Raw genomic sequence first — 144,179 nt, forward strand, 5'->3', positions numbered from 1 at the left:
GATTTTATATTTCTTTACAGATAGCCTAGTTAAAAATCAACAACACCACAAGCTTTTATTTCGACTTATTATTTTTCCGTTTATTAATCTATTCTACATTTTAATCTATAAATATTTAATTATGTCTGGAACCATCTCTTCACTTGTTTGAATGTACTGTTGTCTGATAAGTGGAAGTAATCTCAAAGCTTTTTAAAGGGAAGCCGAAGTGAAAATCTTACATTTGTATTGCCTTTAAAGGCCAACAGGGGACGACTGCATTGTTGAAGTAAAGATTTAATGGAACCATATAGGCCTATGGGAAAACGACCATACTTCTCATTTGATGTTTTATACAGTCTAAATAAACTTTTCTCTGTTAAAGGTTCCATTGGCTCATTTATAATTTATGTTCTGTTTAGTGAAGAATAGATATGCGCATGCATTGTTAATTATAGCTTATAAAGAAGCAAAAAGGCCAAATTAAAGGCTTCAAACGTGGAACCAACATAACCAACAGGTGATGTCATTGTGGCTTAAACCCCTTGCAGATAAGACTAAGAATTGAACATGACTTGTAAACTTGTAATGACGTGTAAAAACTTTAATGCATACAGTTTTCACTGAACATATATTTTATTTAATTAGTCCAGTTTCAAAATATTGGAAAGGTAACCAGCCAATTAAATAACCTTTTTTCCAACATTTAAACTGCCCAAATTATCAGAGCAATTTACTCTGAGCATAAGGCAGTGGAACAGGGCTTATGTGTTTTGTGTGTGTGTGTGTGTGTGTGTATAATTAATAATAATAATAATAATCATGTGTCTATTTGTAATGGGTCTACTGAGAAAGCTTGAAGCTTAACCCTGAAATTAGATTTTCACATTCTGTGCATGAATGGTATGGCGCAGTGTGTACATTTCCCAAAAGATCACCTGTTTAAAGTACATATGACATTTTGTTCCTCAATGGCCTCTGTTTGCAGTTTATGTTATACTTCATGCGAAAACCCGACACATCTTTTGTTGTGGAACGTCACTCATTTTTACACACCTCCGTATTTGAAGAGTCACTAATTTTCCTATACCTTTAACCTGTTTACTGTTTAACCTTTCACCAAGCTGCGTGGCATACCATCAGTTCTGCTCATAAATTCAGCATCACAAGACGTCTCGTTACTCTGCACACTCAGTAACATTTTCTCATTCCCCTGAAATGTTTGACTATCAGCATAATCTGTCATCTGTTAAGATGCACAGAGCAGTAGACAGATAATTATCAACCTGACTGTTTAATACATTTCATGTGGCTCCTGCTTTAACACTTCAGGGCCTCTAAGAGCAGTGTTGTGGTTTCAGGCAAATATTTTTCCTCGTACATAACTTGCAAAGCCTATTTCTGTCTCTGTTTACAATGACAATGGCAGGTTGTGTGTAAAGAGGAACTGGAGACAACACCTGTATATTGCTCAAGATTTTAACAAGATATTAAGTTGCACTAATCCACTGTGAGTTTACTCAAGACTGTTTAATTTATGGCCTTTGAGTGGGGAAACAACCAGACCCTGCAGCTATGGAAGTGATGTCTCCACAACAGAAGAGATGAGCAAACACTGAAGAAGTTTGCTGGCACACCTATTATTGTCTACAGTGCAGGGTGCAAAACAGCCTTAAAAAGCGGCGATCAGGTGACAAGGCAGCCTTGAACGCTACCCGTTTCAAAACATTTATTTTGAGCAACTGCCTCACATTGTGTTTCGTGATGAAAAGTTCAAAAGCTGACAGAAGCTTGCTGGTGGAGACTTTGACTATATGTTGCTTGACATTTATTGTGCAGGACAAGAGCTTGCATTTTATGACAGCCGCTGCAGAAAACAGAACGTCATTTTTGCTGAACTTGCACCTCAAAAGCATCTAAAGAAGGAAAAACCGTCATCGTGGATTGGTCTTGGAGTTATCTGCTCTTTCCCCCCTCCAGATTGTGTCTATATCAATTACTCTGCATCTGAAGCATACACAATGAAGAAGGGAAATGGCAGATTCTTTTTATGCTGATGAGAAGCAGCTCAGGATAAGGGGGAGAGGGAGGAGGGTCTTGTAGTCTTCCAAGCAGATAAAAATGGAAATGTTCCCCATGCTGCTCAACACCCCTGTATCAAAGCCTCCTGCTGGAGTCTGGGGAGCTAAAAAGGGGGGAGGAGAAGTAGGAAGGAGGTGGAGAGGAGGGGATAGGAGAGGAGTCGGAGGGGGGAAAGAGGAGGGGGAGATGTCCCAGCTGTGTTTGACAGGTCTCAGGGCTGAGCTGTGTGGTCTGATGCTCAAAGAGGGAGGGTGCCCCCCCATCTCCTTCTCCATAAAACACACATATACACACACACACACACACACACACGCACACGCACACACACACGCACACACACACACACACAAAACACATACACACACACACTTACACACAAACACAGAGGGAGAGGAGAGCAGCTAAGAGACGGTTTGGTCACGGTGTCCTGGGTAACATGTCAGCGAGCTTTGACATAGTCCAGCCTTACATGAAGATATCGTGTTATCAACAGACGGCTAGCTTAAGAAACATTGTCAGCTTCATTTGTTGACAAACTTGTTTTGTTTAGTTAAAGTTGACGGCAAGACAAAAGAGAAGAAGCACATTAATTTCTCTGTTTAGAAATTATTTGAGGCATTTTGACAAAATGTAGTAATGTATCTATACGCTAACATGGCTCCAAATGGTTTTAAAAAATCTGCTACAAAGGTGAATATAAAGATGGTCAAACTAGTTGATGAACTCAACTAGACAAACGAGAGAATATGTTAATGTAATATGTTAAGAACTGTTGCATTTTAGTCAGTTTACTGCAAGACAACTGAGAGCATGAATGTTTATTTTACATAAATAATGTAATGAATTCAGAAAATAGATGTCTTTGCGTCCTTACATTTATTTAGACATTGATCTCATATCTTTTCGATAAATATGTTAGACCCCACGCACTACGGTAGTTAGGTTAGCAGGATAAAGACAAGCTAGCCTGGCTTTGTCCAAAGGTAGAAACAATCTTCCGACCAACACTCTGAGATTTCATCAGTCCAAACAAATACAGTGGAATATGCAGGCCAACCAATTATACAGCAATTTAAAGATACTAACTGTTACTTAAACCTAGACTCTTTAGGGCTATGTTTATGGAGTAAGATTTTTTCAGACTTCTTTGGTCTATGAAGTCCTTATAATTCTCAACTGCGTAACAGATAATCCTTCTAAATTAAAGGACAGGCCACTAGAAAACAGTTTGAATTGTTATTCATTTACTTGTAATTTATCTCCACAAAGACAAAAAAACAACGCTCTTTTAGATCAGAATAACAGAAAGTAACCAAACCCCGTGATCTTCTCTAGCCTAGATAACAAACATTACAATAACAAGAACCATGGCTGTAACAAAGTCGAGATGGAAGATTGAGACATAAATCAAATTATCCCATATCATCTTCTGGATCACTGAGTCATAGCTTAAAAGGCCAGCTTGATATGAGCTCAAACACAAGAATCTGTCATGACACAATGCCGATGTATTGACCAGTGGTGGATTACCATGGGGTGACCCCCGCGGTTCCTAGCAGCCAGCTCAGTTGGCGGTCAGATGACTCAAAGACGATGTTTACTTGTCTCTTTGTCTGTTCACTCTCTTTCCATTCCTGAATGTCAATATTAAAGAAAACGCACTGCTCTCTATGGTTAGTCACTTCCTCCAAAACAACTGAAGACAAACAGAGAGGGAGAACATTGTTGCAATCATCTAGAGGTCATCTGTAAAAACAAGCAGGCCTTTTTGTGAGACCTGACAGCAACTCTGGGTTTGGCAGAACAACACACTTCACCCTTTTGAGTGAAGTAGGGTAAGTGGCTTTCATTGGGCTCAGAGCCAGGCCATTCCTTTCCTTTGACTTACTGATTCTTTCCTCCCTTATGCTTAGTGCCCTTTGATCTTCCTCTAACATCACCAATGAGCAAATTGTGGTCAGATTGACCCACACTAATTAGCCCTGAGAGGATAAAGCATTGTTTTAGTTTGGTCAGTGTTTTTCAGAGGCTTGTAGTAGAAATCACATGAAATGACACAACCGGCACTTCTTAAAGCTTGTCTATACTTTTTTTCATGTATTTCCAATCTTTCAGGCATTGTTTTTACAATGCCTGTTTCTGAATAGTTTTTCAACAAGGTATTCCATTTGCTGTTATTATCTATTTCTGTATTTAAACAAGACAAAAACTGCTGTGCTGTGAACTAAGACTCATAAAATGACCATGCAAACACAAAGATGTTGTTTTCATCTTAGTGTAGTGTGAGCATGCTTATTCTTTGCTCTGTTTAGCTTGTATCTAAATCGCCAGCTCAGGACAACAACATTACTTAACATTATTATTGCATGATTTAAACAAAGTACGTGTCATTTAAATTGTATTCTAATTTCCCCCCATGTTTTGTGTAGTTGCTTGAACAATTTACTATCCAAACTCGTAAAACAAAATACTTAATATCTTTTTAAATCTCTGTTATTGAAGCCCCCTTTTCCAGCCATGCCCTGGACTGTATATATTATTTTAAACTTAATCAACTTTTGGCATTTTTTACCATGAAATTGTTGAGTTTGCAATTCTTTCTGCATACACTTTTTTAAAAGTTGGTTTTGTTACATTTCATATTTTATGTACATTGTCAATTTGTTTAGGTTTTTACAAAGTAGTTTGAACTAATTTCTCATTGCATTAGGCCTCGCTAACATAATCCCATGCTATGCACTTTACGAGTACTGTTTAATGAAATGTTTACCCTAAACATCTACAAAAAAAGGGTGATTTATGATATTCAGTAAGTGGAATTTATTGTTCTACTAGTGATACTCTGTTTTGGATAGCTTTTGTGTGGGTGGTATAACGAGTGAGTGAGAGAGATCCTGAAGTTATGTGTGTGAAAGAGTTATGTTGTTAATATCAGTGCATCTGTGAATCAGTAGTAGAGTTGAATTGCTTCTGCTGTTATGCCAGAGGTGTGTGAATGTGTATGAATGGGATTTGAAAATCCTGATGGGACCATATAGGAGCCTCTGCTATTAGTGTGGAATGTGGTTAGACATGTAGAGTAAAATCAGCTATACGAGACCTCGTCCATTTATTTGGGACTGGAGTAGCATGAGAGCAGAGAAATGAATCAACGGTAGCTCTAAGAACACAGCGTACGTACAGTTTGAACTTTGTGCAAACAATAAATGTACCAAGACTCAAAGTGGACACAAAGTGTCTGCTTGCTGCTTGTTAAATTGAATGAGGTTAGCCCTGAAGTTGGCGACAACTTTGGGCCTGGGGCAGAATGATGTGTGTCCTCTGTACTTTCTGACGCAGTATAATAGCCTGTTGGTGATGAAAGAAGAAAGGTTTGCAAATCCCCCAAAAAATGATGATTCATCCTCTGGTCAACGCACATATTTTATAGCTGATGTCTCTCAAGAAATGTCTCAATCGAAAAACAAAAATAATCAAATGTTGTCACCAGAGGATTACTAAAGACTCTCTCTTGGGACCATGAATGTCATGATCAGGGTCACTTCATAGAAATTTATTTTGTTGGTGTTGAGTTATTTCCATGTAGTTCAAGAGCTGAGGCCCAACAAACCAGCCAAAACAAACAGCCATATATTATAACACTTGAACTAAGATAATACAGCAGTTTAGGTTTTTAAGTTTCCCTTTTTTATCACAACAACATGGTTCCAAAGATGAGTGTCATTTAATCAGTTCACACATTATGTCATAATCTGTTTACTGTTTATCACCAAACCTCCACAGGAAGACATACAGTCTCTGTCAAAAAAATGAATGTGTTGCTTTACAAACTTAAGTTTCCTTTTGTTTTGGGTTTCTTTTTTAGTTGTCAAAGGGCAAAGTGACATCTTGGGTTAGTTTTTTGAAGAAGACCAAAAAGCTCAAATAAAAGAGGCAGGGTGTTGTTTGAGTAAAATAATCTTTTTTTTTCTCTCTTCTTTTTTTTATGTTGCTGTTGTTCATCATAATATTAGTGTGAAAAATCTGACCAGCCATGAGGAGCGGACTTGCTCCAAACAAATGCAAGAAATGGAAAAAATCCCCAACAACTTCTGTCTTTCTGGAAAGACCTGAACTCTTGATTGCATACAGAAACACATCAAAGAGGCACAGTTCTGTGTCATTAGACACTTTAAGCTTCTATGGTTCAGCAGGCCAAGGAGAGGTTGAGCAGCGAACAGACGACTTTCTAAGTATGTCTCCTAGACTTAAATTCCGAAAGGTTGACACAAGTCCATGTAATGGACAATAATGTTCCCTCTGACTGCAGTTGAGTGGTGCTAAAATGTCTTAAAGCAGGTCAAAGGGAAGTATGTAAAGTTATATCTTCTCTTTTGTTGTCCAGTGGAACCAATAAAAGGTTAAAATAAAACCCAGTCCCCGGGAGTTCTTTTTCTTTCACACCGCTTTTAATCTTTATTGAACAATCGTTGTGTGTAAAAGCAGACTGTTTATTTGCTCTCTGTAGTTAGAGCTTTGAGCTGAAGAACTTTTATTTATTTATGTAATTAGGTTTCATGCAATGTTTTTGTGAATTACAAGGAACATTAACTTTGGCCGACAGGATGTTTATAAACATGTCGACATACTAGCATAACTATGCAGGAGCCATATAATGAAAAAATTGACTACTTTTAAAATTCTTTTGTTAAAATTCACTTTTTAATATATATTTCAACAAATGAATTTTTTTCTAGCAGATGTTGGCTCGTCTTTACCATTAAAACATGATTATTCAGCATAGCATATGTAAGTGGCTAATGCTTTAATTGTTTGACCGAATGTTTATGGATAACATTTTACAGTGTTAGCCTTTTAGCAATTTAATATTTGCTCGCTAACACCAAGTATAAAGTGCATAGGAATGACAACCGTATTTACATTAGGCTATCGTAGAATACAAAATTTAAGACATTTAAATTATAATCTGATTGCAGCACTGGATTTAAGTTCGGGAGTTACTTAAACTACTTCATTTATTGAGGAGGGGACTTTGTGCTTAAAACTAAATGGCAGTCGACATCATATTCAAGATTTCTCTTTTTAAACCAAAGTCATAAAACAAATAGCAGTGCCATTCTTCATCAGGGATACCAATTTCTATGCAATCATCCAATATATATTTGGTGTAAAGTCTACACCAAAGTTGAACACCTCAAGCAACATTGCCATATGAACACAGAGCTATGTTGTTATAGCATGGCTAGACATTCAAGCTATCCAGTGTTTCAAAGTCCCTGTTGTGATTAAATTAATAATTTCAGTTGAACTGCAATGGAAATCACTGTCCTCTATAGGTCACATTTCACTTTCCAAAGGTGGAGTGGACCTGGATGCAAAGGTCAGCTGTCAGAAAGCCTTTATCCTCCCAAACCAACTGGTGGCCTGTTTGACCATGACTGACTGCAATGGGCAACAGCAGGACTTGAGCTGTATTTGCAGCTGAAAAACTAAGATATTACAGTGCATCAAAGAGCAATAATGTATGTATGTTTTTTTTTTTTTTTTTTAATTTAAGCATTGTTGGTTATGTGGATGAAAAATATGTGATTATTTTGCTTACATTTTACAGCAAACTCCTTAGAATCAAGCGCTGTGTTACAAACTAAAATCTCCTTCTTCTATCTTTAAATAAGAAAATGTTAACTCAGAAGAATGCTACATATTTCAGCAAATATTAAATATTAGTTTAAGATAATAATAATAGAAGAACAAACCTCTGCTTCAAAAACAAATGTGAGCTGGATAATTTCGTTTCACAACACTACAGTAAGGGAGAGGTATAAATAACTGTTTCCAAATATAGAACAACATTTGAACTTCCTCTTCAAATTCCTGCCATGAGTTGCTATCACCATAGCCATTTGCCTCTCTAAAAACCCCACCACAGATTAAGGCCGCACTCGGCCCCCCATGAGGTCCTTGTCACTCTTCACATCCGTGCGACTGTGCCCAGCATCTGTCTTACTTGTCATATTAAAGTAAACTGATGCTTTGGCAACATCCCAAAATAAAAGTGATGGTAGTGCAGAGAGGGGGGGAAGAGAAGTGCGAACGGAAAGGAGTCGAACAGTGGCCCCTGCTGCACGCCACTGCCGAAATAATTAGCCCCTGGTCGATGTGGACTCCTCTTGGGACTCCACTATGACATGTTCAAATGAGTATTGGCAGTGTGCGACACCAGCTGTGGGCCTCCAACAGGGAGCTGTGTCCTGTGCACTGCCCTCCCCACTGAGCATGAACAACAAACCCTGTAAACCCTGAAGAGCAGCAGCCTTCAGTTTTAAAGGAAGTGTTAAAAGTGACATCTGAACTTCTTGTGTCAGGTGTTTAAGGCAGAAATGACCACCACATTTGAATCCATCCAAACCCAAATCTAAAAGGCTGGGCCACAGATGGGCGCAAGTCAAAGTGGTTTAAACCAGAGAAGAAGGAAGAGGGGGCACCAGGGGGATAATTCAAACCAATGCTGCAACGGAAATGCAAGCTACAACCACACCCGTGTCAATTACAAAAAGCCAGGCACTGTGTGAAATTCCCACTGTACCCAGGGCACCAATTTAGCATCCTCTGATGGGTGGGTGCAGGACTGGTAACACACTGGATCCAAGATGGGGAAAACCACACCCAAACATATCTTTTTTTTCTCTTCTTCTTAGCAGTTGTACTTCTTTTTACTGTATGTGAACCCGCTTGCAGTCAGAGTTAGCCAATGCACATGCAAATCTCTGGCCTAGAAGCTTCCTTTTATGACTATTTTAAGGACAAAGAACATGATAATACTGATATTTTTAGGCGCATTATAAATAAATACTATTTTAATTGGTTGTTTTGTATCACCTGATGGAACAAAGCACTAAATGCAGACAGTACAAAGGCTGTACAAGCTGTTGCTCAATAGCATCTCCTTGTGGCCACATACTGAAGGAACACGCACAGTAATTCAAGCTTCTTGATATAATCTTTATTGCAATAATTATATATCTTTATTGGTGCATTGATAAATACAAGTGGGTATTATCAATAAAATGGCACAAACAAGTTTGAAAATATATCACAAATAGTGTAAATATTGATCTGTAAGCAAAGTGAAATGGATTAAATTATCAACGCTAAAGACTGGTGTCATTCCTCATATACAGGAAGAGAGTGTAGGAGTCATTTCAGTGTCAGAGGTATTCCACAAGACATTAAAGAACATCACAAAGAGAGTGCACATAGAGAGAAACATGTCAGTCCGTGTGCAGAGGCTTTGTTAACATCGCTTCATCTCAGTTCCTCACAGGTGTGCTGCCTCCCTTGGTCGTCTTCTTCAGGTGGTGATAGTTTGGCAGAATCTTCATGAGGAAGTCCAGCTGCAGAGTCTGAGGCTTAAAGACAAAAAGCCATCCTTTGTCAACACGCATCCACATACTTGTAAACAAAACTTTGTGACCCACAGGGCATTCAGACAAGCATCTGTGGAGACTGACCTGTGGCTTTTCGCTCTGCACGCGTCTGATGCAGTTTGATCCGTACACGACTGTGTTCTCAGGCACAACCTCGCATGTGTTGACCTGGCAGCATGCGCCGATGATGCACCCACTGGTCAGGATCACGTTTCTCCCAAGATCAGCTGCATTTGGATACAACAGATTTTTTTCTTTGTGTTATAAGCAATAGAAACACTAACTGGGTTTGGACAATATAATGGTAAATGCATAAAGGATATAATTTGATCAATAATGCCATGCTGCGCACACAGTGGTCACTGTCCATTTTATTTTCTAACTAGGAAATAAATTAAAGTATCTTCCACAAGGCACAGTTCTAATAGGATTACAGTAAGTAATTGCTGTACTTACCTTTGGACTCAATCACATTATTGTCCCCGATTTTTAAAGCTTGAGAGACTGTGGGACACACATTAAGGCTATAAACAAGACATTGCTTTTTTAGCTACAATATTTTAATTATTTACTGATTGGGACATTTTGAAGATAATGTCAGTGCCCCCTGGTGGACAAACAGTGTACTTGCGATACTAAAATTCTAAGAAATTCCATTTCAAATTTCTAAAATTCCAGAAAGATATATTTAGCCTTTTGATAATATAATTTCAACAGGAGTTATGTCTCCACATTGTTATTTGCATTGCAAAGGATACCACATGCAACTTCAAACACATTATTGGTCCCAATTATCATGGTTTTTGGCTCCACTCCCTCTGTATCTGGCATGATATTCTCTGGATAACTACAGACAGAAAAAAAGGTATGATAAGGTGCAGCTGTAAAGATCAAATAGGGGATTGATGTGTTTACAGTTTACCTGTTAATGATAAGCGCCTGCTCCTCTATTAGATTACCCTCTCCAATGACAATAGGTCCTGCCTCTGCTATAATCCGTGCTTTGGGGTGGACAACTGTTCTAGCACCTATAAAATAAAAAAATACATATAGGCTATCTCAAACAGGACACAAAAACAGGGGAAGGAAATTATATAAATGGCGTTTGATTCTAAGAGCAACATTTTCTCACCTATGGTCACATCTCCTCTTATTTCACTCTCAACACACACAACAGCTCCAGCTGCTATTTTAGCACTGCAAACACAATGATAATAAGAATGAAAACGAATGAATTTTTATAAAAATATAAGGTGAAGATTCATCACAGTAATTAGGCAATCCAATAAAAACCAGTGTCACTATCTGTGATTAATAAACACTATTAACCCTTATGCGACATTTTTAATTTATAATATTTACAAATGTTCAGAAACGATCCGGAAACGTGAGAGGAGAAAGCTGATCAGACGTGTTCATCTACCTTTTTTGTGCCGCGATTTGCTTGGCGTCTGACATCCTTGCGACGATGAATAAACTGCTCGATAATTGATTAGTAATCCTCGATCAGAGCCAGAGCTCGGGGCTTGATTGAGTTTGTCTGAAAAGATGTAGCATGACTCTTTGCTGCCATCTATTGTATTTTTCAGGTTACCGCAATGAAATGTTAATAAACATATTTGAATGCTGCAGCAGCCCATCTGTTATCAAACTCCAGCCATAAATACTCAAAAAACCGTTTATTGTTTATATCTATTACTTAAAAAAAGGTTTCAGTCAATTTAGGATATATTTTTATTCTACATATTAACCACATAATCTCATTTCCCCACAAATAGATTCTTTCAAGACATTCAGGTGACTCTTTAACTCACTCATATAGCATAATGCATGTGCACTATATACTTTTGCTGCAGTGTCATAGTTTCTCCAGCAGGGTGCGTTAACAGCTTACATCCAATTATGGGAAAGCGAGCCGGATAGTTTTTATTCTGTTTATGTGTTTTTTGAGAAAACCATACAGTCATTTAAATATTCCTTGTAGTTTAATACTATCTCGGTGATTTAACACATTATAATTTATCGCAGGTTAAAATGAGCCTACAGGATATATGACATCAAAATGCGGAATCATTGAGACTCGGGATTTTCTTCCCCTTCTCTGCAGAATGTGGACACATGAAACACGATCATGTCTAGCTGTTTAAAATCTCGTCTCTTAAAGGAATTTCTCTACTATCAAACCAACAGTATTATACTATGACTAAACAGGAAATTGAACACAACACTTTTTCAGAATAAGGTGCGTTTTTGTGCGAGTATTGAAGTGTAAACATGAGCATACCATTGTCACTTACTTGACAATTTTGAAATAGTACACTTTGCTACTTCTGCACTTCCACAAAACGTTGTCTACACAATGATTACATGTGATGATAGCCACTATTTTAATGGAAATGATATTGAACTATTTAATTTTACTGAACAAAATGATCCAAGTAACACTTTTTTTCTGGTTTAGCTTCACAATGCTTTATCCTAACTTATTCTATACTCTGAACATGCCTAACCTTTCATTCAAATAATACGTCAGGTATATACACCATAATGGCTTCTTTCCTTTGCAATGATATAAACATTAAAACATACTTTAGAAAACAACATTTCAAAGACTGTCTTTATGTGAATGCCAATTTCAGAATTATACAAATTGAAAATGATTCATGATGTAGGCATGGACTACACCGCTTTATTGTTGCAGTGGGAATTGGAATCATTTCTTCATTCAGTGAATGGCTTACTGTAAGATAATAAGTTTTTTTTGCATTTAGATAATGGAATAAAATGTCCAAAAACCTCAGTGAAGTAGAATAGAAGACAGACGGTTAAAAAAAAAAAAAAAGTAGATTTAGTAACCCCATTTTTAAACCAGCAACATCCCAGGGATGAAATGACTAATAGAACAAGACCTTTAGTTTGAAAGTCCCTACCGGATGTGTATGTCCTCATTGTGTATGACTTGCCTTTGCTGAGTTTTCCACGAGAGCTTCTCCTCTCATCAGCTGCCTGAAAAGTAAGCATCGGCCGGGAGTACCTGGGTCCGCGTGCCAAATTAAGCAGCAGTCAGTTTGGGCTGAAGTATCAGCCAATATGATTGGTTTATAATATCGCGAAAGCATTGTTAATATGTAGTTAAACAGTGTTTCTTACCTTCAACATTGGATAGTTTATGTATTTATTTATTTATTTATTTAGAATGGGAAAGAAGGACGCTCGCGCGTCGCGGCTGAATTTCGTGCGTTTTGCTTTTTTCCAACTTTGTGGAAATATGTAACTGTGACAAATGAGATTATAACATGGAGCAGTCGGCCACTCTCGACATAGAGACGTTGAAGGTAAGCTTGTATGAGTTTTTGATTTTTATTTGATCTTAAGAGACACAGTTATTTCTGAAATTGGTGACAGTTTGGCAAGACTATCTCGTGACGCAACATGAAATTGAGTTTTATTAAAATTGCTGTAAAGGACAGGATTGGAGCGTGTACTTCACGGACCTCTTTATGAATAATTTATCGGAGTATTGTGTTGTTTTATTCAGCAGTTCAAACTCGGGCGTCTCTTGAGTGCTCTCTGCAACAGGTGCACCCTTTGCTTCAATTGTTGCATTAAAAAATCCCTGCTAATGAAAGATGAATGTGAAGTGTCTGCTCACTGTTCAAGTCTTGCAGTGTTTGCATCTCCCTCCAGGAGGCGGGAACATGAAGATTAATAACTGCTGACCAGCTCTCAAACGCCTCAGGAAGCCTTCCTGGAGTTCTTTACATAGCTCCCCTCCTGCACTTTACCTCATATTCTATGCATTTTCCTCTTGAAGAATCACTGTAATGTGACAGCTTATGAATATTCCTCCTGCTGCACGGTGTCTCATTATCATTCCAGGCTGTGGTGGAGGGAGGCAGTAACCTCTGGGTACAGTGAATGCATCTTGTCTCTAGTGCTGCAGTGCAAAAGAAGAGAGGCTGCTCGGTGTCAGAAACCCACACAGCACAGCTACTGTGTGGACTGAAGGCGATCTATTGGACGTTTGCACACGCACACTCCATACACACACAAAAGGCTCCAGGCTTAGTTGTGGGTCATGCTTATCAGTCTAGAAATCACTCCTGCTCACCCTGGCTCTGAGCTGATCCAGCACTTCCTTCCCACTTATAGTTCCAAGTCTGCAAGTTTATTTTTTTTTTTTTGTGGGGGGGCTAATTTGTCACCTTTAAATGTGCAGTATATATATTCCTGGGTCAAGTGTAAGAATCCACTTTTTACATCTTTGGGACTTAATTTGTGTTGGTAATGTTCAGCCTCCGACCCCCCCCCCCCACCACCACCACCACCACCACGTCTGATGAATGCAAATGATGCCTATGGGGGGTGCTGTCCAAAATGGCCCCCTGAAGGCTCTCCAAGGATTTGCTCAGGGATTAGCAGGGAAAGCTAGTGTAGTGTGGAGAAGTGTCTGTCTGTTTACATCAGCAGTTTGCCAGAGCATCATGGTCAACTCCGAGGAAGTCTGTACGACAGAAGCTGGGAACATTTTTTTGTGAGACACAACAGCCGCAACGGTCAGACGAGCTGAGAGGTTTGTTGCATACTTTTGCGTTGCCAGGTGCAAATATTTTCCATGAAAATGTCATCAAAAAGCAGACGTGCTTGCGAGAGAAAAAAAAAATCTCTCTGAAAATAAAAGCCCGCTCTTCAAAACAGTCTGTGATGTCTCCTCTCTGACTGAACAGCCGCAGACCTTTCCCTTGTGCAGAACATATTAGAGATCTTTGATCCCAGCCTGTCTCCTCCTTACATTGGGGTTACGTTTGTTGCTTTCAGGGTGAGGTGAAGCCATCGACGAGCTGCGCCGCTATTGTACATCCGCCAGAGATGATGGAGCCACAGAAATTGGATTTCACATCTTAAGTGGAGCGCCTATTGACAGCAGCAGCAGCCTCATCCACACGCTTCATTGTCACATCAACAAAACGTGAAATGGTCACGTCGATGCATTGAGTTGCACATTTCTGAATTATGTGTGTTCAGTCTCGTCTGTGTCGTTGATTTGGTATTTCTTCAAACTTAAACACCCAGAGAATCCTACACAAACAGGTGCTGAAATGCTGCATGTCCTGATTGTGTCCACTCCCCCCCGCACCCCCCCTCCACCCTGCTGCCTCAGCGGTTGACCTGCGCTCGTGAGCAGGACGAACGGGGTACGAGCTTCACAGTCATCACAGCTCCCTCAAATGTTTTCTGACCTCCAGCTGAGGCCGCCCCCTGCGGGACCCCCGTGGCGCCGCTGATGCGAGGCAGCGCTCGGCCATTTTGCTGATCAACATTGCGAGGCGTTTGATAACGTCTCATTTTCTTTCATTGGGAGCTCCTCAGCTGCGTTTTGCTGCACTCGCAGCGTGTAAACTGTTTGATCTGAACAGCATGCAGAATATCAACCTGCACACTAATTAGTGAAGATGAGACCCGCTGGTGCAGGGCGGGGACAGCTGTGTAATTGTTGGCTTTGGCTAATCCAGCTGTAACATCCAAACTCTAAAGTAGTCTTCTTCTTCTTCTTCTTCTTCAGAAGTAAAGGCACACAGATGTCAGCACAAGCTTGATAAGAACTGATGAAGAAGGTTTTTAAAGAGTTAAATATTTGCAATGCAACAAATCCTTGAACTCTTTTCCAGCACTGCCCGTGATCTACCGAGAAAGCAGCGTGTATAGCTTATTGTCTCAGAGAAGCAAGTTACGGCGTGGGCGTCTGCTTTCTATTTATGGAAACGGCATGTAATCAGGACTGTAGGTGGAAAAGCATCCGTAGCTTTGAGTAGATTTCACGGCCATCTGTCGGTGATAATCTGTTGACACTCGTCTCCAGCTCGCTCGAGACGCGTCGTGATGATTTCATTGTAGACAGAGCGGCTGCACAACTCTCCCTAAACAAGGAGGTTTGTTTGAGGAGTTCAGACGGGGGGGGGGGGGGGGGGGGGGGGGGGGGGGGGGGGTGATCTCTTCTTTGTAGAGCGGAGAGAAAGTGATGCTGGGATTATTTCTGAGTCGACATTTGAGTTTGAATTTATTCCCAATTCCAGACTCCTGATTTGTGCACATTAATCCAAGGAGTGAATATATAGTAGAGAAAATGTATTGTTTCACTGTATCACTCTGATATCAGAAAGGTGAGCAGTAACATTGTTCAGTGTTAGTCTAATATGGAGGCTGATAAAAAAAGGAAATTAGAAATGAGGAGCTTTAACTCACACGTTGTGTGGATGTGTAATTTCACTTGCACCAAAGTTTGTGATTGAGCTGCAGGATTTTAAAGTGAATTTCACACTTTGAATAAAAGATCACGCCGAGTGATCTAATCCCTCTTCTCTCTTTCTGCGTGCACTTTGTGAGGAGAAATCCAATTCATTATTTGGTGTGTGCGAACATATTAATGGTGTTAGACTCCACCTGATCTCACAGAACCTCTTTGGATTGTTCTCTTCACACCCTGCATGAACAGACGTCATCGTTTTATGAGGTGTTCATGGAGGAGCTGTCGTTGGCAGGAGTCATCCCAGGGACTGGGATTTAGAAGGAGAGGATTTTTGAGAGTTTGAAAGAAGCACAGCGATGTAGCGCTCTGGACAGTGTCTGCAAAAAAGCATGAAGCCTCCTTGAAAATAGGAGGGTATAATTGATTATGATTATAATGCTATTTCCTGATCATGCTGTCTGGCTGCCTTTTCTTTGCTCCTGTGTTTCCTTTAGCCCTACATGAACAACTTCTGTGTTCCTGCCGCTCATTGCGTTGTGCCATCGACCATCTGTTTGGATCAGAAAGTGGCGTGGTGATCTTCCACTGACATCAAACTTCATCAAACTAGATATTCAGTATCCGTCAGGTTTTTTTTTGCATGCTGGCTCTTACAGTCAATACAGACCTCTACCAGTGTATGAACCCAGATGTTGTATACAGTCTACGTTCGTGGCTGATATTGCCACTTTGCTTTTCTGGTGGGTCTTTTCTTTCTTGGTTTACTACATTTTAGTTTATACATCACCTATTAAAGAAGAAAACTCACCATGAAGCACAACTTGAAACTTCTCGCTGGCTCATTCTCGCAATACTAATTCTTGAGACTCGAATGATTTATCTTCAGTTTGGATTGGATGGAGGAGATGCCCTCTAATATGAACTCCCTGAAACGAATATGTTTGATGTATCAGTGCGTGTAATCACGCTACTCTCAGCGGTTTATATCTGGTCTGTTTGTCCAAGTTTTACAGTCTTCTACCTCTCCTTTCTTAAAGGATGACTTAATCAGGACTGTTAAAAACTTGAATTATTCATAGTGAAGGGTTGATACTGAGTGTTTTCTGTCACATCGACCTGAGCAAACATAAAGGAACACACAGGACTCAGCACAGTGTGACCAGGCTGTGCAGCTTGCTTTAGTGATCAATATTTAGTTATTTTAAAAGTCAAAGTTGTTTCTTGTACGCTCCACAGTCAGACATCTCCATCAGTCGAGTCTCTGTGTGTGTGTGTGTGTGTGTGTGTGTGTGTGTGTGTGTGTGTGCGTGTGTGTGACCGGCATTCTGAAATGACGGATTGACAAAACGCCAGCTTCTATGCACTCCTCCGCTTGCTCCGTGAATAAGCACGCTTTAGGAGGCACGACTCGACCGCTGTAATGTATGCATTAAAACTCCTGCGAAGAAATCACAGCATCACCAGGGTTGGGCACGCTGGGGTTGCCATAGAAATGACAAGCGCTGACGTTTCCCCTGGAAACAGTGGATTGAAAATAGTCTGTCCAGCAGGGTTACAGCTGCAGGCTAAAACAGTGCTTCTAAAGATTTGTTTTTTTCTTGAATGTTTCCAGAAGGTTCTTAAACTGTACAGAGCTGTGTGTCGAGGATGAGCTCAGGATGTGCTCTGACTGCACTCGATGCCAAGTTGTGGTTGTAAAAGAAGTCTTGTGTGCCACTGCATGGAGTTTATATTCAGCCTTTGAGTAAGCGCCTCTCATAACGCTCTTGTCCCTCAACTGTATCGCTGGTTAAATTGGAAGCACTGACATTTCTAGGCCACTGATATGGGTCATTTGGATTTGCTGCAAAGTCGTTTGCAACACCCGTTCGTGAGACATCTGCCAGCGCTCGCAGACACGTCGCAAACCATCGGTCCAAGGAAACAGCGGAGCTGTGGGAGACTCCTATTAGACGATGTTTGTTATCGTGCCGCTCTAAAGATTTCATTCATTCATGCTCTCTCTTTCTTCTTCAGTGCACACTTTCACAAATAGGAAGGATCTGGAAGTTTACGAACAGCACAAATGTATTTGAGTGTCTTTGTGAAATTATAAAATGACTGAAATTTCACATCGTCCGGTAAAGATTGTTCACGTTGGTTTTTGACGAGTCTCAGTGATTCCTCAGCCTTGACTGAAATGATTGTCATCCGTGAGTGTCTGATTCCTGTTATCTATGAAATAACAGGAATCAGAACGAGATGTCAATTTCCAAGAACATATGGTGAGATGCTCAAAAAGCTTGCTCTGCGGTTGAGATGTCTATTGTGGACTTTCAGCAAATGGAAATGGAAATATCCTGATGGACTGTTTGAGTAATCAGCCTGTCAGCACCAGATGTGTCTGTAATGGACACTCTGCAGAGACTTCTTTAAATTTCCACCTGCCTTGGATGTCCACAGCATGACGTAAAATCCACTCATTGATGCTTTTCATTCAAAATAAGAGCAAAAGTCTCCTTGATAAATGATTTTAAAAGCTTTTGGTTTCACCTGCTGACTGTTTGTAGTCATTTCACTCAAAACACTTCTCACACATTTACTTAGAAATATTTTCGACAACCATGCTACAACCCCTCGTGGAGGAAAATCCCAAACAAAATCCATTTCACTTTGTGAATACTGTGGTAGACTAACGAGCCATTTTTGAAAGCAAAAACTTGTGAGAGTGAAAATGCTTCAAAAAGAGCTTCAATTATGGACTTTCGAAACATTTTACTTCATACCGCGTGATCTAGAATGTTTCAATTTGCCATTTAGCTGAGAAACGATCACCATTTACACTGATGTCGAATTAAAAAAAAAAAACAACCAGATGCAAGCACAAAGTAGCGGTCTTGTACAGCAGGTGTTTTCCTTACTTTCCGCCCGCCTTCTAGCAGCTGATACACAACACCGCCTGACACACTGTAACACAACGATCACACAGCAAGACGCAGCGTCTGCACTTTCACAATCAATAAAATTCATCAACTGCTCGCCTTTTCTAAAAGACAACCATTGATTGCAACAGTAATAATAATATGAGCTCATCAGCAGAGGTTCAGACAGGAGGATCACACCTCGTATTACAGGACGCAGGTTCTGGCTGAGTCAGGTTCAGCCCCGTTTGGAAAGTGCCTTCACCTTGCTGAGCTAAAGAGTCTTTGCCTGCGCTGCCTCGCTTAATGAGAGCCTGTCAGGAAACCATACAATGTAATGATGTATGCCATCAGAGTCATATGCTAATGACATGCTGAGTGTGAATAAAGCATGTGGGTCAGGGATTGGGACTTGAGTTATGCATGCTTTACACTTTCTCGGCTGTCTCTGGGGAGAAATCTGCACAGGTGTCTCTGTAAGAGATGTTTGCTTCATGCGTGTTCCTGCGGCAGGATGAACTTATAATCGCATCAAGGGAGTGTGAGGAAGTTCAGGAAAATCTAGCCGGACGTGTTATGTTGATTTACTGAAGATTAACATTTGCGAGAGAGAAATCTCAGGTCGCCTCAGTTTGATTTCAACAACAGCTACCAGATCAGTTCAGTGACGGGACGCTTCACAGCCTCCGCCTGCCGTCACAACCGGCTGGAGAACAACTACCGCTCGCTCGCCCTCGCCTGGACGAGACCGCTTGACAGACATCGTCCTCTCTGATCTCAGATCAGATCTCCCGTGGAGAAAGCCTCCCCCAGAGGCTGCAAATCCTCCGCTCGAGTGGAGAACATTTCGCTGGCACCAGATCGGTCCTTCCTGTCATAATCCACCTCCTGTTTCTTAATAAGCGAGCTCTGTTTTGTTCCTAACGTGGTATTCAAAATATGAAGGCTGTTTAGAGGAAAGAGAAGGCATTTGGATTCAAGTCATGAACTGCATACGTTTCACGTCTTATACCTCATCATAAAAACTGCTTATGTAAAATATTGATGGGCAGCAACATTTGAAAGTACAGCGATAAACGGGACGGCCTGCAGGAAGCTGTCATTCTCCAGTTTGTGTGTGAACACAGGGATCCAGTTTGACAGAATGTCAACAAGAAATTAGCATTGTCAACAAAGCTGTGATGTTATTCAATCCATACAAACTCATCTGGAGTGTCAAGGCAAGCAGAAGAGTCGAGGATTGCAACGTTCATGAAATCCCTTTGATTCAGCCCATGTGTGAAATGTTGTGTGTTGAATATATCAAGAAAACATTTCAAATCCTTTCCTGTTCAGGGCCGGTTGATCCTCCTGCTGATGGCCAAACATGTCAACGAGGACTCTTGAGTAATGTGTCATCTTTTCTGCAGTAAAAGAAGAAACACCAAGTGTATGTTTTTCTTCCCCCCCCCAGAGGAGGCACTTTGACTTGTTATCTCTTTTTAATAAAACAAATTCACCCAAATGACCTTGTCTTGTTGGCACAGAGGATGATGAATGACTCTGCCACTTGTTCAATTTCTCAAAGTCTGTAGGGCCGAAGATACAGTTTGTCTTTGTAGAAGTTACAGACTAAGAAAAATAGATTATGTAAATAGAAAATGAATATCTAGTTTCTAGACTGATCCTCCTCCACATACATAAATAGAGTGGTATGGATGTTTCAGGGTGTAGTAGTGAGGTATTTATCCCTCTCTCACTCTTCAAAGAAAAGGTAGAATAACCTCCATGCCTCGGCCTCTGTTCTAGTGGGGCTGGCAATCTGTAAATGCTCCTCCTGCGATGTGCATTTCTCAAATGTTTGTGTTTGTCTCCAGATCACCCAGGAGCAGTTTATCCTCGCGTCACAGTCCCTGCACCTCCAGCGGCCCGGCTGCGATGCTGCGTACCCGGTGGGTTTGTACGGCTGGAGGAAACGAGGCCTGTACTTCTTCCTGCTGCTACTCCTGGTCACCATGATCGTCAACCTGGCCCTCACTGTGTGGATCATGAAGGTCATGCATTTCTCTGTGGTGAGTTCAGCCAGTCTGTTCGGCATTAAGGAGGAGAACCCTCCTGAGCTGAGGGTGTTGACGTGACGCAACAAGCTGTTCATGCCATATTCAATGTTAGGTAGACTGGCAGTTCTGTCTCGTATTGAGGCTATACTAGTTCCCGTTACTCAGAATAGATGTTTAACATTTCATCATCACATATTTTTGCACAGCTTGTTCCCTTACGATGGCCCAAAGAAACTTTGACTTTGAATTATGATCTGCCAGCACTTTCATAGTGACTCTAAAATGATCTCCAGTGTTGCCAAATTTAACGTTAAACATTTAGTTATTTGATTGGGAGTTGTTTTTTTTTTTTTAAGGACATTTGTACATTATTTTTAAATACCACATAATGCAACACCCAAAGATTTAGAAAATGTTTGATTACAAAAACATCAAATCAAAACTAAAGAATAAAATGAGTAATTAGAGCAGCAGGAGCCTGGGATGTCAACAATTTAATCATCCTCTGAAACAAACAGGAAATGGATTTTTTCATTTCGGTTAGGTAATGTGAACATCCCACGAAAGTCTTTTAGGCTTTCAACATTTCTGATTTTACAAGATAAAAGCAGTCCATCATGACTAACCAGATCAATCACTGTTTTTGGTAGAAATGATATTACTACATGGCAAATTATTTACCATCACGTGTAGTAGAGAAAACCAACAGACCCAACATTTATGATATGCATGCTCCTGAGTCTGTGCATTGAATAATTAATTGAAACGAGCATAGCAGTGTGAAGTTCAATTAGTGAGATCATTCATTCTGCTTCAATCAGGTGGCCTTTACTTAAGGATGAAGCCGGCACGGTTGTGTATGCATTACTCTCTGAAGACCCGAGTAAAATGGGTCGTTTCAGACATTGTTCAGGAGAACAGCGCGCTTTGATTAAAACATTGATTGGAGAGGCAAAAACGTATAAAGAAGTGCAGAAAATGATCGGCTGCTCGGCTAAAATAACTTCCAGTGCTTTAAAATGGAAAGCAAAACCAGAGAGACGTGGAAGAAAGAAGACAACTACCATTCGAATGGATTCGAAGAATAGCCAGAGACCCAGCCAACGATCAGCTCCAGGGTGATCAAAGACGCTCTGAAGTTACCTGTGAGTACTGTGGCCATTAGCAGACACCTGTGTGAAGCTAATCTATCATCAAGAAGCCCCCGCAAAAGTCACACTGTGAAAAAAAAAAAAGACATTTGCTGAAGAGGATACAATTTGCCAAAGAACACATCGACTGGCCGAAAGAGAAATGGAGAAACATTTTGTGGAATGAAGTTTGTCAGACGACCCCCATACACTGAATTACAGCCACAGTACGCGCTGAAGACAGTGAAGCATGGCGGTGCAAGCTTTGTGATATGGGATGTTTCTCTTTCTATGGTGTCGGCACCATTTATGGCACAACTGATCATGGATCAGTTTGCATATATTCGAATACTTGAAGAGGTCATGTTGCCTTATGCTGAAGAGGAAATGCCCTTATAAATGTGTTTGAACAAGACAACCACCACAAACACAGTAAGCGAGCAGCATCTTGGTTCCAGTCCAACTGAATTAAAGTTAATAAAGAGTGGCCAGCCCAATCCGCAGACCTTAATCCGATAGAAAACTCATGGGGTGACGTCAAAAACGCAGTTTCTGCATCAAAACCTGTCGACTCAGAAGTGAAGCAGTTCTCAGAAACCGTGGTTATACAACTAAATACTAGTTCAGTGATTCACAGGAGTGCTAAATTCTTCAGATGTTTTTTTAGTTTATCGAGTAAATGGTTCAGTTTGTAATGAAATTCAGATTCTGCTTTTTTTTTTTTTTTTTTAAATAGCCCGTTATTAACTTTTGTTCATTTTTTTGTAAAGTAATAAAAATATTGATACATTTTTCTTCATCGAATACAATGTGCAGTGTTCCCAACTCACGGAAATAAAAACTATTTTTAGGATTTGGAGCTTTACTCAAGTTGTCAAACGCTGCTATTATTTTGAACACAACTGTGTGGTAAATTGTTGTAAATCATTTGGTCTCAACACTGGGCTATCATTAAAAAATACTGACAATGACCAGCGTATTTGACCGTTTCACAAGTTACTGTGGTCAACGTTTTCTCCTGATTTCTGTCTTTGACATTAATACAAAGTCTCAGAGGAAGAATCCTCAGTGTGTCACAGGCATCTTCTCATGTTGTGCACAGTCTCATCTGGATTTGATAAAGAATCACAAAAGAGTCGGCAGCAGCGCGGCTGACACAGTGCTTGTTAATCTCCAGACAGAAAACCAAACAGGCAGCTGCTGCGAGCTCCTCTGACATTTCCAGGGACAATGCACACAATTTAGCATTTTGTCAACAAACTGGGGATGGCAGCATCCCCCCCTCTGTGACGGATGCGTCCCCGGGTTCCTGCTATCACTCCTCTACTCCTCTGCCTCCCATCAATCTGTGTCACCAGCAAAAGACCTTATCAGTGCTGTTGGTGTCGCTCCAGAAAATGTACTTCCTGCTCCCCATCTCTGAGGACACGGGCAGCTAAATAAGAAAACACATGCCAAACTACACCCCGCAGGATTGGTCCTATTATCATTTTTTCCGGGGGCCTCTGGCATGAGAGCATTGTTTTCTGGTCAAGCTCCAAAAAAAGCATGATCCCAAATTTCCCCCACTGCATTTAATCTTATTACTACATTCCCCCTGCCATGTCAATTGCCTCACTCTTGGCACATAGTTCAAATTATAATTATGAGCGACTGAGCGAGGAGAAAATGTTGGTGTCTGCTTCGACCTTGTAAATCAGAGTCGGAGTCATCGGCAATTTCTGTCACTGACATTGAAGAACAAAAGAAATGTCGCCAAACTGATGCTTATTTTGAGTCACACCTATCCTATTTAGTTTTAAGTTTCACCAGGGATTCAGTTAAGACAGTTTTTTAGTGACATATGGCACCAATAAAATTTGCATTTTTATCGTGACGGCTTAGAGGAAAGGTTCTTCAATACTGAAGCAAATCTCTGAACCTGAAGCTAAAAAATACTCTCCTTGCTGGTTTCTTCAAATTGGCATGGCCTGTTTTTATTTCTGGGTCTTGTCTTAAAGCACAACTGAAGTAAAATTCTGTATCTGCACCAACTTTAAAGCTCCCCCTCTGTCCTAGATCAGAGCATCAGCATAAAGTCGCCTTGTAAAAATCTACCGGCACAAAGAGGATCCCTGTTGTTCAAACTAAAACTTAAACTACTGTCTCCGTGTGAAGGGCAGCAGGTCCTTGGCTGAAATCTTTCACTCTGCACTTTTCTTTTAAACCTCACAAAGCTGAATCTTCCAGTTGTCATTTTTCCACCACAGAATAATGGCCTGTGTCTTTTCATTTCTTTCTTTCACCGATGCCGAGGAGCTCGTCCAGGCCTTCAGCGCGTCACGACTTGATCCGTCGTAACGCCCTCCTGTTTTTTCTTTGCCGTCTCCCACCTAAACGTCTGGCTGACTGGAGCTTCACAGACCCTTCACTCCCACCACATCACCTCCACTTGAGCACAGGAGTGACTTTAGCGTGCGCCTGCTGACACACAAAGAGCTCCACACTTCACCACCCACTGCCTCCAACTTTGTCCTCCCATATGTCCCCCTGTCCTGTCTCTCTACCACGTATAATGGAGTTCTCCTCTGCCTCTATAATTCACTATCTCCATCCATTTGTGCTGCCAGCACTATGGCTTCTACCAACACGTCCGTCAGAACCCATCTGTTCACACACATCCCATCGGCGTGCACAAAAGCTGCTCTCAAACTAACTTTGCTCACTGACGTGTACCATGGCATAACCTTTTGTGGATTCCTTCTGAATTATCTACCTCCAAAATCAGGTCCTGAATAATAAAATGTGTGGTGGGATATGATAGGGGAAGCAGACATTTTTTACTGGCTCTTTGACATTTCATGTTTTTGAATAAACTCCTTTTCATTTGAAATAAAAAGTAAGGGATCAATCTTCGATGTTATGATGACATTTAACTCTAAAGCAGCCAGAAGAAGTTATTGTTGAAAAGTTTGATGTGTATTTTGATCTTTTTAGTTTCACACATAAAAAAGAAAGGAACTACTGCCGCCCATTTAAAAGCTTTGAATGCTGTCAGGGTTTTCACCATCTTGGCTCTATCCTCTTTTCTTGTTGATGGTTGCCTTGGTAACTTCATATCAAAACACAGTTAGCGAGTCCCTCAAGCAAATCCCGCTTCATCGTTAGATTGACTCTTGATAGCAAGCTGATTAAGAAATAAAAATCCTGCTTTTTCAAAGAAAAACAAATCTCTGTAATGGTCTCTGTGCGTTGGCTTCACTTTTGTTGGATAAAAGTCAACTGTTCTATCCTTTTCCTAAATGTTGTAAATAGAAATCTGGCTCCTTTAAATAATGACCTCGGTTCTCTCCTCAGAGTCCTTTGATGGGATGAGAGGAATGACTGAAGACGTCTCTCTACACACAAACCTAGAATAGAACATGTGAAAATAACTGGTATGATATTAACGTAAGCACAAATCATTCATACTGTGGATATCAAACCATTCCTTTGTACTGGGTGTTAAAACTTTATCTGATTTATTCAACAACACTTAAGTAGAAGGTAAAGAAAGGCCTACTATTCTAACACTTTCTAAGCCAATAGGCTTTGTCACATTTTATATGGTGGACATTTTGACTTGGCCTATCAGGAAAATTGACATAAACCCAACTTCATGAAATGCCCAGTGGACCTGTACTGTCCAGCATCGTGGAAATAGCCTCTTAAATATGGAACACTCTCCTTTTTCTGACACGCTCAAATGACAAACAATTTATAATTATTTAACAAATTATTTATAATTTTTGGGGGGATTTTATCCCAAGTTTCTTCAAATCACTTTTAACGTTGAAATAAATCGTCTTTGCAACTATGCTGCTTTGTTTTAGAAAGGAAGATTTTGAACAGTTTCACGTTCACATATGTCGGAACGATAAAAGAATAAATCAACGGCTACAGTAACATTTGCAAAAGTTGAGTTGCAATACCTCTTCTGAGACAAATTAAAATCCATCAATTGATTATGATGTACTTTATAGAGAAGATAAATGTCTGCCTGGACCTGTAGTGAAAACACATCAGAGTCCAGCTCATGTTCTGTAATGGTCAGCAAGTGTAATGTAAGCTTGATTTGTTCTATAGTGCTCAGTTTTCTTTCGGAGGTTTTAAGATATCTCTTGAAACACAACAACTATTTAAAGAACTGTTAATATTAACCTATATTAAAGGTGAAAATATCTGACCATACTTTCTTAGTCGTCAACATTCATGTCACAGCTGCCAAATTAGCCTGCTTCCTCTTCAGTCTGCCTCTCCCTGCATGCAGCTCGTCACCCTGACACCTCTGAGTGCTGCGCTATTGTCACCTCCATGTCATGTCCTACTTTTTCCCCCGTCACTCAGCTCTGCCACCCCTTCAGCGGCCTCGCCGAGCATCCTCCTAATGCAGTTCAGTGACAGCGGGATTCCATTTTTTATTCATTCAGGAAGAGATAATCCTTTGAGTCGAACCGGGAAAAATCGGCAGTGCTCGCCACAGAGTCACTGACGGATCCATGATTTGTTTCAGGATGGGATGGGAAACCTGCAGCTGAACCCGGACGGGATTCACCTGGAGGGGATCTCGGAGTTTGTCCTGCCGCTGTATGTGAGCGAGATCCAGTCCAGAAGGGTAAGTTGCTCTCTTAAGTCTTTTCCACAAGTTCACCTCGCCTTTGTGTTGATCAATACTCTGTAGCAATGATGAACCCGGAGTAACAACCATCGACTACAGCCCGTGTGAAGATCTCGCCCAAGCTGCAGGGAAGCTGATATTGATCTGAGTGGTGAGGAAGTTATGATCAATTCATTAACAACAAAGGCCAACTTCCCCTGAACTCGAACTTGATGATACTTTGATGGTAACTTATATTGTGCTTGGATAGATACTCCTCGCATCCTCCTTCTCCTCCTCATTTCCTGTCCTATCAGGTCCTGCCATCAGCCGGAGATGGGTAATAGGCTACCTCTCGGCTCCTCTCAGGCCACATACAAACCGGCATTTACAGATGGACCACAGTCCCCCCCCCCCCCACCCGCTGGATATCCAATCAAGCCCACGCAGTAAATTCCCCTCCTTCACTTCCCTCCCTCCTCTTTTTGTCCTCTTTCTCCTCTTTGATGTTCAGTAGATTAACCAACACAGCTCCAGCGCAAAGTTGATCCCAATTTCTCCTCTCCCACACGACACACAGACACTCGGTTGGATCATCCCCTTTTTCAGTGATTAGGCACGGTGCGGAAAGCAATTTTCAAGCACTGGAAGCCGGGGTTCCATGTAAATTTGATTTTTGAGGGATGTCGGCAGAGGAAGTGGGGTACGATTCGCCACAGCGGATCGCGAAACAACTCAGAATAGCCCTCTGTTGGACTTTGATGTCCTCGTCTGAGCTAAATGGTGATTTAAATAAAACAGCTGTGCGCTTAGCATTAGAAAACACCTCAAGGCCATAGCTGACACCCAAAGCCCAACACGGGACAAAGCCAATATTTCATTCCCCGGTGCAATACGACCTGCAGACATTTTTATTGTCTTGTTTTACAGACACGCTGTGCACCGGCCCCCTTATCTACCCGCACCAGAGATATTTGCAGGACAAAAATCTCTGCGGGTCACTCGATATTTCTCACCTGAGGAAATATGTCAAGCACTGCGAGAGCGAGGGGATTATGGTTATCCAATGAGTGTACAGCACAGTGCACAGTGCTGTTCCTCCGTCAGATAACCACCATTGATCAATAAGCCATTACCACAAACAGCAGTGACCTCAGGAGTGCACCACAGGTATCTTAAAGTTAAATATAGCATGATTTCTCTCTTTTATACGTTCGCTGAATCCAAACTGCTGTCAGCGCCGGACTCAAACCAGCTTTAGTTTCACTTCCCTTTTGATCAATCAGCACTTTGAAACCTCATCAATGACAAGAGCTTTAATCTGTGAATACCAAGTGGAAATAGCTCCCTCAGTGTTTTTGGCAGGCACTGTGGTAGCTGGCAGTAAATATCAGTCCAAGTGGCCCCTTAAATCTGCTCTCTCTGAATTGTGTTGTGACGGGAGAGCTGCTAAGTTTGAAAATACAGTTTACACTCATTGGGTTATCTGCCCAGTTATAAATAACCTGCATGACAGCATTGCTCGGTGAAGCTCTGAAGACACTTCAAGGGTCACAGCTGGTGGCACAAAAGAGGACAATCTTAACATTCAGTGTTTAAAACACACTTGGATGTTTCAGCATATGATGTCTCACAAAGCCTATGTCTGAACGTATCAAAGCCACAATACAGTGGAGATTTCTGGACTGGGAAATAAGTTTGAAATGAGTCTGTTCTTTAAAAAAAAAAAAAAAAAAAAAAGCTACAGAATGGTTTTGTTTCAGGCTGGAAATTAAGAAAATACTTCTTCTGGGAGGTGAAATTTGAAGTTCTTCAGTAGATGTTTTTTTCTTACTTCCTTACACAGGGTGGATCAAATGATATGTGTTTTTGTTGATTTACAAATGTAGACGTTTAGAGGTTTTATGTGGCGATGTTTTAGCTCAAGACATTATGTGGATAATTATGAAAATCCAAACTGCTATTCAAGTCAAGAGTTAATTAAAAGATAATTTTATTATGATTTCCACATTGACTCCTTCTCCTTTGGATATCAATCATAAACTGCACAGTCAAGAGTTTTACTGACGTGAAGAACTTGCAGGAGCTGATTTCACTCATTAGTTCCTCTGCTCGAGCGGGTTCAGAGAAAAAGAAATCATTAAGTCGTCTGTTTGGCCTGCAGCCTTTGATCCGATGGCACATGGTTTAGAACAACTGATGCAAACAGTAGGAGGACATAAAACGAGGCAGGAGGCCAGAGACGTCCAACAGCTTCAGTTTCACCATCTTGGTCTCCGAATCTTGAAACAAAGGGGAACTGGATTACACGGCAATGTAACGACTCTACTGTCTCTGCTGCCTAATAAAAAAAAATATTTAAAAAACCCAACATATCACCCTCCCTTATAAACCCAAGTGGAAATAGTATGAGTAAGCATTTCTTTATTTAGAGGTTTGCTGACATTCATGGCAAAGAAAATTAGGCCCTGCCCCTTGTGATACTCTTACAAATGTTTTTTTTTATTATTCACTTTGAAATCAACTTGAAACGCATCTTTTCTTTCATTTGAACTCCGTCTAATTCTGACGCACATCGCTGAATGAGGCAACACAGTGCCCAGATCGTTTAAAAAAATTAAGTCTCTGCGGTTCAGACTGTTGGCTCTCGTTGTTATCTCCGGGGGCCCTGACTGGTCTATAAATAGCATCGGTTGCAGGTGTATCTTTATTGGGGTGAAACTTCTCCCTCACTCACTCTCACCCACTTGCATTAGTGACGCACGGCAAAGATGATTGTTAGCGCCAGCGCTGAACTGAATTCCAGTCTGCTGATGCAACCGAAGCCATTTACTTGTTTCATTCTCACAATTTTAAATGAAAGCTTTTTGGATCAGCAGCAGCAGTGTTGCCTCAGAGATCTGAACATCCGTCAAACCCACTTCTCTGGAACCAATTGAATTTAGCTAACAGTATTAAACTGAAATAAAGAGTCCTTTTTAATATGAAAGCTATTAAAAATGTTCCTTCAAAAAAAATGCTCCAAAACAACCGGTACCCTGTGCGTGGAAAGCTTCCCTGCAGGATTTGATATTAAAAATGAGAAAATTAAGACATAATAGGCGTACATTTTCAACTTGTGACATGTTTTTGTCATTATGTTCTCTTGTTTAGCTCAATATTAAAATGAGCAGCTGGCAGAAGAATCAAATATAATTAAAAATGTGTACGTATGTATGCAAATATGTGTGTAGGATTAGAGTTTAAACCCAGAGCGGTGCCCTTCCTCTCCTCCACTTTAAGGTCTGCATTGTATTTTGCTCTCAGGACGACAGTACAGTCACGAGTTAGCTTTGTCTTCAGCTGTTTCATGGGAGCAGCGGGCCGTGCTCCGGCGTGTGGCTCTGATGTTATTCATTGTATGCAGGGAAGCATCCTCTGCCTTACAGCAGCCATGGTAATTTCTCAGTCTGACGGGGCCCAGTGCACCTTCAACAAGAGGCTCCATTTATGTTCATTCGCTCTGATCTGCACTTGACCTTCCTCAACAGGCGCGTCGACTAAAAAGTCTTTCATGTGATCCCAAAGAAGTGCTGAGGAGTAGCAACAGCATCTCAGTCACGGCCTCGGGGGAAACGGTTCAAGACCTTTAAACTCTTTAAAGTAGACTTCAGATCAAGAACTCCAATTTCTTCGCGATGCAGTACTTCCTGTATAAGTTTTGTTCACGATGAGCTACAAAAGGCAAGCAGGGAAAATGAACTGAATGACCTCCACAAAGATACACACTGCACAAACTTCAGATCATCTTAGCTTCAATTTCACGCGTGAAGTTCATCAAACCGAGAAAACACCAGAATAATGAGCTCGAATGTGAATGCCAACAGATGTCAATTTAATACTTTTAAAACTACACTAAAAGGAATCCAAATCCGATGTCAGTTGATTTGATTAGTGAGTCACTTCAGTGAATTAAAGAGCAAAATGGAGAACAACATGTTCACTGTAGATATACTGCAGGGTTTGCAGTTTGGAGTATATTGAACAAATGAACCACATCAAGCTGCGCCAATAAAAATGTTCAATTGACAATAAATGATTCAATCAACTGAATAATGTAAGATAGGTTAGGTAAAGGAGTATTCACAGCTAAACACAGCTAGAGTCAGGAATCCCTGAGACAAGACAATATATGTTGATGTTGCACCAAGTGACAGATTTATACAAAAGCAATAGTTTGCAGCCAGGTTTGCCTGTGTCAGCCATATGTGGGAAAATCGGTCAGTGCTGTGTTGACATCTTGTTACAGCCACCCACTCCTTCCAAGAAAAGTCAAAGGTGTTTGTTAGCCAGAGACCTTCTCCAACAGCCCCCTTTTATGTGGATTCAAAGGAGGATTCAGGATTGATACACCGTTCACTTTCATCAGTGTTATTGGCGTGACCATCCACATTTCCGATCTCTATTACGACGAAAAAAATAAAAAACGAAAAATAGCTAAGACTCAATCTCATCGCAAAGAAAGAATTATTTTTCTTCTTTCCTTCTTCCTCTTCTCGTCTCTCTCCTTCTCAATTCATACTTCCCTCTAGGACAGCATGCTGGTCTTTCAGTCAGAAAAGAATGTAACGCTGAACGTCCGAAATGAACAAGGCCAGCTGACCGGTCAGCTCACAGTTGGTAAGTCTCTGATTCTCTCTTTTGGCTTTTCACATGAGAAGGCTGTTATGACCAGCTGCCTGAAGGTAGTTCAACAAGGTTTAAATGAGTAATTAGTGAGTGGACGTCATTACGATCCAAAGTAGACCACATGCTACCCGAGTGTGAAACTTTGGTGTATGCTTCTCCTTATTCATGACATCAGGTCAAAGAACTACACTCCCCACAATCATAGAGTGTCACAATGACGCTTCTGATTGGTGGAGCTCGCAGTTACCATGGCAATGATTCTCGCCCATCAGCGTCATATGTAAGTGGGTAGTTTCGCTAGCTGTTTAGTTAGCCAACATGAAATACAAACCTTGTTATGAGGGCCTCTTTGTGGGGGGCTTTACACCCTGTGTTTAAAATACCACCGATCGACTCATATCTGAAACCAGCCTCAAGTGGTGACTAAAGGAACTGCACTTATTGGATTTGAGTCTCACAGCTCTTGATCTCAAGTTTCCCATGTCAAAAGTGTTGAAAGAAACATCTGGATTACGCTTATGTACATTAGGCTCTGTGATTACACCTCTTTAAAATCCCGCTAGTTAAAAAGTGATCTTAAATGAAGCTGTCGCTGACTGGTAATGGCATGATCGATCAATTTTAGTAATAACTGTAATCAAGATAAGGCGAGCAATGATTCATCTGTGAACCTCTTTGTGCCTCCATAGGAAAAAGACTCCGTTGTTTCTTTCAGTCGCTAACCTTTGCTGCTCTTATTGAAAGGACAGTGGATTATTCTTATTATCATCAAGTTCAACCATCAGTCAGCCCAAATTACCAAAGTCATTTACATGATTAATGATCACTGGAAGGCAAATGACCTGCTTATTAACATTAATAGCTATTGATCTTAGCCAACATAAGTTGAGAGTTGATGCTGATTTGACAAGACTGGTGATATGACACGCTTTGGTCGCGCTTGACCTTCCTCGGAAAATTTAGTGCCTGCTTTTGTAGAAAGTGCGTTTTTGTCTGAAATGAGATGAAACTTGGCGAGAATAATTAAATTCCCCAGCAGCCCGTGGATTAATGAAAGCTAGAAGAGAAGAGAGAGAGAGAGAGGGAGAGAGAGAGAGAGAGAGAGAGAGAGAGAGAGAGAGAGAGAGAGAGAGAGAGAGAGAGAGAGAGAGAGAGAGAGAGAGAGAGAGAGAGAGAGAGAGAGAGAGAGAGAGAAAGTTTCTGCATGCACATCTGGAAAAACTCCAAAGAACCGGAATTCATCTTCCTCACAAGAGGAACAGATGACTGATTTGTCTCCATCTATTGTAAAAGCACAGCTTTGTCAGGGCTTCATTTATTTGCAGACGAAGCACTCTGCACAGTTTTTCACATTGTTGTTAGCCTTTCATGCTCAAACCTGGTTTTAAAAAGCTGATTATAGAGTCCAGTAACACATAAGGCTACCTTTAATTTGACAGCATCGGCTTCTGAATGAGCCTTATTATCCGCCGTGCAGACACAGGAAACATTTTTGATCAAGACATGTTCTGTTAATGCTTGAAATAATCAAATGTTATGCACGTTTGTTCCTTGAAACGCAAACAAATACAAGTATACAAAAGAGTTCTCTTTGTCTCTCTCTCTCTCTGCAGGACCTGAAGCTGTGGAGGCTCAGTGTCAGAGGCTGGAGGTGTGGAGTAAAGGTGGGGACAAACTGCTTTTCACTGCAGACGAGGACGAGGTCATCATGACAACTGAAAAGTTCACCATCACAGGTACAATGTCCTGTCCTATCTTCAGAAAAAAACAAACAAACAAACATTTAAAGAATGTTCAAAAAATAATTACTAAACTCACTTTCCACCTCCACAGTAGCATAATCCTGGTATTTAAACCTTCCTTATTTTGATAAGCATTGTCTGTCTTTTAAAAACTTTAAATGTTAACCAAGCACTGCTTCTCAAGAACTTAAACACCATCCATTGTCATTTATTTGGTCAAAGTCATCTAAGAATGAGACGGTTTGTTTAAGACAGACTCCTGTGTGTTTAGCCTCAGGACCCACCGGCCCCTCTTTAATGAGAAATCGTGATCCAAGTTTCTAAAAATGTTCAACCACTCAGATGTATTTAATGAAAAATCAAAACCTCGTGGTAATGAAATTTACTTTGTGGCTAGAAGGATTTCCGGTATCATTTATGTAAACTGAGAAATTATCAAAATAACATACTCCATGTGCTCACTGAGGGAATTATCAAGAAAGCATTTGTACATCTAAGTAGCCATGGTAAAGTGTTACGACGTCCTTTGTAGTTTTTCGATCGTGTCCTACTCAAGAAAAAACACGTAAAGAAGAGTTAAGCAGCATGCCTCATAAAAGCAGGATAAACTAGGAGAACAGATTTCTATTTGTGTCTTCAATGCTGATGTAGAGCCCTGAAACCTCCTTGCACTCCAGATGACTTCATAGTTACAGTCCTGCTGCACTTTTCTGTGTCTGATGTGTGAATTCAAATTCTTCTGTTAGAAGTTAAGTCACACTTATGTATGAAGCAGCAGCAGCTGACCAAAGTGTTCAATGCATTACAAAAAAAACAAAAAAAAAAACAATACATGAGTTTACAACATTTTAAGGATATAGTACGAATATAAAAACCCTGAGGTAAAGTGCCCGCTTAAAATTCTCATGTATAAAAAAAAAAAGACTATTTGAGGCAGGACTTAAGAGTCAACAGAGGGGGGCAGACCTGAGGTGTGCTTCTCTTCACTCACTCGATTAAAAAAAACTGCAAAGTGTGACGAAGCAGTGGCTGATTTCACGGTCATGTTAAAATCAGACATCAGAATAAAATCTTTCAGCGGTAGAAAAATATGTCTCTGTTTTCAGGCCGTTTGATTGACAGCTTTTTAAACAGTTCTGTAGACACGTTTCAGTCGATGGAAGTATTGAGGTCGATGCAGAGCTTTATCCTCTGCAGTGAATTCAATTATTGTTTTTTTTTTGTTTTTTTTGCTAGGCTCAGAAGGTGCCGTGTTTGGACATTCAGTCGAGACTCCTCTGATCCAGGCGAGGGCCTCTGAGGACCTGAAGTAAGTTCATATTCATTGACTTTACAGAATGTCATTAAAGCGTAATGTAACATGTTAATATCCTGTTCAATTAAGATGAAGATCATTTCAATGATGATGATGAATGTGCCGCTGCATTTCAAAAGTCGATGCCTGAGCTGAAGGGGAAAGAAACACATGGCAGGGACCATTATTCACCAGTATCATTATTCCTGAGCAACCTCCTTTAAACTCAAGCATCTACTAGTTAGCTCGTTATCACGCAGATTTAGAACAAGATTTGACCGTTATATTAATTTCACAGCCGAGGGGGGAGCTCATTTGTTAGTGAAGCAGTCAGGGATTGATTAAAGCACAGAGAGTGCATGAAGAAAGTTGGTGATTTGGAGATACTTATTAGACTCGCACACTTTCGTGAATACACTCCTCTCAACGCTGTGTGCCCGAGGCTGCGAGCCCGGCGCTGCTCCATTAACGAGCGATAAATGTTTCGGTTTGTTGTCCACCTTACTCGTCCTGAAGGGAGTGCCGGGATCAAAGTTGGCAAAAAAAAAACACTAAAAAAAACAGTGTTCTGGCATCTAATTCCTCCAGAGTGAGAGGAATACTGATGAGCTTCGCTTTACAGCAAGCACACGTCCCCACACACACACACACACACACATACACACACACAGGCTCAGCTCACGGATGACCATCTGCAGTGAGCGCACACTCTTAACAAGACAAACAGGAGACAGTAGAGACACACATTCTCCAGCATGATGCTGGCTTCAGAAGGATTCAGATGTGACTCTATTTAACAGCAGATTGGATGAAAACAGGCCGTCAGAGTTTAAGTCCGCGTGTACAACATATTGCATCTGTTTGATGGGTTTAATTAAAATGTTACGCACGTTCAAAAATCCACAATTTCTTCAGGCTCCTTCAAAGTAAGAAAAAAATTGCACGAAAGTCCTTCAAAGAAAAATTAGTGAAATATTTTCAAGCAAGCAGATTTAACAAGCATACTGTCAGAACTTAAAATAAAAGTTCCTTTAATCCAAACTAAAATATATTTTCCAAACGCTGACATGTCAAAGAATTTTTATATTAATTATACAGCCCGGTTAAAAAGAGAGAAAGTAGAAAATGGATCATGTGGGCTGTTTAAGACTTGAGTAAATCGGTATTTCTGTGTAACTCTTTATTTATTTTTTTAGCTGTGTTTTTTGACTAATTGGGCTTTTAGGCGAAGAAAACAAGCTTCCTGTTTCTTCCTTTTTCTGTGACTTTTCTCTCTTCAGTTCTGCTGTTACAGAAGCATGGGATGGCTAGTCTGGATAATGTACATCACATCATCATTGTGATGTCATCACACCGCAGAAGGAAAAAAAAAAGTTCTGCTTTCAAGATTTTGTGAAAATGTCTTGAAGGTTTTCACAACGTTTTGTTCTCTTAAACATGTTCAGCCCTGTTGATGAATTTGAATAGTGAGAAGGTATGTCCGCATATTACGCAGCTTTAAGGACCACATTGTTTTCAGTGATTTAGGGAAAACACATCATATCACACATTCACATTGTGCAAGGTGAAGGATTGAATAATTTTGACTTAATAAATCAAAGCTAAAAATTAAAAAAACCCCGCATCATCCAACAAATTACCAACATTAGAGTCATTACAGAGATCTGCTTTTCTGCATCATTTTCCAAAATCACCATCTGTGATTTTTTTGCCTCTATTATCTCGAGTAATGAAAGTAATCAACCTTTTTCGGTTAATTGCTTAAAATGTTTTCCAAAGATGAGGAAGGCACTACAGTATCTGTTCACATCGAAGGCGCCAGGACAACTGTACCGCCTGATCAAGTGTCATCGTTATTATTTAAACATCAGACTGTATGGGAATCATTGTCCTCCCGGACTCTTCCTGAGAGAGAAGCTGACGGCAGAAATCAAATGAACCTCAAGTCAACGGTTCTTCTGTTTACCACGAGATAACGGTTTTATTAAGATGAGATCTAAAGATATGGTTGATGAAATAATGGAAAGCGCATTTTGCTCGGCTTCTATATTGCTCAAGTGCTTATGTAAACAAGTTAAATAGGTTTTCAGAGTGCCTGAAAACACATTGTGCGTGGGTGCAACAAAAGACACTGTTGCACATCGTGTCAGACAGGAGCTACCTTCAAACAGTGAGCTGGATTTCAAACCCTAACAGCTCACCCATCATGCTGTACTACATTCAGCTAGACCCATGTTTAGTTTTAAAGATGATTTATTGGCCTTTCCATGGCCCACTTAATCACCTTTTGCTTTGTGACCCAGTTGACAGTCTTCTTTTGACCAATTATTACCAGCTAATATATCTCTCAGGTGTTACCAGTTAGACCAAAGACTAATTCCCCTCACGTTACTCTGCAAATTCTTAGTCAAACAATCAACATTGCTTTTTGTCTTAAGGTGGAATACTTCCACTCCGCCTTAAACTCTTGGACCACTTCATGCTCTTTTTCATGAAGAAATCAGACAATTATAAATCAGAGCAGCCCGTTGATTGATTGGAAGTGTAATTCTACTTCATCCTCACCATAATTACGGTGACAGGATCAGAGGAGTTTGACTCTTACTAAAAGTAAAATTCTTAAACCTTGGCTGTATCAGTGTTATTATACAAATGTAGTCTGTCCCATCACTTTCACAGCTGATTCCAAACAAAAACAAAAAAAACAGGCGATGAAGCCAACTCGATTATTTTTAGACTCCCCGCTGGCTATGAATGTGGCTGGAGGCAAAATGTGTCCGGGTGGTCTGTCTGTACGTCTCAAAGTCCCTCCGTGTGTTTGCGTGTCAGTATTTAGAACAATAGTTGGAGAACACCCAGGGGGAATATCTGCTTATTTGGCACAAACATTTCCTTGGACTTAAAGATAAATAATGGATTCTGATCTCTCAGAACATGTCTTTGATAAAAACTCCAAAATTAATTTGCTTATCTCCACATGCAGTCACACTAACGTCTAATAGGATCCTTTCTGGAAAACAAATATCCCAGCAATAAGAGAATGACATCCCTTGTGTCTTAATGTCTGTTTGGAATCGACTTCTCCTCTTTACTGTTCACACTTCTTTTCTTTTTTTTTTTTTCAAATTGTTTTGATTTAACATTTGCTTTATTTCTGTTATAAATACCTGAATCCCCTCGCCCTGTCCGGACCACATTTCCACTGTCCTTCTGTGAGAAATACTGATGGATGTAAACTTGACTGGATACAACAATGAAGCAGTAATTCGAGTTTACACTTCTGTAGCTCTCGTTCTTTGTTAGTCATTGGATTTCCTCTCCACTCTGAAAGAGCCCAAGTTGAGCCTTCATTGCACACATCTCTACCTGTTAGTAAAGCTCTCTGGGTGATACCGAGGCAGCTCGGCTCTCATCTGTGTCACTCTCCTTTTCCTCTATTTAGACACCTCATTCTCTTCTTGATGCGTTTTTATTTCTCTGCAGGCCAGGACGGTAATCTCAGCAAAGATAAGAGTAGAGACCAAATCAAAGAAATCCACCTGAGAACAGCCTTTCCTTTTGAAGCACCTGTTCCCCCCTTTAGCACTTATTGTGTGTACAATCATGCCAAAGTCAGCCTCTGTCATCAACATGATGCTGCTGAAGATTACCATGGACTAGATTGAAGAATGAAAGGTTTGCAGTGTACTAAAATTGTGCTTAAGTAAGTCCAAAAATTAGTTAAGTTCAGATATCTTTTAGGTGAATATAGAAAAGGTCTGTAAAGACAGAAGTGCAAAAGGTTTACAGTTAAGGAAAGCCCAGTGGAGTTTTTTTTTGTTGTACTTTGTTTAATGCTTTGGTCCCTTGTCCTGATCAACTGTATCTATCAAAAAGCAGGACACACGAGGATCAATGAGAAACAGAGACCTTGATCTTGAGGTGCTCTGAAACAAGGGCACAGCAGTTATAAAGTGGATATAGTCCTGAAGGAGCCACCTGTCAGTTTGTCACGTCCTTCTCCGGCTAGAAGCTTCATTACCTTCAGTCATCGCTCTCGTCTGGCTCTGATCTGCTCCTTCACCTGCCACTGACCTCCCTGGTTCAGCATCACTCTCGACAACATCCCGCGGCACCGAGTTTGAGGGCCGATATCAAGATGGATAATTGCAGGAAATTTGGCTCTGAGGTTTCCTGTTTTGACTCCTCAGCTTGCTGCCCACTCGTAGCAGCTTCAAGCCAGAAACGACAGGGCCTCGATATGAAAATATTTCTGTCAATTACATGATAGGATCATCCTGTGTCTCACTCTGGAGGATGGTGCTCTGATTCCTGATGTCCCAAATCCATCTGAAGAGGGAAGGAAGCTGTGAAGAAAATGTGTCATTTTCTTCTTGTTAAAACTGGTTCACAGTGTCATTCCTCTAAAAATGTCTCTGTGATACATCTGTCTTTAAGTTTGTTTACACTTAGAGGGAATCAGTCAACTTTCCTGACATGTAGGGAGGACAAACGGTAGATTGACGTTTGATCAATGCCAGAGAAAGTCATGACTGAGTCAAGAACAAACTTCTATTTGCAGTTGTTTTTGCCGACTGTAAATAAAACGACACATGGGAGTCTGAAGTGAGACGAGTCTGACGTTAAGAGACGAAGGCAGACCAGACAGGATTTGAAGGTGCGATGCTTCCTTACGTTGCAGACGACACAGTACATTTCCTGGCCCGGCATCAGAGAGCAAGAAAACTGCTTGTCATTTTATTTTCTCCTAAACTTCCTGCTACTAGAGTCTGTTTGCAGAGCAGCCAGCAACGTACTCCTCTCTGGTTTCTCTGAGCAGCTTTGGCGGCAGTCTCTGCAGCAGGAAGCGTGTCCACACTGGAGTGACAAGTTCATTAAGAAGATAAAGGCAGAACAGAACAATTCTTCTTCTCGGTCCCACTTAACTCTTCTCAGACCTTTTTGATCACCAATTTGCTGAGATTGAGATGCAGTGAGAGTCTATTCGTTTTCTTTCAAGTTTTGACTCCAATAAAGAAACTTGTTTTTTTGTTTATTACTGCATTGGTCTTCTTTTTCCAAGTGTTTGGACAGCAGAGGACACGATATACAGATACTGAGGAAGTGGATACTTTCAGGTCTTTCATCATAAATAAAAAACATCCTTCACTGTGCAGGGTTCAGACTCTAAAAAGAATATGATGCAACCACAGTTGGCACCTCTGAATTCTGGCCATACAGAACAAATACTGTAGTGGACATACTCTTCAGCCATATATAGTGCTGTAGTACTCCAAATCATTCTGGGTCTCAAGACCGATGCTGATGTTAAAGGGGACATATTATGAAAAATCCACTTTAACAGAGTTTTTGAACATTTATTTGGGTAACCTGAGTGTCTATTGACTCACAAAATTTGAAATAAATCCATCCAGTCGTTTGTCTGTGGCCTGCATAAGTCTCACCACACAGAGAAAAGTGCAGTTTTCTCAGTTTGTGACGTCATAAGTTGGATTCTGGTTAAAAAGATAAAAATAAAAATCCCTCCCCTCCCCTGGTATCTCCACTTTTGCTAAACTTTTGTGCAGGTCTGCCATTTTTTTTCGCACGACAGAGTGATGTCTATGGAGAAAACTCAGGGGTCTCCCTGCCCTCCCATTTAAAGAGACGCACACCAAAACGGAGCGTTCTGGGAGAGCTATTTTCTACAGGGTCACAAACCTCCTCTAGTGCTGAATTCATGTTATATTTTGATCAAAGCACAGCACAGATGTTTCATTTACAGCACAGGGGACTGTTAGAAAACGGGTATCCAAGTCATTACTGTGATGAGAAAACACGCCTTTCTATAAGAACAAATAATGTCAATTCATTTGTAGGTTGATTTTTATCTCCCGCCTTCGACCTCAACCCTCCCAGTGTTATAGTCTAGGTGAGTGACACGCCCAGTGCACACAAGACTTTCCAGTAATATTTATGGTCTCAGTCTGGGAGCACTCTGGTCTCGGTTAGTGTGGTCTTGACTAAAACACTTCATTCATTAAATGAAGTTGTACATATTTACTGTGAATTATTTTTACACAGCTGGAAGATTATTTTCCTCCAAGGGTACATGACCTTTATACATTATGAACACAGAGTAAAACAAGGGGTAAAATTGAAGTAAAAATCAAGACATATGGTCACAACATTGTAGATGGAGCCGCTCATCTAATGTGTGAAACTGCTCATCAGAGTGTAAAGGGAACCTAAGCAGCAGATCCCCTGAGGCTCATTATATCCATTACATATCTCAGAACTGTCGAGTGCTGGAAACAGGGTCTGTAAAGCCTTTTCAAACACTGTATGTGATAGCTTAGTGTAAAAAAATAAACTTGACTTTCACCTCCAGAATCCCCTCAGCTAACGGAAAAGACATGCAGTAAAAGCAGTCTCATCCCCCCACGGCTTCAGCTCTGGCCCCTCAACACATTCAGCCCTGTCCAGATCTGCAATGCTGTGACCTTTTTCTGTGGATGTAAAGGTCATCCTGCACGCTGAGAGAAAAGCTGGTCCGATTTCCCAGAAAGGGAGAGAGAGAGAGTGAGAGAGAGCCTGTCATAAACAGCTGATGTGGCGACTAATGCCACACAGGTTATCAGCAGTGAGGACTTTACATCCAGAGTTAGTGAGCACAGTGCACAAGACCGCCAGAATCTCAGTAAGAATTAATCCATGCTTTGTGCATTTAAATTAGCATGCAATCATTTGACCAATCAAAACGAGTAATTGATAGATTGGCCATGCATTCACATCATTTGAATTTACAGCTGAAGCCTGAGCTTTTATTCATCTGTACTTTAATCAGTATCATGGGGGAGACAGAGAGGTAATTCACAAGAGTTCTACTTTTTGGAATTATTTTAGATTCAGGAGACGACGTGTCTCAAAAAGGGTTGAACATTTTAAACATGCAGAGCAGCACACATTCATCAGAACTGTGGGTTCTTGTAAGTAACTCTAAGTGTAAACTCAGGTCACAGCAGGTCCTCAGTCTTTTTGCATATTACACAGTATCTTCGTCTTGATTCAGCGTGTTACCCCCCCAGGTTAAAAAACAGACATGATGTTTTTCTAAGAGCTGTAAAGAACATCACATCCATGATGCTCCAGGTTCTACCTGACCTTGGAAACAACCCTGAAAAGTTGACGATACAATTTCTATTGCATTTTGGGCTTCATATGTTTCCAATAAGTTACGTTTAGCTTTTTAGTTCAAGTTTGTATTAGGGTAAAAACAACTCTTTTGCTGCTTTCAGAGCCTCAAACACAAGTCTGTAACATAAATGTTAAAACTGAAGACCCTTTTGACAGCCATAGAGCTGAAGTTCATGCTTTATTTTAGACTCTTTAAAATAAAGCATTTATTTCAGCAAAAAGGTTACTGAGTTGACAGGTGACAGAAGTGCTTTGATTGTAAGTCATCACTACAGCTCACACAGTTGATCTTGAAACATTGGTTAAGAGAGTACAGGTTCTTGACAATGAGGAACAATGAAGTTCTGGTTTGGATCAGGGTCTGAGGGTTCAACGAGGAGGGGTGGGGCCCATGTGCAGGAATACATTTTGAGTAAGGGGTGCTGCCAACTGAATCTTAAGTATCACATTACTTCGGTAATGCAGGTCTTTGCGACAACAGCCTACTCAATACCACCGCGATCACAGCACTATAAGCGCTAATGCGTGCGCGAGAATACACACGGTAAACATCCGTTACCTGCGTCTGTGACGCAAACATTACCTGCACAGCGGCAGTGGAATAAACCCAGGTCTTACCTGGATTCACATGGTACCAAACGTGGCCTTGCATCCCGGAAGCGTCTGACGGTCGGGCTTTATCTTGTATTTATTTTGGCTGCTTTACAGTTTATGCTCCTTGCTGAATCAGTGAAAGAAGTCAATGTGACACACCTCCTTCATTCAGTTCTCCTGAGCTGTCATTCGTGGCCGCGAAGTGTCAAACACAAAACTCGAGCTGCAGGTAAAACAGCGATCACGCACTTAACGCACCTGTGGAGGAAAATTAGTCACCACCCCACTCACAAACCACCAGCCCTATACGAGAGGAAAAAAGCCCCACAAAGGCCAGTCCAGCCCTGATACAGTCAAACAGAAAAAAGGGGTTAAGGTAAAAACAAAACAATGAACTTTCGAGAAAAAAAAAGGAAATGATGAGACAGGAGACATAGCCATAGAAGACACAGCCTTCTCCATGTTTACATGTCATCTCAAAACGGTATCCTATACTGAAAAGCAGATGGTGTGTGTGTGTTTATTTCCATAGCGCATAATCCTGAACATGTAGCCTACTTTCAGCACAGTATGGAGATTTAATTGGTTTCAAGACACTGCCTTTAAGTCCTCCGTTTAAAATTCATTGAATACAGATTTGGCGGAGGATGGGAGAGGAAATCCATTGGAAACAGTTATGAGTTATGAAAACAAATGGCACATTGATTGGCTCCGGCACTTATCTCTGCCCGTGTAAACAAATAGTCCGCAGGAGGAGAAAATGCAGATTGCATTAGCCTCAGTGTTGCTGAAGGTCAGAATCGGCTGATACAATTCTGGGCTGTTAAGGAGCCATGCTGGATTAGAATAATGAGCGGAGCTGCTTCAACATACACAGCAGCTTTAGTATTCCACAGGTGGAGAGGTCTCTGGTTTAACACAACTAGGTACAATTATGCAGCATTTTTTTTCTTAAGACATTTAAATGCCTAAGGTTTGTTATGAAAAGATAATGCGATTGAAATCCATCATCCATCCCTAAAGGAGTAATTACACGAGAACATTTGATAAATGAAACAACATATTGTCAGCGGTGAATTATAGGAAAACAAAGATCCCCCAAAGTAAAAAGAAATAATTGAAGCTCATGCACTTAAATCTCTGAGCCTGTGTTCATTTATTTTCCTTCAGGCTGGAGTCTCCAACGCGGACCCTGACCATGGAGGCTCCCCGAGGGGTGGAAGTGAGCGCCGCCGCAGGGCCGCTGAAGGTCAGCGGTCGAAAGGACCTCCAGCTGGAGTCCACAGAGGGAGAGGTGAGGCGGATCACAAGTTACTCTGCTACTACTCTGTTCAAATCACATCTAGCATTAGCTGAGAATAGCATATATTCACCCGTCTCTTTTCTACTATTCATGCCTATTTTAACTGAAGTGTCTCAAAGATGTTCCTGTGTGTAACACTAAACAGAAACACCATATCAATCTTCAATGGGTCATTTTTTCCAAGATTCAAAAAGAAGATGTGCCTCCATACATAATTTTGATTATGATAATTAAAACAGCTAATTTGAACACAAGTCCGCCTCTGGAAAGGCATGTAGCCAGTCATAGTTGAGGATTTTTTGGGTGGCCCCATAGGGAGGCCAATCAGAATTCAAAGGTGACCCTGGCCACCTCAGCGCTGATATCAGCCGATACCAATGTTCAACATCTGACGCATCCATGATGAGAAGTCATCCTGAGGGAGATATGAATGTCAGATTTTTGAGTTGTGTTTGAGATGTTGCAGTCTGGACCAAAATGGTGGCGAGAACAAAAAGCATATCCATCAGTCGAGGTTTATCAGGTGCTGATATAATATTTAATAGAGATTGAGTTTTCCCTCCTCTACTTATCTCACCTCAGCAGATCGGAGCTGCTGTATTTCTCTGCGGCTGTCACTCTGTATTCTTTCAGTTTGACTTGATAATCCATCACTCCAGCACTTCCCTTGTAACGTCTTCTAATAACTTCCTGCTCCATGTTGTCTCTCCTCCCAGATACTTTTAGACGCCAACACCATTCAGCTCGGCGGCCTCCCGCTGGGCGTCTACACTGTGTCACCCCATCAGGTCTCCCAGGAACAGGAAGTATACGAGGTGTGCGTCTGCCCCAGTGGGAAGATCTACCTCTCCCCTGCAGAGAGCAGCTCAACGTGCCAGGCCATGAGCAACATCTGCCTCTGGAGCTGACCAGGGACAACTTTGAACAATCTTTTATTCCAGAGGCGCTGAGATCCAGACCGCTCAGGTGAAACTCAAAGTCGTCACTGTCTGAGCTCAGATTAGTGCAGAAGGTTCAGAGCCGGATGCCTGCAGTGGTCTGCTGGAGGTCAGGACTCCTGTACTGCTGACAGTGTTTGATGAACAGCAGGCAGAGCAGCACACGGACAGGAAGACTTTTTTTTTTTTTTTTTTCCTAGAGGACTCACTTTTATTTTTCTACTTTCAGTTCATCAAAGACAACATTCAGAAAGAATAGATGAGGAAAGGTCAAACCTGGGTGTCTGCAGCGTTAAAGGGAGACTGCTAATGACTTGACATTAAACCTGATCGCATCCAGACATAAAAGTGGAACGTTTTAAGAACAATTCTGTTGTGATATGTATATATGAAAGATTTTTTTTAATAATGAAAATGGATTTTTTTTTAATTTCATCTGCACTCTGTCAACAGCAGCTTCATTTGAAATTAAACATGTTTTTATGTGGCACAAATTACACTTGACTACAAACTGTGAGGGATTTGTCAACAGGCTGTCTTGAATGTTCAGGTAAATGTTGACATCAGCGAACTCCTCCATGTCAAGGTAAATCTTCTTGATACTTTTGACACTACAACATAAAATAATAGGTCCATTAAGGTTCTGTTTTAGAGCTTTTCTCAGTTCTCAAACTTACCTTTTCCCCCCGTGCACTCTGAATGGAGCTCAGGGTCGTCTCTCTGTAACCTTTACTGTACCTACTAGAAGGTGAACTGAGTAGAAGTTCTGTGTGGTGGTGAGGACCTTTGACTTTATCAAACGCTCTAAAAACAGCTCCTACAGAGACCTTAAAGTGAGTGCTTTTTCAAACATCCTTTTTTCATCTCTTTTAAGAACTTCTTGCATTGGATTTAGTTATGAAACATCTCTGTTTGTTAAATGAAAATAAACCTCTTGATATCGCTCGTCGGCAATTCTTGCATATTAAATCTGTTTGAACTCTTCTTCTCTCTGAGGCCGAGCTTGGATGTGGAGTTTGACACGAGAGGCTGGCTGACCTTGACTCTGCAGCTCCCAGCGAGGCAGGCAGCCATGTGTTAGAAATGCTGCCAGGACGCAAAGGCTACCTCTTCCTCGTCCTCCATCATCACCCTGCAGCAGCAACAGCAGCAGCAGCAGCGGAACGCCACTTTGGTAAGAAACACAACGCCGTCCTAACGGAAGATTAGCCACTCGATGAGTTTCTGAGAGTGAAAGCATTTTTTTGATGTTTTAATAGAATGAAAGATTGTTTGTCGGTGAAAATGTACATGCTAAAGGTTAATTGACTGGAAAAGTATGAGCTGACAACGTACAGATTTACCATGTTTGTCTTTTGTGGCATTATAATGACTTAAAATGAGATGAAATAAGAACTAAGGGGGGCGCTTGTGGCGTAGTGCTTAGTTAGGCACACCGCAACAGAGGCTGTCGTCAAGGTATCGAATCCGAGCAGTGGCTCCTTTCCTGCATGTCATTCCCACCTCTCTCTCTCTCTCTCTCTCTCTCTCTCTCTCTCTGTCCGTTGTCCGTATGAAAACTACAAAGGCCTCCACAAGGATCCTGCTTGTCTCATCAAACTGCATTCATGCATTAGTTTCTCTTCTCAACCTTTCAAAAAAAAAAAAAAAAAAAGGAGGTATCATTTTCTGCTGCAGCATCGTTTATGTTGAGTCTAAGTTTCTATTTTAGCGCTCAGGGATGTTTATTATTCATGGTGATGATGTCACATGTTGATCAGTCAACACATTTGTTTTCATTATTTGACTATTGTGCTGATGTTTTTTTTTTTCCATTGAAAGAAATTGGTTTCAGAGAATGATATGAAATGCCAATTTCCCAATATTAATGACTTTGAGTTTTTCATTTGGTTTGATTAAAAAAAAAAAAAAACAACCCCCTAAAGGATATTAAGTTCAATAGTGGAAAAGACAAACAAAGAAGAACTGATGATTTAATTAGAGGACCGTTACCCAGAAAGTTATCTTGCTTGAATATGTTTTGATGAATGATTGTTTGCAAACCAATGTCAGCTCTAAATGGAACGCCTCGGGATCTGAAGGGGAGTTAATGAGCTGACATTACAAAAACAAAGACTGACAGCGTTGCAGAGCATTGCTGTTTATGAAGAATTCAGAAAAATGACCTCAAGTGAAGATTAAAGTCAGCAAACGCTGAAGTAATCGTTTCTTAAACCAGGCTCTCTCTGAGTCCTCCTTCGTCAGTTTAGAAGACATTTTTTTTTGTCTTTCACAGCCTGATGTTTGATAGAGAACATCAACCTGCAGGCCTCTCAGTATTACATTTGACCTCTTAATTTGAACCCACGAGGTACATTTCAGTATGTCCTCTCTCGCACCGTGCATCAAGTACAAACAAGTAGGACACTCCAACATTTCCCCTCCCGGATGCTGGAACATTTCAGAGTCTTTTCTTGGCCACAGGCAATCTAAAGAGAAGCGTCCCGAGGAGAGTTTGCTAGTCGGGGGTTAAGAGCGGATATTATCGCAGCATGGTCACGGCCCGGTGAATCCCACAAGAGCTCTGCTTCTAATTAAGCCCAAAGTCGCCATCAGAAAATCACATGCAACTGCTGCTTGTAGTCGCTGTATTTGACTTCAAACTAAACACACTGAATGGCTCTGCAGCAACATGATGGATGAGGACGGCTGTGAAAAGGAATATGTACCACTATTGTATTGTATTTAATTACCGTTTCACATGATTGACGTCAAGCTGATGAGATAGGACAGTTTTGTCCAAATGAGGCTGTCACTAATCTAACGGCGACTTATTTTCCTGGAAAAATCTCCGACCTAACACGAGTCGGAACATTAGAATAACCTGGGCTTTTTAGGAAGTCTCAGCAACTCTAAAAACTAAGAATTCAATCGCCTCCACCAGCAAGAATAACCCAAACTCCATATCAAGAATGGAGAATGACAGGTGAAGGTGGTGTTGACTTGCAAAAATCTAATAATCAGTCAGCATTTGGGATTTGAATGATTTCACTGCTGGCTGATTTATTTATTTTTTCCCCCATTTTTGCATTTCTGATCAGGCTGAAAAATTAATTTGGTTCCAACAGGTGACAGATGTTGAACACCTCAGGGGCTGTTTGTGTTTTGGATTCATGCTTTTATATGAATTCAGTTTAAAAAAATAAAATAAAAAAAAGGTGTGGATAAATTCAAGGCGTGAACATCGAGCTCTAATAGGAAAGCAAAATACAGGAATTTGAATAGTATCAATGAGAGAGATGACGTCACAGAAACAGGCGCTCTCCTAATCACGTTTAAGATATTCTGAAAAAGTTGAACAGATGTGTAGCTGAATTTCTGAGATGCTAACTTGCGCTACGTCACTCTTGTCCCACAGGTTGCGGTTTCATCAACTGAAACAAAACAAGTCATTATCCAACATGTTAGAGGTGGAACAAATATTTGAGTGATGTGCCTCCATGTAAAACATTTTGTATTGTTTCCCATAGTAAAAGGACATGTAGCTTGACTGTTATTTGCAGGCTGAAAATGTTTTCAGAAAATATTTGCAGAAAATGCAGGCTGTATACAGATGTACATAATGATGTGTCCAAACTGAGGCTGCAGAGAAATGTTAGTATCAAATACACCAGCAGTATTTAGCAGTGCTGCTTCCCACTGAGCTGAAGAAAGCCTCTTCTTCAAATGAAAGCCCCTTCACTGTTTAAATTGCTTGTGCTGTTTCCAGGTGCTGCAGGACAAGTGTGTTCATGTCGCCCAATCAGTCCATCAACCAACCAATCCGGAGGATGTGCGGTCAATATAACTCTTTAACACCAAGTCGTTCCTTTTCACACTAATCTCTTAAAAAGTCTGTGTATTCCAGATTTAAAACTGAACCTGTGCTGCCATCTACTGGCTCACACACCACAAGATGCCCCACTGGAAAAGTTAAATGTGACGGAGCTGCATCATGAGATATGCAAAAAGTTTCCCGTTAAAGCTGTACAGTGAAAACTCAATTCTGTAGAGTCTCTAATGTCAAACTCAAACAAAAGATTTTGAACTCCGTTTTCGTTCTACTCAATCGTCCTTTAACTTCGAAGCAGTGTTATTGTAGGCCAAACACTGAAAAAGGAGATGAGTTAAAGAACTCATTCACCTTGAGTTAAATGCACACTATTTTTGGACTCCTGGAGCCGTATTCATGAAGCCTCCGAAAGACAAAGAGTTGCTCCTGGTGACAGAATTTATAACAATCAGGACATTTTCTAAGTTGTTCACAAAGTGTCTTAGCCCTTAAGAGACATCTGAAGGCGTCAAAGTGTTAATGAGACTGATGTCCGGCTAAATTCTATGATTAACTTTTTTTGTTAACTATTTGTTTTTAATCAACCAATCACAGCTTTGGGAAAAATGTGTTATACCTCACAGAGAGAACCACACCTCCTCAATGAGATAAGAGTTTCTCCTCGCCCAGAGTTGATTCGAGACGGTTTCCTAAACCCCTGCTGGGCGAGAAATCCTCGCTAGGATTATTCACGTCAAGTCAGGATCTCTGAATGTTTGTGAGGTCACCGTGAAAATACGAGACGGCAAGTAAGAGTCGAACTTTTATTGCCACATCACTTTAGAATCCACTGATTTAAAAACTCTTCTGATCATGTACAGGCAGTTTAGCTCAGGTATATGAAAACAGCGAGAGAGCGGTTTTTCGAGAGAAGCAGTGTTTGTTTAAGGCAGGCAGGGTATGAAGAGTACAGAAAACATCATGAAACAAGCTCTGCAGATCACCTGGGAGGATGTTGCAATACCTTATTTTTTAAAGTTAACACAGACCAAAAATAAAAACTAAACTTCGAACAAACAAACGAGTCCCCTTTCTTATTTTTGGATTTCATTTACAACCAGATGTGCCCCGACTCTCAGGTCCTGGTGTAAAACAGTATAAAGTGTAATATGTTTTTTATAAGGATTTTTCCCCTTTAAACTGACAAATATACTCGAAGCCAGAGAACATTTTAACAATGGTATATATCTGTCTACTATTTGGCAGCGAATTGCTTTTAAAAACTTAAATCTGTATCTTATGTACAATTCTCAATATCAGGTTTCCCTTTTAAAATGTAAACAAAACAAACTTCTTGATAAGATCATGGGGATCCTTTTCTCTCGATAACACTGAGGTCCCTTCTTAAAAGCATTGTTTCTGTGGTTTGAATACTAACTGTTCAAAAAGGACCAAAGCTTTAAAGCCCCGTACATATGAACCTTTTAAATAAAACTGAGTGGCAGTATAGGATTAGGAGCTTTTATTCAGAAGGCGGTCCTGTTCCCTCTCAGTACTGATGGTTTCCTCTGTAGTCAGGGACCGGTCTGTACGGACGAAATGGTCGCCCACGTCCGACTGCAATTCTCCCATTCTCATATTCATACCTGTAGAAAACAGAGACGTCAAGAGACTCATTTCTACTGGAAAACCAGAAACTTGGAAGTTTTTGTACCCAAAAAAACTGCTAACTCCATCGAGGAGTGCTGTGTTTGTAGTGAATAAGACAACGCATGTTAAAGAGCTCCATGCGCCTGCAGCAGACGGGGACTCTTTCCTCTGACGTCATGCTTCATGAACGCTGCTCTCTTTTAAAACAGCGTTGTTTATCCTGTATACAAAGAAGAGTCTGACATGCAGAGATATTTAACCTTACAGCCACATTACAGCCAGGTTAACGCCATCAAGACCTTTTGATTAGATGGGCACACATTCCTACGAGATGAGACTGTACGTTAGCTTAAACTAAAATGGAGCGGTTAGGAAACATAGCTTTAGCTAGTTAAACATAGCTTTAGCTAGCTTTAGCTTTAGATTTCAGATTGACACGTTTTTATTACAAAACATATCGAATGGTATTGTACACTTTGTCAACAGCTAGCATTAGCATAGCATTTTACAAAGGCATTTTTTATAAGTGATCAAAGCTGATTTGAAGTGATTTCATAGCACAGCGTAGGTTTCATCCGTTGAACAGTAACTCTTCTCTTCTTTAGTGTTTGATAGTGAGCACTGAAGAGAGAATGAAATCAGTGAAAAACTGAACCAGGGAGGGATGTGTTGAGGACTGAGCCAGCGCCCGGCTGATTCTTTCCAGCTTGATTCTATGAGTAGAAACATGATCAGAAGTTTTTTTACTTTGTATGTGGGATTCAGATAGAGACTGTGAATGTACTCAGACTGTGAAATAACTAGTCAGCCTAGTTTTGATCCAAACGTTAAAAAAAAGGAATATAAAAAGCTTATTTGCCCTCCGTGTTCACACGGACGAGACAGCGCCTCCTACTGCTCAAGACGATCAAACTTCCTTCATATGAACCCCTCCCTCTCAACCGTTTCGCTTCTCAAACCCGAGAAAACACATCTTCTGTCTTTGGCCCAAGATAACAAACAGGCGTGAGCTCGTCGCTTATATCAAATCATCTTATTCAGCTCCTGCAAAGACGGCCAACGAAACCGACCTCAGTGCGTCACCGTCAAAGGACTCACCCTGTGTGCTCGTCCTGCAGGTCTTCAGCTTTGATGGCGGATTTGGAGATGCCGATGCCATGAGGAATCCTGTCCGGGTATCTTACAGCAATGTTGGCGCCGTTCAGATCAAAGCCCTGCAGAGGTGAAGAAGGAGCACACAAGTCGATTCATTTTTACAGGATTAGCTCTCAGTGGGGTGATAAGAGATCTTAAGGGGCAGGGTATTCACTTCCAAATGAATCGTCTCAGACATTACACTGCTGACATGCTCCTTTAAAGAAATGGCCAGGAAGGGAATTAAAATGCTACATAATGTTACAGTAATCCAGACAGAGCAGTTCTCATGAACGCACTCCTGAAGACTTCAGGAGGAATTCTCCCGAAATCTTCCTGATCTGGTGACTCATACCAAGAAAACCCATAACTGCAAGACTTCCTGATAAGCGAGCAAGTGGGGAAAAAAAACAAACTACGGGTAATAAAAACGTAGAGATAACGGAACATGTGGAAGGTTAGGGAAATACTGTGTGACAGCAGCTGTTAGGTTGGGTGTTTCTGTGTGAACGTTCGATGATGGTGAAACAGACTGCTGGCCGAGGATCTGACCCACGTGAGTCGCCTGTTCGACTTCCAATGGGCGAGAAAGAAGACGCCAGCTTGACTTGAAAATGTCAGACATCTCCATTTCTTCAGTCTTAAGAGTCACGTTTCCTCATCAGCTCACAACATGAACCCGGCGCCAATCCAAAAATAACTCTGCTGCTATAAGGTCTCTGACACATACTTTCACCGATCGTCTTTTTAAATCAGCCTGTAAGGTGATATGTTTTATCATGAAAACACGTACTAACAGCTAAAGTTAGTTATTGATTATTGATTTTATTGTTTTATTTATGGAATCGTCTTTGAAATGTTTGTTTAATTGTTTTTATTATCATATGTACAGCACTTTGGAGACATTTCTTTGTTGTTTAAATGTGCTATATAAATAAAGTGGATTGGATTGATTGGATAAAGGGTTGATAAACCTTAAATATGGTCAGCATTAAAGTCTCCACCCTCTGCACGCCATCAGAGAGCCATGGTCGCCATGTGTGGTCAAGTGACAAACAATGAGCAGGGCTCATCTGGACTAATGAAGCCGGCGTCATTAAGACGCGTCGTCCTTCATGTTAAAGTTCCCACGTGGCCTCGGCACCTTTCCAGCAGGAGTACGACAGCCGTTTGTAGCCGAGACGCTTCACAAAGCATCCATCACTTCGTCACTCATGATGTACGCGCTGCATGAGCTGGGGGATATTGGAGGGTGCACTCACGTTAAAGCGTCGGATGGCTTCGTCACAATACTCCTGCTTCGTGTAGTTGACAAAGGCACATCGTTTGTAAGACAGGAGCTTGACGCTGTGGACGACTCCAGCTCTGCGAGGGAGAAGACGCACGGCAATGAACCAACTCAAACATTCAAACATCAGAATACCAAAGTTCCTCTGTCACAAAGTGTAATTTGATTTGGGGGAGGGGAGGGGGGGGCGTCTCAGTTGTTTAACTTACTTGCTAAACAGGTGTTTTAAATCAGACTCGGTTAGAGGGTGAAACAGGTTTCCCACCCAAATAGGAAACAGCTCCCTGTGGAAACAAAGCGTGTATTCAAGATACGACATCCTACGAGCCGGAGCTGAGGCCGGTTTTAAAAACAGAAGTAAAATGGACAGTGTAGCAAAAATTAAAGTCTAAGGACCAAGTCTGAATCATGCCTGAAGCATGAAGAAAGCACAGACTTTAAAAACATAGACCAAAAGGTGACAAAGTGGAAGGTTTAATCACAGAGTCTGGACTCACTGTGGTGGGCGAGGCTCTTTACTGTAGGTCCTGGGAGCCTGGTGAGGGACAGCTTGTGGGTGGCTCTGGACGTTTGGCGTATCCTGGACTGGCACTAAAGGCTTTTTCAGTTGTGGAGCGTTGTGGGACTGAGGCACGTGAGGAGTGGGCTTCGTGGCAGACGGGACGGGAGAAGCTCCGCCGACGTTAACTAATCCAGCAGCAGGGAGAGCGCCATTCTGAACAGACCCTAAAGAGGAGACAAAGGGTTCAATTTAAACGTGTGTATAAGACACAACTTTTAACTCTACATGTGTTAAGATATTAAAAAAAACAGACACTGACCAGGTTGATTGTTTAATTTGGACAGAACCTTTAATGCTTTTTCTACGGTCCCATGAAGAATTAAAGCATTTGAGCTCTGCTCCCGAGTGAAGCCAAACCCCTGAAAAAAAAACAAATAATCAGCAATTACCTTATTTGTGTTATTTGTCACATTTTTTATTTCTTGTTCAACTGATAAAATGAGGTTTAAAAGGGAGAGCAGAACCTGTAGACTACACACCATTAGCTGTGTTATCTGCACACGCATCAGTTCCTGGGCCGCCTCCGCATATGAACCTTCCAGTCTGAGAACGTCCCTGAAGGCCCGAGACGCCTCATCGTACCTCTGCGGGACGAGAAGAAGAGGTCAGCGTTTGACCACACGCCGGCTCTGCACATTCTCAAAGATGTCCCTCGCTGCTGCTCGACTTATCAGAAAACAAATGTTTACAGGAGCAGTCACGCTGACCTGAGTCACAGACCCCCCCCCCCCCCCCCCCCCCCACCCGTAAACCCCCACAGTGGATCGTGTCGACGTGTGTCCTCAGGTGGCTCCGTCCCCTCATGTCATTGCTCAGCCTCTCTCCTCATTTCTTACTAAGTTGTGAGTGAAAATTGTTCTTTTCTTCTTTTTTTTTATATCTCTTTGGCTTTCTTGATGAAAATAACGTGAACACGTGAAGTCACCTGGCAGTGGATAGCACTTTCGCCTCACATTGTAACGGCGCCTCGCAGGGGCTAAATGTCGCTTCCTAAATGTTTTGGTCTAAGGTTGCAGCACAGTCTGCATGAAGAGTATTATTTTGTCTTCCCCCGAAGCAGCCAACGTGGCTTTTATCACCACACGAGAGAACATCTGCTCCACCCAAAACAAACAACCCCCCCCCCCCCCCCCCTCCCCTCCCCCCATCCTCTCCCCTCCCCCCCCCTTCATGCACACTGTTACCTTCAGTCCTGCCAGAGCTCTCCCCTTCCTAAACAGACCTTTAACCCAGCCCGGACACATGCTGAGAGACAACTCAGCGTCCGCCAGCGCCTTCTCGTATTCCTGCATCTTTTCGAAACAGAAGGAGCGATTGCCGAACAACCTGGAACAGAAAAACGAGCGTTAAAACTCGTCCGTGTGCGTCACCACTTCACAGAAGAAGAGGATAAAGTGCTCTTACTTAAACTCTGTGGGGTTGAATTTGATTGCATCAGTGAAATACGTCACAGCCATACTATAGTCTCCAGTGCTGGCAAACTTGTTTCCTGTATCTTTAAGAAACATAAGCATCGATATTTATTCACAACTCATGATCAGAAAAAACACATCCGACGTGTTCGGATCCAACTTACTTGCGAGGTCGGTACTTATTTTAATGTTATCTTCAAACGTAAGGCTGCTGGCAGCGACAGAACCCTGATCAGACAGAAAGACACTCAAGTTATTCTCACTGAGGCGTTATTGGATTTTAATCATCAGCTGTAACCTCTGCGGACATCCACTCACCTTCTTATCAACCGCTGCGGCTTCTGAAGTTTTTCTCGGGCTGCTTTTAGAGTCTTCTTTAACGGGGCTTTTCTTTTTCTCCCTCTTCTCAGCGTTCTGCTCCATTTTACGTCGGGCTATATCTGCAGCTTTGCTCACGAATGTACTTGTCATGTCCAGCTCCTTACCCCCCCCCCCACACACACACACACGCACACACACACACAAAGAAGAAAAAAACCTACATTTCAGCAGGTCGCAGACACGGCTCCCAAAGCAGAATTTAGTTCAAATCTAAAAATCATAGTTTCAAGTTGAACAACATTTAAAGCGCGTCTTAACACGATTATATCACTTTTTGTACGTTTGTGTTCATCGAGAGGAAGTACCTCAGAGTTGCCAGAGTCTTCCTCGGTGTCTCCGTCTTCACCGCTGGAGTCCCCTTTACTTCCGTCACTGCTGTCTGTATCTTTCGCTGTCGGCCGCTGTCTATCGCTGGAACTGCTATCGTTTGATTCATAATTACGTTGTTTACTCTCTCTTTCACACGCACCATCTTCTGCCTTTAAAAAAAAGAAACGGAAAGAAAGAAAAACAAAAACCTTTGAAAGGCGGACGATTCGCGCGTGTTCGAGGAGTGAGGTGAAGCACACAAAAAGACGTTACATCTTCATTTGTCCCGGGGCTCGGTTTCTCTTTATCCAACTTCTCGACCTGTTTTTTCTCCTTCTGTTTCTGTTGGATTAAAAAGAAGAAAAAAACAAAACACTGTAAGGTATAATATTAACAGGACTTCTTAACAATGAAGAACGTATTGAAGCCTCAGAATGTACCTGCTTCTTGAGCCGTTTCCTCTCGGCCTTTGAGGCGTATTGTTTCGCCTCTTGTAATAATCGGCCATTTTTTTCCGGATTCTAAAAAAGGTTAGAAAAACAACAACAACCGTTTAGAGTGTGCTTGGTCAAGTCTCAAGGCAAAAAAAGGAGGTTAACTCACCCTCTCCTCGGTCTGATTCTCCACAGAGACTGGGCGAGGACGTTCTGTGTTTGTAGTGAAGTAAGGGACTCGATTGACAACGCTGGCCGGCCTTGTATATTTCCCAATATATTTCCCATCACTGCTCCTGTTAGCTGCCTTCAGGTATTCACTGGGATGAATGGGTAATTGGGAAATGTCCTGCGCTTCGTAAATCTCCTCTTTTGATTCGAGTTCGGCTAATTCGGCTAATAGTTCGGTCCATTAAATAAAAAAGAGAGAGAGAGTGTTTTTGTTATTAGTTTGACAAACATAAAAACAAAATGAAGGAAGTAGACACACACACACACACACACACGCACATGCACACACACACACTTACCACGAAGTCTTAATATCCGTTGAAAACCTGGATTTCCTTCAAACATACCCAGAACCCTTTGCTGGAAAAGGAGAAAGAGACACGACATGTCAACTATGTTTTTCACAAACATATTTTCAGGTTTCATATTTTTAAACATGGAGGAAATGTTGAGTTTACTGAGAATAACGCCGGACATGGTTCAGTTTCACTTTCATTTCAGGGAGCTGAGCTGAGTACTTGACTTTTCTTGTATATAAATAACAGTAAACGTTTTAATTCAGCTCTGGCTACAGGAAGCAGACTGATGGGGCATTCTGGGGGCAGATAAAGATATCAACAATAAAATAAAATCTTTCTTAGATCGATGTTCAAACAAGAGAGATGGATCAACACACAGCGACACAATACACACTTTAAAATTCACAACTTAAACTATTGTTGTGAAGGGGTTTTTTTGCAACATTTTGTAGAGATTTCATGTCACATTTGTTTTACAACATGTATGACAGCCTGTAGAGTGTAAAGGTAACTTCAGGTGGAGGTGACCTCATCTTCACAGTAAACCAAAGTAGGATCAAACACAGGTCATAGGAAGTTCTGCACAGGTTTAATGCTGTGCGAGGGAGGGAGATTTGCTATGAAATCCTCTGAATAAACTGTGTTTTTTGTGTGTGTTTCGAATTGGCTTCAAAGCAGGACCAGGTAGGGATTATTCATGATGTTACATATGAGCAGCACGACCCAAACAAACGAGATCACCGCAATGCTAATCCACCTTTAAATCAGATCAAATACACATGACAAAACTGTGCTGATCTGCGCCATGTTGATTGTTAAAACACGGATTGTAGTCTGAGGAGAAACTGTTTCTTAGCTGTGTTGATATAACACGTCGTCAGCATATATCCGTGTTAGCTCCCTTCAGCCGAAACAGCTACATTCAGTCATTGAGGGCGCTTCCCTCACGTCGTAAACTCTGTGTAAATACAGGATAAAAAAAAAGGATAAAATTATGTACTTACAAAGACGTGGTGGTCTGGAAACTCTGATAGAGGAGGAGAAAAGATCTGGGTCAAATGTCACAGTATGAGAGTTATACACAGACACCGATAAGGCAGGTGTGTGGAAAGTTTTAAATCACTCATAATCAAAAGTATCCTCTACCTTCATATAAGGATTATCATGTAGCCTACCTTTGTCATCGTCGTCTAACTCCATATTTAGTAATAATACCCCTCCCAGTGCACCATATAATCGTATATTCGACTTAAATACACAAAAGCGAGCATTAGCTTCCGGCTAATTTCTGCAGCTTCTAACTTTTGCTGCTGGTATGCTGTTTAGCGCGCGCCCGTCCAGTTTCTGGATCGCGGGAACGAGGAGAAAAAAAAAAAAAAAAAGAGTTCACACGTTTACGCACGCGCAGTTTGACATGCAGTCAATTGTCCTCTGTTACCCCCTTCTGGACTCATGCTAGTACGACAGCACAAATCATAAAGCATAAAAAAAAATACAAATTTTTTTTTTAGAAAGACTTAAAAAAAAAAGCTAAAGTATCAACATAGCTAAGCTCATTAAATATGTAATATCGCATTAAAGATTTAAGAAGCTCTCTGCTTTATACTCACTGATGTGTAAAAAAAACATGTACCCTTGACAAATGTCATAGTTTTTAAGATCATTTAATGTACCTATGAATTTAATTAGCATTCATACATACACACAATACTCGAAATAATGTCAGGTGGAAAACGTAGTTTAAAACAACCACAAATGGAACCATTAGTAGAACCCAGCTGAAAAAATGATGAAAAGGAAAGTCTACATTTGTACCAACTATGTGATGTTTGCCTCTTCCTCCTCCACATTCATCTTACAGTAAAATAACATAATCAGTACATCAACATCCAATGAATCAAACAGTAGTCAGCACAGTTTCTGTCAATACAACTGAGTGTAAGTATTTAAAGGATTTATTGACAACTACCCTTTATCAGGTCTTAGTTGCTCCTGTGCATAACCTATGTACCTTCTGAATTCACATATTTAAAGCTTTGCCAAAACAGGCTGTGTATTAAAGTGACATGATTAAACAACACCTCGTTATTTACATTACACTTGTTTGTTTCAGTAAAAATATCAGAAAATTCAATGATTTAAAACTTGAATTGGCTTAATAAAATGGACCCACCTCAAACAATACATACAGTGTCTGACTTCTTTCACAAGAAGTGTGTTAAAGTGCAGCTGCAGCACTAGCTCTCTTTAAACTTAAACCCCCCCCCCCCCCCCCCCCCCCCCCCCCCCATTTTGGTCAAGTTTGAAAAAAACAACCCAACAAACTTGGCCTTAACACTGAGTCACAAACTCTCTTAGCTCTTCAGTTAGCACACTTGAAAGTATCTCCAACAAAGAACCTTCCTTATTGCCTGGATTTTGTCTTTAAGTCCCAGAGATCTGCTGTCAGTCTGTGCAGAAGAACATTCACTTGTTATTCTTCAGTCCTCCCGTGGCGTTTAGAAAAGGCAATGAGTCTGTGGTAAAGAGCGGCTAGAAGGATAATTGACCCCACCATCATTGCACAGATGAGGCTAAAGGCCCAGCGGGGTCCCAAGACGGTGTAGACCTGGGAGACAAAGACTGGGCCTAATGTCCGAGCCCCGCTGCCTGAGGCTGTCAACCAGCCCATGTACACACCCTGCAGAAGAACAACAAACAAATAAACAATATGGGTAATGAACAAGCACCTTTACATGTGTTTTATCCAACCAAATCATATACATTTGTTTCCAACATCACGCTCTTCTTACCTGAGGTTTGGGTCCCAGGATTTTAGAATACAGTGTGTATGACATGACATTGCAGGCTGGATATCCGATCCCAATAAGGATGTCAGATGAGATAAACTGGGCCAGGTGAATGGCTGGAGTATACTGACACCACGTTTGTTGGAATGGGCATCCTGTTGGCTCCAGAGAGCTGTTGGAACCTAATGTGGCGGCGGACATCTGAGTGACCAAAGACTGGTTTTTAATGTCTGTATTATGAGGGGGGAAAAAAACAGAACATGAACATTTGAGGGTCTTGTCAAAATGCTTCTTATTAACAATAATCCAGCATAATTCTTAAGATGGATCCAGCCTGAAACTTCGAAAAAATTTCAAGAGGCCCATAAAATGTGCTCTTATCAAAAAACTGACCAGGCTGCAATTAACACAGTAACCAATATGCCAAATTAACAGCATACCTGCCCACTGGATTTTAGGGTAATGATTCCCCCAAGGAAGCAGAATGAAGAAGCCACAGAATATGATGGCCAGACCTGCAAGCAACACTGGACGATCCCCAACCCTGGAAAGGCATGAACAGTCTTCTTAAATCAACACGTACATCAGAGCTAAAACATACTCTAAACTGAACCCATGCATGCACAAAGAGAGAGGGCACCTTTGTGAGGCCACTTTTACAACTAGAAACACCAGGATGGATTCAAATCCAATGCAGCAGATGATGATGCCGTTGTATAGCACAGCTTCTTTGCGAGTCCAAGCGAACATGTCCATGGACAAAGGGGTGGCAATTCTGGAAGAAAAGCGAAGACGGGAACACTCATGAAAAGGGGTAAAGAAGCGACATTGTTTATTTTTGTTTGCAGACTTAGATGTTTAATATAAAATACATACGTCTCAAAGACAGCAAAGATGAACATGACGATGAAGAAGAGGATGTTGGAAGTCAGGACTGCTACCTGATCGATGCTCTCCTCGGCTTCTTCATGAAGGTATTCTCCATCTACAGGAGAGGGAAGGAAATAATGAAGTCTCATGAAGACAACCACAAATGTAGCTGTTTAAGTTTGAGCAGTGAGTACCTTCGGATGTGTAATTGATGGCTCGAAGGTGTTTTCCATGTTCATCCACACGGTGCTCTCTGTGGAAAAAAATCACAGCCTAGCTTTACAAATAAACAATAGCACAGGCATCCTTATTTAATACGCTAAAATCCGAAAATTTACAGCAAAACACTGTTGAATGTACGTGTATTTTAGGTCTCTCATATTGTGTTTTTGCAGCTCTTGTGCAATATGTTTAACATGGAATATATGTTGTGTTGTTTCACATTGCTATATGCCTTGCTGTTTACTATTTTCTAATGTTTTTATGAATTGATTCTAGTGGAAGCGGCTGAATGTTCGGCAGCACTTTGAGTCCGTCACACATTTTCTATTGTATGGTATCATGTCGTCAAGCCTTACCTCAGCAGGAAAACAACCAACAGGATGTTGATTAAGCCAAAAACTGCAGCCAGCAACGCAGGAGCTGTGTACATGTTGAGCTGTAGGTCGATGAACTTCACCGCAACACCATGCTCACCGATGAACGACAGGCATGCCTGCAAAGCTGATGTGCAAAGATATGCAAATGTTAACACAGCTGTCAAATTGTTGATTCTTCTCTCAATAACTCATTTACATAACATGGATACAACTTTACCTGGTCCAAGAATAAAACCCAAGGCCTGGCAGGCGCTCATGTTTGCCATAGCACCGGTTCTCTCCTTCAGTGATGTAGCGCCAGCAACATAGGATCTCACCACAGCTACATTACCTGCCGTAAAATGCCTATGTCAGCAATTATGTGACATCATAAAATGATAGAACATTTAAGTAGAGAGCGATTTGTCACCTGCTCCAAAGCCCACAAAGGCTCTAGACAACAGTATGTGGAACTTGTTGTAGTCTTTGGGCAGGTATGCATAGGCGTAGTAGATGTTGGCTGACAGGTTGATGAGAATGGAGCACACCAGTGGCTCCCTCCTCTGCCGGTGGTTGGACCAAAGGCCAAAAATGGGCGAGGCAACCATCTGACCGAGACTGTAGGCGGCCACCACCCATCCCAGGAAGCTGGCGTTGACACTCTCATCAACCTGAAATAAAAACATAATAAAGTAAAGGGGTACAAAAAAATACAGGCATGTTATGTGGAAGGCTGTGCAGCTAATTTAGAACAACATGATGATAGCATTGCAGACAAACAAGGCAGGGAGACCATTACTAGATTCTTTTTATGATGCATACAGTCATATTAGGCGATACATACCCTTTGTAAATAAGGCCAGAGTGATGTGATGACAATAGTGAAACCTGAAGAAGCACATTAAACACAGATTACTTGCTGTCAGAGAACCTACATGTGTCTCTATTTAAATCACAATAAAAACACAAAGAGGGTGGACACCATGCTTAGACCATCAAACGTTTCTTGTTTAATTTCTTCATTATTTCTCACAGGTCAACTTTGTGTCATTCTCTGATCCGAGAGGCAGGGTGGCTACGGGACAGTTTCCTTAATCTTCTATCACTAATTTATCGTGCAAGAAAACCCTTTTCCCATGCTACTACAGCCACTAGCTAAATGAACAGCAGAAGATTCAACACCTTTAAAAAAAGTCTCTGTAACTCATTGGCATTTCTCACCTACACTGCTGAGAAACATAGTGAAGTACATGACTCGGATGGACCTCCACCGACTCCTGTAATCCTCATCCCGGGAGTCATCACTGGACAGGGTGACAAAAAGAAAACAGTAGATACAGACATGTTAACATACAACACAAAAGCAAAGAAAGCAGCACAAAACAGGCTGATTATATAAGTCAAGGCGGTACACAAAGTAAGGGCTTAAATCCACTAATGCTTACATTGCCTGTTTGGTAAACAATGCTATTTAAGACTTCCTGCTTTGTCGTAACATCACAATAAGTTACAGTCAATAACTTCAGCGTCTATTAAAACCGTGCACTCACCTGCATGCATCATCCCCGAGCAGTGGAGTGCTTTCATCAGAGTCTACAAATTGAGACATATTTTTTTTTCTCCAAACAGCAGCACAGCAGACTTGTGTCGCTGCTCTGAACTTTGGACTGTTGCTAAATTGCCATGTAGACGAGGGTCAGTGAACTGCACCGCTAATGCTAGCTGTAACCCGAGTTAGCTCTAGTCTAGTGTTTAAGATAAAAGTTCACATTCTGACATTTGAATCAGTCTAAAAGTTCAAGGCTGCAAACAATATAAATCAACGAAAGACGAGATATATATATATAGGTGGAAGTACGCCACAAAATACTCCTACAAAACTTGACTGTGTTGCTGGAGAGTCGAGAGACAGCTTTAGTTTACACTACTGTCATAACAAGGAGGTAAAATTGCATTTCCGGTCGCACCTTTTCAAAATAAGATCAATAAGAGTTTAAAAACAACAAAGTTATGGTTTACATTCACAGTTGACTCCGTAAGACTTCAACATAAATGTTCATTAAGTTTGTTCTTGTGAGCAGTAAACATTATTAAGACATATAGGTCAAAATGTTCAATTATGACAAGCTACAGGCATTTATTTTGAAGCACAAATCCAAACGATATTCTTGTCCGTCCGGTGTTAGTACAATGTTCATCGTGCTGCTCTCACGTGAGACCCGTTAAAACACAAACTCTAAACTGTACTGTTTTTACATCTGGTTGGATTATGAAACCCCGATTTAGTGTGTTTTTAAAAGCAAGAATACGGCTATAATCGGCACATGCACAATTGCATTAAAAAGTAAACTCTTGCAGTGAGAGACATTTTGCTGTATAAAATAAATGCCCACTCGCTGGTTACCCCCCTCCTCCTCCTCCTCCTCCTCCTCCTCCTCCTCCTCCTCCTCCTCCTCCTCCTCCTCCTGTGCCCTTCATGTATGAAAGTGAAAGTAAATCTGAACTAAATACATTTGCTGGATGGGCGCTGCCCTAGAATGGGGTATCTGGAAGAAATCGCATCCTGTTTAGTATTTAAGTGAACTGAAAAATATAGATTTAGATTTTGGGAGAACTCATTAGGTTACCGGTACTTATTTCTCTACTAAAGCACTAAAGCATATCCAAAACTGGAAGAGGGATATCGCGCCTAATCGCACAATGGGTAGGCCGGAGCTTCCTTTTACGCAGTGTTAATCTTGAAATGTGTCTCAAATGCTTTCATTGTGTTGTAAAGCTTTGTTGATTGAACAAGTGTTGAACACTGTTCTGTGTTAAATATAGCCTTGGGCTAAGATTTCTCTGTGCTCACTATGTTACAGGTTCGCTGGAGTGGCAGATGTGGCTCGTGTTAGTTCTTTGTTCGCCATTGTGTAACACCGCACCAGGTAAACCCACCTGTTATTCCTTAGCACGTTAGGTCTTTCTCATAAATTAGATTTTCCTTACAGGCTACAACTTAGTAGTCTATACCTCTCCATTCTTAACGTTTCGTCTATTTGATCACTGTTCATTCCGTTTAAATCACTTCTTTGAGCAAAAATAACCTTTCCTGTGATTTTTTTCCTCCTGAACCAGATTAAGCCTGAAGTGCATATATGGCTTTAATTAAAAACATTTGATTTTCTATTAAACAGAACTGTTACCATACTACTGATTCCAGGGCCCCCCTATTTCAACTTATTAAGCAAAGAGATAGCAAGCAAAATATCAGATTGGAAAGGTATTGATGTCAGGTAAAACATAAAGTCAGGATATAGGACTACATACTGACTGTTAAGTTAAAATGTATTGGAGCATCTCTATAACAAAAAAGTAACCATAGCCATTAATTCTCAAGTGTACTTTGTTAATTGTTTATATAAAGAGAGAACTATAAAAAATACTAGAGAGAACTACCAAAGCACAAATTAACTGTCTGTATATTTGTATCTTGTTGTTCCTAGTTTCAGACAGCCTTGTGGTTGTTGCCAGGTCGCCCATCTCGGTGAGCCGAGGCCACACAACCACATTACCATGCTGGCTCAACCCTCCACAAAATGCAGAGGGTTTGGAGGTACGTTGGTATCGTCCCAATCACTTTGACTCCCCGATCCTGCTTTACCTTGCCAAAAAGTTTGAGAATGCAAGCCAGGAAGCTTCATACAGGGGCAGAGTCTCATTTGGCTTCAAGGACGCAGTGTCCGGGGGACTGACTACAGGGGACGTGAGTCTGAAGCTGACAAATGTGACGCTTGAGGATGCTGGAGGATACACCTGTTACGTCAGCAGCGACAAGGTTTATGAAAGTACAGATGTCAGACTCGTTGTCACTCGTGAGTATCATTAATGACGTTGGGGAAAAAAATGCATAAAAAAACAAATTAAAAGTATTTTCGAATATTTCATTCTCCATCTCTCACTGCAGAAACAGGAACCCCCCCTCTTCTGTCAGCTGTCTGGAGAGAAGATCACATGCTGAACGTGAGCTGTGAGGCTGAAGGCTGGTATCCACAACCCAGTCTGCACTGGTCGGATCCAAAACAGAGTTCTCAACACACAAAGTACAGCAAGGACTCCTCTGGTCTTCTGTCAGTCCACAGCTGGATCCTGGTCTCCAGCTCCACTGAGGTTTCCTGCTCAGTGGGCCTCTCTGGTGCAGAGGCAAAGTGGGCAAGAATGCGCCTGGAAAAATCTCCTCAAGCTGGTAAAGAGAGGAAAGAGAGTGGTGAGAATGAGTGAAAGAAATGATTTCCTACATTCATAGATTTCTTTTATTTAGAGAATGGCTCCTCAGATGGTGGATGGATAGCTTTCGGACTACTCCTCATGGTGATGCTGGCTCTACTTGGAGTGTACTTCTACAAAAAGAGAGGTACATGCAAAGAATTGATATCAAAAAGGATGGATAAAAGATTCAAGATTACTTTATTTAGTACCAAAGGAAATTTGCCTTGCACACAAGTGCTGACAGTGCAGTGAAGTGCATACCTACCTTCATACATACATATATGGCATTTCTTTACAGGAACAGAAACCTCTACTTACGGACTGAGTTCAACAGTAACAGATAATGGGATAAATGAAAATTTGTACCTGTTCAGATATCTTTTCTTATTTTTAACTGGAACTCTGTAACATCTGCCTGAGAGTAGCAATTCATACTCGGAATTCAAGACATGAGAAGTGTCTGCAGCCATTTTCTTGGCCTGTCTAAATGACGTGGTTGACTTCAGTTGTAGTAAAATTCCCCAATTTTCTGTCCTCTGAGTCTGCCTTCTCATTGTTGACAATTGGGCACGTTGCGAGAAGCCAGAGCCATCCAAGACGGTCAAACAGAGATCACATGCATTTTAAGCTACAGATACAGAAACAGGCTGTTCTGAACAGGGCTGACAGGGTTTTTTTGGGGCATGCTCAAATAAAGGGTCAGTGGATTTGTAGCTAGAACCTACACAGATGTCAAACTTAAGCAAAAGGGTTGTCCCAAAATTGGATCATTCCCTCTGATACAATTCTGACAATATTCTGTTTTCTATTTTCCAGTGAAGAAACCTAAATTGTCCAAAAGTGACAAAGTTGAAGGTAAGAAAGGTCACATTATTTTTTCCCTTGTAAATATTTGTCTCAAGGATTCACCTATCCTTTGATCCATCCTGCTGTGAAAATAAAACAATCTGTATTATTGATTTTGATTTTAGAATCTACCTTTACAGTAGTATTTTTTTTATTGTATTTCCCCCCTCAGGGAATCCAACGTGTCTCAAAACCAGTAAAATTGAATTTGGGTGTTGATAATGTGAAATACTATGGAAGAGGATCAGAGACCCTGAAAAACATTTGTTTTTTTATATCTGACCTTTTTTTTTTATTCGAATTGTGACTTTAATCTGAGGATTGTGAGAAGAAGAAAGAAATGAAACCCGAAAATTTCGTACAAATTCCATGGAGAGAAAAAAGTCAGAATTGGATTTTTTTTTAGTGGCTCTTATCCTCGTCCGTTGGAAAGCAAAACACTCAAAGACTCTGATACAATCTGTTTTTTTGCTGTTTGTAGCAAAATAATAATTAACATAAGTATACGGGTAAATCTATTTTTTCTCTTTTATAGTAGCCATCCCACCACCGGATCCATCAAGCTACAACCACGGTAACTGGCTAAGAGTGTGTAGGGACAATAACTACCATCATTTTGTTCAAGCTTGACTCTTTCCAATTTCATCTGAACTAAATTTTTATTTTTACAGTGAACGTGACCCTTGAAAATGTGAATAATCAAAACCTCAAAGTCAAGGATGGTTATATGGTGAGAGATAATTACTGTCAGGGATTACCTCCTGAACCAACCTTTCACACAGCTGTCACAGGAACACCTGGCTTCTCCTCTGGACAACACTACTGGGAGGTTTCGATGGGAAATGATGAAGTAGGTCTGAAAAAGTCCTGGTGGGTAGGTGTTACAAGTGCAGTGAAAATCCCTAAGGATACTTCCTTAACTACATCAAATGGTTTCTGGTACTTGTCCTCTTCACCTGACAGAGCCGAGAACTTTCAGTTTAGCAATGAGGTTGTACTTCCTGTCCATTCCAGGCCCCAGACAGTTGGTGTCTATTTGAATTACGACCTTGGACTGCTTTCATTTTTTGACCATGATAAGAGTCTCATTGGATCCTTCAAAGCGAATTTCACAGGTGAAGTTTTTCCACTTTTCAATCCTGGTGTAGGTGACGTAGCACCGATAAAGATATTACAGAGAGAGAGAGAAAGTGGGAATAGTGACATGCCAAATACCCCACTGCTTTCCAATGACAACTTGAACTAGATCTAAGTCACACCATAAAGCCACCAGTCAGTCAGTCAGATGCTTACCATTATTTGTATTATCCTTGAAGCTGTCAAAACATGTTAAAGGATCTTAAAAAGGGCAGGAAGAGATCTATTTAATTCTTCATTAATAAGAAAGTAAGCTACTTAATAAGAGAAGCAAACACATCCTTTCTACAGTATATCAGAGAAGGATGTAACAGAACATATTTGGATCCATTTACAACATGTTTGTACACGTATGTATCGCAACAGGTCTCTTGTTTCTAATCCAGAGAAAGTTCCAGAATAAAAGAATAAATGTAGAACCTAACCACAACTGAACTCCCACTCCTGTGGCAACCTAAATGCATGCCCTGCACCTACTGACTGATATGATGAGAAGCCCATCTTATAACTATGTTAAACTGACGTGTATTTATACAGCACAAGTACTTCAAACAAGACATCAGAAGCATCTTGACAAAGAGAAAAATAGAAATTAAAATGGACCATAAAAATGAAAATCACAGGGATTTACTGTGAAAAACATTTAAAGAAGTGGTTATCTAGCTAGCTCCAACCAGCTGTAAGTGAATTTAAAAAGTAGGAAAAAAATGTCTTGATATTCCAGTTTTGTGAATTTGTAAACATTTCCGTTCATTCATGTATGATTTATAACACTCATAATTGTACCGTTTGTAAGGTTTAAGAGGAGGGGATTGTAATGGCCGTGAACTATGGTACTCACATCTTAAGCCCTCAGAATTATATTATGTATGCTGTTCCAATATCGTTTTTGTGTTTGAACTGTATTTCTAGATTTCTAGATGGTAGCTACTAGTTGATATGCTAAGCTATATGGTACTTTTTAAAAATATATTTAGTTGCCAAGAAACACATGAATAAGTCTGTCAGAACCTGAGGAACCTAGACACACAGACACAAACAATCTATACACACTAACACAATAAATGACACTTTCTTCCCTATTTAATTCAGGGTTTTTTTGTATATTTGAGAGAAAAAATATTTACCTGATTACTCTTGTTAGAACATTGTTGGTGCTCATCATTTTTTCTACTTAATTGTTAATTATGACTTTTTATTATTGTTCATGATATGCTCTGGGAATATGTATACATTCATGCCAATCATGCTTTGTTGTTAATTTGGTAAGGATTTTTAATTTAAAACAATCATTTTTTTTACGTTGCCATGTGTTAAAAAATGTGTGCTTTATATATAAATAAAAAAAAAGATAAATCAATAAATACGGGATTCTGTATTTATTACCGTTTTCTTTCTCACTTACTGTCCACAATGTAAAACTTCATTTACAATTGATGTTAAGAAAAACACAGCAAAATGTCATACACTTTAATAAGTACAGGTAGTATTTACAGTATATACACAAGAACACCATACTAACTTTGTCATCACTACTGTATACTTCTCATAGATTAGGGAGTATTTACATTGTGAATAAGACCATATGTAATACTTTCATTTTTTTTAATTCTGATACGCAATAAATTCAAGTAGGCGTGCCTTAATACATAATAGTCTGACAATGATCATGGTACGTGGGGTATGAAAGGACCGCTTCACAGGTGCATCATGGTCCAAGACAGCAAGGAGCACAATGCCAGACTCAAACACAAACTATACATACAGTTCATGTCTCAATCCTGAAGACATGAAGTCTCTCTGTAGGGGTTTTTAAAGATCAAGCACCTACGTTTCTTCATCCAAAAAGCTTTTACACATTCATGTTTGGTCGTTAGCTTTCAATGGGAGCAAACGCAACGGAAAGCAAGGACATTTTGTTGTGGAGTGTCCTGGTGTTTGGAGTGTTGAACTACAACGTCCTGGATTTGTTAAGCGCCAGAAACCTTTTAAATCACTTTTTCTCTCCTATATCCCAATCTGTTTTCCACTGCCAGTGTTCTGAACAGATGGTATATAAAATAGAGATGGTTCAACACCTGTTAAAAATCCTCCATGTTATTGGTAGGGGAGACTTGGTTAAGATGAGCCATTTTTCATTTTTAGGATTACACATCAAGGCAATCATAGTTTTGTCGGTAATTACTATGTCTGCATGTATTTTAGGATGTTGTGCATCCCTTCAAACAAACCAAATGAGTGTAAACATAACTGTTTAACTTATATAACATGACAAAAAAGTGGTCTTGTGGCATGTTACGTTGTACGGGGTAAGCTGAGCATAGGTGCAGGATTAGTTGGCCGTAGCCAAATAAATAGCCATCCTTCTTCACATCTATGTGCAATACAATAACTCTTTTTATTATAGCATATTACTGCTAAACATCCATTTTGTAAAAAATAATAAATAACATGAGAATGCCTTAAAGTGTGCTTAGAGAACATTAACAGCTGTGTTTTGGGGAAAAAAATAACTTCTGATAGACTAAATTTAATTTCAAGAGTGAAATCTAACCTCTTTACCAACGTGGTTCTTACCTTCAGACTCCATGAAATGAGGCCTTCCTCCTAAATATTTGGTCACATGATTTATTTTTTTTCCCAGTTTCCTAGCAACAAGGGGGTGGCTCAATTTACCCCAGTCTCCCTTACATAAAAAAATGATTGCTAACATTTGCTAGCTTTGGTCATTATCCTGCAATCTAGCACTGGACTGATGTTCAGCTTTGCATGAGAAATTACCTGAAACCAGTCGTTTCTTTTGGATAGAATAAAAACGATGGTGTCAAATGTGTGCTTGACTGGCGTACTCACTGTGACTTGATGCCGCTTTTAAGGCTGTATCAGAGGCTGACGACACCACCACTGGTAATTGGTATCAGATCAAGTCCAAAAAAGAAAAAGCATTCACTGTGCATGAACGGATTTCCACACTCAGGAACATCCTGTCAAACCGCTTCAAATACATCTGGAAAAACAGACACGGGGCATCAACACTAAGTATGAATGATCTTTAACTGGAGCAACCTGCATGTTTTCTTCACTGATCTCATCTCTCCGCATCCACGGCTAGCTTCTCTCCTTTCTGATTGCTGGTGGTTTATACATAATGGTACGTGTCCTCTGCTACGCCTGTGTACATGCCCTAGCAGTTCCCAGCAGCGCTTTCCCTCCTCCCCTGCTTCTTCAGCAGCTGGATTCGGTTGTGGACGTAAAACTTGATAGCCCTCCAGTCTCGCTGGTTGCTAACCAGCATGGGGCAGAGTTCCAGGCAGCGCTCGCAGTCCGCCTTGGCAGGGACACGCAGCTCCATGAGGTTTCTCTTAAGGTGAGTCTCCACCGCTACACGCTCGGCCTCTGACCACGGACGCTTCAGCACACCACGTTTTCCTGCAACAAATGGTACACGAATGGAAATAGAAGCACAGTGTCTTATATCATTTACATGTTTAGATGGAGAGATAGGTGCACTTTAAATTCTGGTTTAAACACTTGGGGATTACCTGATTTTTGAGGTAAGCATCTCCTCTTATGAGCACCGGCTGTCGCTGGGTTAACTGGAGGAGGGACAGGCGCTCTTTTCTTCCTCGGCGGGCGCCCAGGCCCTTTCTTCTTTACCGTCACTTCGGCCTTCTCTTTCACTTCTTCCTTTTCTTCCTCTGCCTCTGAGTTTTCTGAGAAGGAATCTGCTGAGTTGCCAGACATAACTGGAGAAAAGAAAAACAGAGTTCAGCTAACCCAACTGAAATGACACAACAGCTAAACAAACATTTCAGAAATCAGTCAACCCTTCCACCTCTGGAAACAAGTTGACTTTCTTTCTCTTATTTGGATTACAAAACGTGAACCACTCTTCTGCTTGTAAACTGAATAGGAAGCTACGACCAGAAAAGCCAGTTAGCTATGCTTGATAGCTGTTTATTTATATAAGTCTACTTAAGTAGATTTTGTCAAAGTTAGGTGACTATTTTTGGGCGGGAACTATTTATGACTACTTTCCAGGAATTCAACATTATGTCACAAGAAATGACCCATCATTATTACATATTATCAAGTACTGAAAGATTCAGTAAGATTCAGTCCCCCCCCCCCCCCAACACACACACACACACACACACACACACACACACACACACACACACACACACACACACACACACACACACACACACACACACACACACACACACACACACACACACACACACACACACACACACACACACACACACACACACACACACACACACACGAAAAAGCTTCTTAGGAGCAGTACAATGAATTGAACACTGCATGCCTGAAAAACTTCCTGCTGTTGGAACTCTTACCATCCAGCTCGAGGCAGATGTGTTGCAGGCTCATCCCTCTGAAAAGAACGCCCTCCCTCTCTCCGTAGAGAACAACGCGACCCACACGACCCATCAGCGCTGGATCCCGTATGATAGCAGAGCAGTTTTGGGTCACATGGTACTCTCGTTCCAGGAACTCCTCCAGCCGTTTCGTGGCTCCGCTCTGACCCTCGCCCTCCTCTAGGAGGAGCAGCTGAGTGAGGATGGCGACCTGCCGTCGCGCACAGCGTCGCAGTGAGCGGTCGGGGGTTTTTGGCACCGCTGCTACGTGCCAGGTTTCTCAGAAGGTCTGTGCCACGGAGCGGAGTGGCAGGAGAGTGGTAGGGTCGGGAGAAAACGTAGGGGCTCTCTGGATCCACGCCAACACTGGGGCTGGTCTGAAGGAGGAGGTCAAGGCAGGACTCACAGTGCGGCGGGAATATCAACGGCTGTACGCGACCACGTTTACCCAAAACGCCAGCCCGGGGGAGGTGACAGAGGACCTGGCGCTCAAAGGGAGACAGGAGGGTCTCCATGCCAGAGGGGGCGCCGTTGCTGGAGCTGGGCTGGGGGGTGATACGGCTACGGTAGTCCTGGATGGTGAGCTTGGCCACCTCGCATTCCCGGTGGCGGTTGTAGAGGATGAGCAGCGAGAGGCTGGAATGGCAGAGAAGGCGCCAGGCCTCGGCAGAGTGAGGAGAGCGGGTTAAAGACAGGAAGGAGGAGTGCTGCTGGCGGCGGAGGTAGAGGACCAAACAGGAGAGGGAGGACAGAAGTGGAGACATGTGATGCCTGGGAGTTTTGGAAACAAAAGGGGGGAGAAGAAGACTTCAGAAGAGCGTTCGAAATCACAAAGCCACCCAAAAAGCTGAAACATCATCAACAAATATGTAATACTTGCAGACATTTCCAAAACACCCTCCACTATTCAGAGCCTAATATTTATCACTATTACTTTAGTGAAGAAGTGTATTCAGTCCTTTGATCATTTCCAGAATAATCTATTACCTATATTTTCATTGGGTTCAATATGAAAAAAAAGGAACCACACCTTACAAGCTCTCCGTTCTTCTCCTCTGGTGCGTCTTCTTCCCCTTCTCCACTCAGCTCCAGATCCTCCTCTGGATCTACGTCCGGCTCAGGAGTAGGAGGCGGAGCTAGCTCCTCCTGACTCCTTGAGCTTTCCACCTCCACCTTTTGCAGCTCCTCCTGCTTCTCTTTCTTCATCCTCCGACCCCTTTTGGGAGTGGACGGTGGAGGCGGCGGTGAAGGGCTCTTGACCCGTGACGCCGTCGGCGCAGGCGCCGGGCGTTTGGCGGCAGGCCCTGACGAGCTCGGTGCCTTCTTGGAGGTCGCGGGCTGAGTCGAGGAAGGCGGCGAAAGTGAGAGGGAGAAGGAGACGCCGCCTGTGCTGGAGCGTGTGGCCGGCGACTCCCTCTCTCGGGAGAAGAGCGAGGGAGGAGTCGGGTTGGAGGCTGACGACTGCGGGACGGCAAAGGAGTGACTGTGGGGAGCGGAGGTGGAAGATGACGACGGGTGGGTGTTTGACGCGTTGCCATTTGAAGCGCTGTGCATATGCGCGAGCTCCATGGCAGAGCGAACCTCCGGCTGGTTAGCGTGGTGCTTCTCCAGATGCCGTGCCAGGGAGCGGTAATGGCGTCCACAGTAAGGGCAGTGCTGTCGCCTGCTCACCGTGGCACCGCTGGAGCTGCCGATGTTTATGTTAATGTTGTTGTTGATGTTTGTGGTCGGGGTTGCCAAGGAGCTGACCGGGGGCTGGGACTGGGATCTAGCTGGGGGTGCGACAGGCGCCGGGCGGGAAAATGAGGAGCAGGGGCGCCCTGGCCCTCTGGAGGACGGCGACGTGCTCTTCTTCTTTGAATTGACCACCGCCGGCATCTTGCGCTTCTTGCGGCGCCGAAGCATTCGCCCCCTTATCTCCTCAATCTCTTCCTCTTCGTCGTCGTCGTCATCGTCGTCATCCTCCTCCTCTTCGTCCTCCTCGCGGTCGGAGTCGCTCGGCTCGGAGTGAGTGAGAGGAGAAGATGAGGGGGATAGTGACCAGGAGGGGGTGAGGTAATCAGAAACAGAGAGGGACAGTGGGTGGGGGCCAGCTTCTTCCTCCTGGTTGGGCAGATTTTAATATGACAAACATTGTTTGCTAATCGTGTAGCTCGTGTAACCATTTCATCGTTTTGTCATCACTTTTCTTGACTGACATGTCGCAAGTGTAGCAGACAGTTCTGTATTTGTTGTGCTTTTGCTTTCTGCCTGATTTGTCCCTAGAGAGTTGCCGTAGCTGCCTATTGTTTTTGTTGACATCTGGCTCGTGGGTACTGAAGCTGAAGCCGTGGCCAGAGAAGTCATACTCTTAAATCCCGTTCATTATTTTCCTTACTATTATATTCAATGAGGTGAAAATAAAAAGCTGGGTTACAAGAATAACGCTGTATGAGCCAAAAGCAGCGCTCGCACAGGTGCGTGAGTAATGACTTGGAACTCGAATAATCGAGTCAGTGGCGAGTGCATGTGCCCATCCCTACTAAATAGACTTATTTGATTGTTGTGTTTTGTTCTTCTGGTGAGGTTTGTGACAATAACTAAAACATAGACCCTGGTCACACTCCTCCTTCAAGTACTCCTTGCCTCCTTATCTTAAGTGAAGGTAAAGTAGGTAGCATACCATTGCATTCTCGCCCCAGTCTGTCAGGCTGTAGTCCACTGTGATCTCCTCCCCTTTGGCGATGTCTCGGATTGCAATTACGACCAGTCGCACCTGGGTCCCACAGTGGACTTCTCGAATCCTGCAGTTTGGCGGCGGATGGAAGAGCACGGGTCCCCTTACGCCACTCGCTCCCTCCTCCCCCAACTCTGGCACACTGGAGAGAAAAAAACATTGGAATAATGGATCTCAAACTTCACACAAGGCAGTTATTGTGAGGCGCTCTCACATACATGCACAGGCAGACGGCCCCTGACATCTTTCTGAGTGGTGTGTGCGTGTGTGGAAAAGATCAATCTAACATTAAAACCTTTTTTATGGCCTAATTAATGTGGCTTGTTAAAAAAATAAAACCTTTACAGCATCAAACGTTTTACTCATTTCCACAGCGAAAGCAGAGATGTTGAATTAAATTTGGGGGGGGGGGGTTCCGTCTTACCACAGCTGAGTGGGATCAGGCAGGTAGTAGGGACTGCCAGGTGGGGCGAGGCGGTCTTCAGCAGCTTCTGGATACTGGCTATCACCTGGAAGAAAGAGCAGTGAGTTTAACTTCGGCACATTTTTGACTGCTTTATCACCAATCATTGGACTCTTTGTTTTCTATACATCAGAGACAATAAAAAAACACAAGCAGCAGGTGGCAAAATATGTGTGTGTGATTCTCTAAATACCAGGGCTGTAGCTGTGTTCAGACATGCTCTCCTCCTCCTCATCTTCTGTTACATACGCTCGGTCACACACCTTCACAGGTGTCCCCTTCCTTTTCCTCCCACACACCCGCCTGTAAGAGATAATGATACATTTAGACAAGGCAGCGCTCAAGACTTTCCTCCTGTAAATATTCATCTGGAGGGCAGGTGGGATAAGTAGGGCATGTTCTACATTCAGCAAACCTTTTCTTGAGTCTGTTCACGTAACACTTCTTTCAGGTGAGTGACTCATCCACAACAACATTAAGCCTTTAAAGGGCTTTCTTAACTCATTTTGATGGTGGCAGTGTTGTGTTTACGGTCCATACACATTACAGCTCGTCTTTTAACAAGCAACCATAACAGACATTTTAGAATTTGTATTTTTCTGCATCACCCCAGAGAATGGTTGGTTTAGATAAAAAGCGGGAAGAAGAAGAGAAGCAGGCTGCGGAAAGTAAAACAAATAATAATAATAATAATAATTTACACTTTATTAATCCCACGAGGGGAAATTCAGTTTTTTACACTCTGTCTAACACACACATAGGCCGAGATACACACTCATGCACAAACAGGGTTCTAGTGACATGCATTAATGGAGAGGTCTCCGAGTGAGGGGGCTGCCCACAGCGAGCGCTCCAGAGCAGTTTTGGGGTTCGGTGCCTTGCTCAGGGGCACCTCGGCAGTGCTCAGGAAATGGACTGGCACCTCTCCAGTTACCAGACCAGTTTCCGGACTTGGTCCGTGCCGGGACTTGAACCGGCGACCCTCCGGTTCCCAACCCAAGTCCCTACAGACTGAGCTACTGCCGCCCCATATTGAAATATTTGTATTAACTATATTTGAGCTTGTAAGTGTTCATCAGAGAAAAACCAAAATGTGATTTTTTGGGATTGTGAACATTATTGATTTTAGAGAGGGAAAAATAAATGACAGAATATGTTTGTGCTCCAAGTAAATAACACATTCTAATGCAAGTTGGACTTAAATAACTAGAACCTCAAACAACGCAAAGGTACTCTGGAGGCAGATTTGTACATAAATGACTTTAAAACTATATTCAACCTTCAATCACGCTTAATAGTCCTTGGGCAAAATTCAAAACTCCTAATGCTCCCGCTGCCAAGCACTGAGTCACTTTACAAGTCCAATTCCATTTATACCAATAACATCTGTAATTACGTTTATCTTACATCAATAATAGATTAAGAATACCTTTAATCTTCCACCAAACATTGTAGAAATTAAAGCAGTAACACAATCACAACTTCCAATTCTCAAGTCAGATTTCGAACAGCTATTATTGTTAATCAACTGTCAACATGTTTGATGTCAAAAAGATATAGCCAACACTCTCCATACATGGGGTATAAACGCATCTATTAGAAATGTTTCATAAATGAATTACTCAATTATAAGAACTGTTACGATATTCTGTATGCGTTGATTTAACAGGATTACATCTGGTGTAACTACATGTAACTACAAACAAATTCTACTGTAAACATCCAGCTAATGAGGAAACCAACCACAACAACATTATCCGAGCTGTGCTACCTTATATATATATATATATATATATATATATATATATATATATATATATATATATATTTACATCGCCACACCCCTTTATTCAATCACAACAGGCAGTAATCAGTGCATTTACAGGGGAAAGATTGGCAAAAAGGTGTATCTTATTTATAGAGCCTGGTGACAGTAAGTTTTTTGTTTTTTATGCAATCTGTTTCTGGTCAACACTTTTGTTTACTCAAATGCCAAACAAACCACGAATCATGATCTGCATTTCACAGCCTGATAACACGAATGTGAAGGATTATATAAATATCATAATTCAGAAATATTTCAAAAGATATTAAACAGGATTGTGTTTATCGATAAGAGCAATAATTAGCTGTTTAATTGCTGCTGGGTCGATGCTAACATGAATGCTAAACATATGGCTAAGAGGTTAGCTTCCAGCAGCTATCGTTGAGAAAACATAAACATTTAAAGGCTGAGAAGACCCGAGAAAGGTTAGGGACGACGCAGCCATAGATGACTCAAAAACTGCAATCCAAAAAAACAATTAAAATTCAGCTTCCTGAATCGTTTTTTCTGCATTATAACGCTGAAATCATGCACGCGAATAAAAGGCTCCTAACGTGAACCAAACAGACGTGCACGCTCGCAGCGCGTGCGTCCGAAGCGTTTAGCATTTTGCTCACAAATCCCCGGTGAGAATAAAGCCTCGCGCGGGACGATAAATCGCGAGCTGGCTGTGCTCACTCACCCTCGTGGTGGCGGCGGTTTGCTCCCATCTCCGTCGCTGTCGAGGGTCGGTGGTTCCCGGTAGTCAAAAGGCGACCGTACAGTCTCCGCCATTAGGACTCCCTTCCCTACCTCTCGCGCTCCGGTAGATCGCGCACTGCGCATGTGCACAACATCCTTTGGGGTACTAATGGTAAAATGGGGTGCACTCACCTCTGAGGAGGAGAGAAGAGCCACGACCTCAACATCTATATTGAGTGGATGCACTGATTCAACACAGTGAGCCTGTTGTAGCTGTTCAGTAATAACTCAATTTCTTTTATTGAACTTCCATCGGGATCAATAAAGTATCTATCTGTCTATCTATCTATCATGGTCTTTCGTGCATTCAAGTGGGAATGCAACCGCATTTTTAACTACATTTAAGTTGTTTTACGTGACTCCTACGATGCAAATAGAGTATAAACGTGAATTAAAAGTGATCAAGTTTCAGGGTCAACTCAAGTAAACTGCTATGGCTGAGATAGTTTAGTTATTTGCTACCAAGTTTTAAATGTCCTTCAAATCGACCCCCCCCCCCCCCCCCCCCCCCACACACACACACACACACACACACACACACACACACACGCACACACACACATACACCACCACCACCACCCTTGAGGCAGATACAGATATTGGGAAAAGCAAAAAATCTGATACAGGTATGTCAGCCGATAGCTGTCATTTATTCATCTTTACTCTATAGAGCTAGACAGATGTAGTTGCACATTTATGCTTTTATCCCTTAAATGCAGTTTGCAAACATGTATTAAAAAGATCTACAATATAATATAGACAAGATGCTCACTCAACTTGAAAGAAACTGTTTTCACCTCTTCAGAGTGATAATGCTTGTTGTAATCCATTCAGCAACTCCACTAGAGGACTGCTAGTGTAATTCAACATGCTCAAATAACATGCTGTTTAACTGGTAAATAAATATAATAATAATGGCACATCTGAAATTATATGTATAAATAATCAGTTGGCTCTAATAAAAAGGGAGATTATTTATTGCAACTGGCCTATACATTACTTAAAAACCTCAGTTTAAATGAAAATGATTAAATTCATTAAGAAAACGTTTAAAAAAAGAACAGCTTCCACACAAATATTTCTATTATTTTAAACCTTAACTTAAAGTGCAGCACAAAATATAGGGATATGACAGGCAATTAAAAAAGATGTCACATTTTGCCTCTGTTTCAAATGTAGCATGTGTGAATTTATAAAGAAATTCAGACCTCGCATTTTTATACATACCTTATGAGTGTTAAACTGAGGGAAAAAAACACATCTCGTATCAACAAACAAACAATGTTTCAGACTGAGATTTAATCTTAAATGCACATCCAGTTGTTCATCACAGAAATCAAAGAAAACCATGAAATTAAGAAATTCACTATGCCAAGTCACAGCTCATTCACTACGTGTCATCAGGCATTTAACACTACAATAAAGTTTTTTAGGTGCAGAGTGTTTGATATTTTGAGCTAAAAACAACAATCTTTGTGTAAACTATCTAACTAGTCTTAAGCAGCGGTCCTCAGACATCTGTCAGAGCTTCTAAAGAGGAAACAACAGAAGATCTGAAAACCACTAGTATGAAAGTTCAAACTTGTGAACAGTGTAGCAGCACATTCAAGTATAACATCAGGAGAGAACTTGGTGACCAGAGCAGCAAACATGAGGTTTGGATCATCACAGACTGTGCCAAACCATGAACAATACAAGCATTCAGTCTTTCAATAAAAACAAAGAATGTGACTTGGAATTATTTGGATTACATACATGTTAATAAGGTGTAACATTTATAAACACTTGACCTATTAAAATAGCTAATGGCTATAGATTCAGCTGCACATCAATCACAGTTTATCAGTCGTATGTTTTTGGCTACTTTCTAGCAGTTAGTAGATCGTGGAGTGTTAATAACAGCAGATGTTAGTCATCAAAGGTCTTTAAATAAAATAAATAGTTGATACAAAAAAAGACATTTCAAAGAGTCTAACTCAGCCACTTCACAAAGCAAACCAACCTGTTTAAAGTCTGCACTCACTTCTTAGTCAGGGGAAATTCTACTGTGGCAAACTAGAGGTCATTTTAGCACTTGCTGTGGAAATGCCACTGTCTGGGAAAAGCTGTCTGCAGAGCTTTTTGTTAAGAGAGGCTTAGTTGTGATTTTAGTTAAGCAGTACATTTTTACCCTCTGGTGCACACATAATATGCTGGGCACTCCTTCATATTCAATTTGTAGGATACATACAAGGGAAAGCTGGCTGTTAGTTTTGAGTGAGTTCATTCATATATTTATATATTCAGACTGACATAAAGAAATTTAGATCTCCTCTGATCCTCCCTGCTCGGTGTGGTAGACATGAAGGGTCTGCGCAGCATGGTCAGCCCAGTGGATTAGCTCCAGCAGCACACGGTACGTCCACATTTTGAGCCCAAAAACTCCCCCAGCGCCATCCGTTTCCTACACAGAAGAGAACAAATCCACACGCTTACTGTCAAGCAACTGTTCAGCTTAATATCGAACGGTTAAGAAAACAGGTAAAAGGTCAGGCAAAACCATTCATAATCAAATGAAGAAAGTTATCAAACAAGTTAAGGTCTTTATTTATATAGCATAGCACAGTGGCCATTACAAATAGCCGGTATAGCTGGTACTTTGATAATAAACCAAACAGAGAAATTGCAGGTCGTAAAACCAAAACAACAAACTAAGACATGCTAGAAAGCTCTTTAAAACTCAATCTTGAACCTTGTTATTTATTGTGTTGTTTCTATCCAAAATGAAATTATTGATTTGAATATCCAGGTGGTTTTGAGTCTTTCCCCCCAGCATTAGTTTAGTTAAGGTATCATTTATATAATACAGTCTTAGTCATGTCATTGATGAAGCTATAAACATGAGGTGTGGTCTTTTTATTCTGGCAACAAGCAGGAGAAAAATGGATTTTTTGGCCACCTATATGAGGGATAGATAGAAGCCCATTTTTTGCTCTTCTGTCGATTTTTTATTGAGAACTTAAAGTAATGTCTCAAGCAAACTTTAATCAGATTAGCTATTAAATGTTAAATTTTCATCTTACTGAAGAATGCCAAGGGGATATAAGGAAGGGCCCTTTAACAGAATAAAATATTTGAATTTCTCTTATTTCAAGTATCCTGCATTCAAGGTACGTTACTTATAAGTGTATAGAGAGGCACTTTGGTTTTTGAAAAGGTCTTACCGCATGGTTTGTGAAACATACACAACAAACATCTTGTGTTTTCTGATTAAAATCATGGCCTTGAAACTGAACCATGTGGAAATAAAAGGAAAACACAATCATACTCTTTACCTCATTGCACTGGTGGTCTGGGGTGACCTCAAGGGTGGTGTCTTCGGTCTCAGCCAAGCCTTTGGTGATAGAGAGCAAGTACTCCAGCCGACTCCGGACGTTTTTCTTCAAAGTCTCGTAGTCCCCCTCAAGCTCACCCCATTCCTCCTCTTCCTTCAGGATTAGACAGTGGAGCAGGCCCAAACACTGGCGCAGAGCTGAGTGCAGCTTCTGCACCTGCTGCTGGGTGCTCACCCCCTGTGAGTCAGGGGACAGGGACACGATGCGCTCACCATCTGGGGTGTGGTCCGCCAAGAAGGTTTCCTTCTCTTTCTAAAAGAGACAGAATAATGATTAGTAACAAGCAGACAGATTCAAGGTGCTACTGGCCTCGCACTCGTGCCTTTGATTTTATTTAAGATCGATTACAAACACCATAATGTTTGTTATTGATTAAATTTAAAAAAAGGACAGCAGAACAAAAATCCAATACACTCCATCCATTAGGCACCCCAGGGAAAATGGGGGGGGGGGGGGGGGGGTCTTTAAGTGTGATTACTTTGCAGCACAGACTCCTTTTACAGAACACAACGAGTGCAGAGTGATAAATGTTAGCCTGGGAAGATGTATAAGTCAACATGTAATTCAAACGCGACAGGTAGATAGGCAGCTGCCTCAATACAAAAAAAAAACATGCCGGCATTGAAGGAAGCCAAAAGTAACGGGAAAGGGGAGTGTGTTGCACCACCTGACGATTTCTAGCAGAGCAGTCATCTTAAACACTGTGTAAACACCGATAACTCACGTATAGCTGGAGCAGACGAGTACACTCGTGGTGCAGGAGCCGGGCGAGAGCCACCGCGCTCCCCGTCCCAGACACACCGGGACCCGGCGTGTCCAGCTCGGTTATCTGCTTCTGCTCCTCCTGCTCTGCCATTTGCACTCCAGCCCTGTTTGTTTATTGGTGTGTTAGCAGCGAGCTGGATGGACACCGAGAGCACAGGAATGAGTCCCCCCCCCCCCTCTTCCCCACTACGCCGTCAAAACCTTATTTACACGAAGAGGCTTTCGGGATACGTCCGCGGCTTGAACAAGGACCGGTGATCCTCACGGCGAGTGTGAGTGAAACATGTTGATGTCGGCCTTCATGTTGGCAGTGAGGCAGCAGCGGGGGATTTAATTGGTTCCGCAAAGCCACAGGGGCGTTTTTAGGGGGACGCACAGGAGGGCCTTTTTTTTTTCCTCTCCCGAAAACGTCACACGTGTGGCCCACCCATCCGTCCACACATAATAAAAAAAAAAAAAAAAAATTCTTGAGTGGCTATTCCCAGCTACTGTAAACCGCGAGATTCACTTGATTCTTAGAAATTTATATTCTGACCAAAGAAAATATTAAAGGATGGGTTTTGATTTGAAACGTCTTTAAAAATGTGCTATTATTTTCCCCCACAGTACATTCATTGCTTGTTTGCTATAATAAAGTTTATGGACAATTATAAAATAAATGACTCAAAACATGCATTAAATGCAAAATAATATATCTACAAAAAAAAATAGGCTGTAACTGTTAACTTTACAAAAAGAGAATGGAAAGCTAATCAGACTTTTTTATTCGCGTTCTGTATGAAACTGCTGTATGCTTATTATTTACAGATATTGGAATCAATATAATAGTTGAATGTCTGCAATATTTCAGTTTTTTAATTTTAGATGGATTCTTTACATGCTGCATTAATAAAGAGATACATTACCCTTCTTCCAGCTTATTTATAGAATTATAACTTTGAGGTGAGGTGGTGTTTACTTTACAAATTGATATTATATTTCAAAATTATGATCAAATCCCACGAGACTGACGGGGACGAGAGTGAGTACAGAAAACTCAACCTGGACTTTGTTGACAGGGAAAGGACGTTGAGATGGTGTTCACCTGAACAATAAGCTGGACTGTACTAATAACACACACGCTCTCAACAAGAAAGGCCAGAGCAGACTTCACCTGCTGAGAAGGCTCTGGTCCTTTGGAGTACAGGGAGCACTTCTGAGGCCCATTTCTGAATCTGTGGTGGCATCAGCCATCCTGGACAGAGTGGTCTGTGGCTGCAGACAGGAACAGACTTAATAAACTGGTTAAGAAAGCCAGCTCTGTTTCAGGCTGCCCCCTGGACCCTGTGGAGGCGGTGGGAGACGGGAGGATAGTGGCAAAGCTATCGTCTCCTGATGGAGAACATTCCCCACCCCATGCACTGGGCGGCTCTTTCAGCGACAGGCTCGCCACCAACAGGGTCAGACAGAGAGATACCGCATATCCTTCCTTATTGCTGCAGTCAGAATGTTTAACCAAGCCTGCTCCCAATAGATCACAAAAACATGCAGAAAAAACTGACATTCACTCCTACCTGTGCAGCAATATTATATTATCATGCCACCTTCCTACTACTGAATATCCTGACTACACTTGTGTTAACGCTGCAGCTCTCATGTACCTACACACATTTTGTATTTCTTATTCTATTTAATTAAAAGTGTTTCTTTTGTTGGCAATCCTTGCTCTTTGTGAGACTGTATAAAACACAAACTAGAAATCAATTATATAAAAAAAATGCACCATGCAGCAACTATAACGGTTTTAAGAGGTTCATTTTATTGTGGTTATTTTACAGATTTCTTGAATTATTAAGACCGTGGTAATATGGCTACTCAGTAGTTGTACCAGTGCAAAGAGGTATATGCTATAATCAACGATCGCTGGAAGAAAGAGGTTTGAAAAAAAACCTACCGCCTGCATAGTCTGTTGGAGGAAAAAAAATAAAACTTAAAAACAAGTAAGTAAAACAACTCAGTAAAAAAAGAAGTAATAAAATAAAATCAGAAGGCATGAAGTAGACAATGAAAGGTTGAAGTCATTTGTTACAACATTTTAAAGAAAACATTTTGCATTTCCAAATGCCTTTTTTTGTTAAAACCTCTCTCAAAGCAAAATAATGCAGATTAGTTTGAAAGGTACTTTTTAACAGATATACAGACATTAAGATACCTGATGTTGGACTTCTACAACAACTTTTTGAATTTTGTTGTATTTCTTGCTCATACAAATGCTCTCACTCCTGTTTTAATCTCCCTTCACTGGCTCCCCATAAAACAAATTGATTTTAAAATACTTTTAACTGTCTTCAAATCCCTGAATGGCTGAGCCCCTTCTTACATAACAGACATGTTCACTCAATACACACCAAACAGAACCCTGAGATCCTCAAATAAACAACTCCTCTTTGTACCAAAAATCCACAGCATCAGCACCAGTTTCTTGTTTTAAACGCAAACTAAAAACATATCTTTTAGCACAAGTTTTTAGTTTGTTTTTTATTGTTTTTATTTTGTATGTTTTAAGCCTTTGCTTTACATGTAATACCTTCTCATCCCTTATGCTCTTACATGAAATCACCGTGTACCTCATCTCTGTTATTTTTCTCTTTTTAAAGCACATTGAGTCTACGCCTGTCATATGAAATGTGCTGCATAAATAAACTTGACTTTTCCACACAGCAGGGACAACGTGGAGACATAAAGGTTTTCTTTTTGACTTTCCTGTATATTTACCACCGTACAACTGTGTAATCTTGAAAAAAAACATACACTTGTTATAAAACAACAGAACCTAAACGTTAGAAAATGACCATTAAGTACTGAGCTAGGTGTATGGAGTCTATTTTTGTGTTATATAGTCTATTCCCTGATGTTAAATATTTTGTGTGATCTCTAACTCACTGCAACAGTTCATTGGGATACCTTCAATTTTTCTGATACATAATATATCAAATATTATTACCTTCTAAGATTGTTTAGTTTCTACTTCATTTCTTAAATCAAACTTTGTTTCTTTTCTTATCAAACATGTTCTTAATCTGTCAGGTTATATCAAACCATCTCCATGAACTTCAGCACACTGTAACATAATCTGCTTCTCCCCTTCTTTTTCCCAAGCAACTCCTTCGCCCTGTTTTGTCCTCTCCCCATTATTCTCCCACGCCATTTCTCCGCCGCCCACCACCACCCTGTCCCACAGCTCCCCCTCCCCAGGCACCTGTGTGTCCTCCTGAGCCGCCCTTCCCCACTGCATCTCCTGCTGGTGAGCCAAGGACACTGTGGAGGCCAGCGCGGTGACGGAGCCCAGGGTGACGAGAGTGCTGTGCTGGTCCGAAGTGGGCATGGCTGTGACGGTACCGGCAGGAAGGGTGCAGAGCTGGATGAGCTGGGGATGGGTGGTGCTGGAGAGGTGAGCGGGAGAAGCAGTGGTGAGGTGCAGTAAGGTGGCGGGTTGCTGCTGATGTGCCACTTGCACCACATGATGCGTGGGCAGCTGGAGGAATTGAGCCTGAGGAACCTCTGCCAGAGTCTGTGGAGCAAGCGTACCACCCTCTGCTTTCTTGCCAACAGAAAGAGTGTCAAGGTGAGAGGGTGTCAGGACTGACTCTGGGGCAATGATTGGGCTGCTTATCACCGAGCCCCCATTGGCTGCTAAGGCTTCAGCGATGAGCACCTCAGGGTGGCTCTTGGCCTTGTGGGCAATAACGGAGTCCTTTTTCTCAAACTTTTTGTTACAAATAGAGCAAGAGAACTGGTAGGAGGCTTCTGCATCATGCTTCTTCATGTGCCAGTTTAAGGAGGCCTTCTGACGGCAGGTGAAGCCGCAGATCTCACACCTGCCACAGGGGGGAGACAAAGCCCAAGTTACACTCAGAACTGAAGTGAAACTCCATGACTGTCCATCGACGAATTTTTACTTAGTAGATACCCATTACAAAGGCATATCAGTTATTTTGCATGCAGCATAGTAACTAGATGTGAATGAGACTGTAAATCACTGTTTCTCAACTGGTTTTTTGAGGGACGCAAACTTTACCAGGAAAAAAAAGATTGTACAGTAAACACTTCTGTCCTGTACTGCACTCGTTTTCCAGTAAATAAACAAGTCAGAAATGTCATCAAGGCGTTGGTGTTGTGTGATGAGGCTAGACCGGTTTTGTCCTCATTAACTCTTAATCATGACAAAACAATCTAAACAGACCGCTCACACCTGGTTCCCTGGATTTATAAGACATCGAAAATAAACAGCATCGCAACACATTAAGAACTGACAGACTTACCTGTTCCTCATGACAAAACTGCCTCAGCAATACATACAGTGACATGGATGTTTATCTATAATCCCTTTGTTCGTTCTGGAATAACCATGCCTCAACCTGCATGTGTTGGACTTCACTTTCTGTGAACAACGTGGATTCATATAACTGAGCCTCACAGCTTAACTGCACAAGTAGTGCCCTGACAGAAAGAGCTTAAAAAGCTTAACAATAAGAACAACAGATTCATTTGTTCGTAATCTCTCTTTGAAGCACTCCTTCTTTTGTTGAAAACAACCCGTTTATGTCCTGAACATTGATGGTAGAGTGGAATTTGTGATTATTAAAAATCCAGTATTCTTAAAGAAATGAGACATTTTAAATCACAATGATGACAATCACCTGACTAGGTCTATTTTTAAACTTCCATTCTTGCACACAGCACACGTCGGGGGAAGGCATGACGCTGCAAAACAGTCGTCCTACTCACTGTATCGGCTTCTCCCCTGTGTGGATCATCCTGTGCACAGCCAGGTTATGGGAACTCTTGAAGGCTCGAGCGCAAAACTCACAGATGTAGTCCCTTTGATCTAAGAGACAATCAAAAATCAGATTTTTTTTTTTTTAAATCAAAATCAAATTACATAATTTACATAAGCCAAACTACTTTTCTGTTGGGCAGTGGGCCCATCAGAGAATAAACCTTCATAGAGGCAAATAAGGTGGTGAACAAACACATCTGGAATGACCTACACAAACACAACAATGGACATCATGTTCCTCACACCTGTACATAAGAATGAGAAAATTAAAGGTTGAAATGACAATTTGACTTCTTATCGACTAAAAGATGTTTCAATCGGCTCAGACATGGTGTTACTTCACTTTTCACTGGAGGCACACGTGGTAAGGTTCCAGTCTAAACAGTGTACACAATCATCGGAGACCCTCACTTCACCTGTGTGGTGTTTGGCATGACGCAGCAGCTGCTTCTGCAGACGAAACAAGCGTCCGCACGCGGGATGATCACACATGTACTTCTTTTTTAGCAAGTGCTGGTATTTTATATGATGCTGAAATAAAAAGAGAAAAAGAAAAGGAAAAAGGGTGAGCCGGTGTCATTTACAGGATTAACATAGAGCTGCTGTGAAGAACTTTTTCATCGCGTCACGTTTGGCACCCCCCTCTGGACAAAATGTATACTTGCTGATGTCTTCTTGTACATTGTTTTAGTGTTCACAAATCTCATCCCTTTTTGTTTTAGATGTCCAACATGCAATTTCTACTGACTCTTTGGCGTGGACATTTTTAAGATGACTGCGTTCTGTGACTCTCCTCTTCAGTCTTCTTCCTGATGCTCAGGTTTACCTCTAAAGATGCATCAGTACTCATTTCAGTCTATGTCATAGCAGCTAAAAAAACACATCAACATTCAACAGTTTTCTGAATATTACAGTCGACACAAGCACAGTTTCTTTGGCATAAACTGAATTTGGTTGCTGTGGCGAAATTTAACAGGGTGACCAACCTGTAAGTAGCGAGGGTGTGCAAGAACCGTCCCACAGCCCTCTATTTCACAGCGGACATACTGCACCGGAGGCTTTTTCCTATGAGTTTAACGAACGAGAATGAATATTAGTCATTCAGTTGGTGCTACTCATGTGGCACAATAACACAACAAAGATCGTTACCTCCGTTTTGGTGGCCGAGAGGCTTTGTCCTCTTTTTGTTTTCTCCCCCTCCTGAAAATATAAAACAGATTGCTCTTTAGTAGAGATGGGCCCATCACAACATAAAACACATCATGATGCGTGGGTAATGACCTTAGTTTGTGACTTTTTTTTAACTCTCTTTCATATTCATGCATGTCACTCACTGATGAGTATTCATTGGAATTTTTATAAACATGTGACTGCAGAGTTGCGTTTCTGCACTATTCCATCCCTGCAGAGGTGTGTTGTTTTTCTTTACACAAGGAGTCTATGTACTGCATGATATAAAGCTGATATAAAATTCACTATTTTGTTTATGCACTTGTTGAATACACAAACAATAAGATTTTTTGTCTTATGAGTTTTCTTTCCTGGGTCAATAAAGGCTTAAATAAATAAAAAGAAAATGTAAAAACTAAATCCAGAATGTGATCCACCTCTGAGACACGTAGTTATGCAGTTAAGATATGACGTTTTTATTTTTCTGGGTCATGGTTTTTGTTTAATGAGTTAGGACCGTTTCAATGAAAGACACACTCGCACCTGCCTGAATGCCCACTGAACATGAGAGATGATCTGCTGCACGGAAATAATTGCCAAGTCTAGACCTCAATGAGAACAATGACTTGTAAAAAGTTTAACTCGCGTTTTAAAAAGGTGAGTGAACAGGTGAGCCGTATGTATAAAATGTACCTTTTAATATACCAAGACAGGACACCTAGCATATCATGCTCACATGGCATCTTTAGATCCAACACTTCCAGTCTTAGCAAACACCTCTGCTTCAGCAAATACAGCTTGAGCCGAGTTACACGCACACCACTGCAACTCTGTTGACTCCATTGTGATAAACCGCATCCATAACAGACATCTAATTCAAAATACCTGAAAATGTCCCAACTTTCATCCTCTTGACCCAACATCAACTTGTCCATTTCCATCTGGAATCTCTAGGTTGCTATGATTTAATTACAAGATTATAATGGCTTACATCCACAACAGTGATATAAATAGATGATCTTTTTAATAAGCTAGGCCTGGTGACTCAGACTTAGGCTATCCAAAAGGGAAGGTCCGCATTTTTTTGATGAACATACGTCATGAATACAGCTGCGAAATGATCCTGAGTTTACTTTGGCAACATCAACAATAGGTTCTCTGGACTCAATGTCCCTGGGTGTTGCCTTTTACTTTCAGGCTGCGCATTAGTTTCACTGATGTTGTTTTTGCACGAGAAGGTTAAATAAAAATAAAGTCTGATCAGCCTTTTTGTTCTCACTACATCATATATTTTTTAAGCGTGCTCAAAGTAACTGTAAAAAGATTCTGAAAGGTCATGTTCTTCAGCAATACTGTCAGAAAAAAGAAAAATATTGTGTAGTTTAGTCTGAATTTACAATGTCTTATTTTGATGCCTTGAATTTCCCTCGGGATCAATAAAGTATCTATCTATCTATCTATTTTCTTTGTTTTGACCAGTTTACTTGCTTTATCGTGCACTTAGTAAACCCTTCGGCACACTTAGGTCAAAGAACACCCATTGTTATCATCACTAAGGTCCATTCCTTTTGCACATTTCTAATGATGAATCCAAACCTACTTCCTGGGTGTCTCAGTGGCGTTGCCCATTCCATCCTCGCTTTGCCCGCCAATCTCAGTCGAGTCTTCTTTTTTTATGTCGTCTTCCTCCGTATCGGACTCCTCTTTTTTGACCTTCTTACGCACCGTTGCGCGCCGCTCCGATTCCACCCTGAGGAGTTTCACAAAAAAGCATATTTACAATTGAAGCTAATATTTTAACATCAGTCATTCCAGGGTTTTTTTTATGTAAAGTATGACTGAGCACTCATTGTGGAAAGGCAGTGAGTGCATCTTACACGTTTGTCTTTGATGCACAGATGAGGTCATTGGAGTCGTCCCTAAATGGAGGATCTCCATCGAGGGCAGCATCTCGATCCAAAATACTGTTGTGGACACCAACGTCATATAGGCCCCTATGAAATTCAAATTGTCAAACTTAACATTTAAAAACAAACAAACACAATTCAAAGTTTTGTTCTTCTCACATGTTACGGTTTTCTTCAGAGGCACCCGTTTCCTCTCCTGAAAAAACCCCCCCACATAATGACAATGTCACTTCAGTTCAGCAATCATCACTGTTGTTTAGTTATATGTGTTTTTATATTTATATTGACAATGATAGAGACTGAATCAAGACAATTGAGTTGGTCTTTTCTTTTACCACTTGATGAAGCCTCAGCCTCTGCTTCAGGCTTGCATGCTGTTGCTGGTGAGGTGCGAGAAGCTCTGCGTGGAGGTCTCCCTTTGCCCTTTTTTGACTTGTTCAGCTTCGTTCCCAGACTGTTTCTGGATACTAATAAAGTCATGATGTGAATGTTTTAGTAAATCAAAGGAACAAAATCCCTGCACAAAGACAAAAGGCACTCGAGTGTGTGTAGTTCTACCTTTTACAGCTGTGGATTCCGTTGAGGGTCTGTGGGAGGGAGAGAGAGTAAATGACTGCAAGGTGCATGTTAAATAAATCTGTAGTATGATAAAACAATGGGTGCTTGGACTCCTCTTTACTTACTATGACAGGAGAACAAGACAGAAAAACATTCAACTTGTGGTTTCAACTATCTCGGTTAACCTACGTATGGCTTTAAGAAACCTGAGTCCTACAGATACAGGCACAAAGACATCAAACAAGTCTCTTTCAAATGAGGCAGCTCTCCTCTCCTAATATCAGACCACAGCTAACATTATCGCAGTGCCTTTGTCCTCACACTTACTTCATTACATGTGCATTATTAAAACTTGATCCAGTTGATCTTCTTAATCCACGATGCAGAGACTTGTTCTTGGTTACGGTTTCCTTTGACTCATTTGTGCCAGATACAGCTCCTCTGGCTCGCAAAACACGCTCAGTACCAGGTAAACAGTCCACGGGAGTCACTTTGGTTTTAATGCGGCCTTTACTTCCTCCTCTCCCGCTGGACTGCTCAGTCGAGTCCGCGGGTGCATTTGCGGCCTGCATTTAGACTGCTTTCTTTAATCCGCAAAAACACCGGAAACCTCGTCCTCCTATGAACCAGTTCTAATTGAACTGCGACGGTCCTTTAATATTTTTGTAAATAGTCATCAACATAGAAATACTAACACCAACGAAATGATGAAGGCCCCGGCGGAGGCATGTCTTGTTGACTCGGTAAATTTCACCATTCAAGCATATTGTTTCTGAATTATAATTTTAAAAAAGCGAAAGAATATAATAAATATAATATTTACAAACATTCGCCAATATTTTTTTCTTAAAGGAGACGCATCCCTGATAGGCTTGGTCCCAGCCAACGAAAAAAGGAGGCTTGCTATAGCTTTAAGAGCAGAAAAAGCGACAGTGCGTGGTTAGGCGAATGTTTTATGTTTGTCCTCACGAGTTTCCATACCTCTTCAGGGTGGCTATGGGAAATGTATTTAAAGTATAAATTACACAGATATTTGATCAAAACATCAAAACGTTTCAACTTTAAATGAAAGTCCAGGACATTTTCAGGTTGTTGAACCAAAATTAAACATGTTGGTAGCGACTTAACGTTAGGAAAAAAAATAACTATTTTAAATGATTTTTAGTTGAAAATCACTTTGAAGTTTGAAGACCCAAGATGTTTCTGCTAAAAACGATGGCTCAAAAAGCTTGAGAGGGTTTTGTCACCTGGAGCACTTAATTTTTTAAAAAGGATGAAAGATGACTGAACTGTCATTTAAATAAGCATAGATCATCAGATGGCCCAAGTTTATTAAGGGTTAAAATAACAGATTCTCCCTTTTACGATATTATGCATTTGTTTACAAAGGAATATAAGACTTATATGAAATAATAATAATAACACTTTTATTTGTCTAACACCTTCAAAAAACAAACATGGGTTTACAAAGAGACACATGCAGAAGCAAACAAAGCACATGAACCCAAATAACAACAACAAATAATATAATGAATTCCTACTTGCATGCATGAATTTAATGCAAGAATGTTAACTTTATTTGGTTTTCATACAGCCTTACAGTTTTTGTCACATTTTTGCACACTTAACAGATCATATTTATTAAATATTTTCTGATATTGTACAAGTCGCAGATGTCCTGCACGTAGGCTACATGCATTTGGCTTGGATTTGCACTAACTAGTCTTATAATAGCAACTCATGAACGCATTGTTATATACAAGGCGTGGTTGTCCCACAACAAATACAAATGTGAAAGGCGTTCCCTCACATGAAGGACATTATCTAAGATTTTGTGGTTGGGAAAATGCTAACATTTCCTCGTTTTTCAGCAATGACTAAAGTTTTGTATTCAATTACCTTTTGTATTCTCTGTTAAACATACTGAACATATCACCAACCAAAATTATCTAAATGTTCTGGTCTGTCATTTTTGAACACTTCTTTTTTACTTGTGTTTAGATTTCTTTTTTTATTCATCTTATTTTCATTTTGCTTCCAAATAAATTATCAATCAATCAACGCTCAAAAGTTGTTAAATGCAGCTCAGTGAAACTTAGCAACACAGTAAATTATTTAGATCCCAACATCATTACTCATGAAAAAAAGTTAGCTTTGGAACTTGTATGAGCATGTGTAACCTCAATTCTGTACACTTTTCTGCCCACCACTCCCATGCATACACGCTGGACACACAGCCATGCCCTGCACTCAGCACCATGATCCCAAACACATTCTGCAGAGTCTACATTCACATTCAGGACCATAAAGGCCCAAATATGACAAGAAGAGGTTCTTTAAAAGTTCTGAGCCAGCTCAGTGTCACAACAGGATGTGCAAAAGTTACTAACAATAGAGTGGCAAGGAGAGGTCCCTCAACATGGACACACATTTTTCTTTGCTTTTTCAGACAAGTCAGCATCATTTTAAAAGTAATGTATTTCAGTTGGATTTGCATTTCATACTTGCTACACACCAATAAAATCAAAGTGACCATTTATATAATATTGTTTTTTGGAACTATTTTAGAGAATAAAATGCCATTGGGTTGTCCGAGGGATCATGATTGTCTGTTAAACTAATTGAAGTTAGTTACTTAACCCATCAAGGTGATCCTTGTATCTGTCATGTTTGTTTTTTGTTTGTTTTTTTTAAGTTGAATTACATTATATCATTATCCACGGATTTGCATTTAATTCATAATGACATGCACACAGCAATCAAAGTCGGTCCAGATTAAGATTATACTTTTAAATGTTCGTCATTACTGTGAGGTGGACTCACAGGTGTAATGGTAGCAAGTAGAACTGGTTTGACGAGTCAACTAAACATGGCTCTTCTTTTTTGGTTTTGACTATGCTTATCATTTAAATGGAGATTCACAAAAGACATATTGGGGCATAGAAGTGAGTGTGACAATAAATGTTATAGCTCACAAGCTTTACATTCTTTAACTCTTTTAAATGCTCAGTTTGGAGTGCAGCCTACTAGTTAGACGAGTAAGATCGGACTGAGACATCCAAGTCTTATATTCACTGCTTGCATACATGGAAAAAAGTGTTTTGTTAAGGTTAATGATATGATACATAATATGAAATGGACAAAAAAAAGGAAATACGTTTGCTGCTTTGTGTGTTTATATACAGTATTTGTACTTGTGCTGCGCTACGGAGAGAGTAAGAGAGAGTGAGAAAGAGACAGAGAGAGTGTGTGAGAGAGAGAGAGAGAGAGAGAGAGAGAGAGAGAGAGACATTGGAGACAAGTGGTGGGCTTTGAAAAGGTCCCAACCTGATTTTTTAAAGACATTGTAGGGAGAAAGTAAGAAAAGAAAAGACAATGAATATCCTGTTGGTGTAAATAGGCTAATAATGATTTAGGCTGTGTTCACACTGCAGGAAAAGTAATAAATACAAAACATCATGTTTGTCACCATCTCTCCCTCCTCCCCTCTCACGACGAGTACCATTATCAAGAGATCTGATCGATCTGAAAAAGTCTGATGGAATTTGATGTTTTTAGTTTTGAACATAACCTTTTATGGAGCAGTTTAGGTGTTCAGCATAAGTAACCATGGTCATCCTCCCAGAGAGAAGTGGATCACCTTCATGTTACTGAAAAAAACAATAACTGTAAACATAACGATGAGCATGGTCTTGTTACCTGTTACCGTCATCATCAACAACTTGTTACTTACCTCGAGATAACACCTGTTATGAATTGACACTATAATTGATGCTATACAAATAAATAAAGTCAAATAATAATAATAGTCAAATGTCTGAAATTGTCCCTTTCTGTCTTTCCTTTGTTATCAGAAATGCTCTCTACATCTGAATCAATCATTTGCCACTATGAACTGTGTATTTTTCCTGACCCTACTGGCAGGTGAGTAAGGTTACACTGTATCATTGTTCCATGATGCTGTTTTCTATTGCAAAACCAATGTCATTAACCAGGTTCTAAACAGTCCAGATCAAATTCTCTGAATGATTCTGGGTACAATAGATAGCATTTGTAAGTGTAATCTCGAGTCAAACAGATACTGAATTCTCCAAACTATTTATGTCTAGAATACTAATGTTAATGCAGGTTTTGGGCACAGAGATTCTTTGAAACAGTTTCAGATTTCTGGATGGGATTTCCACAGTATAGAATCTGACAGACACCTGGAAGCATGAGGTGCCTTTCTCTACCACAATCAATTGCTAATGTTAGATTCATTATTGTTTCCTACTAAATTTTGATTGGATTCCAAAGATCTCAATTTGTGTATCATTATTTTGGAATAACAAAGCTGGTCATTTCATAAATAATTTGTTCAATTCTTGAGATCTCTAGAGAAAGCTATATAACTTATTACAGGAACACCAGTGTTGTTATCCCGAGATAATAGAAGCTTCAATCACCAGCTCCTGAAGCCAAATATTGGGCAAGACACTAAGTTGCTCGTGCCGCTCCATCAGCGGGGTATAAACATGTATGAATGGATAAGTTAACACCAGAGGTGCAAAGAGTACTAATAGTTTACTTAAGTAAATGTATTACTTTAATAACATGTTACTGAATTACAAGTAAAAGTACCAGTTTAAAAATGTACTCATGTAAAAGTAAAAAGTAACTAGTTTAAAATGATATGTAAAAGTTAGTTAATTTTTTTTTAACAACGCTCGTGTAGGGCAAAAAGGACGAGAAGATTTAAATCTCAAAGTGTTTTTGATGAAAGGACAATCTTTACAAAGATTTATCTTTTCGGATAAACATTTTCTTTTCTACCCCATTGACAAAAACAAAATATAAACATTAAAAAAGATTTCCCCCCTTTTTTTAACCAGTAGTATGTTTAATGATGCATAATTCAATGTTCAAGTAATCAGCTGTTTTATGAAGGGAAAAGTTTAAAGTATTTAAGAAAATACTTGACAGGGTCTTTGTTTCATTCATAAATAGTGTTAAGAGTACTTTGGTGTATTAGTTTTACTATTCTGAGGCTGCTTTGTCTTAAATACAGCTGTGCACTGAAAGGCTGAGTTAGCTGGAATTACACCTAAGATTAAAAATAATCCATTTGTTGTTTTAAAATTAGCCTATTTTAGTTGGTATAAGATGTGTGTTGACCTCTGAGCTTTTGCGGAGCTGCAGCTGTGATTCTATAACACTGTCATGAGAAACAGCAATCATAGCCACTTTTTTGTCACTTAATTTTTTTGCTATGATGGAAGAGTTTATCCGTGCTGGACTACCGTAGCTCAAGTGGCACAGTAAAAAAGGTTTTCTCTGTCTCATTGCTCCGATGCGATGAGCTAAATTATTCAAAGCAGGCCCACATTTTTTATTTATTAACGGATGTGATTTAAAATGTAGCAGAAAACCTACTTAAGTAAAAGAACATATTTTAAGAACAACTTAGAAAGTAGTAAGTATATGAAAAAACGTCTCAATTAGGAATGTGAGTAAATGTAATTTGTTTCTTTACACCTCTGGTTGATACTGATGGAATATTTATATAGATACTTCTACCACCAATGTTTGAATTGGTGTGAATGAGTTGGTGTAACCTGTGGTGTTAAAGGGCTTTGAGTAGTTAGAAGACTGGTAAGGCGCGCAACAATTTACAGATTAATTTAAACATTTTTTTCATTTTTAGCAGCACATGTTAAATTTTCATTACTCTCCAACTCTGCTATATATTTTTTATTTTGTAAAGCCTGTAGTGCACAATTAGTATTAATGAAAATGTCTTCTCTCCCTTAATTACAGCTGCCTGGCTTCCTCACTTTGGGGTCACATCCTCTACTGGGGTTCTTAAAATTAGCACAGCAAATGAATTAAACCCTACAGTGCCAGAGATCAGTGACATTTCCACGACTCAGCCAAACAACAGTCAACATTCATCTACATCAGCAACATGGACAACACAAACAAAGCAGCTAAATAAATCCAATATGTTTAATTCCACCTCGGTTGTAACATATACCGCCAACAGTAAAGATGAAATTATGACTGCTTCTGTACCAAGTGTAACTGGAGTCAACAGAGAAACATCAGTGGCAATAAGGGAAATAACTACAACATCATCAGAGGAAAGTCCAAATAATGCAACTGCAACCGCAATGAATAATGTTTCTCACGATCATTCTGTGACTACTGTTCATGAATGTGCTCAAACCAGTCCATCATTTCCACAAGCAAGCCTGCGTCAGAATCATTATCGGCAAGTCATAGCACTTCTCCAATGGTTCGTAATGAAAATTCATCTTTGGTTGGCTCTGGCACTTCGACAGTAGTGCATAATGCTTCAGAACAGATTAATTATTCAGCAGAGACAGTGACAGCAACACAGACTCTCATTGACTCAATACAAAGTCTTTCAACCTCGACTCCAGCTCAGTCCAGCTATCAGCTGACAATTCAAGAATTTAGTTCACCTTTACTAAATTCAACTGTGATGGATACAGTAGTGTCCAGTGATATCTCTTCGCCATCAGTGAATGAAACTACCACATCATCAGCCCTGGGAAATACTCAAACTGTGAGATCACCAACAAGCATATTTGCAACTGCCATGCAAACCACACCTAAACTCTTGGACATCACACAAAACAACATTCCAGATACTTCACAAGCTACTGCTTTTTCAAGAAGCATTCCTGTACTCGAATCTCAAAACACAACACGGACAGAAGAGCCACATTTTATCTCCAACAAATCTAATGTTATAGCTTTTAACCTTACCTCAGCAACATTTGGAGAACAGATGAATTCACTAAGTATACCAATTGGAAAAATGACTGATATGACCACTACGCAAAAGGAAACAGAAAGTACAGGCAAGGCAAAAACTAACTCAACCCACAGAACAACTCTACAAACTAGTTTCATCATAACAAACAACACAACAGCTTCACAACAAATGCCTTCCCCTGGAGATGAAGTTAATGTCACTCAAGGCCAGCCTTCAGAATATATCAAAAGCACTGAGAAACAAACTAAATCTGCAGAGAAGTGTCGTGGAAATTCTCCTTTGTGAGGTGGAGAGTTGCTAAGTCTCAGAAGAACTTCATACTTCGGCGTTTGAATCAGATCTCTTTAATAACACACAGCGTGGAGAGGAGGCCGCAGTCTGCAGCGTTCTCTCTCGAACCTTCACATTTCAAATCCTTATATGCAATCCAGAGAGGAGGTTACCTTACAGTGACAAATGGTGATCTTTACATTACAATGATACTTTGAAGTTGAATGGTACTGTCTGAGAAGGAGGATGCCCTCCTGTAGCTCTCTGGCACCTCTGTTCTTTCAGACCATTTGGTGGCTCCTGGAAGTCTATGTAATTTCTCACAGAAGGCATCCACCAAACCACACCACAACACAACATGAAAGTTCTGAAACAACAAAAAGAATGGTTACAGGTTATGGTTACAGAACCCCAAACCTCACCAACACAAAATAAGGTATCACTGGCCAAAATGTCTACTCCAACATCAGCAGAACTAACACCATCTGAAGACAAACTTGTTCATGCAAATATTACATCTTCTGCACAGAAACAAATCACTGAACCGGCACCATCAGTATCTTCCACAACATCACTCCAATCAGTTACAAAAGCTACAATAAACTCCACAACAATAACACAAAGAGCACATTTAACAAACACATCAAATAATGTGACTATCGGCCCTAAATCTAAAACAACCCAAGTCATTAGAGTCCATTTTAACCATACAACAGAATGTATTTTTAGTAAAAGACATAGTCACAACTGAGAGTTCATCTTTTTTAGAGACATCAATCACAACTGTTTCTCAAACTACCACATCTACAATTACCGATTCTATCACTCCAATACAAACAAAAACATTCATGGGAACAGCATCTACAGCCATGGTGGCCCAATCAACTTTACAACAAGCGACAGCATCAACCAAGTCAGTATCAACCATATCACTGGTGTATAGTCCAGCATCTGTAAATACAACATTAGCATCAGCAACTACTGCAAGTCAAATTACTCCATCCACAGAAGTTAACATTAAAATGGCATTTTCAACTACAGTGTCAACAAAACCCAAAGAATCAACAACAATAGACGAACGAGCAACACAGACATTTATTTCCACAGTGCAGACAACACACAACAGTCAATCTTCTTCATCACAATTTTTGACCATGCCACCAAAAACTACACAATCCATCAAATCAGCAAACCAATCGAACAGAATCATAACCATGGACATAGCTGTATCACAAAATTCAACATTTTTCAACATCACACACAATTCACTGGAAGATCATACATCTACTACACAAATGACATCAAAAGAAAATAGGGAATCTACAATATTTACCAACACAACACCAGTTGAATTAGTGTTAACTGTAAAAGAAACCATAACACCATATACTGTTGTAACATCTGTGTCCTCAGAAAGTGATACATCACCAGGATTTGATTCAACATTTAAAACAGACACAAAGTCAACACAAGCTATACCAACACAATTCAAATCTCAAACTACAATATCAACAGCATCAACTCAAGAAACACCCAAAAGTAAAGTCCTGGCACCAAATAATAGAACATCTATAATAATTACAGAATGGACAGCAGCACCAACGCAGTCTAAATCAACTTCAACAGAAACCTCAAAAATTCCAGCAAGACCAACATCCTCCATCACAGCAAACAGTAAGACAAAATTTACTGATCAAACAATAGGGAAATCATCACAAGAAACAGGAGCGACAGTACAGTCCTCACAAAATGCTAAATTTGCTTCAACAGAATTAGTCACATTACAAATGTCAACAGCGGAACAGGTAACAATTTCTGGATCAAAAACTGATAATAGCACAGAACAGGCATACAGTGGCCCATCATTATTTCCAAAGCAATATACAATGTCAGTATCCATAACAACCCAAACCCAATCTAATCCACCCTCAACAACTTTAACAGAAACAAAAACTTCATCTTTGGGAATCAAATTACAGACTATATTTGGTAAAACACCTGTTGAAACACAACCCACCCGTAAAACACCACTACTTACAGGACAAACGAAGGAACCAATGTGGGGATAAGTAGCAATACAATGCGAAAAGACGGCACACCATTGAGCAAAAAGTCAACAAGAACACAAGATGTGTCTGAAGCCAAACCAGCACAATCTTTTCCACCTACAATGATAACAGCAGCAACATCAACAAAAATGGGGATATCTGCATTAGCGAGGCCGTCATCATCAACAACTGCAACAATGGTAGAAGCAGCAACAACATCAACACTAAGTATGCTGTCTGTCCCAACAAAATAGCAAACAGATTGGCAAACATCAGTGAGGGGAACAACACTAATTGAAAACACAACAACATCTCAAGCACAAAGTATAGCACATGTCACAGATTCACCAACACATGTATGAGCATCATTTTCAACAACACTGCGCACAGCCACAAAACCACAAACTGTAAGAGTTAAAAGCTTAACACCAACAAATAGTGGATCAGACTCTAAGCCAACAGGAAATAATTTAACAACAGAAATAAAAGGATCTCTGGAATCAAGTGCCATAGCAGCGCCAACGGAGGAACCAGGAATAGGATCAACACAAACTATGACCGCTGCAGCAACAATTCCAGAAACTACATCATCTGACATGCCAAGTATATCAAGGACAACCCCAAATCCAATTCACAGTACAACTTCTAAAGAAAAAAACAATGTAACAATTCATGCTACAGGTGTTTTCCCATCAACAGCCAAACAAATAACCAAATCACAACAAACCACAACTTCTATCAATAAGGATCCAAACAAATTACTTACACACTTTTTACTTTCTGAAGCAACTTTAAAGAACATTTTTCTGAACAGTTCATCATTAAGTGGCCCTCGAGGAATGATGACTACATCCCTAAAAGAAAACATTGGTGGTCAATCATCAGTTCTCCCCAAATCCTCTACCAAACCATCAGATGATACATCAACATTTCAAAATACACAATCAATGCAAACATCTCTTACATCACCTCAGACTAACAAGACTATGAATGGAGACACAACATTCATGTCTTTATCAGTGGATGGTGCGACTAAGTGAACAGCTCAATGAAAGATACAACAAACATGTCATCTCCTGTGCCACCAAGGCTCATTGCCATCACCAAGACTTGTGTCTCCAACGAATTCACCCAACTCCCTAACACCAATTTTTAAACCCGCAAAAGGAACAACGGATAATGTCACAGATACAAATTCTCTTCAGCCCTTGCCCCTGTTTTCTGAGGATGCATCAACCACAAATGCCGTCAAAACACTACAGCCTCAATTTGAGCATACTTCTGGTCCCTCACGTGGAGAAAAAACTGTTTTTTTCCCAATATATTCCAAAAGTGGCTGCTATAAGGCCCCTGGTCTTTGATTACCCAATTATTATCCGGACCACAGTCCCTGTTTCTGCTGCCCTCAATGAAGAGAAACCAGAGAGAAGACATATGAGGTAGAGTATATACAATGTTACAAAGAAATGGGTTCACATTACTAGTTTTACCCTTAGAGCTTCAAGCCCTACTCCAACCAATGTAAGCTAATGTGTTTTCAGTTCATAACCGTTCTGTGGTTAATAGCAGCAAAACAGCCAAAATTCCTCTCCTGTCCCGTATTTGATCATGCATATTAACCCCTCTATTTCAGCTCTGCTCAAAACAGACTTCTGTGCCTATAGCTTTAAATTTGAGTGACTTGTGTTCAATCATGCCCCTCTGGAAGGGCGTGTGTGGCTTGTGCTTTCTTGCACCATGCCCAACTGTTTAAGGTGGAAAGGCACACTCTTGGAGTCAGAGACTAAAACAAACCCCTAGCTGTGGGAGCGTCATCCTCCTTGAGGACGGACATATCTTGCGATCATGTCTACCTTTGCAATGTCATGAAGGAAATATATCCAAAAAGCCTGTTTGGACTTTTCTCATAATTTGGGGGTTTCTAGAAAAACTAGGGACACAAGAGTTTGAAAAGAAATTGGCTTCATCTAGTTTAATGTTTACTTTGCAGATATGAGAATGGTACCAGTCTTCTCTTTCATTCCTTGCAAGAATAAGCACATGTCCTAAAACAATGAACTTTACTTCTAAGTCCATGATGAAACCTTAGAAATATGTTGCTCTACATATAGTTTATACTTCTTGCTTGAACAGATACTGTGATATTGTGTTAGTACACCATTTCATTTTCTTATGTTTTATGTTCAGTTTGATTTTGTTATCTGTTGCTAGTGTATGATTTTTAGTCTGACTCCTTGCCATTGTTTCCTGCCTTTTGTCTCAACATGCTTTCCAGTCTTATTTTCCTTGCGTTTGCTTGAACTTTGATTGGATTTGTGGTAAAAAATAAATTACTTCCTTGCAGTAATTTATTTTTATTTTTCAATTACACAGATACCAACATTGCCACCAGAAGCGTGAATTTGGAGCAGAAGAAAGATAATTCTGGCAATGATCATCTAAACTTACCTTTAGCTTGACTTGATACTCTACATGTTTATTTAAAGTATGTTGAAGTCAAATGTGTGTTGACAAAGAATATCCATAAGTAATATGTGATGATGATACAGCGTAGACTTTTCAAAAATGAATGTTCTTTTTTTTCTATCCAATACTAATTTGCAGCATAGAAACTCATGCTCGGAAATAACTGCAGCAACAAATAGACATGTCATTCATCCACCAATATCATGTATGGCAAAAACAAGGAATGTTAAAGTAAACTAGGCAATGATTCACACATTTGTGATGATTTGGCCAGCTTTAGCCTCATTACTCATTTTTTTCCTTTTTTTTTTTTTCCTTTTTTACTTTTCAATGATAATCTTCATAACCTACCTTAAAAAAATTTACAATTAAAAACACAATGATAAAAATTGAGAATTTAAAGACTTTTTAATATTGGTATAATTATTTTCCTTTTTTTTTTTTCTTTTGCTATGTCATATCTGTTTACTGTAAAATGGGTTCTCGTGCCATTTCATTTTCTGCAATGCAGGTATTTTCTACTATTATTTAGACAACGAACATATTAGGGGCCAATCAGACTTCTTATCTGACAAAATGAAACATTTAATTAAAGATGTGCCACACATTTTCCTCTCTCCGTTCTCCCAAATAATAACCATGTCCTGTATTTGACAGAGGAAGGCCTTTCCCTGAGTCTTATAGATCTTGACAGATATATATACCTGTAGAATTAACTCCTATTTTTCTTGTCTGTAGATCCAAATTATTCTTAAAATTGTAATCCATTTGCAACTTCTATAAACTAACAATTAAAATCAGTCACTATTTTTCTTTCATTTATTTTGTTTTGAACTAGTTGCCAGTTCAAGTATTAGCATGAGTGTGAAAACTTGGCTTGAACAGAGATTTGTACAGCAGATTTCAGCCACTGTAAATGTGGGGTGCAGTGGATTATTTTAAAAAGGAAACAGTGTAATGTAATAAATACAAATTGCCTTGAATTTTTTTAGCCATATGACTGTACAGATGTACAGATTCTGTTTAAGTGTATCCCTTGTAATTAAATATACAATGACACTGACCAAGATGTTGGTTTGATTTTATTGTCCTGGGACAGATTACATGTTAGCTTTTTGAAATTCTTTCTGGAGTTTTGTTAGATTAACAGCAAGTCTATGTCACTCAACAGATAACAATGTCTTTATCTGGTTAGTGCTGAAAGTGGATGTTGTACTCTGCTTGTAATGCTGTTACCTTTGTATTCTTTCAAAACATGTTCCTCACATGACCCTCAATCACCAAACAAGTGTAAAGGTATTCCTGACAGTATATCAAAGTATAAAATATGTATTATTTATTTTGATTTAGACGTTATGTTGGATTTGTCAAGAATTTAACAAACATACAGCATATGATATGCATAAGAGGGAACTAATTAACTGCCTATTTTACAGAAAAACATCTAGAAAGTAAAACCAAGTCAAAATACAAGAATTTTGAATTTAACATGGACCTAGGCCTACATAAAAATATCTACTCAATGGCATTATATGTAGGATATGTCAGGGTATCATGGTCAGCATTTTAATGAGCCTTTTTATTGCATCTATGCAATACATTTTAGGTTCAACACAATTATTCCACTAGTTCAATCTGATATAATATTATAAGCATGGTTAAATATTCAATACAAATAAAATAAAACTCACGCATTGATGTGGGCGGTAATTTTCTCCCGTGCAACCTCTCTTTCCTTAGCTAATGTTGCTTTTTCTGCAAAAAACGGCCTCGTGGTCAAGGTAAGAATGCATCAGAATTTCTAGCTCAAGGGACGTAAAGTAGGATGATCTTTTATTCTCACCTGTTGCCATGATGAATCACTGTATCTGGGCACCTTCCATGGTGGCTTCATATAGTCGCGGTGGACATGCTGAACAATGCGTAAACTTACTCAGAGTTGACAGTTTAACAAACTGAAAATCTGCTGATCTCGAACTGAAAACTCAGAATTTCCCACCTGAGGGTAAATCAACTTAGATCTCAGGGTCAGAATGTGAGTTTGTTGAACCATCTTTTAGAAGCGGGCCCCTGGTGGATCAATAACAATTGCTGAGTCACCAACAGTGACAACAACAAAAAGATCATCAACAACAACAGTTGGAGCTTCAACTGAAACTGCTGTATCAACAACTGAAGCTTGAACTATACCTGTACAATCAACAACAACAGCTGTTTTGTAAACACATTGGCAGATAGAATCAGCTGATCAGTCATTCATCACACCCTAAAGATGTGCTCTCTTTTGAAGGCACAGGCTGCAATAGCTTTCAGCAAGGCTCAATCTTTAAACTTCCTTCTAACTAAATCAACATCAAGTATGTTCCCTGCATGCTTAAATAGGCTCCAATTAATCAGCTGGTTTTGGTAACAGCTGTGATATTTCATGGGGATTTTGGTGGGAGTGGTCGATGATTAGAATTAAAGAAGGTGAAAAGGCATACATGTTTTGATTATTTACTACATTTACTCAATGTATTAGTTAATTCACGTTGTTAATGCATGTTTTTTTTAGTTTTTATGAAAAAGAAATTTATAATAAAGATTATATGTGTGTGTGTGTGTGTGTGTGTGTTTAAATTGGGTGTACTTTTTTTTGGTACACAAACTCAGAAGGCAAGGTTCTGAAAAACATATTGGGTCAATGCTGAGACATGAATTAAGCTCTGGTGCTATTTCTAACCAAAGACATCCCTTTTTGCCTTTCCGTTGTTGTCTACAGAATAGAAACTTAACACTTCACTGAACGAGAAAGGGCTGTCTACTTTAAGTAAAGCTTCATATTCCTTCGCTATACTTCAGCTATTAATTGTTTGAAATCATTTACTGACATATTGAAGGAGCACCCTTCATAATTCAAAGAAGTGGAATGCAGACGCATAACATTTCTATCAGAAGACAACGACAAGGGAGTATACCCTGAGACTGAGCCAAGAAAATGACAGCTTAACAAGTGGCACCCTATTGATATTATTATTTGCTAAGGTGACACGTTTCTGAATAATGTACCATCACTGAGTCATATTTGTTAGGGATATATAAAGTGCAACAACACAAAGACAAGGACTGCCACAACAGGTGAATGTTCACTGGATCACTCACAAAACAGAGTAAAAAAAACCCAAAACTTTTTTAAACAGTGGACTTTTATCTATATCTACCCTTGAAGGGGTAAGTAAACATTTGAATGCAAATTCATTAGGCATTATTATACCATGTTCTGTACACTTTATACATTGTATGATGTGTTTTGACGCTTTTTCCTTACCTGGGTAGGTGGTACATGAATTTCAGTGTAGCAGTTATGTGTATACTTGTTTTGCCTGATATTAGACTATATCACATTACACAATATATCCAATATTTTAACACCCCTCTGAAGAATTCACGATATACACTGTGAGGAGAATCTTTTTGCTCATACTTCCTGCATTTAATTGCTGAATGCACACAATGCAGTTATATCAGTAATACTCTTAGAGAGCATTTTTAATCTGGATGCTACAAGTACAAAGTGTTGAAAAATTATTATTATTAATCATGATTGAATGTTAAAAAGTGGCAATACTTCCTTACAAAGTAATTGAGGCAACAATGGAGTACAAAGTAAGGGAAGTGAATCGAAGGCAAGTTTATTTGTATAGCAGAGTTCAGCAACAAAGCAATTCAAAAAGTCAGAGTACTCTTGCAAGTTCAACAGTATAGGGCTTACACATAGACAGTCACAGAGATCAATTTATGTCTACAAATATATATGAGCAACTTTAAAGGCATGACTTTTGGTGAAGAGAGATAGCCATAGTACCCGGAGAACCTCCAATGCAGGCTTGGGAAAAAAACAAACATCCAGCAAGCTCAAGGTTATGAAATCAAAACGTTTTCACCAGACTGTAATCACTTTTGTTGAAATGGTTAATTACAATGTCTGTATTTTGTTTCTGTAAATAATTTTCAGTACTGACTTTCCAGATTCAATAGCAAACAAGATGGGTATTCGACCCATCTTATCAGTGTTGCTGATATTTTTGGGTAAGTAATTTGAGAAATAATTATGTAGAAGACAATTCTCGAAAATCAAAATCAATGTTATTTTACTTTACAACATTTCATACATGAATCTCCCTCGTCTCCTTTAAGTAGTAATTCCCAGCAGAACACCTGCTGCTTATATTTACCTTTCCTCATCCATCACACAGTTGCTCCGACAGTAGACTCAACAACGAGGGAGCCAACAACCATGGAAGTGACTGAAGCTCCATTTGTCACTGTGGTCATCAAAGCTACCTTGGAAGAAGAATTCAGAGATGAACTCGGCGATCGCAACAGTACAGAATACATGGATCTTGAAAGGCAACTTGTAACAGGAGTGGGTACAACTTAGAGTCAATTTCAACTTTTGATGTTGTCTTGAGTAGCGTTGCCTTTAGTGTGACTTCCTTCTTCAGGACACTGACAATGTTTGTTAATTTTGTTTTTTGCTTACAGTGCGATGCCATCTTGGGAGAGATATACAGGAGTCGTTTCGTCCGCACCGTTGTCATTGAATTTAGGTAATCTTTGGGGGCTTGCAAGTCACAGACATAAACCGCATCAACTCATAGCTAGGAAACTATCTCTTGGGCACAGAGCACGTGTATTTGAATTCTTCAGTAGGACTGGGGATTGGAGATACAATAGTGAGATACAAAAATACCAATGGCATTTTTGAAAACATGCTCAATGATTTAAGCTTGGTGTTTCTTGTACACAGCCCAGACGACATGAAAAATACCATTGCAGAGTTGGAACTGGTCTTCAACAGCACAGCTCCAGCCGATGAAATTCCACAGGGATCACAGGTTGTCATGGCCTTAGCGGAGGCTTTGGAAAATGGCAGCAAGATCTTCAACCTGACTGTTGATGCCACATCTATTGAAGTAATTGGTAAGTCAACATTTCATACATGAATCTCCCTCGTCTCCTTTAAGTAGTAATTCCCAGCAGAACACCTGCTGCTTATATTTACCTTTCCTCATCCATCACACCGTTGCTCCGACAGTAGACTCAACAACGAGGGAGCCAACAACCATGGAAGTCACTGAAGCTCCATTTGTCACTGTGGTCATCAAAGCTACCTTGGAAGAAGAATTCAGAGATGAACTCGGCGATCGCAACAGTACAGAATACATGGATCTTGAAAGGCAACTTGTAACAGGAGTGGGTACAACTTAAAGTCAATTTCAACTTTTGATGTTGTCTTGAGTAGCGTTGCCTTTAGTGTGACTTCCTTCTTCAGGACACTGACAATGTTTGTTAATTTTGTTTTTTGCTTACAGTGCGATGCCATCTTGGGAGAGATATACAGGAGTCGTTTCGTCCGCACCGTTGTCATTGAATTTAGGTAATCTTTGGGGGCTTGCAAGTCACAGACATAAACCGCATCAACTCATAGCTAGGAAACTATCTCTTGGGCACAGAGCACGTGTATTTGAATTCTTCAGTAGGACTGGGGATTGGAGATACAATAGTGAGATACAAAAATACCAATGGCATTTTTGAAAACATGCTCAATGATTTAAGCTTGGTGTTTCTTGTACACAGCCCAGACGACATGAAAAATACCATTGCAGAGTTGGAACTGGTCTTCAACAGCACAGCTCCAGCCGATGAAATTCCACAGGGATCACAGGTTGTCATGGCCTTAGCGGAGGCTTTGGAAAATGGCAGCAAGATCTTCAACCTGACTATTGATACCACATCTATTGAAGTAATTGGTAAGTCAACATTTCATACATGAATCTCCCTCGTCTCCTTTAAGTAGTAATTCCCAGCAGAACACCCGCTGCTTATATTTACCTTTCCTCATCCATCACACCGTTGTTCCGACAGTAGACTCAACAACGAGGGAGCCAACAACCATGGAAGTCACTGAAGCTCCATTTGTCACTGTGGTCATCAAAGCTACCTTGGAAGAAGAATTCAGAGATGAACTCGGCGATCGCAACAGTACAGAATACATGGATCTTGAAAGGCAACTTGTAACAGGAGTGGGTACAACTTAAAGTCAATTTCAACTTTTGATGTTGTCTTGAGTAGCGTTGCCTTTAGTGTGACTTCCTTCTTCAGGACACTGACAATGTTTGTTAATTTTGTTTTTTGCTTACAGTGCGATGCCATCTTGGGAGAGATATACAGGAGTCGTTTCGTCCGCACCGTTGTCATTGAATTTAGGTAATCTTTGGGGGCTTGCAAGTCACAGACATAAACCGCATCAACTCATAGCTAGGAAACTATCTCTTGGGCAAAGAGCATGTGTATTTGAATTCTTCAGTAGGACTGGGGATTGGAGATACAATAGTGAGATACAAAAATACCAATGGCATTTTTGAAAACATGCTCAATGATTTAAGCTTGGTGTTTCTTTTACACAGCCCAGACGACATGAAAAATACCATTGCAGAGTTGGAACTGGTCTTCAACAGCACAGCTCCAGCCGATGAAATTCCACAGGGATCACAGGTTGTCATGGCCTTAGCGGAGGCTTTGGAAAATGGCAGCAAGATCTTCAACCTGACTGTTGATGCCACATCTATTGAAGTAATTGGTAAGTCAACATTTCATACATGAATCTCCCTCGTCTCCTTTAAGTAGTAATTCCCAGCAGAACACCCGCTGCTTATATTTACCTTTCCTCATCCATCACACCGTTGCTCCGACAGTAGACTCAACAACGAGGGAGCCAACAACCATGGAAGTCACTGAAGCTCCATTTGTCACTGTGGTCATCAAAGCTACCTTGGAAGAAGAATTCAGAGATGAACTCGGCGATCGCAACAGTACAGAATACATGGATCTTGAAAGGCAACTTGTAACAGGAGTGGGTACAACTTAAAGTCAATTTCAACTTTTGATGTTGTCTTGAGTAGCGTTGCCTTTAGTGTGACTTCCTTCTTCAGGACACTGACAATGTTTGTTAATTTTGTTTTTTGCTTACAGTGCGATGCCATCTTGGGAGAGATATACAGGAGTCGTTTCGTCCGCACCGTTGTCATTGAATTTAGGTAATCTTTGGGGGCTTGCAAGTCACAGACATAAACCGCATCAACTCATAGCTAGGAAACTATCTCTTGGGCACAGAGCATGTGTATTTGAATTCTTCAGTAGGACTGGGGATTGGAGATACAATAGTGAGATACAAAAATACCAATGGCATTTTTGAAAACATGCTCAATGATTTAAGCTTGGTGTTTCTTGTACACAGCCCAGACGACATGAAAAATACCATTGCAGAGTTGGAACTGGTCTTCAACAGCACAGCTCCAGCCGATGAAATTCCACAGGGATCACAGGTTGTCATGGCCTTAGCGGAGGCTTTGGAAAATGGCAGCAAGATCTTCAACCTGACTATTGATACCACATCTATTGAAGTAATTGGTAAGTCAACATTTCATACATGAATCTCCCTCGTCTCCTTTAAGTACTGTAGTAATTCCCAGCAGAACACCCGCTGCTTATATTTACCTTTCCTCATCCATCACACCGTTGCTCCGACAGTAGACTCAACAACGAGGGAGCCAACAACCATGGAAGTCACTGAAGCTCCATTTGTCACTGTGGTCATCAAAGCTACCTTGGAAGAAGAATTCAGAGATGAACTCGGCGATCGCAACAGTACAGAATACATGGATCTTGAAAGGCAACTTGTAACAGGAGTGGGTACAACTTAAAGTCAATTTCAACTTTTGATGTTGTCTTGAGTAGCGTTGCCTTTAGTGTGACTTCCTTCTTCAGGACACTGACAATGTTTGTTAATTTTGTTTTTTGCTTACAGTGCGATGCCATCTTGGGAGAGATATACAGGAGTCGTTTCGTCCGCACCGTTGTCATTGAATTTAGGTAATCTTTGGGGGCTTGCAAGTCACAGACATAAACCGCATCAACTCATAGCTAGGAAACTATCTCTTGGGCAAAGAGCATGTGTATTTGAATTCTTCAGTAGGACTGGGGATTGGAGATACAATAGTGAGATACAAAAATACCAATGGCATTTTTGAAAACATGCTCAATGATTTAAGCTTGGTGTTTCTTTTACACAGCCCAGACGACATGAAAAATACCATTGCAGAGTTGGAACTGGTCTTCAACAGCACAGCTCCAGCCGATGAAATTCCACAGGGATCACAGGTTGTCATGGCCTTAGCGGAGGCTTTGGAAAATGGCAGCAAGATCTTCAACCTGACTGTTGATGCCACATCTATTGAAGTAATTGGTAAGTCAACATTTCATACATGAATCTCCCTCGTCTCCTTTAAGTAGTAATTCCCAGCAGAACACCCGCTGCTTATATTTACCTTTCCTCATCCATCACACCGTTGCTCCGACAGTAGACTCAACAACGAGGGAGCCAACAACCATGGAAGTCACTGAAGCTCCATTTGTCACTGTGGTCATCAAAGCTACCTTGGAAGAAAAATTCAGAGATGAACTCGGCGATCGCAACAGTACAGAATACATGGATCTTGAAAGGCAACTTGTAACAGGAGTGGGTACAACTTAAAGTCAATTTCAACTTTTGATGTTGTCTTGAGTAGCGTTGCCTTTAGTGTGACTTCCTTCTTCAGGACACTGACAATGTTTGTTAATTTTGTTTTTTGCTTACAGTGCGATGCCATCTTGGGAGAGATATACAGGAGTCGTTTCGTCCGCACCGTTGTCATTGAATTTAGGTAATCTTTGGGGGCTTGCAAGTCACAGACATAAACCGCATCAACTCATAGCTAGGAAACTATCTCTTGGGCAAAGAGCATGTGTATTTGAATTCTTCAGTAGGACTGGGGATTGGAGATACAATAGTGAGATACAAAAATACCAATGGCATTTTTGAAAACATGCTCAATGATTTAAGCTTGGTGTTTCTTGTACACAGCCCAGACGACATGAAAAATACCATTGCAGAGTTGGAACTGGTCTTCAACAGCACAGCTCCAGCCGATGAAATTCCACAGGGATCACAGGTTGTCATGGCCTTAGCGGAGGCTTTGGAAAATGGCAGCAAGATCTTCAACCTGACTATTGATACCACATCTATTGAAGTAATTGGTAAGTCAACATTTCATACATGAATCTCCCTCGTCTCCTTTAAGTACTGTAGTAATTCCCAGCAGAACACCCGCTGCTTATATTTACCTTTCCTCATCCATCACACCGTTGCTCCGACAGTAGACTCAACAACGAGGGAGCCAACAACCATGGAAGTCACTGAAGCTCCATTTGTCACTGTGGTCATCAAAGCTACCTTGGAAGAAGAATTCAGAGATGAACTCGGCGATCGCAACAGTACAGAATACATGGATCTTGAAAGGCAACTTGTAACAGGAGTGGGTACAACTTAGAGTCAATTTCAACTTTTGATGTTGTCTTGAGTAGCGTTGCCTTTAGTGTGACTTCCTTCTTCAGGACACTGATAATGTTTGTTAATTTTGTTTTTTGCTTACAGTGCGATGCCCTCTTGGGAGAGATATACAGGAGTCGTTTCGTCCGCACCGTTGTCATTGAATTTAGGTAATCTTTGGGGGCTTGCAAGTCACAGACATAAACCGCATCAACTCATAGCTAGGAAACTATCTCTTGGGCAAAGAGCACGTGTATTTGAATTCTTCAGTAGGACTGGGGATTGGAGATACAATAGTGAGATACAAAAATACCAATGGCATTTTTGAAAACATGCTCAATGATTTAAGCTTGGTGTTTCTTGTACACAGCCCAGACGACATGAAAAATACCATTGCAGAGTTGGAACTGGTCTTCAACAGCACAGCTCCAGCCGATGAAATTCCACAGGGATCACAGGTTGTCATGGCCTTAGCGGAGGCTTTGGAAAATGGCAGCAAGATCTTCAACCTGACTATTGATACCACATCTATTGAAGTAATTGGTAAGTCAACATTTCATACATGAATCTCCCTCGTCTCCTTTAAGTAGTAATTCCCAGCAGAACACCCGCTGCTTATATTTACCTTTCCTCATCCATCACACCGTTGCTCCGACAGTAGACTCAACAACGAGGGAGCCAACAACCATGGAAGTCACTGAAGCTCCATTTGTCACTGTGGTCATCAAAGCTACCTTGGAAGAAGAATTCAGAGATGAACTCGGCGATCGCAACAGTACAGAATACATGGATCTTGAAAGGCAACTTGTAACAGGAGTGGGTACAACTTAAAGTCAATTTCAACTTTTGATGTTGTCTTGAGTAGCGTTGCCTTTAGTGTGACTTCCTTCTTCAGGACACTGACAATGTTTGTTAATTTTGTTTTTTGCTTACAGTGCGATGCCATCTTGGGAGAGATATACAGGAGTCGTTTCGTCCGCACCGTTGTCATTGAATTTAGGTAATCTTTGGGGGCTTGCAAGTCACAGACATAAACCGCATCAACTCATAGCTAGGAAACTATCTCTTGGGCAAAGAGCATGTGTATTTGAATTCTTCAGTAGGACTGGGGATTGGAGATACAATAGTGAGATACAAAAATACCAATGGCATTTTTGAAAACATGCTCAATGATTTAAGCTTGGTGTTTCTTTTACACAGCCCAGACGACATGAAAAATACCATTGCAGAGTTGGAACTGGTCTTCAACAGCACAGCTCCAGCCGATGAAATTCCACAGGGATCACAGGTTGTCATGGCCTTAGCGGAGGCTTTGGAAAATGGCAGCAAGATCTTCAACCTGACTGTTGATGCCACATCTATTGAAGTAATTGGTAAGTCAACATTTCATACATGAATCTCCCTCGTCTCCTTTAAGTAGTAATTCCCAGCAGAACACCCGCTGCTTATATTTACCTTTCCTCATCCATCACACCGTTGCTCCGACAGTAGACTCAACAACGAGGGAGCCAACAACCATGGAAGTCACTGAAGCTCCATTTGTCACTGTGGTCATCAAAGCTACCTTGGAAGAAGAATTCAGAGATGAACTCGGCGATCGCAACAGTACAGAATACATGGATCTTGAAAGGCAACTTGTAACAGGAGTGGGTACAACTTAAAGTCAATTTCAACTTTTGATGTTGTCTTGAGTAGCGTTGCCTTTAGTGTGACTTCCTTCTTCAGGACACTGACAATGTTTGTTAATTTTGTTTTTTGCTTACAGTGCGATGCCATCTTGGGAGAGATATACAGGAGTCGTTTCGTCCGCACCGTTGTCATTGAATTTAGGTAATCTTTGGGGGCTTGCAAGTCACAGACATAAACCGCATCAACTCATAGCTAGGAAACTATCTCTTGGGCACAGAGCATGTGTATTTGAATTCTTCAGTAGGACTGGGGATTGGAGATACAATAGTGAGATACAAAAATACCAATGGCATTTTTGAAAACATGCTCAATGATTTAAGCTTGGTGTTTCTTGTACACAGCCCAGACGACATGAAAAATACCATTGCAGAGTTGGAACTGGTCTTCAACAGCACAGCTCCAGCTGATGAAATTCCACAGGGATCACAGGTTGTCATGGCCTTAGCGGAGGCTTTGGAAAATGGCAGCAAGATCTTCAACCTGACTATTGATACCACATCTATTGAAGTAATTGGTAAGTCAACATTTCATACATGAATCTCCCTCGTCTCCTTTAAGTACTGTAGTAATTCCCAGCAGAACACCCGCTGCTTATATTTACCTTTCCTCATCCATCACACCGTTGCTCCGACAGTAGACTCAACAACGAGGGAGCCAACAACCATGGAAGTCACTGAAGCTCCATTTGTCACTGTGGTCATCAAAGCTACCTTGGAAGAAGAATTCAGAGATGAACTCGGCGATCGCAACAGTACAGAATACATGGATCTTGAAAGGCAACTTGTAACAGGAGTGGGTACAACTTAAAGTCAATTTCAACTTTTGATGTTGTCTTGAGTAGCGTTGCCTTTAGTGTGACTTCCTTCTTCAGGACACTGACAATGTTTGTTAATTTTGTTTTTTGCTTACAGTGCGATGCCATCTTGGGAGAGATATACAGGAGTCGTTTCGTCCGCACCGTTGTCATTGAATTTAGGTAATCTTTGGGGGCTTGCAAGTCACAGACATAAACCGCATCAACTCATAGCTAGGAAACTATCTCTTGGGCACAGAGCATGTGTATTTGAATTCTTCAGTAGGACTGGGGATTGGAGATACAATAGTGAGATACAAAAATACCAATGGCATTTTTGAAAACATGCTCAATGATTTAAGCTTGGTGTTTCTTTTACACAGCCCAGACGACATGAAAAATACCATTGCAGAGTTGGAACTGGTCTTCAACAGCACAGCTCCAGCCGATGAAATTCCACAGGGATCACAGGTTGTCATGGCCTTAGCGGAGGCTTTGGAAAATGGCAGCAAGATCTTCAACCTGACTGTTGATGCCACATCTATTGAAGTAATTGGTAAGTCAACATTTCATACATGAATCTCCCTCGTCTCCTTTAAGTAGTAATTCCCAGCAGAACACCCGCTGCTTATATTTACCTTTCCTCATCCATCACACCGTTGCTCCGACAGTAGACTCAACAACGAGGGAGCCAACAACCATGGAAGTCACTGAAGCTCCATTTGTCACTGTGGTCATCAAAGCTACCTTGGAAGAAGAATTCAGAGATGAACTCGGCGATCGCAACAGTACAGAATACATGGATCTTGAAAGGCAACTTGTAACAGGAGTGGGTACAACTTAAAGTCAATTTCAACTTTTGATGTTGTCTTGAGTAGCGTTGCCTTTAGTGTGACTTCCTTCTTCAGGACACTGACAATGTTTGTTAATTTTGTTTTTTGCTTACAGTGCGATGCCATCTTGGGAGAGATATACAGGAGTCGTTTCGTCCGCACCGTTGTCATTGAATTTAGGTAATCTTTGGGGGCTTGCAAGTCACAGACATAAACCGCATCAACTCATAGCTAGGAAACTATCTCTTGGGCAAAGAGCATGTGTATTTGAATTCTTCAGTAGGACTGGGGATTGGAGATACAATAGTGAGATACAAAAATACCAATGGCATTTTTGAAAACATGCTCAATGATTTAAGCTTGGTGTTTCTTGTACACAGCCCAGACGACATGAAAAATACCATTGCAGAGTTGGAACTGGTCTTCAACAGCACAGCTCCAGCCGATGAAATTCCACAGGGATCACAGGTTGTCATGGCCTTAGCGGAGGCTTTGGAAAATGGCAGCAAGATCTTCAACCTGACTATTGATACCACATCTATTGAAGTAATTGGTAAGTCAACATTTCATACATGAATCTCCCTCGTCTCCTTTAAGTACTGTAGTAATTCCCAGCAGAACACCCGCTGCTTATATTTACCTTTCCTCATCCATCACACCGTTGCTCCGACAGTAGACTCAACAACGAGGGAGCCAACAACCATGGAAGTCACTGAAGCTCCATTTGTCACTGTGGTCATCAAAGCTACCTTGGAAGAAGAATTCAGAGATGAACTCGGCGATCGCAACAGTACAGAATACATGGATCTTGAAAGGCAACTTGTAACAGGAGTGGGTACAACTTAGAGTCAATTTCAACTTTTGATGTTGTCTTGAGTAGCGTTGCCTTTAGTGTGACTTCCTTCTTCAGGACACTGATAATGTTTGTTAATTTTGTTTTTTGCTTACAGTGCGATGCCCTCTTGGGAGAGATATACAGGAGTCGTTTCGTCCGCACCGTTGTCATTGAATTTAGGTAATCTTTGGGGGCTTGCAAGTCACAGACATAAACCGCATCAACTCATAGCTAGGAAACTATCTCTTGGGCAAAGAGCACGTGTATTTGAATTCTTCAGTAGGACTGGGGATTGGAGATACAATAGTGAGATACAAAAATACCAATGGCATTTTTGAAAACATGCTCAATGATTTAAGCTTGGTGTTTCTTGTACACAGCCCAGACGACATGAAAAATACCATTGCAGAGTTGGAACTGGTCTTCAACAGCACAGCTCCAGCCGATGAAATTCCACAGGGATCACAGGTTGTCATGGCCTTAGCGGAGGCTTTGGAAAATGGCAGCAAGATCTTCAACCTGACTGTTGATGCCACATCTATTGAAGTAATTGGTAAGTCAACATTTCATACATGAATCTCCCTCGTCTCCTTTAAGTAGTAATTCCCAGCAGAACACCCGCTGCTTATATTTACCTTTCCTCATCCATCACACCGTTGCTCCGACAGTAGACTCAACAACGAGGGAGCCAACAACCATGGAAGTCACTGAAGCTCCATTTGTCACTGTGGTCATCAAAGCTACCTTGGAAGAAGAATTCAGAGATGAACTCGGCGATCGCAACAGTACAGAATACATGGATCTTGAAAGGCAACTTGTAACAGGAGTGGGTACAACTTAAAGTCAATTTCAACTTTTGATGTTGTCTTGAGTAGCGTTGCCTTTAGTGTGACTTCCTTCTTCAGGACACTGACAATGTTTGTTAATTTTGTTTTTTGCTTACAGTGCGATGCCATCTTGGGAGAGATATACAGGAGTCGTTTCGTCCGCACCGTTGTCATTGAATTTAGGTAATCTTTGGGGGCTTGCAAGTCACAGACATAAACCGCATCAACTCATAGCTAGGAAACTATCTCTTGGGCACAGAGCATGTGTATTTGAATTCTTCAGTAGGACTGGGGATTGGAGATACAATAGTGAGATACAAAAATACCAATGGCATTTTTGAAAACATGCTCAATGATTTAAGCTTGGTGTTTCTTGTACACAGCCCAGACGACATGAAAAATACCATTGCAGAGTTGGAACTGGTCTTCAACAGCACAGCTCCAGCCGATGAAATTCCACAGGGATCACAGGTTGTCATGGCCTTAGCGGAGGCTTTGGAAAATGGCAGCAAGATCTTCAACCTGACTATTGATACCACATCTATTGAAGTAATTGGTAAGTCAACATTTCATACATGAATCTCCCTCGTCTCCTTTAAGTACTGTAGTAATTCCCAGCAGAACACCCGCTGCTTATATTTACCTTTCCTCATCCATCACACCGTTGCTCCGACAGTAGACTCAACAACGAGGGAGCCAACAACCATGGAAGTCACTGAAGCTCCATTTGTCACTGTGGTCATCAAAGCTACCTTGGAAGAAGAATTCAGAGATGAACTCGGCGATCGCAACAGTACAGAATACATGGATCTTGAAAGGCAACTTGTAACAGGAGTGGGTACAACTTAAAGTCAATTTCAACTTTTGATGTTGTCTTGAGTAGCGTTGCCTTTAGTGTGACTTCCTTCTTCAGGACACTGACAATGTTTGTTAATTTTGTTTTTTGCTTACAGTGCGATGCCATCTTGGGAGAGATATACAGGAGTCGTTTCGTCCGCACCGTTGTCATTGAATTTAGGTAATCTTTGGGGGCTTGCAAGTCACAGACATAAACCGCATCAACTCATAGCTAGGAAACTATCTCTTGGGCAAAGAGCATGTGTATTTGAATTCTTCAGTAGGACTGGGGATTGGAGATACAATAGTGAGATACAAAAATACCAATGGCATTTTTGAAAACATGCTCAATGATTTAAGCTTGGTGTTTCTTTTACACAGCCCAGACGACATGAAAAATACCATTGCAGAGTTGGAACTGGTCTTCAACAGCACAGCTCCAGCCGATGAAATTCCACAGGGATCACAGGTTGTCATGGCCTTAGCGGAGGCTTTGGAAAATGGCAGCAAGATCTTCAACCTGACTGTTGATGCCACATCTATTGAAGTAATTGGTAAGTCAACATTTCATACATGAATCTCCCTCGTCTCCTTTAAGTAGTAATTCCCAGCAGAACACCCGCTGCTTATATTTACCTTTCCTCATCCATCACACCGTTGCTCCGACAGTAGACTCAACAACGAGGGAGCCAACAACCATGGAAGTCACTGAAGCTCCATTTGTCACTGTGGTCATCAAAGCTACCTTGGAAGAAGAATTCAGAGATGAACTCGGCGATCGCAACAGTACAGAATACATGGATCTTGAAAGGCAACTTGTAACAGGAGTGGGTACAACTTAAAGTCAATTTCAACTTTTGATGTTGTCTTGAGTAGCGTTGCCTTTAGTGTGACTTCCTTCTTCAGGACACTGACAATGTTTGTTAATTTTGTTTTTTGCTTACAGTGCGATGCCATCTTGGGAGAGATATACAGGAGTCGTTTCGTCCGCACCGTTGTCATTGAATTTAGGTAATCTTTGGGGGCTTGCAAGTCACAGACATAAACCGCATCAACTCATAGCTAGGAAACTATCTCTTGGGCACAGAGCATGTGTATTTGAATTCTTCAGTAGGACTGGGGATTGGAGATACAATAGTGAGATACAAAAATACCAATGGCATTTTTGAAAACATGCTCAATGATTTAAGCTTGGTGTTTCTTGTACACAGCCCAGACGACATGAAAAATACCATTGCAGAGTTGGAACTGGTCTTCAACAGCACAGCTCCAGCCGATGAAATTCCACAGGGATCACAGGTTGTCATGGCCTTAGCGGAGGCTTTGGAAAATGGCAGCAAGATCTTCAACCTGACTATTGATACCACATCTATTGAAGTAATTGGTAAGTCAACATTTCATACATGAATCTCCCTCGTCTCCTTTAAGTACTGTAGTAATTCCCAGCAGAACACCCGCTGCTTATATTTACCTTTCCTCATCCATCACACCGTTGCTCCGACAGTAGACTCAACAACGAGGGAGCCAACAACCATGGAAGTCACTGAAGCTCCATTTGTCACTGTGGTCATCAAAGCTACCTTGGAAGAAGAATTCAGAGATGAACTCGGCGATCGCAACAGTACAGAATACATGGATCTTGAAAGGCAACTTGTAACAGGAGTGGGTACAACTTAAAGTCAATTTCAACTTTTGATGTTGTCTTGAGTAGCGTTGCCTTTAGTGTGACTTCCTTCTTCAGGACACTGACAATGTTTGTTAATTTTGTTTTTTGCTTACAGTGCGATGCCATCTTGGGAGAGATATACAGGAGTCGTTTCGTCCGCACCGTTGTCATTGAATTTAGGTAATCTTTGGGGGCTTGCAAGTCACAGACATAAACCGCATCAACTCATAGCTAGGAAACTATCTCTTGGGCAAAGAGCATGTGTATTTGAATTCTTCAGTAGGACTGGGGATTGGAGATACAATAGTGAGATACAAAAATACCAATGGCATTTTTGAAAACATGCTCAATGATTTAAGCTTGGTGTTTCTTGTACACAGCCCAGACGACATGAAAAATACCATTGCAGAGTTGGAACTGGTCTTCAACAGCACAGCTCCAGCCGATGAAATTCCACAGGGATCACAGGTTGTCATGGCCTTAGCGGAGGCTTTGGAAAATGGCAGCAAGATCTTCAACCTGACTGTTGATGCCACATCTATTGAAGTAATTGGTAAGTCAACATTTCATACATGAATCTCCCTCGTCTCCTTTAAGTAGTAATTCCCAGCAGAACACCCGCTGCTTATATTTACCTTTCCTCATCCATCACACCGTTGCTCCGACAGTAGACTCAACAACGAGGGAGCCAACAACCATGGAAGTCACTGAAGCTCCATTTGTCACTGTGGTCATCAAAGCTACCTTGGAAGAAGAATTCAGAGATGAACTCGGCGATCGCAACAGTACAGAATACATGGATCTTGAAAGGCAACTTGTAACAGGAGTGGGTACAACTTAAAGTCAATTTCAACTTTTGATGTTGTCTTGAGTAGCGTTGCCTTTAGTGTGACTTCCTTCTTCAGGACACTGACAATGTTTGTTAATTTTGTTTTTTGCTTACAGTGCGATGCCATCTTGGGAGAGATATACAGGAGTCGTTTCGTCCGCACCGTTGTCATTGAATTTAGGTAATCTTTGGGGGCTTGCAAGTCACAGACATAAACCGCATCAACTCATAGCTAGGAAACTATCTCTTGGGCACAGAGCATGTGTATTTGAATTCTTCAGTAGGACTGGGGATTGGAGATACAATAGTGAGATACAAAAATACCAATGGCATTTTTGAAAACATGCTCAATGATTTAAGCTTGGTGTTTCTTGTACACAGCCCAGACGACATGAAAAATACCATTGCAGAGTTGGAACTGGTCTTCAACAGCACAGCTCCAGCCGATGAAATTCCACAGGGATCACAGGTTGTCATGGCCTTAGCGGAGGCTTTGGAAAATGGCAGCAAGATCTTCAACCTGACTATTGATACCACATCTATTGAAGTAATTGGTAAGTCAACATTTCATACATGAATCTCCCTCGTCTCCTTTAAGTACTGTAGTAATTCCCAGCAGAACACCCGCTGCTTATATTTACCTTTCCTCATCCATCACACCGTTGCTCCGACAGTAGACTCAACAACGAGGGAGCCAACAACCATGGAAGTCACTGAAGCTCCATTTGTCACTGTGGTCATCAAAGCTACCTTGGAAGAAGAATTCAGAGATGAACTCGGCGATCGCAACAGTACAGAATACATGGATCTTGAAAGGCAACTTGTAACAGGAGTGGGTACAACTTAAAGTCAATTTCAACTTTTGATGTTGTCTTGAGTAGCGTTGCCTTTAGTGTGACTTCCTTCTTCAGGACACTGACAATGTTTGTTAATTTTGTTTTTTGCTTACAGTGCGATGCCATCTTGGGAGAGATATACAGGAGTCGTTTCGTCCGCACCGTTGTCATTGAATTTAGGTAATCTTTGGGGGCTTGCAAGTCACAGACATAAACCGCATCAACTCATAGCTAGGAAACTATCTCTTGGGCAAAGAGCATGTGTATTTGAATTCTTCAGTAGGACTGGGGATTGGAGATACAATAGTGAGATACAAAAATACCAATGGCATTTTTGAAAACATGCTCAATGATTTAAGCTTGGTGTTTCTTGTACACAGCCCAGACGACATGAAAAATACCATTGCAGAGTTGGAACTGGTCTTCAACAGCACAGCTCCAGCCGATGAAATTCCACAGGGATCACAGGTTGTCATGGCCTTAGCGGAGGCTTTGGAAAATGGCAGCAAGATCTTCAACCTGACTGTTGATGCCACATCTATTGAAGTAATTGGTAAGTCAACATTTCATACATGAATCTCCCTCGTCTCCTTTAAGTAGTAATTCCCAGCAGAACACCCGCTGCTTATATTTACCTTTCCTCATCCATCACACCGTTGCTCCGACAGTAGACTCAACAACGAGGGAGCCAACAACCATGGAAGTCACTGAAGCTCCATTTGTCACTGTGGTCATCAAAGCTACCTTGGAAGAAGAATTCAGAGATGAACTCGGCGATCGCAACAGTACAGAATACATGGATCTTGAAAGGCAACTTGTAACAGGAGTGAGTACAACTTAAAGTCAATTTCAACTTTTGATGTTGTCTTGAGTAGCGTTGCCTTTAGTGTGACTTCCTTCTTCAGGACACTGACAATGTTTGTTAATTTTGTTTTTTGCTTACAGTGCGATGCCATCTTGGGAGAGATATACAGGAGTCGTTTCGTCCGCACCGTTGTCATTGAATTTAGGTAATCTTTGGGGGCTTGCAAGTCACAGACATAAACCGCATCAACTCATAGCTAGGAAACTATCTCTTGGGCAAAGAGCATGTGTATTTGAATTCTTCAGTAGGACTGGGGATTGGAGATACAATAGTGAGATACAAAAATACCAATGGCATTTTTGAAAACATGCTCAATGATTTAAGCTTGGTGTTTCTTGTACACAGCCCAGACGACATGAAAAATACCATTGCAGAGTTGGAACTGGTCTTCAACAGCACAGCTCCAGCCGATGAAATTCCACAGGGATCACAGGTTGTCATGGCCTTAGCGGAGGCTTTGGAAAATGGCAGCAAGATCTTCAACCTGACTGTTGATGCCACATCTATTGAAGTAATTGGTAAGTCAACATTTCATACATGAATCTCCCTCGTCTCCTTTAAGTAGTAATTCCCAGCAGAACACCCGCTGCTTATATTTACCTTTCCTCATCCATCACACCGTTGCTCCGACAGTAGACTCAACAACGAGGGAGCCAACAACCATGGAAGTCACTGAAGCTCCATTTGTCACTGTGGTCATCAAAGCTACCTTGGAAGAAGAATTCAGAGATGAACTCGGCGATCGCAACAGTACAGAATACATGGATCTTGAAAGGCAACTTGTAACAGGAGTGAGTACAACTTAAAGTCAATTTCAACTTTTGATGTTGTCTTGAGTAGCGTTGCCTTTAGTGTGACTTCCTTCTTCAGGACACTGACAATGTTTGTTAATTTTGTTTTTTGCTTACAGTGCGATGCCATCTTGGGAGAGATATACAGGAGTCGTTTCGTCCGCACCGTTGTCATTGAATTTAGGTAATCTTTGGGGGCTTGCAAGTCACAGACATAAACCGCATCAACTCATAGCTAGGAAACTATCTCTTGGGCAAAGAGCATGTGTATTTGAATTCTTCAGTAGGACTGGGGATTGGAGATACAATAGTGAGATACAAAAATACCAATGGCATTTTTGAAAACATGCTCAATGATTTAAGCTTGGTGTTTCTTTTACACAGCCCAGACGACATGAAAAATACCATTGCAGAGTTGGAACTGGTCTTCAACAGCACAGCTCCAGCCGATGAAATTCCACAGGGATCACAGGTTGTCATGGCCTTAGCGGAGGCTTTGGAAAATGGCAGCAAGATCTTCAACCTGACTGTTGATGCCACATCTATTGAAGTAATTGGTAAGTCAACATTTCATACATGAATCTCCCTCGTCTCCTTTAAGTAGTAATTCCCAGCAGAACACCCGCTGCTTATATTTACCTTTCCTCATCCATCACACCGTTGCTCCGACAGTAGACTCAACAACGAGGGAGCCAACAACCATGGAAGTCACTGAAGCTCCATTTGTCACTGTGGTCATCAAAGCTACCTTGGAAGAAGAATTCAGAGATGAACTCGGCGATCGCAACAGTACAGAATACATGGATCTTGAAAGGCAACTTGTAACAGGAGTGGGTACAACTTAAAGTCAATTTCAACTTTTGATGTTGTCTTGAGTAGCGTTGCCTTTAGTGTGACTTCCTTCTTCAGGACACTGACAATGTTTGTTAATTTTGTTTTTTGCTTACAGTGCGATGCCATCTTGGGAGAGATATACAGGAGTCGTTTCGTCCGCACCGTTGTCATTGAATTTAGGTAATCTTTGGGGGCTTGCAAGTCACAGACATAAACCGCATCAACTCATAGCTAGGAAACTATCTCTTGGGCAAAGAGCACGTGTATTTGAATTCTTCAGTAGGACTGGGGATTGGAGATACAATAGTGAGATACAAAAATACCAATGGCATTTTTGAAAACATGCTCAATGATTTAAGCTTGGTGTTTCTTGTACACAGCCCAGACGACATGAAAAATACCATTGCAGAGTTGGAACTGGTCTTCAACAGCACAGCTCCAGCCGATGAAATTCCACAGGGATCACAGGTTGTCATGGCCTTAGCGGAGGCTTTGGAAAATGGCAGCAAGATCTTCAACCTGACTGTTGATGCCACATCTATTGAAGTAATTGGTAAGTCAACATTTCATACATGAATCTCCCTCGTCTCCTTTAAGTAGTAATTCCCAGCAGAACACCCGCTGCTTATATTTACCTTTCCTCATCCATCACACCGTTGCTCCGACAGTAGACTCAACAACGAGGGAGCCAACAACCATGGAAGTCACTGAAGCTCCATTTGTCACTGTGGTCATCAAAGCTACCTTGGAAGAAGAATTCAGAGATGAACTCGGCGATCGCAACAGTACAGAATACATGGATCTTGAAAGGCAACTTGTAACAGGAGTGGGTACAACTTAAAGTCAATTTCAACTTTTGATGTTGTCTTGAGTAGCGTTGCCTTTAGTGTGACTTCCTTCTTCAGGACACTGACAATGTTTGTTAATTTTGTTTTTTGCTTACAGTGCGATGCCATCTTGGGAGAGATATACAGGAGTCGTTTCGTCCGCACCGTTGTCATTGAATTTAGGTAATCTTTGGGGGCTTGCAAGTCACAGACATAAACCGCATCAACTCATAGCTAGGAAACTATCTCTTGGGCAAAGAGCATGTGTATTTGAATTCTTCAGTAGGACTGGGGATTGGAGATACAATAGTGAGATACAAAAATACCAATGGCATTTTTGAAAACATGCTCAATGATTTAAGCTTGGTGTTTCTTGTACACAGCCCAGACGACATGAAAAATACCATTGCAGAGTTGGAACTGGTCTTCAACAGCACAGCTCCAGCCGATGAAATTCCACAGGGATCACAGGTTGTCATGGCCTTAGCGGAGGCTTTGGAAAATGGCAGCAAGATCTTCAACCTGACTGTTGATGCCACATCTATTGAAGTAATTGGTAAGTCAACATTTCATACATGAATCTCCCTCGTCTCCTTTAAGTAGTAATTCCCAGCAGAACACCCGCTGCTTATATTTACCTTTCCTCATCCATCACACCGTTGCTCCGACAGTAGACTCAACAACGAGGGAGCCAACAACCATGGAAGTCACTGAAGCTCCATTTGTCACTGTGGTCATCAAAGCTACCTTGGAAGAAGAATTCAGAGATGAACTCGGCGATCGCAACAGTACAGAATACATGGATCTTGAAAGGCAACTTGTAACAGGAGTGAGTACAACTTAAAGTCAATTTCAACTTTTGATGTTGTCTTGAGTAGCGTTGCCTTTAGTGTGACTTCCTTCTTCAGGACACTGACAATGTTTGTTAATTTTGTTTTTTGCTTACAGTGCGATGCCATCTTGGGAGAGATATACAGGAGTCGTTTCGTCCGCACCGTTGTCATTGAATTTAGGTAATCTTTGGGGGCTTGCAAGTCACAGACATAAACCGCATCAACTCATAGCTAGGAAACTATCTCTTGGGCAAAGAGCATGTGTATTTGAATTCTTCAGTAGGACTGGGGATTGGAGATACAATAGTGAGATACAAAAATACCAATGGCATTTTTGAAAACATGCTCAATGATTTAAGCTTGGTGTTTCTTGTACACAGCCCAGACGACATGAAAAATACCATTGCAGAGTTGGAACTGGTCTTCAACAGCACAGCTCCAGCCGATGAAATTCCACAGGGATCACAGGTTGTCATGGCCTTAGCGGAGGCTTTGGAAAATGGCAGCAAGATCTTCAACCTGACTGTTGATGCCACATCTATTGAAGTAATTGGTAAGTCAACATTTCATACATGAATCTCCCTCGTCTCCTTTAAGTAGTAATTCCCAGCAGAACACCCGCTGCTTATATTTACCTTTCCTCATCCATCACACCGTTGCTCCGACAGTAGACTCAACAACGAGGGAGCCAACAACCATGGAAGTCACTGAAGCTCCATTTGTCACTGTGGTCATCAAAGCTACCTTGGAAGAAGAATTCAGAGATGAACTCGGCGATCGCAACAGTACAGAATACATGGATCTTGAAAGGCAACTTGTAACAGGAGTGGGTACAACTTAAAGTCAATTTCAACTTTTGATGTTGTCTTGAGTAGCGTTGCCTTTAGTGTGACTTCCTTCTTCAGGACACTGACAATGTTTGTTAATTTTGTTTTTTGCTTACAGTGCGATGCCATCTTGGGAGAGATATACAGGAGTCGTTTCGTCCGCACCGTTGTCATTGAATTTAGGTAATCTTTGGGGGCTTGCAAGTCACAGACATAAACCGCATCAACTCATAGCTAGGAAACTATCTCTTGGGCAAAGAGCACGTGTATTTGAATTCTTCAGTAGGACTGGGGATTGGAGATACAATAGTGAGATACAAAAATACCAATGGCATTTTTGAAAACATGCTCAATGATTTAAGCTTGGTGTTTCTTGTACACAGCCCAGACGACATGAAAAATACCATTGCAGAGTTGGAACTGGTCTTCAACAGCACAGCTCCAGCCGATGAAATTCCACAGGGATCACAGGTTGTCATGGCCTTAGCGGAGGCTTTGGAAAATGGCAGCAAGATCTTCAACCTGACTGTTGATGCCACATCTATTGAAGTAATTGGTAAGTCAACATTTCATACATGAATCTCCCTCGTCTCCTTTAAGTAGTAATTCCCAGCAGAACACCCGCTGCTTATATTTACCTTTCCTCATCCATCACACCGTTGCTCCGACAGTAGACTCAACAACGAGGGAGCCAACAACCATGGAAGTCACTGAAGCTCCATTTGTCACTGTGGTCATCAAAGCTACCTTGGAAGAAGAATTCAGAGATGAACTCGGCGATCGCAACAGTACAGAATACATGGATCTTGAAAGGCAACTTGTAACAGGAGTGGGTACAACTTAAAGTCAATTTCAACTTTTGATGTTGTCTTGAGTAGCGTTGCCTTTAGTGTGACTTCCTTCTTCAGGACACTGACAATGTTTGTTAATTTTGTTTTTTGCTTACAGTGCGATGCCATCTTGGGAGAGATATACAGGAGTCGTTTCGTCCGCACCGTTGTCATTGAATTTAGGTAATCTTTGGGGGCTTGCAAGTCACAGACATAAACCGCATCAACTCATAGCTAGGAAACTATCTCTTGGGCAAAGAGCATGTGTATTTGAATTCTTCAGTAGGACTGGGGATTGGAGATACAATAGTGAGATACAAAAATACCAATGGCATTTTTGAAAACATGCTCAATGATTTAAGCTTGGTGTTTCTTGTACACAGCCCAGACGACATGAAAAATACCATTGCAGAGTTGGAACTGGTCTTCAACAGCACAGCTCCAGCCGATGAAATTCCACAGGGATCACAGGTTGTCATGGCCTTAGCGGAGGCTTTGGAAAATGGCAGCAAGATCTTCAACCTGACTGTTGATGCCACATCTATTGAAGTAATTGGTAAGTCAACATTTCATACATGAATCTCCCTCGTCTCCTTTAAGTAGTAATTCCCAGCAGAACACCCGCTGCTTATATTTACCTTTCCTCATCCATCACACCGTTGCTCCGACAGTAGACTCAACAACGAGGGAGCCAACAACCATGGAAGTCACTGAAGCTCCATTTGTCACTGTGGTCATCAAAGCTACCTTGGAAGAAGAATTCAGAGATGAACTCGGCGATCGCAACAGTACAGAATACATGGATCTTGAAAGGCAACTTGTAACAGGAGTGGGTACAACTTAAAGTCAATTTCAACTTTTGATGTTGTCTTGAGTAGCGTTGCCTTTAGTGTGACTTCCTTCTTCAGGACACTGACAATGTTTGTTAATTTTGTTTTTTGCTTACAGTGCGATGCCATCTTGGGAGAGATATACAGGAGTCGTTTCGTCCGCACCGTTGTCATTGAATTTAGGTAATCTTTGGGGGCTTGCAAGTCACAGACATAAACCGCATCAACTCATAGCTAGGAAACTATCTCTTGGGCAAAGAGCATGTGTATTTGAATTCTTCAGTAGGACTGGGGATTGGAGATACAATAGTGAGATACAAAAATACCAATGGCATTTTTGAAAACATGCTCAATGATTTAAGCTTGGTGTTTCTTGTACACAGCCCAGACGACATGAAAAATACCATTGCAGAGTTGGAACTGGTCTTCAACAGCACAGCTCCAGCCGATGAAATTCCACAGGGATCACAGGTTGTCATGGCCTTAGCGGAGGCTTTGGAAAATGGCAGCAAGATCTTCAACCTGACTATTGATACCACATCTATTGAAGTAATTGGTAAGTCAACATTTCATACATGAATCTCCCTCGTCTCCTTTAAGTACTGTAGTAATTCCCAGCAGAACACCCGCTGCTTATATTTACCTTTCCTCATCCATCACACCGTTGCTCCGACAGTAGACTCAACAACGAGGGAGCCAACAACCATGGAAGTCACTGAAGCTCCATTTGTCACTGTGGTCATCAAAGCTACCTTGGAAGAAGAATTCAGAGATGAACTCGGCGATCGCAACAGTACAGAATACATGGATCTTGAAAGGCAACTTGTAACAGGAGTGGGTACAACTTAAAGTCAATTTCAACTTTTGATGTTGTCTTGAGTAGCGTTGCCTTTAGTGTGACTTCCTTCTTCAGGACACTGACAATGTTTGTTAATTTTGTTTTTTGCTTACAGTGCGATGCCATCTTGGGAGAGATATACAGGAGTCGTTTCGTCCGCACCGTTGTCATTGAATTTAGGTAATCTTTGGGGGCTTGCAAGTCACAGACATAAACCGCATCAACTCATAGCTAGGAAACTATCTCTTGGGCAAAGAGCATGTGTATTTGAATTCTTCAGTAGGACTGGGGATTGGAGATACAATAGTGAGATACAAAAATACCAATGGCATTTTTGAAAACATGCTCAATGATTTAAGCTTGGTGTTTCTTTTACACAGCCCAGACGACATGAAAAATACCATTGCAGAGTTGGAACTGGTCTTCAACAGCACAGCTCCAGCCGATGAAATTCCACAGGGATCACAGGTTGTCATGGCCTTAGCGGAGGCTTTGGAAAATGGCAGCAAGATCTTCAACCTGACTGTTGATGCCACATCTATTGAAGTAATTGGTAAGTCAACATTTCATACATGAATCTCCCTCGTCTCCTTTAAGTAGTAATTCCCAGCAGAACACCCGCTGCTTATATTTACCTTTCCTCATCCATCACACCGTTGCTCCGACAGTAGACTCAACAACGAGGGAGCCAACAACCATGGAAGTCACTGAAGCTCCATTTGTCACTGTGGTCATCAAAGCTACCTTGGAAGAAGAATTCAGAGATGAACTCGGCGATCGCAACAGTACAGAATACATGGATCTTGAAAGGCAACTTGTAACAGGAGTGGGTACAACTTAAAGTCAATTTCAACTTTTGATGTTGTCTTGAGTAGCGTTGCCTTTAGTGTGACTTCCTTCTTCAGGACACTGACAATGTTTGTTAATTTTGTTTTTTGCTTACAGTGCGATGCCATCTTGGGAGAGATATACAGGAGTCGTTTCGTCCGCACCGTTGTCATTGAATTTAGGTAATCTTTGGGGGCTTGCAAGTCACAGACATAAACCGCATCAACTCATAGCTAGGAAACTATCTCTTGGGCAAAGAGCATGTGTATTTGAATTCTTCAGTAGGACTGGGGATTGGAGATACAATAGTGAGATACAAAAATACCAATGGCATTTTTGAAAACATGCTCAATGATTTAAGCTTGGTGTTTCTTTTACACAGCCCAGACGACATGAAAAATACCATTGCAGAGTTGGAACTGGTCTTCAACAGCACAGCTCCAGCCGATGAAATTCCACAGGGATCACAGGTTGTCATGGCCTTAGCGGAGGCTTTGGAAAATGGCAGCAAGATCTTCAACCTGACTGTTGATGCCACATCTATTGAAGTAATTGGTAAGTCAACATTTCATACATGAATCTCCCTCGTCTCCTTTAAGTAGTAATTCCCAGCAGAACACCCGCTGCTTATATTTACCTTTCCTCATCCATCACACCGTTGCTCCGACAGTAGACTCAACAACGAGGGAGCCAACAACCATGGAAGTCACTGAAGCTCCATTTGTCACTGTGGTCATCAAAGCTACCTTGGAAGAAGAATTCAGAGATGAACTCGGCGATCGCAACAGTACAGAATACATGGATCTTGAAAGGCAACTTGTAACAGGAGTGGGTACAACTTAAAGTCAATTTCAACTTTTGATGTTGTCTTGAGTAGCGTTGCCTTTAGTGTGACTTCCTTCTTCAGGACACTGACAATGTTTGTTAATTTTGTTTTTTGCTTACAGTGCGATGCCATCTTGGGAGAGATATACAGGAGTCGTTTCGTCCGCACCGTTGTCATTGAATTTAGGTAATCTTTGGGGGCTTGCAAGTCACAGACATAAACCGCATCAACTCATAGCTAGGAAACTATCTCTTGGGCAAAGAGCATGTGTATTTGAATTCTTCAGTAGGACTGGGGATTGGAGATACAATAGTGAGATACAAAAATACCAATGGCATTTTTGAAAACATGCTCAATGATTTAAGCTTGGTGTTTCTTTTACACAGCCCAGACGACATGAAAAATACCATTGCAGAGTTGGAACTGGTCTTCAACAGCACAGCTCCAGCCGATGAAATTCCACAGGGATCACAGGTTGTCATGGCCTTAGCGGAGGCTTTGGAAAATGGCAGCAAGATCTTCAACCTGACTGTTGATGCCACATCTATTGAAGTAATTGGTAAGTCAACATTTCATACATGAATCTCCCTCGTCTCCTTTAAGTAGTAATTCCCAGCAGAACACCCGCTGCTTATATTTACCTTTCCTCATCCATCACACCGTTGCTCCGACAGTAGACTCAACAACGAGGGAGCCAACAACCATGGAAGTCACTGAAGCTCCATTTGTCACTGTGGTCATCAAAGCTACCTTGGAAGAAGAATTCAGAGATGAACTCGGCGATCGCAACAGTACAGAATACATGGATCTTGAAAGGCAACTTGTAACAGGAGTGGGTACAACTTAAAGTCAATTTCAACTTTTGATGTTGTCTTGAGTAGCGTTGCCTTTAGTGTGACTTCCTTCTTCAGGACACTGACAATGTTTGTTAATTTTGTTTTTTGCTTACAGTGCGATGCCATCTTGGGAGAGATATACAGGAGTCGTTTCGTCCGCACCGTTGTCATTGAATTTAGGTAATCTTTGGGGGCTTGCAAGTCACAGACATAAACCGCATCAACTCATAGCTAGGAAACTATCTCTTGGGCAAAGAGCATGTGTATTTGAATTCTTCAGTAGGACTGGGGATTGGAGATACAATAGTGAGATACAAAAATACCAATGGCATTTTTGAAAACATGCTCAATGATTTAAGCTTGGTGTTTCTTTTACACAGCCCAGACGACATGAAAAATACCATTGCAGAGTTGGAACTGGTCTTCAACAGCACAGCTCCAGCCGATGAAATTCCACAGGGATCACAGGTTGTCATGGCCTTAGCGGAGGCTTTGGAAAATGGCAGCAAGATCTTCAACCTGACTGTTGATGCCACATCTATTGAAGTAATTGGTAAGTCAACATTTCATACATGAATCTCCCTCGTCTCCTTTAAGTAGTAATTCCCAGCAGAACACCCGCTGCTTATATTTACCTTTCCTCATCCATCACACCGTTGCTCCGACAGTAGACTCAACAACGAGGGAGCCAACAACCATGGAAGTCACTGAAGCTCCATTTGTCACTGTGGTCATCAAAGCTACCTTGGAAGAAGAATTCAGAGATGAACTCGGCGATCGCAACAGTACAGAATACATGGATCTTGAAAGGCAACTTGTAACAGGAGTGGGTACAACTTAAAGTCAATTTCAACTTTTGATGTTGTCTTGAGTAGCGTTGCCTTTAGTGTGACTTCCTTCTTCAGGACACTGACAATGTTTGTTAATTTTGTTTTTTGCTTACAGTGCGATGCCATCTTGGGAGAGATATACAGGAGTCGTTTCGTCCGCACCGTTGTCATTGAATTTAGGTAATCTTTGGGGGCTTGCAAGTCACAGACATAAACCGCATCAACTCATAGCTAGGAAACTATCTCTTGGGCAAAGAGCATGTGTATTTGAATTCTTCAGTAGGACTGGGGATTGGAGATACAATAGTGAGATACAAAAATACCAATGGCATTTTTGAAAACATGCTCAATGATTTAAGCTTGGTGTTTCTTGTACACAGCCCAGACGACATGAAAAATACCATTGCAGAGTTGGAACTGGTCTTCAACAGCACAGCTCCAGCCGATGAAATTCCACAGGGATCACAGGTTGTCATGGCCTTAGCGGAGGCTTTGGAAAATGGCAGCAAGATCTTCAACCTGACTATTGATACCACATCTATTGAAGTAATTGGTAAGTCAACATTTCATACATGAATCTCCCTCGTCTCCTTTAAGTAGTAATTCCCAGCAGAACACCCGCTGCTTATATTTACCTTTCCTCATCCATCACACCGTTGCTCCGACAGTAGACTCAACAACGAGGGAGCCAACAACCATGGAAGTCACTGAAGCTCCATTTGTCACTGTGGTCATCAAAGCTACCTTGGAAGAAGAATTCAGAGATGAACTCGGCGATCGCAACAGTACAGAATACATGGATCTTGAAAGGCAACTTGTAACAGGAGTGGGTACAACTTAAAGTCAATTTCAACTTTTGATGTTGTCTTGAGTAGCGTTGCCTTTAGTGTGACTTCCTTCTTCAGGACACTGACAATGTTTGTTAATTTTGTTTTTTGCTTACAGTGCGATGCCATCTTGGGAGAGATATACAGGAGTCGTTTCGTCCGCACCGTTGTCATTGAATTTAGGTAATCTTTGGGGGCTTGCAAGTCACAGACATAAACCGCATCAACTCATAGCTAGGAAACTATCTCTTGGGCAAAGAGCATGTGTATTTGAATTCTTCAGTAGGACTGGGGATTGGAGATACAATAGTGAGATACAAAAATACCAATGGCATTTTTGAAAACATGCTCAATGATTTAAGCTTGGTGTTTCTTGTACACAGCCCAGACGACATGAAAAATACCATTGCAGAGTTGGAACTGGTCTTCAACAGCACAGCTCCAGCCGATGAAATTCCACAGGGATCACAGGTTGTCATGGCCTTAGCGGAGGCTTTGGAAAATGGCAGCAAGATCTTCAACCTGACTGTTGATGCCACATCTATTGAAGTAATTGGTAAGTCAACATTTCATACATGAATCTCCCTCGTCTCCTTTAAGTAGTAATTCCCAGCAGAACACCCGCTGCTTATATTTACCTTTCCTCATCCATCACACCGTTGCTCCGACAGTAGACTCAACAACGAGGGAGCCAACAACCATGGAAGTCACTGAAGCTCCATTTGTCACTGTGGTCATCAAAGCTACCTTGGAAGAAGAATTCAGAGATGAACTCGGCGATCGCAACAGTACAGAATACATGGATCTTGAAAGGCAACTTGTAACAGGAGTGGGTACAACTTAGAGTCAATTTCAACTTTTGATGTTGTCTTGAGTAGCGTTGCCTTTAGTGTGACTTCCTTCTTCAGGACACTGACAATGTTTGTTAATTTTGTTTTTTGCTTACAGTGCGATGCCCTCTTGGGAGAGATATACAGGAGTCGTTTCGTCCGCACCGTTGTCATTGAATTTAGGTAATCTTTGGGGGCTTGCAAGTCACAGACATAAACCGCATCAACTCATAGCTAGGAAACTATCTCTTGGGCAAAGAGCACGTGTATTTGAATTCTTCAGTAGGACTGGGGATTGGAGATACAATAGTGAGATACAAAAATACCAATGGCATTTTTGAAAACATGCTCAATGATTTAAGCTTGGTGTTTCTTGTACACAGCCCAGACGACATGAAAAATACCATTGCAGAGTTGGAACTGGTCTTCAACAGCACAGCTCCAGCCGATGAAATTCCACAGGGATCACAGGTTGTCATGGCCTTAGCGGAGGCTTTGGAAAATGGCAGCAAGATCTTCAACCTGACTGTTGATGCCACATCTATTGAAGTAATTGGTAAGTCAACATTTCATACATGAATCTCCCTCGTCTCCTTTAAGTACTGTAGTAATTCCCAGCAGAACACCCGCTGCTTATATTTACCTTTCCTCATCCATCACACCGTTGCTCCGACAGTAGACTCAACAACGAGGGAGCCAACAACCATGGAAGTCACTGAAGCTCCATTTGTCACTGTGGTCATCAAAGCTACCTTGGAAGAAGAATTCAGAGATGAACTCGGCGATCGCAACAGTACAGAATACATGGATCTTGAAAGGCAACTTGTAACAGGAGTGGGTACAACTTAGAGTCAATTTCAACTTTTGATGTTGTCTTGAGTAGCGTTGCCTTTAGTGTGACTTCCTTCTTCAGGACACTGACAATGTTTGTTAATTTTGTTTTTTGCTTACAGTGCGATGCCATCTTTGGAGAGATATACAGGAGTCGTTTCGTCAGCACCGTTGTCATTGAATTTAGGTAATCTTTGGGGGCTTGCAAGTCACAGACATAAACCGCATCAACTCATAGCTAGGAAACTATCTCTTGGGCAAAGAGCATGTGTATTTGAATTCTTCAGTAGGACTGGGGATTGGAGATACAATAGTGAGATACAAAAATACCAATGGCATTTTTGAAAACATGCTCAATGATTTAAGCTTGGTGTTTCTTGTACACAGCCCAGACGACATGAAAAATACCATTGCAGAGTTGGAACTGGTCTTCAACAGCACAGCTCCAGCTGATGAAATTCCACAGGGATCACAGGTTGTCATGGCCTTAGCGGAGGCTTTGGAAAATGGCAGCAAGATCTTCAACCTGACTATTGATGCCACATCTATTGAAGTAATTGGTAAGTCAACATTTCATACATGAATCTCCCTCGTCTCCTTTAAGTAGTAATTCCCAGCAGAACACCCGCTGCTTATATTTACCTTTCCTCATCCATCACACCGTTGCTCCGACAGTAGACTCAACAACGAGGGAGCCAACAACCATGGAAGTCACTGAAGCTCCATTTGTCACTGTGGTCATCAAAGCTACCTTGGAAGAAGAATTCAGAGATGAACTCGGCGATCGCAACAGTACAGAATACATGGATCTTGAAAGGCAACTTGTAACAGGAGTGGGTACAACTTAGAGTCAATTTCAACTTTTGATGTTGTCTTGAGTAGCGTTGCCTTTAGTGTGACTTCCTTCTTCAGGACACTGACAATGTTTGTTAATTTTGTTTTTTGCTTACAGTGCGATGCCATCTTGGGAGAGATATACAGGAGTCGTTTCGTCCGCACCGTTGTCATTGAATTTAGGTAATCTTTGGGGGCTTGCAAGTCACAGACATAAACCGCATCAACTCATAGCTAGGAAACTATCTCTTGGGCACAGAGCATGTGTATTTGAATTCTTCAGTAGGACTGGGGATTGGAGATACAATAGTGAGATACAAAAATACCAATGGCATTTTTGAAAACATGCTCAATGATTTAAGCTTGGTGTTTCTTTTACACAGCCCAGACGACATGAAAAATACCATTGCAGAGTTGGAACTGGTCTTCAACAGCACAGCTCCAGCCGATGAAATTCCACAGGGATCACAGGTTGTCATGGCCTTAGCGGAGGCTTTGGAAAATGGCAGCAAGATCTTCAACCTGACTATTGATACCACATCTATTGAAGTAATTGGTAAGTCAACATTTCATACATGAATCTCCCTCGTCTCCTTTAAGTACTGTAGTAATTCCCAGCAGAACACCCGCTGCTTATATTTACCTTTCCTCATCCATCACACCGTTGCTCCGACAGTAGACTCAACAACGAGGGAGCCAACAACCATGGAAGTCACTGAAGCTCCATTTGTCACTGTGGTCATCAAAGCTACCTTGGAAGAAGAATTCAGAGATGAACTCGGCGATCGCAACAGTACAGAATACATGGATCTTGAAAGGCAACTTGTAACAGGAGTGGGTACAACTTAAAGTCAATTTCAACTTTTGATGTTGTCTTGAGTAGCGTTGCCTTTAGTGTGACTTCCTTCTTCAGGACACTGACAATGTTTGTTAATTTTGTTTTTTGCTTACAGTGCGATGCCATCTTGGGAGAGATATACAGGAGTCGTTTCGTCCGCACCGTTGTCATTGAATTTAGGTAATCTTTGGGGGCTTGCAAGTCACAGACATAAACCGCATCAACTCATAGCTAGGAAACTATCTCTTGGGCAAAGAGCATGTGTATTTGAATTCTTCAGTAGGACTGGGGATTGGAGATACAATAGTGAGATACAAAAATACCAATGGCATTTTTGAAAACATGCTCAATGATTTAAGCTTGGTGTTTCTTGTACACAGCCCAGACGACATGAAAAATACCATTGCAGAGTTGGAACTGGTCTTCAACAGCACAGCTCCAGCCGATGAAATTCCACAGGGATCACAGGTTGTCATGGCCTTAGCGGAGGCTTTGGAAAATGGCAGCAAGATCTTCAACCTGACTATTGATGCCACATCTATTGAAGTAATTGGTAAGTCAATATTTCATACATGAATCTCCCTCGTCTCCTTTAAGTAGTAATTCCCAGCAGAACACCCGCTGCTTATATTTACCTTTCCTCATCCATCACACCGTTGCTCCGACAGTAGACTCAACAACGAGGGAGCCAACAACCATGGAAGTCACTGAAGCTCCATTTGTCACTGTGGTCATCAAAGCTACCTTGGAAGAAGAATTCAGAGATGAACTCGGCGATCGCAACAGTACAGAATACATGGATCTTGAAAGGCAACTTGTAACAGGAGTGGGTACAACTTAAAGTCAATTTCAACTTTTGATGTTGTCTTGAGTAGCGTTGCCTTTAGTGTGACTTCCTTCTTCAGGACACTGACAATGTTTGTTAATTTTGTTTTTTGCTTACAGTGCGATGCCATCTTGGGAGAGATATACAGGAGTCGTTTCGTCCGCACCGTTGTCATTGAATTTAGGTAATCTTTGGGGGCTTGCAAGTCACAGACATAAACCGCATCAACTCATAGCTAGGAAACTATCTCTTGGGCAAAGAGCATGTGTATTTGAATTCTTCAGTAGGACTGGGGATTGGAGATACAATAGTGAGATACAAAAATACCAATGGCATTTTTGAAAACATGCTCAATGATTTAAGCTTGGTGTTTCTTTTACACAGCCCAGACGACATGAAAAATACCATTGCAGAGTTGGAACTGGTCTTCAACAGCACAGCTCCAGCCGATGAAATTCCACAGGGATCACAGGTTGTCATGGCCTTAGCGGAGGCTTTGGAAAATGGCAGCAAGATCTTCAACCTGACTGTTGATGCCACATCTATTGAAGTAATTGGTAAGTCAACATTTCATACATGAATCTCCCTCGTCTCCTTTAAGTAGTAATTCCCAGCAGAACACCCGCTGCTTATATTTACCTTTCCTCATCCATCACACCGTTGCTCCGACAGTAGACTCAACAACGAGGGAGCCAACAACCATGGAAGTCACTGAAGCTCCATTTGTCACTGTGGTCATCAAAGCTACCTTGGAAGAAGAATTCAGAGATGAACTCGGCGATCGCAACAGTACAGAATACATGGATCTTGAAAGGCAACTTGTAACAGGAGTGGGTACAACTTAAAGTCAATTTCAACTTTTGATGTTGTCTTGAGTAGCGTTGCCTTTAGTGTGACTTCCTTCTTCAGGACACTGACAATGTTTGTTAATTTTGTTTTTTGCTTACAGTGCGATGCCATCTTTGGAGAGATATACAGGAGTCGTTTCGTCAGCACCGTTGTCATTGAATTTAGGTAATCTTTGGGGGCTTGCAAGTCACAGACATAAACCGCATCAACTCATAGCTAGGAAACTATCTCTTGGGCAAAGAGCATGTGTATTTGAATTCTTCAGTAGGACTGGGGATTGGAGATACAATAGTGAGATACAAAAATACCAATGGCATTTTTGAAAACATGCTCAATGATTTAAGCTTGGTGTTTCTTTTACACAGCCCAGACGACATGAAAAATACCATTGCAGAGTTGGAACTGGTCTTCAACAGCACAGCTCCAGCCGATGAAATTCCACAGGGATCACAGGTTGTCATGGCCTTAGCGGAGGCTTTGGAAAATGGCAGCAAGATCTTCAACCTGACTGTTGATGCCACATCTATTGAAGTAATTGGTAAGTCAACATTTCATACATGAATCTCCCTCGTCTCCTTTAAGTAGTAATTCCCAGCAGAACACCCGCTGCTTATATTTACCTTTCCTCATCCATCACACCGTTGCTCCGACAGTAGACTCAACAACGAGGGAGCCAACAACCATGGAAGTCACTGAAGCTCCATTTGTCACTGTGGTCATCAAAGCTACCTTGGAAGAAGAATTCAGAGATGAACTCGGCGATCGCAACAGTACAGAATACATGGATCTTGAAAGGCAACTTGTAACAGGAGTGGGTACAACTTAAAGTCAATTTCAACTTTTGATGTTGTCTTGAGTAGCGTTGCCTTTAGTGTGACTTCCTTCTTCAGGACACTGACAATGTTTGTTAATTTTGTTTTTTGCTTACAGTGCGATGCCATCTTGGGAGAGATATACAGGAGTCGTTTCGTCCGCACCGTTGTCATTGAATTTAGGTAATCTTTGGGGGCTTGCAAGTCACAGACATAAACCGCATCAACTCATAGCTAGGAAACTATCTCTTGGGCAAAGAGCACGTGTATTTGAATTCTTCAGTAGGACTGGGGATTGGAGATACAATAGTGAGATACAAAAATACCAATGGCATTTTTGAAAACATGCTCAATGATTTAAGCTTGGTGTTTCTTTTACACAGCCCAGACGACATGAAAAATACCATTGCAGAGTTGGAACTGGTCTTCAACAGCACAGCTCCAGCCGATGAAATTCCACAGGGATCACAGGTTGTCATGGCCTTAGCGGAGGCTTTGGAAAATGGCAGCAAGATCTTCAACCTGACTGTTGATGCCACATCTATTGAAGTAATTGGTAAGTCAACATTTCATACATGAATCTCCCTCGTCTCCTTTAAGTAGTAATTCCCAGCAGAACACCCGCTGCTTATATTTACCTTTCCTCATCCATCACACCGTTGCTCCGACAGTAGACTCAACAACGAGGGAGCCAACAACCATGGAAGTCACTGAAGCTCCATTTGTCACTGTGGTCATCAAAGCTACCTTGGAAGAAGAATTCAGAGATGAACTCGGCGATCGCAACAGTACAGAATACATGGATCTTGAAAGGCAACTTGTAACAGGAGTGGGTACAACTTAAAGTCAATTTCAACTTTTGATGTTGTCTTGAGTAGCGTTGCCTTTAGTGTGACTTCCTTCTTCAGGACACTGACAATGTTTGTTAATTTTGTTTTTTGCTTACAGTGCGATGCCATCTTGGGAGAGATATACAGGAGTCGTTTCGTCCGCACCGTTGTCATTGAATTTAGGTAATCTTTGGGGGCTTGCAAGTCACAGACATAAACCGCATCAACTCATAGCTAGGAAACTATCTCTTGGGCAAAGAGCATGTGTATTTGAATTCTTCAGTAGGACTGGGGATTGGAGATACAATAGTGAGATACAAAAATACCAATGGCATTTTTGAAAACATGATCAATGATTTAAGCTTGGTGTTTCTTGTACACAGCCCAGACGACATGAAAAATACCATTGCAGAGTTGGAACTGGTCTTCAACAGCACAGCTCCAGCTGATGAAATTCCACAGGGATCACAGGTTGTCATGGCCTTAGCGGAGGCTTTGGAAAATGGCAGCAAGATCTTCAACCTGACTATTGATACCACATCTATTGAAGTAATTGGTAAGTCAACATTTCATACATGAATCTCCCTCGTCTCCTTTAAGTAGTAATTCCCAGCAGAACACCCGCTGCTTATATTTACCTTTCCTTATCCATCACACCGTTGCTCCGACAGTAGACTCAACAACGAGGGAGCCAACAACCATGGAAGTCACTGAAGCTCCATTTGTCACTGTGGTCATCAAAGCTACCTTGGAAGAAGAATTCAGAGATGAACTCGGCGATCGCAACAGTACAGAATACATGGATCTTGAAAGGCAACTTGTAACAGGAGTGGGTACAACTTAAAGTCAATTTCAACTTTTGATGTTGTCTTGAGTAGCGTTGCCTTTAGTGTGACTTCCTTCTTCAGGACACTGACAATGTTTGTTAATTTTGTTTTTTGCTTACAGTGCGATGCCATCTTGGGAGAGATATACAGGAGTCGTTTCGTCCGCACCGTTGTCATTGAATTTAGGTAATCTTTGGGGGCTTGCAAGTCACAGACATAAACCGCATCAACTCATAGCTAGGAAACTATCTCTTGGGCACAGAGCATGTGTATTTGAATTCTTCAGTAGGACTGGGGATTGGAGATACAATAGTGAGATACAAAAATACCAATGGCATTTTTGAAAACATGCTCAATGATTTAAGCTTGGTGTTTCTTGTACACAGCCCAGACGACATGAAAAATACCATTGCAGAGTTGGAACTGGTCTTCAACAGCACAGCTCCAGCCGATGAAATTCCACAGGGATCACAGGTTGTCATGGCCTTAGCGGAGGCTTTGGAAAATGGCAGCAAGATCTTCAACCTGACTATTGATAACACATCTATTGAAGTAATTGGTAAGTCAACATTTCATACATGAATCTCCCTCGTCTCCTTTAAGTACTGTAGTAATTCCCAGCAGAACACCCGCTGCTTATATTTACCTTTCCTCATCCATCACACCGTTGCTCCGACAGTAGACTCAACAACGAGGGAGCCAACAACCATGGAAGTCACTGAAGCTCCATTTGTCACTGTGGTCATCAAAGCTACCTTGGAAGAAGAATTCAGAGATGAACTCGGCGATCGCAACAGTACAGAATACATGGATCTTGAAAGGCAACTTGTAACAGGAGTGGGTACAACTTAAAGTCAATTTCAACTTTTGATGTTGTCTTGAGTAGCGTTGCCTTTAGTGTGACTTCCTTCTTCAGGACACTGACAATGTTTGTTAATTTTGTTTTTTGCTTACAGTGCGATGCCATCTTGGGAGAGATATACAGGAGTCGTTTCGTCCGCACCGTTGTCATTGAATTTAGGTAATCTTTGGGGGCTTGCAAGTCACAGACATAAACCGCATCAACTCATAGCTAGGAAACTATCTCTTGGGCAAAGAGCATGTGTATTTGAATTCTTCAGTAGGACTGGGGATTGGAGATACAATAGTGAGATACAAAAATACCAATGGCATTTTTGAAAACATGCTCAATGATTTAAGCTTGGTGTTTCTTGTACACAGCCCAGACGACATGAAAAATACCATTGCAGAGTTGGAACTGGTCTTCAACAGCACAGCTCCAGCCGATGAAATTCCACAGGGATCACAGGTTGTCATGGCCTTAGCGGAGGCTTTGGAAAATGGCAGCAAGATCTTCAACCTGACTGTTGATGCCACATCTATTGAAGTAATTGGTAAGTCAACATTTCATACATGAATCTCCCTCGTCTCCTTTAAGTAGTAATTCCCAGCAGAACACCCGCTGCTTATATTTACCTTTCCTCATCCATCACACCGTTGCTCCGACAGTAGACTCAACAACGAGGGAGCCAACAACCATGGAAGTCACTGAAGCTCCATTTGTCACTGTGGTCATCAAAGCTACCTTGGAAGAAGAATTCAGAGATGAACTCGGCGATCGCAACAGTACAGAATACATGGATCTTGAAAGGCAACTTGTAACAGGAGTGGGTACAACTTAAAGTCAATTTCAACTTTTGATGTTGTCTTGAGTAGCGTTGCCTTTAGTGTGACTTCCTTCTTCAGGACACTGACAATGTTTGTTAATTTTGTTTTTTGCTTACAGTGCGATGCCATCTTGGGAGAGATATACAGGAGTCGTTTCGTCCGCACCGTTGTCATTGAATTTAGGTAATCTTTGGGGGCTTGCAAGTCACAGACATAAACCGCATCAACTCATAGCTAGGAAACTATCTCTTGGGCAAAGAGCATGTGTATTTGAATTCTTCAGTAGGACTGGGGATTGGAGATACAATAGTGAGATACAAAAATACCAATGGCATTTTTGAAAACATGATCAATGATTTAAGCTTGGTGTTTCTTGTACACAGCCCAGACGACATGAAAAATACCATTGCAGAGTTGGAACTGGTCTTCAACAGCACAGCTCCAGCTGATGAAATTCCACAGGGATCACAGGTTGTCATGGCCTTAGCGGAGGCTTTGGAAAATGGCAGCAAGATCTTCAACCTGACTATTGATACCACATCTATTAAAGTAATTGGTAAGTCAACATTTCATACATGAATCTCCCTCGTCTCCTTTAAGTAGTAATTCCCAGCAGAACACCCGCTGCTTATATTTACCTTTCCTCATCCATCACACCGTTGCTCCGACAGTAGACTCAACAACGAGGGAGCCAACAACCATGGAAGTCACTGAAGCTCCATTTGTCACTGTGGTCATCAAAGCTACCTTGGAAGAAGAATTCAGAGATGAACTCGGCGATCGCAACAGTACAGAATACATGGATCTTGAAAGGCAACTTGTAACAGGAGTGGGTACAACTTAAAGTCAATTTCAACTTTTGATGTTGTCTTGAGTAGCGTTGCCTTTAGTGTGACTTCCTTCTTCAGGACACTGACAATGTTTGTTAATTTTGTTTTTTGCTTACAGTGCGATGCCATCTTGGGAGAGATATACAGGAGTCGTTTCGTCCGCACCGTTGTCATTGAATTTAGGTAATCTTTGGGGGCTTGCAAGTCACAGACATAAACCGCATCAACTCATAGCTAGGAAACTATCTCTTGGGCAAAGAGCATGTGTATTTGAATTCTTCAGTAGGACTGGGGATTGGAGATACAATAGTGAGATACAAAAATACCAATGGCATTTTTGAAAACATGATCAATGATTTAAGCTTGGTGTTTCTTGTACACAGCCCAGACGACATGAAAAATACCATTGCAGAGTTGGAACTGGTCTTCAACAGCACAGCTCCAGCTGATGAAATTCCACAGGGATCACAGGTTGTCATGGCCTTAGCGGAGGCTTTGGAAAATGGCAGCAAGATCTTCAACCTGACTATTGATACCACATCTATTGAAGTAATTGGTAAGTCAACATTTCATACATGAATCTCCCTCGTCTCCTTTAAGTAGTAATTCCCAGCAGAACACCCGCTGCTTATATTTACCTTTCCTCATCCATCACACCGTTGCTCCGACAGTAGACTCAACAACGAGGGAGCCAACAACCATGGAAGTCACTGAAGCTCCATTTGTCACTGTGGTCATCAAAGCTACCTTGGAAGAAGAATTCAGAGATGAACTCGGCGATCGCAACAGTACAGAATACATGGATCTTGAAAGGCAACTTGTAACAGGAGTGGGTACAACTTAAAGTCAATTTCAAATTTTGATGTTGTCTTGAGTAGCGTTGCCTTTAGTGTGACTTCCTTCTTCAGGACACTGACAATGTTTGTTAATTTTGTTTTTTGCTTACAGTGCGATGCCATCTTGGGAGAGATATACAGGAGTCGTTTCGTCCGCACCGTTGTCATTGAATTTAGGTAATCTTTGGGGGCTTGCAAGTCACAGACATAAACCGCATCAACTCATAGCTAGGAAACTATCTCTTGGGCAAAGAGCATGTGTATTTGAATTCTTCAGTAGGACTGGGGATTGGAGATACAATAGTGAGATACAAAAATACCAATGGCATTTTTGAAAACATGCTCAATGATTTAAGCTTGGTGTTTCTTTTACACAGCCCAGACGACATGAAAAATACCATTGCAGAGTTGGAACTGGTCTTCAACAGCACAGCTCCAGCCGATGAAATTCCACAGGGATCACAGGTTGTCATGGCCTTAGCGGAGGCTTTGGAAAATGGCAGCAAGATCTTCAACCTGACTGTTGATGCCACATCTATTGAAGTAATTGGTAAGTCAACATTTCATACATGAATCTCCCTCGTCTCCTTTAAGTAGTAATTCCCAGCAGAACACCCGCTGCTTATATTTACCTTTCCTCATCCATCACACCGTTGCTCCGACAGTAGACTCAACAACGAGGGAGCCAACAACCATGGAAGTCACTGAAGCTCCATTTGTCACTGTGGTCATCAAAGCTACCTTGGAAGAAGAATTCAGAGATGAACTCGGCGATCGCAACAGTACAGAATACATGGATCTTGAAAGGCAACTTGTAACAGGAGTGGGTACAACTTAAAGTCAATTTCAACTTTTGATGTTGTCTTGAGTAGCGTTGCCTTTAGTGTGACTTCCTTCTTCAGGACACTGACAATGTTTGTTAATTTTGTTTTTTGCTTACAGTGCGATGCCATCTTGGGAGAGATATACAGGAGTCGTTTCGTCAGCACCGTTGTCATTGAATTTAGGTAATCTTTGGGGGCTTGCAAGTCACAGACATAAACCGCATCAACTCATAGCTAGGAAACTATCTCTTGGGCAAAGAGCACGTGTATTTGAATTCTTCAGTAGGACTGGGGATTGGAGATACAATAGTGAGATACAAAAATACCAATGGCATTTTTGAAAACATGCTCAATGATTTAAGCTTGGTGTTTCTTTTACACAGCCCAGACGACATGAAAAATACCATTGCAGAGTTGGAACTGGTCTTCAACAGCACAGCTCCAGCCGATGAAATTCCACAGGGATCACAGGTTGTCATGGCCTTAGCGGAGGCTTTGGAAAATGGCAGCAAGATCTTCAACCTGACTGTTGATGCCACATCTATTGAAGTAATTGGTAAGTCAACATTTCATACATGAATCTCCCTCGTCTCCTTTAAGTAGTAATTCCCAGCAGAACACCCGCTGCTTATATTTACCTTTCCTCATCCATCACACCGTTGCTCCGACAGTAGACTCAACAACGAGGGAGCCAACAACCATGGAAGTCACTGAAGCTCCATTTGTCACTGTGGTCATCAAAGCTACCTTGGAAGAAGAATTCAGAGATGAACTCGGCGATCGCAACAGTACAGAATACATGGATCTTGAAAGGCAACTTGTAACAGGAGTGGGTACAACTTAAAGTCAATTTCAACTTTTGATGTTGTCTTGAGTAGCGTTGCCTTTAGTGTGACTTCCTTCTTCAGGACACTGACAATGTTTGTTAATTTTGTTTTTTGCTTACAGTGCGATGCCATCTTGGGAGAGATATACAGGAGTCGTTTCGTCCGCACCGTTGTCATTGAATTTAGGTAATCTTTGGGGGCTTGCAAGTCACAGACATAAACCGCATCAACTCATAGCTAGGAAACTATCTCTTGGGCAAAGAGCATGTGTATTTGAATTCTTCAGTAGGACTGGGGATTGGAGATACAATAGTGAGATACAAAAATACCAATGGCATTTTTGAAAACATGCTCAATGATTTAAGCTTGGTGTTTCTTTTACACAGCCCAGACGACATGAAAAATACCATTGCAGAGTTGGAACTGGTCTTCAACAGCACAGCTCCAGCCGATGAAATTCCACAGGGATCACAGGTTGTCATGGCCTTAGCGGAGGCTTTGGAAAATGGCAGCAAGATCTTCAACCTGACTGTTGATGCCACATCTATTGAAGTAATTGGTAAGTCAACATTTCATACATGAATCTCCCTCGTCTCCTTTAAGTAGTAATTCCCAGCAGAACACCCGCTGCTTATATTTACCTTTCCTCATCCATCACACCGTTGCTCCGACAGTAGACTCAACAACGAGGGAGCCAACAACCATGGAAGTCACTGAAGCTCCATTTGTCACTGTGGTCATCAAAGCTACCTTGGAAGAAGAATTCAGAGATGAACTCGGCGATCGCAACAGTACAGAATACATGGATCTTGAAAGGCAACTTGTAACAGGAGTGGGTACAACTTAAAGTCAATTTCAACTTTTGATGTTGTCTTGAGTAGCGTTGCCTTTAGTGTGACTTCCTTCTTCAGGACACTGACAATGTTTGTTAATTTTGTTTTTTGCTTACAGTGCGATGCCATCTTGGGAGAGATATACAGGAGTCGTTTCGTCCGCACCGTTGTCATTGAATTTAGGTAATCTTTGGGGGCTTGCAAGTCACAGACATAAACCGCATCAACTCATAGCTAGGAAACTATCTCTTGGGCAAAGAGCACGTGTATTTGAATTCTTCAGTAGGACTGGGGATTGGAGATACAATAGTGAGATACAAAAATA

General features: G+C 41.1%; 8 protein-coding genes and 1 long non-coding RNA gene across 13 annotated transcripts; 3 read left to right on the plus strand and 6 right to left on the minus strand.

Moving 5' to 3' along the window:
- Positions 1-9,048: 9,048 nt before the first annotated feature.
- Positions 9,049-11,004, minus strand: LOC306841855 (dynactin subunit 6-like). Its single transcript, XM_079371870.1, has 7 exons — positions 10,912-11,004; positions 10,621-10,685; positions 10,411-10,516; positions 10,247-10,335; positions 9,945-9,992; positions 9,573-9,715; positions 9,049-9,470 (listed from the first exon to the last, which is right to left on the minus strand). Exons 1-7 carry the CDS (start codon positions 10,944-10,946, stop codon positions 9,372-9,374), a joined length of 585 nt encoding a protein of 194 aa, XP_079227996.1. The 5' UTR covers positions 10,947-11,004; the 3' UTR covers positions 9,049-9,371.
- Positions 11,005-12,538: 1,534 nt separating this feature from the next.
- On the plus strand, positions 12,539-44,512 carry LOC306841854 (zeta-sarcoglycan-like). Of its 2 annotated transcripts, XM_079371868.1 has the most exons (8): positions 12,539-12,823; positions 20,492-20,686; positions 26,336-26,437; positions 30,991-31,078; positions 32,701-32,823; positions 34,066-34,138; positions 43,064-43,187; positions 43,913-44,512. In XM_079371868.1, the coding sequence occupies exons 1-8, from the start codon at positions 12,785-12,787 to the stop codon at positions 44,102-44,104; spliced, it is 936 nt and encodes a 311-aa protein (XP_079227994.1). In that variant the 5' UTR covers positions 12,539-12,784; the 3' UTR covers positions 44,105-44,512. The 2 variants fall into 2 exon arrangements, with proteins under 2 accessions (XP_079227994.1, XP_079227995.1); XM_079371869.1 differs by lacking the exon at positions 26,336-26,437.
- Positions 44,513-44,537: 25 nt separating this feature from the next.
- LOC306841856 lies at positions 44,538-48,067 on the plus strand. Its single transcript, XR_013781593.1, has 3 exons — positions 44,538-44,967; positions 45,131-45,308; positions 47,883-48,067. It is a non-coding gene; the product is annotated as an uncharacterized lncRNA (long non-coding RNA).
- Positions 48,068-48,734: 667 nt separating this feature from the next.
- LOC306841978 (uncharacterized protein) lies at positions 48,735-56,991 on the minus strand. Its single transcript, XM_079372016.1, has 18 exons — positions 56,800-56,991; positions 56,629-56,651; positions 55,628-55,685; positions 55,264-55,490; positions 55,101-55,181; positions 54,934-55,002; positions 54,657-54,830; positions 54,289-54,450; positions 54,135-54,198; positions 53,963-54,053; positions 53,743-53,884; positions 53,038-53,142; positions 52,818-52,917; positions 52,494-52,722; positions 52,206-52,280; positions 51,971-52,073; positions 50,673-50,788; positions 48,735-49,570 (listed from the first exon to the last, which is right to left on the minus strand). The coding sequence occupies exons 1-18, from the start codon at positions 56,822-56,824 to the stop codon at positions 49,474-49,476; spliced, it is 1,941 nt and encodes a 646-aa protein (XP_079228142.1). The 5' UTR covers positions 56,825-56,991; the 3' UTR covers positions 48,735-49,473.
- Positions 56,992-57,272: 281 nt separating this feature from the next.
- mfsd8 (major facilitator superfamily domain containing 8) lies at positions 57,273-61,813 on the minus strand. Its single transcript, XM_079370786.1, has 13 exons — positions 61,412-61,813; positions 61,083-61,165; positions 60,706-60,749; positions 60,292-60,532; positions 60,100-60,213; positions 59,862-60,006; positions 59,478-59,536; positions 59,290-59,398; positions 59,054-59,188; positions 58,854-58,957; positions 58,417-58,643; positions 57,704-58,304; positions 57,273-57,658 (listed from the first exon to the last, which is right to left on the minus strand). The coding sequence occupies exons 1-12, from the start codon at positions 61,468-61,470 to the stop codon at positions 58,098-58,100; spliced, it is 1,527 nt and encodes a 508-aa protein (XP_079226912.1). The 5' UTR covers positions 61,471-61,813; the 3' UTR covers positions 57,273-57,658; positions 57,704-58,097.
- A 515-nt stretch (positions 61,814-62,328) lies between these two features.
- LOC306841345 (butyrophilin subfamily 2 member A2-like) lies at positions 62,329-68,605 on the plus strand. The gene is made up of 8 exons (XM_079371218.1): positions 62,329-62,565; positions 62,723-62,788; positions 63,347-63,715; positions 63,808-64,086; positions 64,162-64,254; positions 64,926-64,964; positions 65,491-65,529; positions 65,627-68,605. Exons 1-8 carry the CDS (start codon positions 62,562-62,564, stop codon positions 66,199-66,201), a joined length of 1,464 nt encoding a protein of 487 aa, XP_079227344.1. The 5' UTR covers positions 62,329-62,561; the 3' UTR covers positions 66,202-68,605.
- On the minus strand, positions 67,457-76,365 carry LOC306841344 (uncharacterized protein). The gene is given in 9 exon segments (XM_079371217.1): positions 67,457-69,521; positions 69,635-69,838; positions 70,460-70,703; positions 70,705-71,251; positions 71,511-72,583; positions 73,143-73,338; positions 73,621-73,705; positions 73,853-73,962; positions 76,167-76,365. Coding segments are annotated over 9 exon segments (2,847 nt in total). The 5' UTR covers positions 76,310-76,365; the 3' UTR covers positions 67,457-69,276.
- A 1,140-nt stretch (positions 76,366-77,505) lies between these two features.
- On the minus strand, positions 77,506-81,612 carry LOC306841460 (uncharacterized protein). Of its 3 annotated transcripts, none has more exons than XM_079371375.1 (4): positions 81,518-81,612; positions 80,324-80,468; positions 79,540-79,851; positions 77,506-78,668 (listed from the first exon to the last, which is right to left on the minus strand). In XM_079371375.1, exons 1-4 carry the CDS (start codon positions 81,595-81,597, stop codon positions 78,528-78,530), a joined length of 678 nt encoding a protein of 225 aa, XP_079227501.1. In that variant the 5' UTR covers positions 81,598-81,612; the 3' UTR covers positions 77,506-78,527. The 3 variants fall into 3 exon arrangements, with proteins under 3 accessions (XP_079227501.1, XP_079227503.1, XP_079227502.1); XM_079371377.1 differs by lacking the exon at positions 81,518-81,612 and adding an exon at positions 80,575-80,733; XM_079371376.1 differs by lacking the exon at positions 81,518-81,612 and adding an exon at positions 80,566-80,733.
- A 529-nt stretch (positions 81,613-82,141) lies between these two features.
- LOC306841461 (uncharacterized protein) lies at positions 82,142-89,783 on the minus strand. 2 transcript variants are annotated; one of them, XM_079371379.1, is made up of 11 exons: positions 89,146-89,783; positions 88,819-88,847; positions 88,596-88,727; positions 88,420-88,456; positions 88,231-88,317; positions 87,954-88,103; positions 86,333-86,383; positions 86,170-86,248; positions 85,600-85,714; positions 85,132-85,231; positions 82,142-84,221 (listed from the first exon to the last, which is right to left on the minus strand). In XM_079371379.1, exons 1-11 carry the CDS (start codon positions 89,388-89,390, stop codon positions 83,432-83,434), a joined length of 1,815 nt encoding a protein of 604 aa, XP_079227505.1. In that variant the 5' UTR covers positions 89,391-89,783; the 3' UTR covers positions 82,142-83,431. The 2 variants fall into 2 exon arrangements, with proteins under 2 accessions (XP_079227505.1, XP_079227504.1); XM_079371378.1 differs by having other exon boundaries at positions 88,231-88,347.
- Positions 89,784-144,179: the final 54,396 nt, after the last annotated feature.

Source organism: Symphodus melops, assembly GCF_947650265.1.
Source record: "Symphodus melops genome assembly, chromosome: 20".
Taxonomy (NCBI): domain Eukaryota; kingdom Metazoa; phylum Chordata; class Actinopteri; order Labriformes; family Labridae; genus Symphodus; species Symphodus melops.

Coding starts and splice junctions, on each gene's coding strand:
- LOC306841855 (XM_079371870.1), bottom strand. CDS start 10,946: ATGTCAGACGCCAAGCAAATCGCGGCACAAAAAAG. Junction 10,686..10,911: donor CAAATCGCGGCACAAAAAAG/GTAGATGAACAC, acceptor TTGTGTTTGCAG/TGCTAAAATAGCAGCTGGAG. Junction 10,517..10,620: donor AAGAGGAGATGTGACCATAG/GTGAGAAAATGT, acceptor TTTATTTTATAG/GTGCTAGAACAGTTGTCCAC.
- LOC306841854 (XM_079371868.1), top strand. CDS start 12,785: ATGGAGCAGTCGGCCACTCTCGACATAGAGACGTTGAAG. Junction 12,824..20,491: donor TCGACATAGAGACGTTGAAG/GTAAGCTTGTAT, acceptor GTTTGTCTCCAG/ATCACCCAGGAGCAGTTTAT. Junction 20,687..26,335: donor AGGTCATGCATTTCTCTGTG/GTGAGTTCAGCC, acceptor GATTTGTTTCAG/GATGGGATGGGAAACCTGCA.
- LOC306841978 (XM_079372016.1), bottom strand. CDS start 56,824: ATGGAGTTAGACGACGATGACAAAG. Junction 52,918..53,037: donor TGCAGATAACACAGCTAATG/GTGTGTAGTCTA, acceptor TTTTTTTTTCAG/GGGTTTGGCTTCACTCGGGA. Junction 49,571..50,672: donor CTGCAGGACGAGCACACAGG/GTGAGTCCTTTG, acceptor TGTTTTCTACAG/GTATGAATATGAGAATGGGA.
- mfsd8 (XM_079370786.1), bottom strand. CDS start 61,470: ATGTCTCAATTTGTAGACTCTGATGAAAGCACTCCACTGCTCGGGGAT. Junction 61,166..61,411: donor CTCGGGGATGATGCATGCAG/GTGAGTGCACGG, acceptor CACCCTGTCCAG/TGATGACTCCCGGGATGAGG. Junction 59,399..59,477: donor CATCAATTACACATCCGAAG/GTACTCACTGCT, acceptor CCTCTCCTGTAG/ATGGAGAATACCTTCATGAA.
- LOC306841345 (XM_079371218.1), top strand. Junction 63,716..63,807: donor TGTCAGACTCGTTGTCACTC/GTGAGTATCATT, acceptor CTCTCACTGCAG/AAACAGGAACCCCCCCTCTT. Junction 64,255..64,925: donor GTACTTCTACAAAAAGAGAG/GTACATGCAAAG, acceptor TCTATTTTCCAG/TGAAGAAACCTAAATTGTCC.
- LOC306841460 (XM_079371375.1), bottom strand. CDS start 81,597: ATGGCTGATGCCACCACAGATTCAGAAATGGGCCTCAGAAGTGCTCCC. Junction 80,469..81,517: donor GACCAGAGCCTTCTCAGCAG/GTGAAGTCTGCT, acceptor ATAAACAAACAG/GGCTGGAGTGCAAATGGCAG. Junction 79,852..80,323: donor CTCGTCTGCTCCAGCTATAC/GTGAGTTATCGG, acceptor TGTCTCTTTTAG/AAAGAGAAGGAAACCTTCTT.
- LOC306841461 (XM_079371378.1), bottom strand. CDS start 89,390: ATGCAGGCCGCAAATGCACCCGCGGACTCGACTGAGCAGTCCAGCGGG. Junction 88,848..89,145: donor AATAATGCACATGTAATGAA/GTAAGTGTGAGG, acceptor TCCCTCCCACAG/ACCCTCAACGGAATCCACAG. Junction 85,715..86,169: donor CACACCCTCGCTACTTACAG/GTTGGTCACCCT, acceptor TTTTTATTTCAG/CATCATATAAAATACCAGCA.